Source organism: Pogoniulus pusillus, chromosome 5 (assembly GCF_015220805.1).
Source record: "Pogoniulus pusillus isolate bPogPus1 chromosome 5, bPogPus1.pri, whole genome shotgun sequence".
NCBI lineage: Eukaryota > Metazoa > Chordata > Aves > Piciformes > Lybiidae > Pogoniulus > Pogoniulus pusillus.
Genome location: NC_087268.1, coordinates 22398437 through 22542615, shown reverse-complemented (window position 1 = coordinate 22542615; position 144179 = coordinate 22398437). Strand labels below are relative to the sequence as shown.

At 42.4% G+C, this 144179-nt stretch overlaps 2 protein-coding genes across 4 annotated transcripts; one reads left to right on the top strand and one right to left on the bottom strand.

The window, feature by feature from the left end:
• The first annotated feature begins 24871 nt into the window (after window positions 1-24871).
• On the top strand, window positions 24872-41321 carry CHST7 (carbohydrate sulfotransferase 7). Of its 2 annotated transcripts, XR_010302350.1 has the most exons (2): window positions 24872-27651; window positions 41259-41321. XR_010302350.1 is itself a non-coding variant. In XM_064143495.1 (1 exon), exon 1 carries the CDS (start codon window positions 25393-25395, stop codon window positions 26791-26793), a length of 1401 nt encoding a protein of 466 aa, XP_063999565.1. In that variant the 5' UTR covers window positions 24872-25392; the 3' UTR covers window positions 26794-32156. The 2 variants fall into 2 exon arrangements, 1 of the variants encoding a protein (XP_063999565.1); XM_064143495.1 differs by lacking the exon at window positions 41259-41321 and having other exon boundaries at window positions 24872-32156.
• A 7188-nt stretch (window positions 41322-48509) lies between these two features.
• On the bottom strand, window positions 48510-133534 carry SLC9A7 (solute carrier family 9 member A7). 2 transcript variants are annotated; one of them, XM_064143505.1, is made up of 17 exons: window positions 133145-133534; window positions 91580-91779; window positions 89530-89607; window positions 88695-88771; window positions 87107-87219; window positions 85816-85921; window positions 85391-85532; window positions 80314-80419; window positions 79771-79859; window positions 79542-79655; window positions 77326-77437; window positions 75858-76011; window positions 68933-68992; window positions 63978-64041; window positions 61519-61601; window positions 57953-58058; window positions 48510-51028 (listed from the first exon to the last, which is right to left on the bottom strand). In XM_064143505.1, exons 1-17 carry the CDS (start codon window positions 133416-133418, stop codon window positions 50780-50782), a joined length of 2127 nt encoding a protein of 708 aa, XP_063999575.1. In that variant the 5' UTR covers window positions 133419-133534; the 3' UTR covers window positions 48510-50779. The 2 variants fall into 2 exon arrangements, with proteins under 2 accessions (XP_063999575.1, XP_063999576.1); XM_064143506.1 differs by lacking the exon at window positions 68933-68992 and having other exon boundaries at window positions 133145-133530.
• Between the last annotated feature and the right edge of the window lie 10645 nt (window positions 133535-144179).

Below are 144179 nucleotides of genomic sequence, written 5' to 3'. Positions count from 1 at the left end.
TTGTTGCTTATTTTATTGATCTGGCTTATAATAAGGCTAAAGCTAAGGTTTCAGATATGTTCTGGAGCTGGGGTGATTTTATTCTTGGTTATGCTGGTTTTAATATCTCTGAGAATATTACCAAGGATATTACAGGAGCTCTGGTCAATAATGTGACAATCAATGGAAATTCTGCTTTAAATATGGCTCTAATGAGAGTTATTCAGCCTAAGACAGGAATTCCAACTGTTTGTATAGGCACATGCTCGTGTAAAACTGTTTTTCTTCTCACAATTTTTAATATTTGCCTCATGATTTTAATATTCATATTAATTTTGGCATTATTGGTGAAAAATTCAAAACCAGCTTCTGTAAGAACTAGGAAAAATTCTGTGTCTCAGAAGCAGTCTCTTTCACAGCAAAACAGGGGAACACAGTTATCGGCTTCCCCCTTGCCAGCCTCTGCCCCTCCTTCTCCAAGTGCTGGGAACACAGCCAATGTTCCTGCCACTAACATAAACAATAATGATAACGGGCAGAGTTCAGCAGGAGCCTCAGGAGCACAGGCAGGTACCCAAAATCAGAATGTTCCTAGCAACAATCAAAACACCTCAGGATTGGCAGGCATCCCAGGAGGACAGGCAAATAATCCCACTAATAATAATACTACCAATGCTAGTAACACTAGCCCAGTCAGTCCAAATCCTAATGACACCAGCTCAGCCAATTCGAACCCCCAGCCAGCAGACCAGAACCAAAATCCTCCTGTTAAAAGCAAGGCAGATTTGAACTCACAAGCTCCAGGTCAGACCCCCAGTAATACAAATGCTCCAAGTCAGACCTCCAATAATTCAAATGCTCCAGGTCAGACTCCTAAAGATTCAAACCCTCCAGCAGACACGTCCAAGTCTGTTGCTGCTCAGGCCCTTCTGGCACCTGCTAAGGCAAAAGCTAAGACAAAGAGTGGTTCGCAGGAGGATGTAAGACAGGGGACCTCTGGTGATCAGCAGCAAGGAGAAGAGGAGGAGGAGATAGTTAGTCTGCGAGACCTTGTAGATGTGCTGAGACAACAATACTCAAGTGAGAGGAGTGCTGTGAGGTTAGCTGCCAAGAAAGAGGATGGTTCCAATGAGTTTAAGAGTGCTATGAAAAAGGTTCTGTTAGGCCCAGTACCACCAGATCAACAGGTGGAAGAGGAGGTGGAAGATGACATCCAAGGCTCCAAGGATCCACTCAGAGAGGTCAGGGAAGTTAGAAAGGAATACACAAGGGAATCAGGTGAGCCAACCTTAAGCTGGCTAGTGAGATGCCGTGGCATTGGTGCTAATGCTCTGCAGGTAGGAGACAAGTCTGCCAAGCAGCTGGGACCACTCACTAAGGAGAGTGGAGTGGACAAACACCTAGCAAGTCCTCTTGGTAGGGTTAGCTTGTGGACACGCCTTCTGTTGGCTGTGGCTATGAGATATCCTTCCCGAGATGATTTGCCATGGGCTGCCAAGAAGTGGAACACCGTTGAGCAGGGAATTAAGCTTCTGAAGGAGTTTGCTGTGAAGGAAGTGCTTTATGGAGATCATGGCACTCATGAGCCTGACGATATTCCTTTGGGAACAGGTCTCATGAAGAAGCTGATTAAGCTTGCTCCTTCATCCTATGATAACATCTTGGCCAGTAAGTTCCTAGCAAGGAGTGATAATGGAAGGTCTTTCACCGTTGGTGAGTTCACTGATCAGCTCAGGCAGATTGAGGACAGCTTGTCACATTCTGGTCTAGTTTGTGCCATACAAACTATGACTTCTGAAATAAAGGGCATGAAAGATGGTTTTGAGGATACTATGAAAGAACTGAAGGAGAATCTTAAAAACATTACCAATCTGGTAAAGGATACCATTCCTGCATCATCTGAATGGGTGCATGTTTCTGCAGTCAGGAACAGACACCCACCTCCTACAAGGCAATTCCAGCCCAGGAGGAGACAAATTCCACCTAGACAGCAGCAATCACGTGCGTCACTGTGGATACTTCTGCGTGACACATACGGTGAGAACATGAACAAATGGGATGGTAAACCTACTTCAGCTCTTTCAAAGAGAGTCAGGGATCTGCAGAGTGGCAGAAACAGAGGCAATAATGCCAGGAAAGTAGCTGTCACTTCTTCAGCTCCTGAGAGCAACTGCAATTGTTCCAACAGTTGCAGTTCCTCTCACAACAACACCAATCATTGTGTACACCCTACATGCCATGTTCAGCATTAGGGGTGCCCTGCCTCCAGCCAGGAGGAGGAAAGGGATAGTGGAGAGAACCGAATCTATTGGAATGTATTCATTAGGTGGCCTGGCAGTTCAAGAGTTCGGAAATACAGGGCTTTGGTTGACACAGGTGCTCAGTGTACTTTACTGCCATCTAATTGTAAAGGGACAGAGTCCATTTCTATCTTTGGAATCACTGGTGGATCTCAGGAGTTAACTAAGATACAGGCTGAGATCAGTTTAACTGGTAAAGAGTGGAAGACACATACTATTGTAACTGGTCCTGATGCGCCTTGCATTTTGGGAATTGACTTTTTGAGACAAGGTTGTTTCAAAGATCCTAAGGGTCATAAATGGGCTTTTGGAATAGCATCTGTAGAGAATGAGGATGATAAATTGAAATTGTCTACTAGACCTGAACTTTGTGATGAATCTGCAGTTGTGGGACATCATGACATAGAGGACCTGGAAGTGCCAATTGCAACTCAAACTGTTCATCATAGGCAGTACAGAACTAACCGTGACTCTTTGTTGCCCATTCATCAGCTGATTCATCAGCTGGAGAGTCAGGCTGTCATCGAGAAAGCTCATTCACCTTTCAACAGTCCCATCTGGCCTGTGTGTAAACCTACGGGCGACTGGAGACTCACAGTTGACTTTCGTGCCCTCAACGAGGTGACGCCACCCATGAGTGCAGCTGTGCCGGACATGCTGGAACTCCAGTACGAGCTGGAATCGAAGGAGGCTAAATGGTATGCAACCATAGACATTGCTAATGCTTTCTTCTCTATTCCCATGGCAAAGGAGTGCAGCCCTCAGTTTGCATTCACCTGGAGAGGAATCCAGTACCAGTTCAATCGTTTGCCTCAGGGGTGGAAACACAGCTCAACCATCTGTCACTCAGTCATCCACAATGCACTGGAGAAAGGTAAAGCTCCAGAGCACATCCAGTACATCGATGACATCATTGTGTGGGGCCAAACTGCTGAGGAAGTCTTCGAGAAAGGTAACAAAATCATTGACATTCTGCTGCAAGCAGGTTTTGCCATTAAGAGAGACAAGGTCAAAGGATCTGCCAAACAAAATCAGTTTCTGGGAGTGCGGTGGCAGGATGGTCGCCGTTACATTCCTCAGGATGTGATCAACAAAGTCTCTACTATGGCAGTTCCCACCAGTAAGAAGGACACACTTTCTTTTCTTGGTGTGGTGGGATTTTGGAGACTACACATTCCTGGTTTCAGTCAGATTGTCAAACCTCTGCATGATGTGACTCGTAAGAGAAACAATTTCGAGTGGGGGCCTGAACAACAAGCAGCCTTTGATCAGATCAAACGAGAAGTAGTCCATGCAGTGGGCTTGGGACCTGTGAGATCTGGTCCGGACATTAAGAACATTCTGTACACGGCTGCCAGTGACAATGATCCAACTTGGAGTCTTTGGCAGAGAGCTCCAAACGAGACACGTGGTCGTCCACTTGGTTTCTGGGGACGTTGTTACAGAGGTTCAGAGATAAATTATACTGCAACTGAGAAAGAGATACTAGCAGCCTATGAGGGAGTGAAAGCAGCTTCTGAAGTGATTGGAACTGAGTCACAATTGCTTTTAGCTCCTAGACTGCCAGTTCTACACTGGATGTTCAAGGGCAAAGGTTCATCACCACATCATGCCACAGATGCAACCTGGTCTAAATGGATGGCTTTGATAACCCAACGAGCACGAATGGGTAATCTTGACCGACCTGGTCTGGTGGAGGTGATCACCAACTGGCCGGAAGGCACAGACTGTTCCAAACCTCCAGAGGAGAAAATAACTCGTGCTGAGGAAGCTCCTCCCTATGGTGATCTCTCTGATCAGGAAAAGAACTATGCTTTGTTCAGAGATGGTTCCTGTCGTCTTGTTGGGAACAAGCGAATATGGAAGTCAGCAGTTTGGAGTCCAACCAGGAGAGTTACCGAAACGAAAGATGGCGAAGGAGAATCCAGTCAGTTCGCTGAGGTAAAAGCTGTTCAACTTGCTCTTGATGTGGCTGAACGTGAGAATTGGCCTATCCTTTACCTCTACACCGACTCGTGGATGGTAGCCAATGCTCTATGGGGTTGGCTAAAGGACTGGAAGAAGCATGGTTGGCAGAGGAAAGGAAAGCCTATTTGGTGTGCTGATCTATGGCAGGACATTGATGCACGGCTGGAGAGAACTCCAGTGAAGGTGCGGCACGTAGATGCACACATGCCTAAGAGCAGAGCCACTGAGGAACATCAACATAACCAGAAGGCAGACCAAGCTGCTAAGATTGCTCAAGTTGATACTAACTCTGAACTTGACATTGACCTTGATTGGAAACACCGAGGTGAGCTGTTCTTAGCTCGGTGGGCCCATGACTCATCTGGACATCAAGGCAGAGATGGAACATACCGATGGGCTCGCGATAGGTCAATTGACTTGTCCATGGACGCTATCACCCAAGTCATCTATGACTGTGACATTTGAGCTGCTATTAAGCAGGCTAAGCGAATCAAGCCCTTATGGTATGGTGAGAGATGGTCAAAGTACAAGTATGGTGAAGCCTGGCAGATTGATTACATCACTTTACCTCGATCTCGTTCTGGCAAGCAGTATGTGCTAACGATGGTAGAAGCCAGCACCGGATGGTTGGAAACCTATCCAGTTCCACATGCTACTGCACGTAACACCATTGTTGGTTTGGAGAGACAGATCTTGTGGAGACATGGAACTCCAGAGAGAATCGAGTCAGACAATGGTACTCATTTCAAGAGCAATCTTGTGAAAAACTGGGCCAAAGAGCACGGTATTGAATGGATCTATCACATACCCTACTATGCACCAGCTTCAGGGAAGATTGAGCGCTACAACGGTTTGTTGAAAACCACCCTAAAAGCCATGGGGGGTGGGATTCTGAAAAACTGGGACAAACATTTAGCAGAAGCTACCTGGTTGGTAAACAGTAGAGGTTCAGTAAACAGAGCAGGACCTGCACAATCAGATTTGGTCCAAACAGTAGACGGTGATAAAGTTCCTGTTGTACATGAAAAGAATCTGTTAGGGAAAACTGTTTGGGTATTTTCTCCTTCGGGGGAAGGGAAACCTGTCCGAGAGGTGGTATCTGCTGAAGGTCCTGGTCATACCTACTGGGTAATGCGGGAGAATGGTGAAATCCAGTGTATTCCACAGAGAAATTTAACCTTAGCTGAGAGAGTTTAAATTCAAACTGTTAGGAGTTTTCTATTCTAGGTAACATCGGCGCCCAACACTGAGAGAATCTACGATAGAATCTACAGTACATGAGCACGAACCCAACATCACCTGGGAGTCCCTGTTCTGAGCTTTTGAATCACCTACATCTGATTGAAGTGTGAACTGGACTTGTATATATTGTTTTATTGTAAATATTGGTTTAGATTAGATTGGATAATTCTCAGCGACACTCTGAGCGAAGTAGACAAGGGGTGGATTGTGCTAGTTTGAAGCAAGCTAGAATGTTTTGGTACAAGAATTAGATAACCGGCAGTGAAATGAAAACAATTGATGTCAACTTCTCTCACAGTCTCGCTGAGAACTCTGGGAAGAAGAAGGACTTTTTCCCCATTTTGTTTCTCTCTCTTGCTTTTGCCTTGGACCTGGTCACATCTCATTAACCCTGCTCCTACTAACCCTGCTCCCTAACCTCTTGGCTGCACCTCTCTTCTTCCTGAGAACTGGGGTAAGGTTGAGAGGGCCGGGGGAGGTGTTGGGGTGGTTTGAGAGCCCCTCCTGGGGACTCAGGTTTCTGGGAGGGGAGTTGTGCTTTTGTATTGTTTATCCTTTGTATATTTCTGTATATAATTGTATATAACTGTATATATTGTAAATAGCTGCTTGTAAATTCTGCTAGCTGTAAATAAATTGCTTCATCTATATTCCCAGGGTCCGTCTGAGTTAGCTGGGGCAAATTCAAAAGTGTGGGGGGGCGGGGTAACCCCCAAACCATCACAGAAGTGAATGTTCAGTTGTTCAAGGTTTCATGGAGAGGATTTAAGCTCACTGACTTTGCCATCAGTTGTCGTGATTAATCCTGACAACTTTGAAGCACCTTTTTTGCTGCCATGAACAGTGAAAAAGGTGCAAAAGGGTTGTGGTTTCCAAAGTATATTGCAGGTTTTTCTTATGGTCAGGTATACATTAGTAACTTCTACTCCTTTAAGTACCATAAGCCATACAACTACTTGTCTGAAGACAAGTCATTCCTGCCCTGCCTGGTCACATGTGCATGAACTTTCTTCTAAGGCTGGAACACCTGAAGATTTTCATGATACATAATGCTGCTTTATAATACTGAGATTCTAATCCTTTAAAGAAGAGCACCTCACTCAGTTCTTACAGGCCCCTTAAAACTTGCCTCTTTTTTTTTTTTTGTCAGCAAAACTAGGATCCTGCAAGACATAATCAGGGCAATCTCCAAATGATCATAATTCCTCTTTATCTAAAGCTAGCAATAAGCTGTATTTCTGGTTAGCACCGTAATGGTCAAAAAGTAAGTCACTGTTGAAGCCTGCATTATAAAAAAAAATATGCTTGGAGTCTTATGAAGTCAGCTCTTAATTAACCAATGTGTCAAAAGATGTTGTTTGCTTTAGGTAAGTGCACTGTCTAAGTTGATGCTAACAGAGAGCAGGCCAGGCAGCCAGGCTGGACTCTCCAAGGCACAGTGGCAAATCACAAGCTAACGGTGTCCGAGATGGTAGTTCACAAACTGGGGAATCATAAGTTAATACCATTGTTAAAACTGAAGTGTCGTGACTGTGGGATTCAGAATGCCTCCATGTCTACAGAAGTGCATTTGTATTCAGCTGAACTGCCAATGTTCAGAGAAATCTGTCTGAAGAACTTTGCTGTAAACAGCAGGTTATAGCTCAAGGGATAGCGTCAGGGCATACAGCTTGTCAAGAGAATCAGCCTCTGGCTCCAACCAGCTTGCAGACGTGTCCTGGCAGCTCCTAGCTAAACAAAACATGGAGACAACTTTGGGAATTGCTCCAAATGCAGATACCTAAGGAAGTTTGTGGTTCCTCTGTTTCATCTTGTTTGTTTTCTTAATTTACTTGCTAGTTTCTTAATTTGGTCACCTGGCAAATGTCACTTGCTTTGGAAAACACTTTCAGCATGATCTGGTGACAACTCAGGTGGCCTGACTTAAGAGTAGAGCAGTATTAACAAGCTTCCACCAAACTGCACCTATGGTATTAACCCAGACATGCTTAAATTAGATACTGTCCTGCTACCTTCTGGAAGAAATTCACTACTTTTCACTACAAAGTCATGACAAGTCACTCTTCTGTGAAAGTAGCAAATCAAACTAGGACAGAATTTAGCCTGATACTGTATAAATAATACATTATATATATAAAGTTTTGAAAAAGAGGTAGAAATTCAGCAGCTTTTCAAAGATCAAGAAAATCTGTTGATGATGCAGGGAAGTTGCAATAAATTGAGGCAGTTTCCAAAAATCATGGAACTAAGATAAGGAAGCTCAGCAATGAGAAATAAAATTATCTGGTATCTGAGGGCAGATATAACTTTATTATTAAAGCTTTTTTTGTGTCCAATACACAATGAAGTTAATACTACAGTAATGGCGGGGGGGGGGCGGGGGGGCGGGGGGGGGGGAGGGGTGGGGAAGAAAAGCAAGGAAAGGCTGAAGAGAAATAGACCTAACTAAAGGTGGGTTTCCAGAGTAAACCAGCAGTAGCCCAGCTTGGTGCTGAAGAGGCTGGGACATCATCTCTCATTTTGAAGCTGTTCTCCATGTCAACAGGAGTCAGAGAGAGCGTACCTGGGAGCAGGAAGAAGATCTTGCACCTTCCAGGCTCAGGATGTCAACCCACTAGGATGCTTTCAGTCAAAAAATACTTTCTCACATGCACAGGAAACATACAGAAAGACATTTGAGAAAGTGAGAGCAGATTTTTTGGAGGAGGCTGCCAGGAAACAATTATTTGGTTAAGAGCACAAGCTGCATCTGGGATGGGGATATTGTTCAGTGTATTTAGCAAATTAAGTTCTTTCAAGCAAATATAGATTGCTTTTATTTAAGGGTGGTGAAAAAGGAAGAAGTATTTTACTTCATTGGTAAGAAAAAAAGTGACTTAGCTGGAAGAGGCAAGTGAATTACTGAGGCTATGCCTGAACATACGGAGGAGCAGACATGTCTAAAGGGTGATAATATGCCATTTCCACTTTCCCCACCACGAGGTTTCTTGAACTGTGCTGCGCTTGACCTGCATGGACAATACATAAAGACCCTTTGATTTCTTTAGGGACTCCTAGTAAACAAATATTGGATCTGTAGATGCATGGGCAAGGTCTGCCTTCGTCACTTAGTTAGAATTTCACTTCACAAAATGTGAACTAATTCATACAGAACAATGCAGATTTGATTCAGTCCTCATGGGTGACATTTTCAAGTTCAGCAGCAAGCTGGCAGACCACAAATTGTATTAGAGCTGTCAGGAGACTAACAAGCAAATACAAAGATGAGAGAGGAGGCTAAATCTGCTCAGATTTGACATTCCTGGTGCCGACATCTTTGGCATGGGAACTCTTTGTAGTCAGTGGAGAGCAACAGATGTTTCTGGGCATGACTCATCCCCTTTGAAACCTGCTATTTGTACTAGATCAAACAAACTGCACCTTGAAATTGCCCTTTTCTCTTACTGACTGCAGAGACTAGAGAGAGTGATTGGCTCAGGTGTAAATGCCTCCAACACAAATATATAAAACCAACGTAGAAGATTAAGTGGACACTGTACCAGAGGACTTTCAAAGGTCCCTTCTGGCCTCATCCAAACCTTTGATTCTGTGAAGCTCAGGCAAAATGTCGCATGTAAAACTGGAGTATCCAAAGGCACATTCCCCTCAAGGCATGTACCTAAACTAGCTGCAAGTCCAGTCTTTCACAGCATTTGAAATGAAAGCAGGATGGTCATGAGAGGGTAGTAATATTGTCACTCCATTTAGTCATATGGCTAAAAAATTGTAGTACTATATGGAGAGGCTCCTTGAGAGATTGTCAGGAAAGCAAAGGAAAACTTAGTGAAGGGTAGATCCTATTGCAGACAATCCATTGTTAGGATACTGATCTGTGTGCTATCAACCAATTTCAAGAAGAGACAGACTGAAACTGTGGCTCTTGAGAACTGAATAAACTTTTTACTGAATAAACTTTACTGAATAAACTGAATAAACTTTTTACATGATGAGAGTTAACCATTTGCTAATTTATTTTTTTTTAATCCCATTGTGACCAGACCAACAGATGCTGAACTGATGTCCAAGCTGCCAAGGAATATAAAGTGCCTTATCTTGGAGGAAATAAATGTACAGCTGCCATAGGAAAAGATGGAGGCCTGCAACCAAAATGGCATGTTTCTGGAGAAACCATGGTGGCCAAAGAAACTGACCTGGAAAAGGTCACCTGATTTACTTGAAAGTCTCATTCTGACACTAATTTCTATAAATAGATCAACTCAGAGGAGTAAGTGTAATCATCTCCAAGCTGTTTATGAGTCAGAGATTAAAGTGGGCTGATAGGGTGTGAAGAAGTATGGAGGTGTGAGGAAAAGAAAGTGATCCCTCTGCTACTGCTGTCAGTCACAGCATCTAACTGCCCATAGGTTGATTGCATTACAGAGGAAATGTAATACCACCCTGGGACTTGCTTTTTCAGTGTTCTTTAGGTTTGTGTTTTTCTGCAGTTGTCTTGGCCCTCCAGGAACACCTTAACCGACAATAAACATCATTCTCATCTGAAAAAGACCCTTAAAATGTCCTCTGTACTTTTAATGAACTTGAAAAAATCAAATGGAAGTAACCTTTCTCATGTATCCAAAACACAGTAGCTTGGACAGATGGACATCTGTAGCAATTGTCTTGGACTAGTCAGAAGAAGGAAAGAATTTATATTGCTTTATGTGCCACTTCTCTTTTCAGCAGTTTTCAGCCTTAAAAGACGCTATCAGTAAACAAAAGTAAAATACAGAGGAGTACAGTGATGACAAATAACTCACTTCCCTGATTCTTTCACCCCACCAAACCCACCCACCATACTCAAAAGCTGTAGCCGTTTCTGGGCTGTGAGGTAAGGTATGCATTCATTTCTTCAACACAGCTTTTCCTCTGGTGGTTAGCATTCTTTTGCAATTCATATCTCCAAAATGCACATTTAGCATGCAAGCAGATTTTGTTAACCAAGTCAGGAATGTGGCTAAGAGGAAACTGGGGGCAGAGGGAGAATAAGGGGGGAAAAAAAAATCAAAATTCTTGGTGACTATTGAAAGTCTTCTTTGTCTTATTCCAAAATAAGTGGAGAGAAGGATACATTAAGTTTGCATCAGTAATTTTATATTCAACACCTTGATTGCTTTCCTGATGTATCCAGTTCATGAGGGAACTGATTGTCCGCTTTGCTATCTAGTTTTAAATCAGGTAATCACAGAAGGTAATACCTCTATCTTTCACTGTGCTAAATGAAGCAAGATAGCTTATGTGACAAGGGAGTTGATGATCTAACAGACCTACTTACTGGAATATTTTGGGTTCATCCCATTTAATTTCTTAGTTTCTCACAAAAGTATTTCCTCATGTTCCTAGCTCAAAAAAATCTTCACAGCAGTCAACAACTTCTGCCCCTAAGAACCACACAGGCTTTGCTGCTGGTCAGCATTTCCAAGTTCCATGTGTGAGATGAGTTAAGGAACCATAGCAGATGTGACACGATGACCCATGTGAACCAGGAGTAAGTCTCAGAAGCATGCAGTCCTGTGCACAGTATCAGCAATAATGTGGTGCCAACACTGCTCACTTTAAAATGCACTATCCCATATCTTGCAATGACTTCAGAATATCTGACCCTACCTTAAACAAGCACAGTATCTCAAGGCCTGGCCAGCATACCCTCTGATGTTTGGTGCACTCAACTCTAAGGTCATTCACATGCAAACACAGAAAACAGCAAAAATAAAATAGGAGAAAGGCTTTGTTGGTAAAAGGATTGCAGGAAGGGATCACTTGCAGCCTTCCAGAAACTATAAAAGCAAGTATTTTATAATTTAATAGAAGGCTCTTTTCAGTGCACTTTCATAGACTCCATTATTTAGCTGGTTTTCCATCTTGGCCCAAAGCATATTTCTATTTGCTTCTCTCCCTCCAGGATTTGCTGAAATGGTGCCAGCAATTATGTGCATTATAGGTGCCAGCCTAGATTTACACATTGTCAGCATCCCAGCCCTTTTCAGTTTCTGAAAGTGAAGCCTGTCCCCTTCTCCCCAGAAACTGCTTCCATCCTCTTGGCTGAGCTCAGATTTACTACTCCATCCCCTCACTTCCCAACATGACTCTCTCTTTTAACTTTTTATTCTCACCTTTCTGTGCTGGCTGAAGTTGCTTTAAGCTACTGACCCACTTCAGATGTTTGTTTTTTTAACAACAACAAAACCAAAAAAGGATAGGAAGTACTTCAAATGGAGTGTCCCCAGATTTGACCCTCAAGTGAATTCTGCAGAGGTTAGCCCACAAGACTGTTGTAAAGGCAGCTGCAATCACAGGAACCTGGAAAGGCCAGTCCCATGACCCATTTTAAACACACAATCACTGATTTATGGCAGAAATCTCATTGCAGACATACTTTAATTTTTTTTTTTTGGAAGAACTGCCGAGCAGCAGATAACACTGTATCTTCAAATTAAATCCAGTTCAATAAAGAGTGCAAAATTAATCATTCAATGTCTGGTCTGCCTTGAGCTATACTTAAGCCCTGTGCATGATTAACAGATTAGAATGTGAAAAAAAACCAGCTTAATCTGTCTGCTGCAGAGATACTTTTATTCTCCTGTGCTGCAAATTGTTTTATCTCTACATACTCTATACCAGTGAATCTTTGCCTGTAGGTCTCAGCAGATGGTGTGGCCAGAGAAGCACTGAATTTCCAATTTAGCCTGAAACCTGGGTGTTTATGTTGTGTCCTTTTAGTGATAATGCTGTTTTCGACTCTTGCAAAGAGCTACATATTTCCCCTTATTTGTTACAGTAGTATTCCTAGTCAAGATCAACACAGACAAACAAACACTGAGAGGCTCAGACATGGGAAATGATTGGTCCCAGTCCATGCCCTAATTGAGTACAAGAGAAAAAGCAATGGCATCCAGATAGCCTGAATCCCACCATAACGATTTATCTGTAACACACTGTCTGCTATCTGGCTGTCACTCATCCTTCAAATTAGCACTTTATATAGGGCATTCAAATCCCAAATGTTCCTCGTGATGAACTTCAATTCATTAACAAGGCTGGTGTTCCCAACCTCTATTTTCTTAATAGGAACCTGGGCTTATTTTTTAAAAGAAGTGCAGTGGTGTGGTCATACAGCTGTGCAACCCTTTAAATGAGAAACTCAACGTGAGCAGGCAGTGCGTCCATGCAGCCCAGAGGCAAATTGTATCCTAGGCTGCATCAAGAGGAGTGTGGCCAGCAGGTCAAGTGAGGTGATTGTGCCCCTTTGCTCTGCTCTTATGAAATCCCATCTCAAATACTGCATCCAGTTCTGGTGCCCCCACCATAAGAAGGATACAGAGCTGTTGGAGCAAGCCCAGAAGAGGGCCACAAAGATGATCCAAGGGTTGGAACACCCCTGCTATGGGGACAGACTGAGGGGGCTGTGTTTTTTCAGCCTAGAGAAGACTGCAGGGGGACCCCATGGCTACCTTCTATTACCTGAAGGGATCGTACAGGAAGGCTGGAAGAGGGGCTTTTCATTAGGGTTTCTAGCTACAGGACAAGAGGAAATGGTTTTAAGATGAGAGAGAGTAGGTTTAGACTGGATCTTAGCAGGAAGTTTTTCAGTACAAGGGTGGTGTGGCGGCACCCCACGAGGGTGGAATAGGCTACCCAGGGAGGTTGTGGATGCATCCTCCCTGGGGGTGTTCAAGGCCAGGTTGGACGAAACTTTGAGCAGCTGAGTCTAGTTGAGGAGCATCCCTGCCCACAGTGAAGAGGTTGGAGCAGATGATCCCTAATGTCCCTTCCAATCTAAGCCATTCTATGATTCCGTGATTAACTACAGCAGGTTGATATAAGGCTCAATGTGAGAGAATATAAACTGAGCTTTTCTGGTGTGGCAGGAGCATGTCTCACTTTTAGCAGAAACAGGTGAAAGTGCTCAGCATTTTGCAAGATGAAGCCATTATATACCTGCGATATTGCATGCACCACGTGTAGCAGTGCTGATGAAAAGTATCAGGCACACACTGAGACCACAGTCAGGTGCCTGGAATATAACCACAGAGTCTTTGGCTTCTATAGAAGCAGAACATCACTAGCATTGTTTTACCTTCATAACTGAAACTTGCTTAAATATAGGGGCATATCAGAATAACAGTATTAGCATATTCATATATTTTTAAACATGAAAAAAGTAAAAATTAACCTACTGTACAAGGGGATGTTTTGCAGTCTGCTCTTATACCTCCTTTGGTTAATGCCAGCTGGTTCCACCAGATGTTTTCTGCTGAAGAATTTGAACAAATTAGAAAGCTGCTAACACAGGGGACTTTTCAAACTGAGCAGTGGAGTTTTAGCTTTGTAATTCTTTTAAATGACCAACGTAACACACTCAAACCCTTATGTGGCCTTATGAGTGGCACCAGCAAGTCAGGCTTGCCTCAGATACAAAATCCCAATGACAATCAGTCTGCACCAGCTGTAAAAGCAGTGGAGGCTAATGAGTACCACAGCAGGGTGACAGTACATCAGCTGCAGCTGCTGAGGCACAGACTTATGCTGAAAAAAAAAACTTTAAAAAGCTGGCCTAGGAATAGTTTTGTATGTCAAATGGTTTCCTTTTGGTAAGCTTTCATTCAATCTTCCCCAATCAAGATTTCAGAAATGAGTCAAGTGACCCATGACTCAGTTTTAAACAGGAAAGTTACAGTACTTGCCATGTTACCAAGAGCAAGAATAGTCATCTGGGTTTAGGTAACACTAAAGAAAAATAAAGATTATTAATTTAATGATTAGTTCTTTTTTATATTTTTCCAGCTAATTGCCTCAGCAGCTGTTTTTGTTGCCTTGAAAGGCTTTTTTCTAATAGTAATTTCTGTAGTGACTTCTACTGAAACAACAGTGATGTGTTTTTAAGGCCATTCAGTGTGATAAGGCTGTGTGGAGAATTTAAAAACCTGCTTGTATGTGTCACACTGTTTTTCTGGAGAAAGTCACCAGAGCAGCAGAGTCTGTAACGTGGAAAACAGTGAGCTTTTGCTTGCTTAAAAATAAATGCATTTTTAGTGACCTACTTCGAGTGGTCATGAGTCTCATACCTGACTGCTATGTAAATCTTGGAGGCTTGGAGTGTGTAAAATGCCTAAAAAAAGAGTCAAGTGAGTCTGAGATAACTGATATCTGGGGAAAGACTGACTTGTCAGACTCCCCAAAAGAGGAAATCATGGCAAAAGAAAACATTGTAATGTCAACAGCTAAGCTTCTCAGATGCTCTCCAGTTCTCCTTGGAGCAGTGAGAAAATGTCTTTATGTAATGAGCTCCTTGCCTGCGATGTTAAACTCTGCCCTTCCAGAGTCCCAGGGCTGGGGAAACAGAGCTGGTGAAACTTTGGCTTTTCCCCACTTGTTGATTATTACTGGTGAAGGAACACCCTTCCCATCTTTACCTTTTTTTTTTTTAATGTTGTGGCTCAACAGCTCTATGCATGCCAAATGTAAGAGGCACATGTCTGTACATAGCCCAGCCAATATCTGCAGCCAAAGAGACACAGCCAAAGATGCTAGCAGTAAGGCTATGAAGTCTCAGCATCATTTAATCATGTCACATTGGCTGCAAATATGCAGTTCATCTGGGCTCCTGCCTATCTCCAGCAAGCATTAGTCCAGCTAACCATTTAAAATTCGTCCAGGATGCCTGGCCAGGCAACAGAGTGGACCACCACACCAGAAGTTCAGAGTGGAGAAGCTCAGACTGCATCAGCAATGCTTCAGCCACAGCTGCAGGAGGTCCTGAACTGCATGGAGTGGTTTTCAGAGCTGCATGAGGCAGGCCATCAGTAAGGCCAATGGTAAGAGTGTAAGAAAATTTGCCCCAGATTTAACATGTTTTTCTGAACTATTCTGTGCACATAAAATCATGTACAGATTTGAGACAGGGTCTTAGTTAATTGTCATAAAGCACCCTACTGAAATAATTTTTCTGAAGTTTGTATTATAAAGGCTCTGTGACAGTAATGTGAGAATAACAGCAGTAATCAGGTCATCATAAAAAAAGGGTAATTGGTTCTGAGTTTGTGACTCAAAAAAGAATAGTTCTTTTTTTCTGTTCAGCTACATTTTACATTCATTCAATAAAATTCTTCAGTCCTAGTCTAGACCTATTGATGAAACTAAAAAGTGTTTTTTATAGCTTATATATTTAATTTACTGAGCACAGCATTGTAAAAAATCCCACAAAATCACAAAACCCAAGACCTGACTCTAGTGCTTTAATAGGGGTTTATTGCAAATTAGTACTATATTATGTAGTGTAGCTTCGGCAATGTATTTTCTTAATTTCAATCTCTAAACAGACTTTTCTGCATCAGAAATACATTTAAAGAATCCCATTTCTGTACATAGATAACATGGGTCACACATGTGTACCACTCTACCAAACTGAAGCTATAGCTGTTCCATGTTGATAAGCTTATGACTCTTGCAGCCAGTCACCTTCTGAGGATGTTGCTTCTGGAATGATGTAGGCTGACACAGAAAAGGCTAATGTGAAGAGCAGAGTTAATACAAGCAAGAGAACTTCTAGCCTGGAAAAGAGGAGGCTCAGGGGAGACCTTATTGCTGTCTACAACTACCTGAGGGGAGGCTGTAGCCAGGAGGAGGCTGTTCTCTTCTCTCAGGTGGCCAGCACCAGAACAAGAGGACACAGCCTCAAGCTACGTCAGGGGAAATTTAGGCTCGAGGTGAGGAGAAAGTTCTTCTCTGAGAGAGTCATTGGGCACTGGAATGGGCTGCCCGGGGAGGTGGTGGAGTCGCCGTCCCTGGAGCTGTTCAAGGCAGGATTGGACGTGGCACTTGGTGCCATGGTCTAGCCTTGAGCTCTGTGGTAAAGGGTTGGACTTGATGATCTATGAGGTCTCTTCCAACCTTGGTGATACTGTGATACTGTAACTGTGATACTGTAACTGCAAGATGCAGAGGGGAAATGCCGCCTTCTGGTTTTATTATAAGTACTTTGTTATAAAATTAATGACATTCAAAGAGAGACAGAGATAATTATTTTTTTTTTATTCCTGAACTGCAAAATTACTCTTCTTAAAATGATGATAGAAATACAACAGTCCAGTTTGATTGGCAAATTAATGGGGATTGAAATATTTGACACATGCTGTTACATTTGGTCTGGGTTTTTTCCCCCCAAACTGAAATAGATAACCCTATTTTTAATATTTAAATCCTTCTCCATTTTCAATTTCCTGTAAATATTGCTTAATGTGGTTTGGATTACAGTGGAAACCTGTGTATTTTTTCAGAAGCTATCTACTTACCTGGTGGTTGCTGATGAGAAGGGTACTGATGCCTGACAAGCATCCACATTTGAAAACTGGAGATATAAAACTACAATCTAGTACATGTAGGAAATTGTTCTTATTTTTCCTGACTTATCAATTTGTTTTTATTTTCCTGGCTATCTTCTCACTCAAATGGCAGCAGAAACTGAGACAAACATTCAGCAAAGCCATACACTTTAGTGTTGACATCAGTTTTACTTTCATCATGAGTCAGTTGGAAGCTTCGCTAATCAGAAAAGACATTAAATGCTTTTCTATGTGAGCACATTATTGAGCAGAAGGAATTGTGGTCAAGGCAGTAAGTCCCATCCTGCAACATGCAGAGATGGAACTCAGATAACAAGCAGCTCTTATTTGGGCCATGTAGGGAAAGAAAATAGGTCTCCTGGTACAAACACAGATAATTTTAATTACTTCAATTGTTTTTACAGGAGCCCTTTAAAGAGAACTCTATTTTTTTTTTTTTTTTTTAGGATTCCCACAGGATAAAGATAAATTAACCAAGTAAATAGACACAGGGCACCTTAGATAGCAGACAAAACATTTAAGCAAACTGATCTGTGAAACTTTCCTGTAGAAACACGGTCAGGCATCCCAGAGGAAAAGAGATGGCACTGAGCAATGCTTAAGTGTCATATGAAGCCTTGAAGCCAGTAAACACAAACTACTCTGAAAAGTGGTGATTTGGATTTCCCTACAAAACCTTTTTGTCAGTACTGTAACATGCATCAAGCCAAGTCCTGAATGGAGACAGCTCATTCTGCAAGCCAGAAAAAGTAAAAAGAATTTTATAAGAAAAGCAACAAACAAAATGGATCAAGAACCAGGGAAGTAAGATTGAAGAATTTCCCAAAGTCCCAGGCACAGCTGGATTGACAGATATCCTTGGTGACTGTCAGTAAACCAGGATGCCAGGGCCCTGGACAGCTGGAAGAAGACCATGTACTCCTGACCTGGTCTGTGTATTCAGGAGATGTCCCTCAGGAGGTGACTCAAACCAAAACCTCAAAGAAGGTCATCAGTGTTCCTCAGGTGACAGTCTACTACAGCTGAGTTACTTGAAAGACAGGCTGATACAGCTGCTAAGAAATGCCTTTATTTCAAGACATACCATATACTGTAACCTTGGGAAAAAAAAAACATTTGGAAGTCCTTTCACCAAGACTGAGTAGAGCTTACAATGAGCTCTGTAAGCATTTTGTCCTAATGATTTTTTTATTTTTTGCCAAGGCACTGATTCCTAATGTATTGTTTCCTTCTTACTCCTACCTGAGAAGTGCAGGCAGCAGACACTTGTCCCAGGGATGGCAAGACAGCAGCACCCTGTCATTGTTCTGCAGCTTTGAGAAGTAAATCTCTCTTGCCTCTGACAACCACAAACTTGATGGAGTGAATAGGAGTAAAATGACCATGACAGGTGATGTGCACATCAACGCAGTTGTCTTTCTTTCTTACAGGAATCCTCAGAGTTGCACAAGTTTGCATGCATATGGGCATACATGGGGGCCCTACGAGGAAACCTGTTGTCCTTACATGCAAATGGCACAGCTTATTGCTTCCAGGTTTTAGCATAACAAATTATCACAGAATCACTGATTCATAGAAAGTCCAAACTCCTACAGTGTGCAGGGATAACTTTAATTCCATCAAGTTGCTCAGAGTCCCATCCAACCTGACCTTGGATATTTCCAGGGATGAGACATCTAACACCTCTCTGGGCAACGTGTTCCAGTGTTACACCATCCCCACTGTAAAAAAATCTTTTTTGTACCTAGTCTACATCTACCTTCTTTTAGTCCTATCACAACAGGTCCTACTAAAAATACTGTCCCCATCTTTCTTACAGGCCCCCTTTAAGTGTTGAAAGGCAGCAATAAGGTCTTCCTAGAGTCTCCTCTCCTCCAGGCTGAACAACCCCAACTCACTCAGTGTGTCCTCACAGGAGAAGTCCTCCATCCCTCTGATCATTTTTGTGGACCTGCTCTGACAGATTCATGTTTTCCTGTGCTGAGGACTCCAGAGTTGAACACAGTATTCCAGGTGAGGTATCACCAAAGGGAAGCCGAGGGGCAGAATCACTTTCCTCAATCTGCTGGACATGCTGCTTCTGATATAGGTCATGATCTGATTTGTTTTCCGGGCTGCAAGGGCACATTGCCAGCTCATGTCCAACCTTTTACTCACCAGTTCACCCAAGTCTAGCACATTACGATCACCTCAGTTAGGTTTGGCTTTAGCTGGGCATGCCTGTACTCACAAAGATCTCTGTTTAGGAGTCAGAGAAATGAAATGGTGGCACTGAAAACTTCAGCAGGGTTATCTTGTGGAGTTTGAGGAATTGTGGTTTGCCATTATGCAAGTTCTCTGTTGATAAAGGTCACGGTCAAACCAAAATGGTTTTTAGGTAATGTTTAGAGCATATGCATTTATCACTAAGTAAATGGTGTGTTGCAGCCACATACTTATGCTATGATGCCTTTGGCCAGGTTTTGTAAAGCTTGTAGTGAAGGCCCAGAGCAAGACACTACAACAGGCTTTTAAATCTGCTGCATTCATTAGACTGCTGGAAAAAATAAATTATGGCCCGCTGACTACCATTCAAGTTGGGAAACTCCAATTAACAACATTAACAAACCCAAGGAAGACTTCCTCATTAATAATCAGCAATGACAGTCAGGGAGCTAAACCAGCTCCCAGAGATTCCAGAAAACCAGGAGTTTCCCAGAAATGTTACCTTTTTGCCTTCTAACATTTTCCTGATTAAAGTTAAACCATCTGGCACAAGCATATACAAGAATAAATTGCAAGTAAATGATACATTCTGGCATTTGTCTTTATGCCGTACAGGCACAGTGATGTCTCTGGAAATCATCTGCATCAGAAACTCTGAATTTACAATGTGATCTTTTTAAAACTTGATGGGACAAATTTCTAAAGTAGGTGCAGTGATTGAGCCCTCAGCATTTTCATTCGCACATGCCAGTACAGATTTGCACCTAAGACTGAAACAAGCAGATAGATTCTCGGTCCAAAAATTGTATTCTGTGCATGAAAGTGTTGTTGCCTTATGAAGGCACAGGCGAGCTCTAAGTCTTTTGTTACAATGACTGTTCAAAGATGGGTTCTGTTGTTTTTTGGGAGGGTGTAAAAAAAATAATCCTGGGTTAAAAATAGATTTCAAAATTTCTAGTTCTTTTCTTCGCTTGACTGAACTGTAAAAGACTTAGTTCCCTAATTATACTGGCACAATGGCTTAACTTGTTGAGTTGCAAAAGCTTGCTGTTATTCTTAATCAGCATCTCTAGTTCAGTGAGTCTGTGGCGATGAGAGAAAACTGGAAAAGATTCATGGTTTCTGCCATTACAAATAATTATTTCCCACGCATTTTAGTGTTGAGGCACATCTTATATCTGAAGCTATGAGATCCTGAACACATTACAATTGGAATCATTTTTCTTCAGCAGCTACTGTAAATTGCCAGGCAGCGGGAGGCTTGATGAGGTGCTGGCTATTCATGTAGCTTAAACCCATTTCTGGGTTGTGAGATGACTGTCTCACTGCTAATGGGATAACAGAGCACACTCTGCAGGGGAAAGGCTTAAAGACTTCAAATTAGAGTCATCCTTGGCATAACTTAGAAAGACTCAAGGTACATTAGCATTGAGTTGGATCACGTAATATGTTTCTTCTTCTTTCACTGTCACTGATTTATCTGAATTTCTACTGTTAGAAATAATTACAGGACTTTTTTCCTGATTAACTTTCTCCTCAACAAATACAGAAATTTGCTTTTCTCCACCTTCCACTTCTGGCATTTTCTTGTTGAATTTCCTAGCAGCATTTTCTACCACCTTCAATGAGGGCATTATCTTCCTTTCTTAGAGGAAGTTTGAGGAGCTCACAAGACTACTGATAATAGGGACCATATTTTAAATTTAAACACTCTACAGCTTTCAAATGGTGTTGGGGTTTTTTCAATGGTTTTTTTTTTAACCATTTCTGTACCTGGATCTCACATTCTTGGAAAACCCTACACAATCCCCACTCTGACACTTACAGCATAGAATATTAGTAGTAGCTTAATTAAAAAAAAAAAAAAAAGTGTAAACATAGCAGGCTCCAGCAGCTAGTTCAGCAATGTTGCACTGTGCTATCAAGCATCTCTTAGCCCAAAAGCAGGCTGCAGTGCTGGATTTGGCTTCATCTGAACACCTCCCTCCACTCTGTGCCCAGTTCATCTCTTGGGCAGTGAATAGCAGCAGTGTGCCTAACTGTATGATTTACCAGTTCTCAGGATAGCTAGGGAAATTCAGGAGAAGGAAGCAATGACTCCCCTTTCAGCTCAATTCATGCTGTTAGTGTCCATACTCAACCACCATCTCCCCTCAGTCTGGAGGACTATAGAGGGGTCTCATGTCTTCCTGCTGTCCCTGCTCTTTTGCAGACAGCCACTGGGTATAGGATTTGCATGGTAACTATTTGATCATATTAACCAAAACCTGAAGTTGTACACCTATCTGCTCCAGGTCCAGAGAGAAACTCAAAGGCCTGGACTCATGCCAGCTTAACTAGCAGAAGGAGTACACAGACCACAACAGTTGCAAACAACACAATTTTCCTGCCTCATTTCCTCATCTTTCTTGCAGGTACTGAAGAGTGACATCAGTTGTATGTCCACAGAGATGAATTATCAACTTCTGCATGTGACTTTGTATCTGAAGCCTTTTCCACACAGCTGCTTACCCGCCTCTGTGTTAGAAGACTCCTCACCTTTTGCTTGACTCTCCACTCTTTTCAGATCCTCAACATTTCCACTGAAGTTTCTCTCAAAAACTCTCTGATATTTTTGACATTTTGCAGGTCCTCAGTCTCTGTTCTGCTCTGGGGAAACCACCACGAAAAATCCCTTCTGTGCCTACTGCCTTGCCTGGACCGTCTTCTCTATTCTGCTATTCTCAACATGTCCCTTCTAAAATATGAGCCACTCAGACTGGTCTCATTTGTGAAACATGTGGTACTGCACATGTTGAAATATCTGATGACAAAGCAGCATTTAAAAAAAAAAAAAAAAAGAAAAAAAAGACAAAACAAAGCAGGAAAAATATTGTCCTGGTTTGTCTTCAAGCTTTTAAAGCTGCCGTTAACCACAGACTTCCTTTTGGCTGAAGCCTGTGAGTGACAATATGTGCAAGCAGAGTGCTCATTAACAGTCAGGATGTTTTAGGGTGGTGCTCCCTGTGCAAAGCATATTTAATTTTATCAGTTAATCAAGCTATTTTTAACCACAAAGTGCTCCTTGAAAATGACAAAAGCATGCGAAAGCCAGAAGACAGCTAGGTACAGAGGCAACTATTTCTATTTTGAAACCTCTGATGAGAAGATAAAAATGCTTCTGAGGGTGAAATGCAGCATTCCAGCATTTACTGTCTACTTGTCAGTAGAAGTACTGTGGGAGATGGAGGAGCAAAAATTAAGTTAGAGAGATAACACACAGGAAGCCAATGTTATGTTAGATTAAAACCAGCCACTACTTTCAGTGACAAGCTTGGAAATTAGAAAGAAAATACTGCTGTGCTACACTATGCAGAACATGTTATACCTATGTTCTTTCTCCCCACTCTCTGTAAAATAACATAAAGCAGTTATCATCATCAAGAAATGGCATGAGGTAGGTGCCAAATGGACAGGCTGCTTTGCAGATCAATGAAGAACCTGTCTGTCTCTCTTGGGTACTGAACTGTCCTGCCCTTGGAAGGAGATGCAGATCATTTGTGTATGTTAATGATGTCTTTATGGTTCATAGGAAAAGACTAAATGGGGAAAAATCATCCCCCTCACTTGTGTTAAGAGAGAACAAATTAATACAGAACTGAAAAGCCAAATCAAATCTCCTTGCAACTCTATTTGGACCAAAAATCCACTATCCAATGCTTAGACTGAGTACTTCACGTGAACCCTCAGGAAGAGTGGAGCTTGGCGATTTCAAGCTTAGCTCAGACACCTGCTGGGTGGCAGAATGAACACTGGCTTTGCTGGAATCTCCCCACACCAAACAAGCCCAAGCCCAAACCAACCAAAGTAAACACTTATAAGCTAATCCTCTTTCACTAGAGGAACTAGTGTGAAGGTGCAGAACAAAACATTTACTGTGATTCTTTTCTGGTTTGATAATCCTTTAAGAACCATGTTTTTCATCTTAGTATGCTGCCTGTGGTAAAGAGATTTTCATCTTTCTTTTTTTTCCTGAACATTTTCCACAAAGGTTTATGGCTCTGCTGTTTGGGAAGGTACTGGGGGGGGAAAATCAGTGTACCATGTCCATACATTTTATTTCTGTGGTTTCTCATTTGTCTGGCAGGCCATCTTACTCTGTGAGATGCTTCACTCTTTTGAAGACAGCTTAACTTTATTTAGGCAGTTTTAAGACCTTGCTTTTAGTTTCCAGACAAAGGAATCTGTCATAGAAACAAAATGATTTTCAGGTAATACATATTGCACTGTGGCTCCTTTGTCAGCGATAGTGCTGACGCCAGTGCAAACTCAGTATTTTGTCTTACAAAGGGGAAACCATGAAGTTCAGAGTTATCCATTCTCATCTGCACTTCTCAGGATCCCATCTTGGTAAATCTTCCAAAATTGCTCTTTAGCATGATGCCACAGGAGTCAGCTACACTGCAGAGATCTCTCAAAATACTAGATACATATCTTTTTTATAAGGGAAGGAGGTGGGTTCAGTTCAAAAACTGAACTTTTTGACCTGGTTTTGTCAAGTGTGTTTTTATCCTGTCATCTGTCTTTAGTTGCTTGAGGGTCTGGAAGATATCATGACCTTTATGGAGTAAGAGCTGAAATCCACACTGCTGTTACACTGCTGTTTTGAAACCCCTCAGCCATGATGAACATAAGCAGTGAAATCCATGTTGGGGCAGAATTTCCTTTCCAACTCCATAATATCTACATGCTTCAGCTCAGAAGCCTACACCTCTTGTTTGGCACCAGCATGCCATAAACTGCAAGAAGACCAGTCTTTAACACTTACTTAACAGAGGTCAAGTGTTAGCAGGCAGACTATTGGCCTGTCACCTGTACAGAAGAGAAGCATGCTTTTTCTCTCACATTGCTCTGTGTTCCTTTTTTGCCTAATAAATCTGAAATAATAGCTAGACATTCATGCTATATGCAGCAGCTGCACATTCTACAGAAGAAGCATTTTTAGAACCTGTGTAACTAATGGGTCATTTCTGTGCTCTGTTATATGCATTATCATCGATTAAGGTTGTGTCCTGTGCATACATACCACATAGACTGCTCTGAAAGTCAAGCATTCACACACCGAGGGTGAGAATTGTGTTATCCTCCATGAATTTCACTTTGCATACCATAGGTGATTATCAGTAATATTTTACACAGAATGTCACCCATTGCTTAGAGGATAGGACAGTCATCAGCCCTTGCAACATGGTCAGGAAGGCAGAGACATCACTTTCCTACCAGGTGTGTATCTTAACCAGGAACACAGGATTGTGGTCCATCTCTTTCTGTAAGTATCTTCCAAGGTCAGACAAGAGACTGGATAGAGATTTTGAGACTATGTTAGAATTTAAACAGCTGAAGTCGACTTCTTGTTGATCTCCATCCCATAAAAGATTATTTAAGATAATTTTAGATGTCTTTGAAAAAACCCATAAGTCTAAATATGAGGTGGTAATGTTATGCTCCCACTGCAGTTAGTAAAGAGAAGGCTATCAGACATTCAAGACAGGCTGAATGTCCCTCTGCGGGTGCCCATTTCTTCCTACCAACTGCAAAGGATAACCAGCTCGGGCAGACACAAAACTTGTAATGTACAAACTGGAGCCATGAGTCACGATCGAGATGCCCATATCCCGTCGGCACGCACATACAAGCAAAAGCGTATCTGAAAAATCCCACAGCTCTCTACAACGCTGAGCTGCAGTATTTCTGAAACCCACTGCAGATTTTAATAGCTATCATCCATCCTAAAAATACATTTCCACCTCTTTTCGTTACTGTAGCGTGTTCTTTTCTTTGCAGACCTGGCAGACACGAGGACCACACGCTCCCTTCAGGACAGCCTCATCTGCTCCGTATCTGTCCTGGCTAACGTATCTTCTTCGCGGTGCACCCTTTCCTGAGTGGGTTACCCGCGAAGCGCCGAGCCCGCCCCTCCTATAGCCCTTCCCGAGGGGAGGGAGGGACGAGGAAAGTCGGGTGACGAGCAGCCTGGACCCTCATGCAACGGCAACGGCAGCGGCACCGGCAGCAGCCACCGCGTCGACACCGATTGGGGCAGGTGCGGCCGCTTCCGCGTCGCGCCGAGAGGAGGAGACGAAGGAGGCGGTGGTGAGGGCGGGCGGCGGGGCCGGCGGCCCCGAGTCTGGCCGGCGTGCCCGTGGGCGTGCTCTCCGGCGGGGAGGGCCGCCTGCAGCCCACACCCCCAGCCGCCGCTAACTTTGCCTCTTCGTGAAGAGCCGCCCTCTGGCAGCCAGAGGGTCTGCGGAGCCCCGTTGGTCCGGAGCCGCCCCCCCGCGATGAAGGGACGCCGACGGTGGCGGTGGCGCGGGGAACACCGCCGCTTCGCCGCGGTGCTGGTACTCTACACGCTGCTGCTGCTCTTGATAGTGCCCTACGCGCTGGACTACGGAGCCCGGCGGAGCCGGGCGGACGAAGAGCCGCTGCTGCGGCGCTGCCCTAGCCTGGAGGAGGCGCTGAGCGAGTGGGGCTGGGAGCAGCAGCAGTCGCCACTGGACGACGAGCAGGAGGGCGAAGATAGCACGGCCGGGGCAGCGGGTAACGGCAGCGCGGTGGAGAAACGGCACATCTACCTGCACGCTACCTGGCGCACGGGCTCCTCCTTCCTGGGGGAACTCTTCAACCAGCATCCCGACGTGTTCTACCTCTATGAGCCCATGTGGCACCTGTGGCAAGCCCTCTACCCGGGGGACGCGCTAAGCCTGCAAGGCGCCCTCCGCGACATGCTGCGCGCCCTCTTCCGATGCGACTTCTCCGTCCTGCGCCTCTACGCCGCCCCGCCCGGCCCCCGCGACCCGCTGGCCCCCGCCCCGCCTGCCGCCCCCAACCTCACCACGGCCGGCATCTTCGGCTGGCGGACCAACAAGGTGATCTGCTCGCCGCCTCTCTGCCCCGCCGCCTCACGGCCCCGCCAGGAGATCGGCCTCGTCGACGGCGCCGCCTGCGAGGAGACGTGCCCGCCGCGGGCGCTGCGGGAGCTAGAAGCCGAGTGCCGCAAGTACCCTGTGGTGGTCATCAAGGACGTGCGGCTGCTGGAGCTGGGCGCGCTGCTGCCACTGCTGCGGGAGCCCGGCCTCAACCTGCGGGTGGTGCAGCTCTTCCGCGACCCCCGCGCCGTCCACAACTCCCGCTTGAAGGCCCGGCAGGCGCTGCTGCGGGAGAGCATCCAGGTTCTGCGGAGCCGCCACCGCGCCGAGCCGCGGGGACCAAGCCGCCAGCAGCAGCAGCTCCTGCTGCCACCCGGCCTGCTGGGCGGCGGGCGGGCGCCGCAGCCGCAGCACCGCGCCGAGTTCTTCCTCGGCGGTGCCCTGGAGGTGATCTGCCAGGCCTGGCTCCGTGACCTGCTCCTGGCCCGCCGCGCCCCGGCCTGGCTCAGCCGCCGCTACACGCAGCTCCGCTACGAGGACCTGGTGCGGGAGCCCCGCGCCCAGCTGCGCCGCCTGCTGCGCTTCGCCGGGCTGCCCGTGCCGCCCGCCCTGGAGTCCTTCGTGCACAACATGACCCGCGGCGCCGCCTACTCCTCCGATCGGCCCTTTCTCATCTCCGCCCGCGACGCGCGGGAGGCCATCCACGCCTGGCGGGAGCGTCTTAGCCGGCAGCAGGTGCGGCAGGTGGAGGCCGCCTGCGGCGAGGCCATGAGCCTTCTCTCCTACCCTCTCAGTGGCGGCGACGCTCGGTAGCGTCCCCGCCCCGGCCGCGGGGAAAGCCCGCCGCCGGGTGAGCGCTAGACCGGCTGCAGGCGGCACGGGAGTCCGCCTGGGACGAGCCCGGGGGCGGCTGCGGGGTGGCGGCCTGCCCTAGCGGGCGGATGGGCGCCGTCGGGCAGAGGAGCGCTGGGAGTCACCGATGGCGTAGGGGCGCCCTACCGTTCACCTTACGGGCCGGGTAAGCCGCCGAGGGCAGCCCTGGCACAAACAAACATGCCGTGCCTCAAGTACAGGGTGCAGACCCGCCTCGGCTTTGATGGGGCTGTGTTTCCTTCGGGGACCGCAGCCATCCTGTGCCAGGGTGCGTGCAGAGGGCACAGGGGGATTTTATTAAAGCTTTGGTGAGAGGTGTCTTCTGGGCACGTCATCAGTTTCAGAGCCCTTCTCATGAGAAACAGTGACCACATGCAAAACTGGAGTGTTCTTTAAAACAAACAAAAAAACCCCAAACACAAAACTCCATCGAAACGTAAAAATCCCCCAGATGATGCCTCAGAGCTGGGAACTGGAGGGCTTGAAGGGTGTGGCTGTGAGAGCATCACCGTTACTGAGTACTGAGCACTGAAATGCGCCCACTTCTGTCCTACCACTACTGAAACTCTTTCGAGGAGCTTCTGTGAAGGTTGCTTGCAGAGGTCAGTGAAGGCCTGGCGGTCAGGAAGGTGCTTGCCACAGGTGATGTCTCGGCTGTCCTGCACCCAGTGGAGTGGCTCAGCCCCTTACAGGTTGCTGGTGCTCTTGGGAGGGAATCACTGGCCAAGGGAAGGGAAATCATGTCCAATTCTGTCCATTGTTTGGAGCATCAAGGTCTGCAGTTGTGCAGAGTTACGGGTAAGCATTCTTTTGCTTACATGCTTCAAGATGCTTGCGGCAGAAATCTTTGATTTTCTAATGAAATAGGTAATTATTTTAAAAGTAGGATACTTTTTCCTCCCTTAATATAGTGATAGATGGTGATACTCCTGTGAGATACAGGTGACTAACACGTTTCTTGGGAACATGTGTAGGGGTGGCTGTAAGTGGATGGCAAACACTTGGTACTTCCATTTTGTTTTCTTAGCCAGATGAGAGAATCACTTTTCTTCCCTGGCTTCCGGGCTGACACATTGTACTGTGCATAGGGTCCTCCTGGTCACATCCCCTCCAAACAATAACATCCTCTCAGCTGGCAACTCCTGGATGAAAGCAAATGTTTCCTAATGAGGCTAAGACACATTATGTGCGAAGTTCCCAAATAGAAGCTTGTATTAAAAACAAAAACAAAAGCAACTAAAATTATGTTTCATTTTGGACTTAAAACTGCCATTTTCCTGTAATGTGTATGGGAAGGGTGTGCATGTGTTTGTGTGTATGTGCTGGGTCCTTTTTTCCTTGTTTCTTAATTTGGAGATAGAAAGTACAGTTGCAATTTAGGAATGCAGTGTCCTAACTTAGAGACTGCTTCTGACTCCGTTACTGACTGGCACCATTTGAACAGCCCCACAGGAGCATACAGGTTTATAGGGATATTTATTTGTGGTCCTCAAATACAACGGAGAACATAAACTTTGAACAGAGGATAACTCAAGTTCAAGAAGAAAGCAACATTCATGTAATGTGCTGCAAATAAATGCAGTTCAAAGACACTGCATTACCATGGAGGAAACATTTGAGTTGCATGGTAGGTTTTTCTGCCCTGAATGTCATGCTGTAAAATACATCAGTGGGTTAGGATGAACCTTTGTTTTGTTTCAGCTCTTTCTCTTCCTTGACCTTCCCACCTGAAAGTACAGTGGTGGAAGAAACAGGTTTCTTTCATTATCTGACAGGAAAATGTAGCCATAAAAATGTTTTGAGTAAATCTACCTATTTCACAGTAGCATGCATCACACAATTCTGCATCCTTTGGTTTCTCCTTGAAGTGAAAATCAGAGGGGCTCATTTTGTGCTGGTATTGTGTTATCTGAGGGGTACTGCTGTATTCTCTCACAGGCACTGTGAGAGCAAAATATGTCTTGGGGCATTCCAGTGATATTGGATTGTAGAATCACAGAATCATTTTGGTTGGAAAACATCTTTAAGATCATCAACTATCAACCAAGCACCACCATGCCCACTAAAGTGTGTCTCAAAATGCCATGACTGTGGCTTTTTTTTTTTTTTAACACCTCCAGGGACAGTGACTCCACAACCTCCCTGGGCAGCCTATTGCAATGCCCAACCACTTTTTCAAGAAATAATTTGTTCTTAATATCCAACTTCAACCTTTCCAGGCACAGCTTGAGTCCATTTCCTCTCATGGTTAGTTACTTGGGCAGAGACCAACACCCACCTCACTACAACCTCCTTTCAGAGAGTTGCAGAGAACAATAAGGACTCCCTTTAGCCTCCTCCAGATTAAACAATTCAACGTCCCTTAGCCATTCCTCATAAGAACTGTTCTCCAAAATACATGGTACAATATACAATACATGGTATCTGAATAGATGAACAATACTTGTATAAACACTTTGGCAACTGTAGTTGGGCAACTGGAAAGTTCTTCTGGGAATATACCTAGCCTGGCTCATAGTGACATGTTTGGAAGAAAATAGATCTTCTTCCAGGCAAAAGATGATACGGTACTTATTTGGTTATGTCAGATAGGAGATTAAAATCCAGTATACCTCAGCTATTTGTTTTTAGCAAGTTGCAGTCACAGGTATGTATGGCAGGGAAACATCTTGCTGTTTCAGGTGATAAATGCCTTTCATAAGAAGTTTTTAGAAATCTACATTTGGTTCCACACCAGTTCATCACAATGAAGAAAGAAGTGTTGCCATCTAGCTTAACTTTACACGTAAGAGCTGGGAAGAAATCCACTAAGTGCAGATTATAGTATTTTCTGAAGCAGTTTCTGTGTCTGACTTATATATATAAAGATTTGTTTCATCAGAAGATACTTCCTACCACAATTGAGCTTTATTAGCAATCAGTTTAGTTTTTTTCCCTTCCCAAGCTACTCTTGTAGGGCTTTTTGTTTACTGTGAAAAGGGCTCTGTTTGCCGCAGTGTACAAAATACAGCAAGTGCAATTCGTGGCTTGTATTCAGGGTGTCTGGTGTCATTAGAAAACTCTTTAAAACAATCTGCAAGGAATATCTGAAGCTAAAAAAGCAGCAAGTAGCCCAGATTTGGATCTTAGAGCAGAATGTGCAAGAGCATCTAAGACTTGGTGATGGTTTATTACTGACTGATGTGATGCGAGTGCCTCAGTCACTAGAAGGCTTTCTACAATTCCCTCATCTAAGGTGGACAACGAAGACCCACCAACAAATGCATCCCATTTATCTCTTCAGAGTGTTTTGATAGTGTTGGAAGACATCATTCACGCTGCTTACAGCATATACTTTTTGGCTTGAAACTCATACCTTGAATCAAATAACCAGTACTGTCAAGTGTTAGTGTTGGTACTTACCTGGGAAGACAGAAACTCTCTAAGAAGACCCATGTGGAGTTTTCATTGGCAGAGGTCTTTGGGAATAAGCAGAGGTTTCTGAAAGTAGGACACCCATGGTTAACCTGCATTTTGAGTGCAGCTGGGTAGTTTATGGCTTGGTCAGTGTTTCTTTACTGTTACTGAGCTCAATGGAGATTTTTGAAATGAAGTCTCAGTTCTACTAACCAATGTAAAAAGCAGAAGTGTAACTGCATCTTTTAGAGCAAAGGATGGCATGATAAACAAGGGAGCGATAAACACATTTTATAGCCAAGCTGAATTTGGCAGGCTTGGAATTGGAGACAAGATCTGAGCTACAGTAGTTCAAACTGAGATTTGGGGAACTTGTGCTACACTATATACAATGAATTAACAACTTCAACAATGTTAAAAAGTCATAGTGGGAAATGGGAAAGCTGACAAATGCTCCCAAGCCTTACTTCTGTCATCTGCTTTTACTTCTGGTCATCATGACTCTGCCTTAAGGGAGGTAGAAATTTGAGTTCTGGAATAGTACATAAAATGCTGTGACGTTTCCACACTGGAATTGTTAACTGCTCTCTTACAACATTGTATCTGTATTTGAAGTGTTGCTTTTGGGGAGACAACAGCAGTGACATACTTGTGAGAAATGCTGCAAGTCCAGGGCCAAAGAAGCACTTAGCCCCTGCCTTTCCCGAGAACATTACTGATGGAGCTCTTGTAGATAATCCTTGGTATGTATTTACATACTTCAGTGCAGTGCAGAGTTTCTGGGTTCGTTATGGTAATACAGTTAAACAACATTTCTGTGAAGAACTGAGCTCCTGAAACACCAACAAGCCAACAAGCCTGACAGTACATTCTGTTCCTTTCTTGAACATGAAGAGTTACTACTGAGACTCTGATGGTATCAGGAATAGAGGGGCAGTAAGAACAGTGCATGTAACTTCTCAGAATCACCCAGCAAGCTATGCAGCACTGGGACTACATTAGAGGTTATTTTGCCATTTCTGTTTGCCTCGGTGTGACACCTACCACTATGGAGAGGGACGTGAGAAAAAGATGATTGTCAAAGCAAATCTTGATATTGCACTACTGGAACTTTTCAGCATCTCACTGACTCTGTGAGTGAGGGGCCAGGATCCACATTGTCCTACTCATGACTTAGGGACTTGTTGAGGCATACCACTGGCAGTCTTGGGTTTGGACTAAAGGACTTGTTGAGGCATACGTTTTTGGCAGTCTTGGGTATGGTCAACAGTCTTTGGTTTGGACTAAAGGACTTGTTGAGGCATACCTCTGGTAGTCTTGGGTTTGGACAACTGGCTGAAAGCTGATTAACATTTTAGTACTTTGAGTTTGGATATCAAGTACCAGGAAATTATTGCTTCCAATGTTGCTACTGACCTATGGCACTTGAAGTACCATTTCTTGGTGCTGGTAGATGGGAATCTGGTCTTTCCCTAACACTTTAAAATTTGTCATCCTGTTTCTAATTGTTTAACTTGGTCAAACTTCAACTGTATGTTGAAGTCTGAAGCTTTTCATCTTAAGCTTAAAGTCTCTTTGGGGAACTTTAGTCAAAATAGTGCACGTTCATTTGAACTCCGAGTTAGGCAAAAGACTCACATCCTATGTTCAAATGCTCTCAAAGATGTTTCTTTGAAGTCATTTAGCACCCCAGTGCTTTGGGACAGGAACTCCAGTTTAGGTAAGGGAAATGACCTCTGTGTAGAGAATTCCTCCCATGGTTGGTTTTTACCTCTGCCTTCTATTCTGGTTTGGCCAAATACATTAATGTTTGTAATTAATGGATAGCATGTGCTCTGTGGAAATCATTGTGGTGCGTGTGTATCTTTATTATGTACCAAATAAAATCTGCATTGGTTTTATCTTCAGTGAGCATGCTCAAACCTCTTTTTTTTTCCATAGAAAAGCTAAGAGTTGTACAAGACTTGTCACTGGGAATCACAGCCACATGACTACAGCTGGGGTTGCAGTGCTGCTGCTGAGCAGGGTAGGGAGTCTGCCATTCCAGTACTCCTACTGATGCCTTCTCTTTTCCCTGCTGCTAGTAGTTCTAAGGCTCTCAAATCCAATATTGAGCATTCCACTATTTAATAATGGAAGGGACTACAGACGAGAGGGAGAAGACACTGATGGCAGATGTGGGTTAAGAGGTAGCAAGGGAAGTAACTTGCCTTTGACTTGTAGGGAGCAGGATCTATTGGGCAAAAGGCTTGGGCATGAGATGGATGAGAGACTCAGATTTGATGAGGAGGGGCAGGTGGAAGCTGAGACTGGTTTAATTGTAAAAGGCAACTAGGAATATGTGGGAAGGGAAGGAAGGGACATGGAGAGTGCACTGGGAGACACAGACACCAAAAGCTGGATTGCAAGTGAAGCACTGGAGATTGCCTTGAGAGCACTGATCGGAGGAGGTCGAGGATAATTACCTAGGGGGATGGAAAATGGTGAGGCTGAATCTGAATTGTGTAGAGAAAACTAGTAGCTATTCCAAAGTCAGGTCTTCCAGCTTCTCTGTTCAAATGGCTGTGCAAACAACTGGTGGTAAACTAGCCCCTCTGGTGGAGTGCTGCTCCACACAGCAATGGTGATTTGTCTTTCACTGTCTCTTAGCCCATATAAACACGTTTCTGATGTAAACCAGAATGCTCTTTTCCCCTTTGCATGAGGAACTTCACACTGCCCCACAATTCCCCTGGCAGTGTCAGTGTGGGATGTGAGTAAAGAAGTGCACTCCTGCAAAACTGAAGTTGCAAAGCTTAAGCATGTTTGTAAAAATAGTTTTCCTTCACCTCCTCATACTGTTAATTCTCATGTTGTGAGTACAAGGGATTGTGGACAGCCATATCCTAGGCTACACAAAAAGAAATGTGTACAGCAGGATAAGGAAGGTGGTTCTGCCCCCTTACTCCACTTTGTTGAGAACTCACCTGGAGTACTGTGACCAGCTCTGGGGTGCCCAACACTGCAAAGACAGGGATTTGTTGGATTGAATCCAGAGGAGGGCCACACAAATGATCAGGGGGATAGAACACCCCTGAAGAAAGGCTGAGAGTTGGGGTTGCTCAACCTGAAGAAGAGAAGGCTCTGGGGAGACCTTATTAAGCTTTTAAGTATTTAAATGGGCCTGTAAGAAAGATATGAAGGCACCTTTTTTAGAAGGCCATACAGTGATAGGACAAGGGGTGATGGGTTTGGTCTGAAAGAGATGAGACTTAGAAGAAAATTATTTACTATGAGGGTGGTGAGACACTGGTACAGGTTACTCAGAGAGGTTGTGAATGCCTCAACCCCAAAAACATTCAAGGGCAGGCTGGACTAGGCTCTGAACAACCTGATGAAGTTAAAGATGTCCCTGTGTACTGCAGGGATGGGTTTGACTAGATGAACTTTAGAATCCCAAAGGTTCTGTGATTGTGTCTGAGAGCTGTCTCTTCCACCTGCCTTTGCCTGAAGTACCTTTGTGAGTGCCTTTGTTGTATCTTCTGCAGTGGGCATTACCACTAGCCACCAGAACAGAGGGGTCCGGAGGAGGTCCGTGCCCTTGTTTCAAGCGACATGCTGGATTTACAAGTGCCAGTTGTAGCAGTGACTCACATGTGTAAGGCTGACAGGTGTTGCTTTCAGGGTGAGGGTTTTTTACAAAATGCTAGGAAGCCTCTTGTACGTGGACACTGCGACAGAGACATTCAGTGTCTGCACTGCAAAGTCAAGCACCTAAGGAAACATGCTGGTTCCCCTTTCCTGCTCCTTGACAGTCATGTATCACAGGTGGTTGATTTCTCTCATTTATGGCACTTGGTTAGACCTGTCTGGGCCAGTAATGGATGGTGCAACATGCATTGCCTGGTCTGTGGCAGAAGTTAGAAAGCACACAGGAATCCAGTAGCAGACTGAAGGAAGAGAAAGGATAAGGACAGTATCTTATAGCTGAGGTATTCAAGAGCTCTCAGATGAACAAGACTCCATCTCTGGTGCCAGACTATCTGTAAGATGTTAGACAAATAAGTTTGCTTTTCTGAAGAGGCCAAGTCTGCATCAGGCTGCCAAAAGCTGAGCGACACATTTGGTATGCTGGAGCTGGCTCTTGCAGAAGTGCTGTAGCAGCGGGCAGCATGGGGGTATGCCCAGTTGGGCTCGTGGGAGGACTGAACCCCTGAGCAATCCACTTTTGGAAAGGGCAAGCGTACGGTGGCATGTTCTCTGTTCTCACCACTCAAGTCCCAAGGAGCCAAATTCAGATTTTTAATAGATCAATATGAAGTGAAATAACAGCCCTCAGTCTTGGAGGAGAATAAGCTGCGTGGTTTAGTTAGCCTCCAAGTCAAGACTGAAAGAGGACAGCAGCATCAGATTCAGTGTGGGAGAGAGGTAATTGAGCTACTGACAATACTGGCATAAGAACAGATTTTTCCACATAAGCACTGAATCACTTGGGCCTGGAAGCTGGAAGAAGGTGGCTTTGTTTAACAATGAGAACAGCGTGACAGGAAGTGAGGGGGAAAAAGACAACTAATTTTAAAAGACAACTGCATCAGTTCAGCAACAGAAGGGAACTGATAAGCTAGACAAAAAGCTGTGTGGTCCAGGAGCCTGATGATCCACGGAAAGTTCTGTACAGAGTGCTCAAGTCTGAAAATCAACATCAATGTACAAAAAGACCCAAGCCCAGTTTTAAAGATGTTTCATGCATTTTGTTTGTGCTCTGTGAAACAGAGGCAACGCCTGACCTTCATAGAAATGTAAAACAGTTTGTTCCGGAGTGCTCTGCCATAGGTTAATGTCTCATAACATTTCCTAAGCGGAAATCTGCTGATCTTGTCTTTACCAGCATTTGAGTAACATACACTAGAGCTGTGCAATAAATCCAGAGAAGAACAAACCCCACACCGTTAGCTCAGTAATATTTTCCCCACTTTTTTGAGGAGAGGAGCTGAGGGGAGGGGAAAGGAAAGGTGTCTCTGTTTGTATAAGCAAAAGCTTTGTGGTTATTCACTTGCAGTGGGCAGAAATCCCAGCTGTGTAGGCAAGCACAGGGTATGGAGACATGCAGCCCTAGCTGAGGATGAGATGCCATTGATCTGTGACATGATTATCACCTTGTTCATTTATGCACAAGTGAAACTGCTAGTTTCAGCTGTGCTCTGTGCACAAAGATGCAAGTGCAATTGTTAAAGTATTGGGAAGCAGGCATAGGAGATCAGCCCAAGTACAGCAGAGACTGTACTTGGAAATCTTTCCTGAGCTTGTTTGGAAATCTTTCCTGAGCTTTTCACCATCGGTTTAGCTGCTGCTTAACCAGGGATGACTTGGGTGAATTGTCATGTGCCATACTACCTCCTCTCTTCCTCCCCTCACATTTTTTTTGTTTGTTTGGGGTTTTTTTGGTTGATTTTAGTCTTTTTTGGTCTTAAAACCAGTTTAAGAACAACTAGTGATACCCAGCTTTATGTCAAATAGATCTGAAAATGAGAGGATGGAACATTTGTCACCTGTCCCAAGCTGTTCTTAAAATCATTAAGGATGAAGTCTCCATATCTTCCAGCAGTCACTTACTCCATTACATCAGTATATCCACTGTTAAAAACTGCTCTCAAACATCTATTTGAAACATTCTTGATTCAGTTTGAACATGCTCTTTCTCTTACTGGATGCAGAAAACAGCTTACTATCATTTCTCTGTGCTAACTTGGACTTATGTGATTACAGAACTCTTTTTAGACAACGACAAAATAATTCAACCACTCTGCTTTCCAGCCTGATAGCTTCCAATTTAGGTCTCAAATTTACAGTTCTTATTTGTCCTTTCAGATTGAGCAGCTTTCATACTCCACCTGGCTCAAGCCATTCTGCCTTAATGCCACTAGATTACATGACCAGATAAGGATTTCATTTATATAACCTCAGTTTCTTGCATGAAAAGAGCTGTGCTTTTGCTTGCCTGAAAATTGGTCTTGGCTCTTCACAAAGTCTTTTGAGATAGAAAAACGAGCATAAACCCAGCCTCAGGTTGCTTCATTCTGTTCAAATGAGCAATTGCTTGTTACATTCTGCAGTGAACAAGGAGCCACTTCAGCATGAGTTTCATTTTGAGCCTTAAGCTGTAAATTGGAAACCATAACTTCCTATTTATTCTCCAGAAATTGTAGGTGAAATGTTTGCTCTGGATGACTCTTCTAAGAACTTACAATTAAAGCAGCTACATTCAGTTGGAGGTAACTAGCCAATATTTCTTAAACTTTGTTCCTCAGTGGGAACCGAGTTAAAATCTTGACAAGCACCACGGTTAGGTGCAGCTACCTTGATACTTCTGCACTGGCAAAGGGTCATGCAGCTGCTTTTAGGTCTTCACTGGAGGCTACATGTTGCTTATAAACTGGCAAGAGTAACCTTGAAGGAAACAGCTAGTTAGCAGTTTAAAGACCGAATACACTTGGCTTCTTCCTAAATTTGCTTTCAGGTAGTTTGGAGCTAAACATGTTCAGTCATGCCTGTACCTATGGCTCCATGGATTCTCGCCAGGGAGAATTCCAGCTCCAAGACACCTTGCTCCCCAAAGCTGCCCTTGGAGCACTTCTCAGCGGGTGGGGGCAGAGAGTGAAACCCCTTTATTGGCTACAGAGCAGGGGCGTGATGCCCCATCCTCATGGCAAAAGTCCTACTTTTCTGAAGAGCAAGGCTGTACCTTGACTAACATTTACTTCTAAAATTGTTATCGTTGCCTGGGAGTAAAACATCCAGGGGTAAGTAGGCAAGAAGCCTCCTGTGATCTGTTACAGAACTGCTGGAATAACTTTGAGGTAGATGTTTAATTAATAAAACTTCTTAATCTTTTAATGATGCTTTGATCTGGGGAATAAACCCTACAATATAAACCATACAGAATTAATTCCTGAGACTTATTCCTGAATGTTTTGTGGGGCTCCATCACTGCTCAAACCATGAATTGTTCATTCTGGTATTGAGTGCTATTAAACCAATAAAGGTAAGAACTATCAAGGGAGGGTGATATTTACACCTGAGACTAAACCAGCTGTAGTACTAGAAGTATCCAACTGTGAGCAGTAATTTGAATATTTGTAACGGCATAAGTGCAATTAACACAGAGCAAAGTTTACATCCTCTGGACAGTCAGGTTCTGGAATAACTACCAACAGGTAAAAAGTAGGTTGGTCAAGTGCTTTCATGCATGCATAGTAGTATTCTCCAAGTAAGGTGTTAACTTCTACAAGAGAAAAGAGCACACCCATCCTTGTGAATTTGCTTGGATAAAGGCCCAGGGTGGATCACCTGCCTTTTCAGAGACCTCACTCTTTTTAATTTCTACTGCCTGTAGATGCTGTAGCTACAGCATCTTTATTAAAGCAGGCAGCTAGTGCTACCTTTTAGTAAGCTGAAGGTAGTTTTGTCTACATTTGCCCATAATGTTGTAACAGTTAATTCACCCCCAGTGAAGGGAGAACTGCAGGAGAGGTCAGAGAGCATTCTCTTCCCTTGCCTTTCTAAATACAAATAGCAAGGGCACATCACACCTTGCCCTATTTATTTTTGCAGTAAGAGTTTTACCAACATGTGTGTTAATTGTACCCAAGGAGACTTTCTCCCGCAATCCCTTAGACAAAATTGCACCTACGTATACTGGACTCCTTCTCACTGCCATAAACTGCTCAATGCTTCTCTGGACTCTAAAGCCAAACTCCTACTGTTGGCTTAAAAGCCCAGCCCACAGTTGAAATACCACTCCTTGGATAGCCCAGCTGGCAATAGGTTTTTCAAGTTGTGGGTAGCAAGGGACTGCAGCAGCAGGCTCGTCCAGGACCAGGGAAGAGGCTGCCTCTAGCAGAGTGGAGCATACCAGGAAGCTCTGCCTCTGACTGGCCACAGCTCTTATTTGCCTTTGTAAAACCCACTGTTGCCACACAAATCAAACTCACCAGTACAGTAGAACTGAAACCACTTTTTGTACAAGATGACTAGTGTACGGTGAGGGGTAGGGCATAGCTAAACATGGAACCATGAGTTCTCACCTCACTGCAGCATAAAGACTGAAAGCATTGCTGCAGGGATGAAGTAGGACTTTCTAGTGAAAGACAAGCACACTTCAGTGCTACAGCTGGTATTGAACAGGCTAGGGTCGGAGTGGCTGGAGAGCAGCCAGACAGAGAGGGATCTGGGGGTGCTGATTGATACCCGCCTGAACATGAGCCAGCAGTGTGCCCAGGTGGCCAAGAGAGCCAGTGGCATCCTGGCCTGCATCAGGAATGGTGTGGTCAGCAGGAGCAAGGAGGTCATTCTGCCCCTGTACTCTGCACTGGTTAGACCACACCTTGAGTACTGTGTTCAGTTCTGGGCTCCCCAGTTTAGAAGGGACGTTGAGATGCTTGAGCGTGTCCAGAGAAGGGCGACGAGGCTGGTGAGAGGCCTTGAGCACAGCCCTACGAGGAGAGGCTGAGGGAGCTGGGATTGTTTAGCCTGGAGAAGAGGAGGCTCAGGGGTGGCCTTATTGCTGTCTACAACTACCTGAGGGGTGGTTGTGGCCAGGGGGAGGTTGCTCTCTTCTCTCAGGTGGCCAGCGCCAGAACGAGAGGACACAGCCTCAGGCTGTGCCAGGGGAAATTTAGGCTTGAGGTGAGGAGAAAGTTCTTCACTGAGAGAGTCATTGGACACTGGAATGGGCTGCCCGGGGAGGTGGTGGAGTCGCCGTCCCTGGGGCTGTTCAAGGCAGGACTGGACGTGGCACTTGGTGCCATGGTCTAGCCTTGAGCTCTGTGGTACAGGGTTGGACTTGATGATCTGTGAGGTCTCTTCCAACCCTGATGATACTGTGATACTGTGAAAATGCCATGCCACAAACCAAGCTGCTGTCTGTAGCAGTGGCTTCTATTTAGTTGTCCTTTCTAGACTGAAGCCTGTTTTCAGGTTACAGCTCCTGTTTTCAGATTCTGTGTAATCATTTATTATTTAAATACTACTTCTTGCCCCAAACCAAGACAGTAGAATTGGCATTGTTCAAGCTTTGTAACAGACACAGATCTGATAATGTAATTTCATTGATCAGGTGGTCCAGAACAGATAGTGTGTTTTGAAAGTCAAATTTTCAAGCATTACACTGCACAAATACCAGTAAAGTCACTCTCAAATATGGAGCATCTGGATATTCAAGTTCCAGTCTCTTTAAAACCTCATGGCTGACCAGAATGGACAAACACAGCTAAAATGCAGCAGCTTCTAATGTCTGGAAATGCTGCTTCCAGCTATACACATGGAAACATGACAATGACAATAGTGTAAGATGTTTCGCCCCTTTCCATTGGAACTGCTGTATTTCACGCTCAGATTTGCCAACTCTATGGATCATGCTGCCATCGAAACACAAAGAAATGATTCACTACTTGCAAAGCACAGCAAAATCCTCAGATTGTATCACTGGGAAGAGTAAGACCATCCCTGCTCAAAGGTGGTCACAAGGTGAGCCTTGCCAGCAATTTCATAAGCTACCAAGAAGTGCCCATTCCTTCGGTGTTCTTATGGAGAAAAAGTGCAAGGCGTGAAGGAAGTATTTTTCCTGAGGTGGAAATTCCTGTTTTCATTAAACTGAAAAATAATCCCAGTGCCAACCAGTCACTACAGTAACAAATTCTTCAATTTGTATGCAGCTAGAGTGGCTCTGGTGTAAAATGTGTGAAAAGATAATGCAAGGTAAGAAAGACTGTCCACTGGTATCTTACACTGGATAGTGCTCTGCCTAGGCTCCACATCAAGTCCACCTATGCATCACTGCTCTACACAGTACTAACAAACAGCTTCAACTCCCCAGCCCAGGGTCTCTGCAGGTAGAGTTAACACAAGGCCTCTGTTCTCAGCCTTAACCTCTTGCTGCAAAACTGTGTCTGTACATGGGGAAAAACCTCACAGCAGCAGCACCTGAGCCTCGGGCTAGCAGGATGCACACAGGAAAAGCAATGCAACAAAAGATGTCCTTACTCCTCTCCAAACTCCTGAGCTGTTCTGGGAGTGCCTAAGGCAGAGGCCAGGTTTGGCTTGTGTTGAACAGCCCTTAGTGCAGCTGGTCTGGTCAGAAACGCTGACCTTTGAACCTGTCGATACCATTTTGAACAGCAGGTTTCACTGTTTGCTTAGGGTAATAGCACTGCCTTTGGTTTACTGCTTCATGGCAGCTTTTTTAGTATCAGCTCACTCACCACCATTCTGTTCTCCTTTGCCATAATATTCTCAATTTTACAAATGTCAAGTCTTCCTTTGCCATCTCCTCTATCCATCTGAAGCAACTCAGGTGTTTATTCACAATGTAGAACTTGTACTGTATTTCTGGTTACCTTTCTGCCCTGCTTTGTGCCGTTTCATTATTCATTTTTATGTCCTTTAAAACATGACCAAAGCTACACAGGATGCTGATGGCAGGGACACATGGGAGACTTAAAGAGCAACTGGGTTGTGATTTTGAATTCAGCTCCCAGCATTGCTGGTCTTTTAAAATGTTCCTGCTATGTTCTGAACACTAAAGAGAATGATTTGAAGCTCCTTCTTACAAGGAAACAACATTTATATAGGTGGAGGTGCTTTTCACTAAGTGCTTCCCCACATTTTATATTCAAACTTGTGTTCTATAACCCTGGGTAACCAAGTATCCCACATGTTTTTCACTTTCCCACTTGCTCCCTTCAGATCCAGCAGCACAAACCTTGGGATGACATTGCTAGCAACCTCTGCCTATTATGGAAACTGGTGAAATTATTAGAATCAATCAGAACTCAGTTATTAATCCTGAAAAGAGTCCTCTTCCTACAGCAATCAAGACAGCATGAGCAAAAAAGACTTCACAAATACCATCTTGCAAAAGGAAGCATGTTATCCGGAGCTCCTTTGTCTGTTTGATCACTTGCACTTTCTGTTACAGCCACGTTGATGCAAATCTATATAGTATTTCTCCATGTAATAATGTTTCCTTTTAGTTGCAGCTTGCAGACGTTCCTAAAATAAAAGGATATTGGAGCAACTGTGGGATGCTCCCAGGTGAGACTCATTAATTCCATTTTAAAAAGGGGGACTCCAAATCAATCTGTTCTCTGAGAAGGGGGTGGAGTTGTTAGCTTTACCTTGAGGAAAGGTCTACCAGTATCAGGCCTTTTCAGTTCCAAGCTGAAGCACAGAGTTCATATGTCAAGCTACAGCAAGATTTGCACTACTAACAGTCAAACAAGAGATGACTTATTTCTAGCTTGACTACAGATGACAAATATGATTATTTGTGCTAGTAACTTGAAGCAAAACAACAAACACCACAAAAGCCAACAATGCTTGGTACCTGCTACTTCTGACTCCAAGGTTATGGTGAAGTAGGAGAGTACTAAAAAGTAGTAGTTTGTTGGCCTAGAATGGTAACAACACCTTCATACCTAGCCTTAGACTTGTTGACAGAGCAGGAGCTCCAAGCATCCCTAACATTTCTTCTCTTGAGAAAGGAATGTGTGGATGAAGCCTTAATCAGCATGTCTAAAACTGAAATTACTGCAGTATCTTGCACACAGGTTTGAGTGTTTGGCTAAGTTGAGCTGCTTCTGCCTTGCTGCCTCTGCCTCAGTTGTGCTGCCTCTGCCTTGCTGCCTCAGCCTCGCTGCTTTTGGACAACATGTTCTGCTCTGCCTCATGCTTCAGACAAGCTTAGCCCTGATACTTTGGGCTTGAACTACCTGGAAATTTAAGTGCCTCAAGTTTCCCAGGACAAGGCATTTAAGTGCTTCGTGACATAGTAAGAAGTGCCACTGACTTCATGCTCTCTGCACATCTGCAAGAGATCCTGCCTGCACCTCTGCTAACCTCCATGCCAAGAGGAACCAGGATCAGGTTAGAGATTGTCTGTCTCTTTCCCAGCATCCTGGGAAGATCTAGAAGCCTCTCAATGGCTGAGCAGTTCCAACACAGCCACAAAGAAGCTAGAGACTATCTTGAAATTTCTGCACCACTGCAGTGAGTAGAACAGACTTTCCCTAGGGCTCCCAGCTACTTATTCATAAGTGAGGCAAAGCCATTTTAGGGGTAAACATTTCCAATTTTCTCATTCTCCTAAATGAATTAATTGCCCATAAGCATCCTTGGGAAGATTTTCCCAACCAAATTAGAACCCATATTTAACTAATTTGTCTATAGTTGTGGGCAGGGCTTTCTGGAAATAAAATTAACTACATATTTTATAATTCCTGACTTGTTAATTGCCCCAATTCAATAAAATATTGGAAAGTCAGCTGTGTCTGTAGCTCTCAACACTATGAAGAAGATGTGTTCTAGTTCTACAAAGCTCTGCTTGGAGCAATTACTTCAACACTGTTGGAATCCTTTGGTGCAGTAACACCCAACTCCTTGCATACAAGAGATGAACACTATCTGTATGAAGGACAGCACTCACAATATGTTACACCTCTCTGACTCAGCTCTTAGCCCACACCAAGCTTGAGCCTATTACAGAATGTTAGGGGCTGGAAAGGACCTCAAAAGATCATCCAGTCCAACCACTCTGCAGAGCAGGATCTCCTATACCAGATCACATAGGAACACATCTAGGTGGGTTTTGAGTGTCTCTAGAGAGTCCACAATCCGCCTTGGGCAGCCTGTTCCAGTGTTCTGTCACCCTCACAGTGAAAAAAATTCTCTTCATGTTTCCATGGAATTTCCTGTGCCTCAGCTTCCACCTGTTGCCTCTCGCTCTGTCATTGGGCATCACTGAGAAGAGAGGCTCCATCCTCTTGATGCTCAACTTTACATATTTATAAACACTGATGAGGTCACTTCTCAGTCTCCTCTAAGCTAAAGAGACCCAGCTCCCTCAATCTTTCACCATAAAAGAGATGCTTCATTCCCTTAATCAGCTTGGTGGCTCTGCACTGGACTGTCTCAAGCAGTTGCCTTTCCTTCTTGAACTGGGGGTCACACACACCAGATGGGCTTTAGCTGCTCTGATGACAAAAGGATAGAAGTTACTGCAGTTTTGCACAGATGGTCTGCCACAGCACTCCTATTCAGGATAGCACAATATGCTTTGGATACCTAGTGTATCTGTGTGATTTAAGTAACCTTAGTACACCTGCTGCAGCCTTATTGATGTTTTTGCATCTTAAAATGACAAGAAGGTAACAGTTATAAGAGTGGTAGACTGACAGAAGTCAGGTTAAATGCTCCTTCTGATTTTGTGCTTTATGAATGGGTCAGAACAGCAGCGTGTATTCTATAACTGCAAAGGAAAGGCACAGCAGCCAGTCTCCCTTAAAGGAAGGAAGCAAATTTGAGACATCCTTAGATGACTTACATTTTCCCTGCTCCACTGAAACCAGCTGTGGGTCATATCCCTTTCTTTTCTTCCGATATTCTAAGCTAAAATCAGACAAGCTTACCTCATGTGACCCTGTGTGCTGGAAGCTGTTATTTCGCAATGACTATTACAAATCAGCTGATGTGATCCAGAAGAGTATGTTCTGGTATTCTGTTTTCTGGTATTAATCTGTGTCAGCATCAAGACACTCAGCCAGGCAACTGAGGGCTGAAATCCAGAATCAGACAGTGGAGGATAACCTCCTTGATTAAGCTAAAATCTGTAAATAAAATTCATAAATATAACATGGAACTGCATGACCTACTTCTCTCTCTGCCTCTGTAGAGACTTTACTAGTTAAAAAAAAATAAATCTATTTTTCATAGCCTAAAGTTAAGCATTTTAACACTGGAGCAAAAGCCTTTCAAGTTGAGCATTCACTTTCTCTGAGGGAATGCAAATCTTTTGGTGGTTTGTTGTTGGTTTGTTTTTTTTTCCTCCAGATAAAAGTGCCAATTTAATTGCAGCATTTTAAATTACTGCCATCTAATTAAGCAGATTTGCATAAGGTAGGATTGTAGCATCACTTTGACATTTTGTGCTCAGGAATAAGTATGAAGTTTGGTTATTTCATGTCCACTTCACTCCTTTTAAGAATATATATGTGATGCCCTAATGTAGTTCATGTACTTGAACCTGGGAGGGCACTGGCTTTATCCGCTCCAGCATAACTTGTACTCAAAAAGCCAAGGGTTCTCTTCCTCCCTGCAGACACCTGCCTACGCCATCACATCCCCTGATGCAGGCAGTGCAGGCAATCAATGAAGTCCTTTATTCCAGTGTAGAATATTATGAAGTGTCTCTCCCAGTTAAGCTTCAGTTCCTAGATGAAGCTACAAACCCAATGGCATTTTGGAGGTCTGTAAGTCCCTGTGGGGCGGTGCAAAAAGGAAAGTAGCACAGGATAAAAGCATAATGGATAACACATCAAAACCAGATAGATCATCTTACTACTTTAAAATCTTACTACTTTAAAATCACTTTGTCACAACTATTCAACTTCAATAGCAAAACCCTGCATAAATTGCAAGTGGCAAGCAAAAGTATGACATTTGATTTGAGTTTACAATAGAGATTCAAATGATTGGCCAAGCATTTACATCCTGCTTGTACATATGCACATCTGTTAAGACACCTCCATATTTATCAGCTCAATGTTACCCTAGAACTGCTTCTGAAATTAGTAAAGACCTTTTAGAGTCAGGAATACAGAGTAATGAAGTGAAATGACTTCTGAAGAAAATGTTCAAAGGGTGTTTTCCCTGCAAACCCCTTTGATTTTGTCCCAGATTTGGATAGGATAATTATCTCTGCATTATCCCACTCTCCTTGTTTTAGGACAAGGTATATGCCGAATCCTACCAGAAGTTCTCAGTGTTTAGGACAAGATCTAGAGTAGCAATTGTTTACAATGCTGTTCCCACAGTAAAACTGCCTGTTTAAGCCATTTCCTGGCTTTGTAATTCACTATTTCCCCCACATTTTCCTTCTCTTTCACTTTGCAGGCTTATTTCTATGGGAAGTTATTTTTCAGAAGGGCACTCCCAAAAATCCCAGGCCAAGTAGTATCTGTGGTTTCCCACTGTGGAGTATTAAAGTCTCCTCCCCAAACTTGGGAAGAAGGATGTTTGTGTGGGCTGCTTTTTTCCAAAGAGATTGTTACTATAGGGACATTTGACATTACTAGTCTATGTGTTTTGCTTTTAGTCATGTGTTCAAGCTACTTAGCAGCACCACCCTACTGTCTGTGACTCTGATTATCACCAAGATCGTACACAAGCAGCCAGTTTTGGGTATTTACTGCTTGATTTTATGCTGGATGGTCTGTGCCTCCTGGTCAAGTTTTATCTTCCTTTGCTTCTAAGTCTCAGCAGGTCATGAGTTCAGTATTTTGGAGAGGAAAACTCCCTGCTGATGCATCTGTAAGTTCTCTGGTTTCTCTCTGAAAAAGGTCCTCCCCCTGCATCTTAAAGAAAAGCACATGAAGTTAAGTCTTCTGAACACTCAAATTCCATTCCCACACTTGTGAAGAAGCAGAGACCATGTCTGCCAAGGCTGAAGTCAAGCATGTTATTCCTGTGAGCTACTTTAGAAAGAACCAAAAAGGAACACCAAACCTTTCTTTGAACAGCATGTGAAATATATTAGTTTCCAGGGGTTTACTATTACAAATTAGACTCAAAGAATCTCCTCTGGCCAACACTGATGGAAGACTGCAATTCAAGTCAAATTGAGCTAACACAAGAAGGACCATGCTTTCCATGCCACTCTACAAATTGTCTCTCAGATTATAAAGATTAAAATCACAGCATCTGGCCTCCTAGTTATTATAAATTGCTCATTAATGTTGTGAGACTTCTTACTATGAGCTCTTTTCCTCCCCCCAGGAGTAAAACATAGCAGCTATCAGATGAGAAGTAGACATCCTTTTAACCTTTGCTACATACTGGCTTCAGATCAGCTCTTCAGAACTTCAGCAAAAAAAGCTCAGATTCCTTTCCCTTTGGTTACACTTTCTGCAGTCCATTCTCCAAAGGCAATTCCTTCAATGTGAAGAAAAAGAAAAGAGTTTTTGTTACTTTATAGGCCAAAAAACTTGCATCTTGGAATATAGCTAGACTGGGCCAACTACCAAATATGTGATACTTCACCCTCATTCAGTCTTTATCAGAAAAGGTATTTTACACCACACCCTTCCTCTGCATAGCAGACACATAACATACACCACAAGCACACTTGTCATAGCACTCCTTCCTGATAACGTGAGATCAGAGTATCAGTGTGACTGCTGAAGCCAGTATAAGCACTGCTTTGAGCACCTTTCACAACAAGCACCCTGACCAATCCAAGGAGATGTCCATGGCTTTAGTGAGGCTGCTATAGTATCACAGTATCACCAAGGTTGGAAGAGACCTCACAGATCATCAAGTCCAACCCTTTACCACAGAGCTCAAGGCTAGACCATGGCACCAAGTGCCACGTCCAGTCCTGCCTTGAACAGCTCCAGGGATGGCGACTCCACCACCTCCCCGGGCAGCCCATTCCAGTGTCCAATGACTCTCTCAGTGAAGAACTTTCTCCTCACCTCGAGCCTAAATTTCCCCTGGCATAGCTTGAGGCTGTGTCCTCTCGTTCTGGTGCTGGCCACCTGAGAGAAGAGAGCAACCTCCTCCTGGCCACAACCACCCCTCAGGTAGTTGTAGACAGCAATAAGGTCACCCCTGAGCTTCCTCTTCTCCAGGCTAAACAATCCCAGCTCCCTCAGCCTCTCCTTGTAGGGCTGTGCTCAAGGCCTCTCACCAGCCTTGTCGCCCTTCTCTGGACACGCTCAAGCATCTCAATGTCCCTCCTAAACTGGGGGGCCCAGAACTGAACACAGTACTCAAGGTGTGGTCTAACCAGTGCAGAGTACAGGGGCAGAATGACCTCCCTGCTCCTGCTGACCACACTATTCCTGGTGCTGCTCTTAGTCACAGAATCTGATCATAGCTATTATCTTTAACTGATCAACTGCCTGCAGCCCCGTGGAAGCTAGGAGAATTTGCTCTTTTACACAAAAGCATGCAGTGGTGCACAGGTGACTCAAAGCACAGCTGATTTCTGACAGACATTGAATTAACTCAAGAGCAAAGCAAATGCCAGCTTTCTAGGTACTTTTTGTATTCCACATTCTTTAAGTGAAAAATCTAACCTCTCCCCCCACATTACAGAAAAACACAAAGTAGTGTTTTGATAACTTTTTCATTTCTTTAGGTAAAATATTAGTGTACTGCATGTGGATTCCTGTGGCCTTTCACAGAAGCAAAGTGGAAAGATTTGTTTGCATGGGAGTTCAAGCAACTGTAGCACAGTCTTGCCTTACTGTCAGTATTAGTTTCTGTGAGGCACTGAAATAAGATTAGAGACCTTATTTTGTTCTTCTCCAGGGACTGAAGTTAGGAAATTCTTTGTCACCTTCAGGTGACAATTTTGAGCAGCATATTGAGAATGCAGGAAGCAAAAAAAAAAACCCCAAAAAACACAACCAACCAACAAGAAGAAACTACTCAATGCCAAATACAAGGGCAGCCACATAAGCTGCAATGTCCTGTGCTAGTATAGCAGCACTATTTTCAGTGAAGAACATCATCATACAGGTTTTCTTTTTCAGTTCCAAGAGGATGCAGATATGTGTCAATTGCTGATCAGTGCAGTCTTAAGCTTTGCTCTCTTTTCAAAATCTCACACCAAGTTTCTAGTATGGTTCAGTTAAGTTCTTGCCAACTCAAGATCTTCCCAGAAAGGAACTGAAAGTATTGAACTGTCCTTTTGCAAGAATATAGACAATAAAAAAGAGGATCTATTAGAGAGCTGGTGAAATACGTAGTGTAGCAGAACAAGGATGGGGGTTTGTGTGTGCTTTTCCCCCCACTTTTTCAGTCAAGAAGTCCCTTGGGAATTTGCTACAAGGATCAATGTCAGCAGTAAGGGGAGGCTAAATGTTTTCATTTACATTTGTTGGCATTGAAGTCCAATTTTGAGAGAAGAGTTAAAATATATTAAAAAGAAAGATTAGAAGTTAAGAAATAAAATTAATTCTTGTAATACATGAATAAAAGTTAAGGTTGTGTACATGAGCCTCTTCTCACGATGTTGGATAAGCATTTTAAGTAGCTTTTGAATGTGAGGTCAGACTATTATATTCATCACCTCTTGCCAGTGATCAGTCTATTTCAGTTGCTCTTCCTCAAGCACAATTTGGACTTACTGGTGAATTTCATTAAGTTGCCTCCCAACCCCTCCCCCCCCCCCCCCCCCTTTTTTTTTTTTCCTGTAGGAATTAAACACACAGAGAGAGAAGTATCTACACTGAGATGTTTTATTGACGCTTTCCAGACATCCAGCCTTCCGGAGGAAGCTAATGAAACAGAATTTCTACTTCCAGAATCTGTACTTGATCTTTCTTCTAAACAACAGATCTCTGTCTTGGTAAGGCTCTGCGTTTTTTGGCCAAAATGATTTGGTAAGCTTCAAGCTGCATTGTAAAGATCAGCATTGTATTAAGTGCATTTATTTAAGATAAGTTTCATTGTCTGAACCCAAATTTGATTCATATGACTCAGCTAATAACTCTAATTGTTGTAGCAGTCTCAACTTCACACTCAGCTTTGTCAGCATGTGTCCCAAAGACTTGTTCAAGATGAATGTAGTTGTTTGTGCAATTTAGGAGGAAGCTACTTTTCCTACTGCCAGAGCACTTTTAAAACATAACCCCAAGCCTTTAAAACAGTATAAAATCACATAGATCATCGCCATCTGCTTTGTATTCCTTGAAAGCAGGTGAGAACCAAAACTGAGTTGTTCTGTTCAGAGATCTTCACCAGGTTATGTTACTCTTCACCATTTAAGAACAGAGCTCAGACTATTGTTCTTCCAGCTTTTCTACAAAAAAAGCTTCTGGTTTCCTCATGTCTCTTCTTAATAATGTCAGACAGTCATTACAGATAAATGCCCTTTACAAATTTACCTTGGAGGGACAGATATGGAGGTAGATCACTCATTAGAGAACACATTGAAAAGAAAGCAGACTAGACAAAATAACTTCAATGTTCTCCGCAGCAGTAAGTTGTCCTACCGAAGTTAGCCTGTTTAATATGTAAGGGAAAACAGAGTGGGTATTACACACAATTTTGAGAGAAACAACTGAAATGGCAGCAAGAAAAACACACTTTTTAGACAAATTGATATTACACCACATTAATGAGCCACAGAACTCTTTAAAAAAATAAACTTTGAGACGCGAGAAAGAAATCACATTTCAGCATGCTCTAAATAGCTGAGCTCCTTTTCAAAGCATAAGCTTCAGCTATTGGCAAAGACAATGGTACCTCATTTGGAAATTAAAAAGCATTCAGCAATAAGTTAATGCTAGCCTACGTGTAAGTGGGCTAAATACTAGGCAAAGATTTTTTTCCCTTTTCACATTGAAGATGGTACTACAGCTCATCACTTCTGTAGCTTATATATTGTGCAATGCCCCACTGCAGTTTCACATCTACTCTGCAAAAGAGAACAAGAGTAAACACCTTTCTTTTAGGATAGTCACAAATGGTAAAGCCAGCAGTGTTTGTTTGTCTGTTGAATTCAATGTTTGCTGTTTATCACACAAAAACAGTAAGCAGAGTCCATGGATTCTTCTGAGCAATATGAAACCTCATGGTTCCATGCAGGAACACTGCCCCTCGCTCTCTCTCTTATTTTTTCCCTTTCCCCTCCTCTTATCTGCTGCTTCACCCGGCCCAGGATATGTTCCCAAGTATCTTATTATGATTTTAAGAACCTTAAGGAAGAGAATGTTTTACCTCATGATTTCTACCCGAGGGAGCCTGGCTCTGAGTTTACGTTGGTTCAGGTACATCTTAGACCACAGGAAGCAGATGCATTTCTTTTGAGGCACTAGAAGTTAGTCTAACAGCAATAGTCAAATTGCCCAAAGCTAAAGGAACAAGTAACTCTCATTGTCTTCCTATTTAAACACAGGGTCAGTGAAGAAATATTCTTTTCCCCTTTTTCTCCCCCTGAAATACATTAAATACAGCTTGCAGTTACAGATTCCTCACAAGATCTTGCATTCCTGCAACTGTAGTCTTAACGTACACTGGCCTGCTTTACTGTCTATTTCCCTCAGCCTCACAAAACAATTAACAATGGATCTCTCCACATTCAGATACACACACATCCTTTTTGATGTCATAATAATTACATTTATATTTCTTCTACATTCCCAAGCTAGGCCAAGACAAGCTCAATTTTGTGACAAAGTCTTTGTGTATCTCCCTTCAGAGAGAGCTGCTGCAGCTGAACAAGACAATTGCAGCATGCTAGTTATGCTTGGATTCAATATGCAACTGAGCAGAGGAGAGTGACCAGTTTTCTCATTTGCCTATTTTCAGACATTTAGAAAAACACACTGTCAGCATTTTGAGTAAAAAATAGGTGACCTCTCCAGACCCTAGTAAAACCACTTCAGCGTGTTAACTTGTTTAAACATCCCCACCTCGAGTGTCACAGTGGCCTGCAGTCTTCCTTGATGCATCCACAGGGCAAGAGTTATTGTTACTGAGTCAGTAATCATGCATTGTCTTCCAGAGGAAATACTAGTCGGGTACCCCTACTTGTAACTTCATGATCTGCTGCTCCCAAATCACATTCCAGTGCTTCCTCTGAACTACTTTTTGTTCTTCTGCCATCAAGGCTAGTGGTAGCTGTGTGTGGGCCAGAAGAACCGTTTGCAGTTATTGTGGTATCACCGTATGTGACAGTAAGGTCACCATCATTGAGAATAAAATCAGAATCCTCTTCTCTAAGCTGTTCTTGATTCTGGAAATAAAGAAGAAAAAAAAATCTCTGTACAATGCACATCACCTAGTCTTTGCCAAGAGAGTAGCTGAACAGAAAAGTTGACCCTTGCATTAACACAGAAGCAGTAAGCAGCAAAGTTCCACCTTAAGAAATGTTAAAAATAACCTTGAACACAGTGTTTGTAAATCAGCTTACTGCTCCCTGTATAGCTACTGTGGCTGTGGAGAGATGAGGGGGAGCTGAATTCAAGAACTAGATAAACTATATTATGAAATTGGTGGCTAAGGATTTAACAGCACTGGAAGTTAACCAGAAAATACAGTACAGATGATCACTATACACCAGGCTTTGTGTGACAATTTAGAAGGTAGTTCAAAAAAAAAGACCAGAGACCACAAATAAGTCACTCCAGATACAAAATCAGAATTGCAGCTGTAGATAGTCAGTTACTAGTTTATTAGTAAAAGACTCATGCAAACTGGTAAGAACTCGTTGGCTCCTAATTCTTTATATTGGAGGCTTCCTTCTTATTTACTCTTACCTGGTACTAAATAGAGAATTACTTGACCTAGTTCTTAGCAATGTTCCTGAGCCATAAAAGTATGAAAGTCTGATACAAGAAAGTGCTTGCTTTGTAGTCTTGTAACTAGCTCTGTCACCTTCTCTTTTCAAAATCATTTAATTAAGTAGCTCATGAAAGCCTGTGAATTTATTTTGGCAAAGATGGGATGAAATGCAGAGTCAGAGAACAGAAATTGCTGAAGTGTAGCATTAACAATTTCTCTACACAGCACAACTCAACAGTAAACAATTGTACCATCTTTCACTCCTATTTCACACAGTCTTGGTAAGTGGCAAAGCATCTACATTAGACAGAAAATGGAACTTCCTCATATTTGAGGAAAATTCATCAGTAATATAAGCTCCACTCTGTAACAAAAAAACTATTATTTCCCCATACTGCTTAGCAAGAACTGGAATTTAAAGTGTGTCTGCAAGAACTGGAATTTAAAGTGTGTCTATTGCTGTTCACCTCAGTAGACAGGACAGCAATCAGGCTGCATTCTCAAAATACACCATTTTCTTCAGCAAAGGAAGGAGGGCACAGGCTATGAGAGACAGCATGCAGGTCAGCCGCCTGATCAGAGAACCCCACAGGTATTGCAGACAGCAGCTCAGAGCACTGGAGATTTAAAATGCCAATTAACCTGTCCACAAAGAAAAATGCATTGCCTAGCTACAGAAAACCTCCTGAGAAAGCCTTCTGTCATGATTTTAAAATGATAAATCAGCTAAAACAAAGCAGAAGTCTCTAGATGAGACAGAATATTTAAGTGCTGAAGACTGGAGAAGGTGTTAGGAGTTTACCAAAACCAATGAAAGAAATTATGCAGTTCAGCATCAGGAGCAAGACAAGCCCTACTCAGAATGAATGCTAATTTCTCTGAACCTTTGTGGCATCCAAATTTATCATCACTTATTAGAGACTGGGTTACTGTGATAGAGAGCATGGTTCTCAAAGAGAAAACACAGTTTAAGACTGCAAAGAGAACACTGAACTACTGTCACTATCTTAAAAAGAAAAAAGGCAGAAATTAGAGTTCAGTTCCAGTTGGCAGATACAGCCTTTACAAGCTTTCTGTTGCAAAAAAAAAGTAAAAGTCTGAGGGACAAGACCAACATGATTTAAAAAGGAACACAAAATAATTCGCTATTTAAGAAAATCTGATATCCCTACATATTCTGGGTTTGAAGAAGAGGCATTCAAAGAAGGATGAAAAGCAGGATAAAACAGTAAGAAGCAGGCAGTCTGTGACTGGTTACGTTTTAAAACAGTCTGATAAACTCTATCACAAGTTGCCTCCAATGGTGTTTGCCCTGGAAGAACTGCCAAAGAAGGTGAGGCAGGGACAGTGTACCAGGAGGTACAGTGATACCAGGGACATGTATAGCAGCTGGAGCAAGCTCCCAAAGCACCTCCTGTCTCCACAATGCTATGTAACAAGGAAACTTTACACTTACCTATCAGACAGGGGATTGAAAGCAGCTCTACAGAGGACTTGCAGGTACTGGTGTATGAAAGGCTGGACACAAGCCAGCAATGTCCAAAGGCAGCCCAGAAACCATATTCTGGGCTGCAACAAAAGAAATGTGGCCAGCAAGTCAAGGGAGGCAATTCTGCTACTCTGCTCTGGTGAGACCTCACCTGGAAAACTGTACTCAGCTCTGGAAACCTCAGCACAAGATGTAAACCTGTTGGAGCAGGTCCAGAAGAAGGCCACAAAAATTAGAGGGATGGAACACTTTTCCTGTGAAGAAAGGCTGAGAAAGTTGGAGTTGTTCAGCATGGAGAACTCCAGGGAAATCTTACTGCTGCCTTCCAATACTTAAAGGGAGCCTGTAGGAAAGACAAGGACAGTCTTTCTAGCAGGACCTGTTGCTACAAGACAAGAGGGAATGCTTTTAAACTAAAAGAGGGTACATTTAGACTAGGTAAGAAAAATTTCTTACAGTGAGTGTGACAAAAACAGTGGAACAGGTTATCCAGATTGCTGGTAGAAGTCCCATCCCTGGACACATTCAAGGTCAGGTTGGAGGAGACTCTAAGCTACTTGACCTAGTTGGAGATGTTCTTGCTTACTGCATGGGTGTTGGACTAGATGATCTTTGAAGGTTGCTTCCAACACAAAACATTCTGTGAGTCTATGGTAAGAAACTGGCAAAAACACACTCATCTAAGCTTCCCCAAAAAGCTGAAAATTTCTTGGAAGTACAACACTGAAAGGCCACAGGTTTTATACTACATGGAAAGTCCTAACCCAGTCTTCGCTGGTTTGTCTCTGGCTATACTTACATGTATGTAAACATGACAGGTTCCAGAGAAAACACCAAGCTTTCTCTCAACATAGTGAACAACTACTGCCTTGTATAAGCCAAATTCCACTTATTTCACTCCTGAAAACACTGCACACAGCAGGCAATTTATTTCATCTATTTCCCCAGAGAACATCCATGAACAATCCCATGTAGCATGCAGATTTGCTATGTTTGCAAGCAAAGAGGATGGGTGAATAAACCTATTGTGCTTCATGCAGTATGAACAATTCTTTCAAGAGAGACAGGAAATGTATCTAAGTAGATCCCTAGAGACTTGAAATTCTTCCAAGAATAACCCTAAACTGGCCTCTGCAATCCACTGCAGTTCTGTAGGAAGAGTTTCAAGTCACTCAAAAAACATAGGTCTGAACTACTTAAAGTGACAAACCTGTATGGCTGAACACCCAAAATCCTTCAGAAGGTTGACTTTTGCTTTGATGTGTTGACCATTACCCTGAGGGACCTTGCAGCACTATGCCCCATTTGTGGTAGAAATCGCTCATGCTTCTAAGAATGTGTCCTGGAGACCTTACAACGGCTAAAGCTTATTTAGTTACTGCTTACAAAGCCAGCATTTATTCTCTCCCAAGGAAATGCAGAGAAGCACATACTGTACACACTAAGCACCTGTAGTCACCACATACAACAGAGGTGCCATGGATAACAAAACTTCCATCAGAAGTTACTTATCTTGGAGGCTTCAAAACAAAAACACCAAGTGGTTTGCATACAAAACATATGACAACTTAAATCTGAGGCTCTGCTTAGAGTTTCTTTCTCCATAACGTTCAAACTGATCAAGGAAACAAAACGATTTTTGCTAGGAACTACTAAGAAAGGGGAGGAGGAAGACACAGCTAAGTAGATTTCTAACCAATGCTGAGAGTTACCTCCTCCGAGCCCTTCATAGACTGCAAATGAAGTTTCTTCACTGGGTTTGCATATTTAGTTTCACAGGAAGTTGTCACACTGTGTAAGGAGCAAGAACTAAATGCTTTCCAAAAAGACAGGTAGGAGAGTGTGTAAGACAAAACACACCCCTGAACAAAGAACCAGGCCAAAAAAATAATTCCCAGGAGTGCTCATTACAAAGAGCAAGTGACAACAGAGATGCTTCTTCCAAATGGGAAAAATAGTTGATGAAACAGAGAATTACTAGGATTTTCAAAGTATATGTCAAATGGTAAGAACAAGAGAAAACTTTAGTTTGAGATAAATTGGAAAGCTCTGCAAATTTTGTGCACTGAAGATAACACCAGGAGAGACAAAAAGATAAGAGTGTGGTTTTTGAAAACTGTTATAGAATCATAGAATCATATAGAATCATAGAATCAACCAGGTTGGAAGAGACCTCCAAGATCATCCAGTCCAACCTATCACCCTGCTCTATCCAACCAACTAGACCATGGCACTAAGTGCCTCATCCAGTCTTTTCTTGAAGACCCCCAGGGACGGTGCCTCCACCACCTCCCTGGGCAGCCCATTCCAATGCCAATCACTCTCTCTGTGAAGAACTTCTTCCTAACATCCAGCCTATACCTACCCCGGCACAACTTGAGACTGTATCCCCTTGTTCTATTGCTGGTTACCTGGGAGAAGAGGCCACCCCCCAGCTGGCTACAATGCCCCTTCAGGTAGTTGTAGACAGTAATAAGATCACCCCTGAGCCTCCTCTTCAAACACTAACTACAGCAACCTTTGCATGCTTTTAAGTTCCAACTTGAATTCTGTTTGGGCAGGAAACACTTAATGGTAAGCCTAATGGTAGTCTCGAAGCAGCGAGATAATGTCAGCAAGAAACAGCAAGGACAGCTGTGGAAAATACCTAGTGTACCTCATTCCTGCGTGCTGACTCAGAACCTAACAGGTATGTCATGCAAATTCAAGCGTACAGGACATGAACTCATACTTAAGAATATGTTGTAGTAGATTATGTAATGAGATTATCTGACTTTCAGACCTTAAAACCCTTTCGTGGCATCTAAATTAAAAGATGTACTGCCACTCACACAAGTGAAAATCAATTCTAAATAAGGTTGTAATAAAGCAAATATACAATTAATAAAGTAGCAATAAAAACAAATACACAAAAAGCAAAACACCCAAGCTAAAAATAATACACAAAGAGTGACCATAGCCACATACCTGGATGCTTTCTTCTCCTTGTAGATACCTTAACTGCTCAGACAGGCACCTGAAATCTAGGATTTACTACTTTCTGAAACATATTTTCCAGCTGTGTTACATTCTGTTTATCAATTACAAACTTTCTGCTTGTTTAATTCCAAGTCTTCAGTCTTCCATTCTCTCTTTTCTGGAAATACCTCACAAAAGTACAACTATTTCAAGCAGTTCCTATCTCCCCAAAGACACGGTGCTTTCAGTTGCTTTGCTTGCATTTCACAGGAAGGCAAAGAGATTCCACAGCTTTTTAGTCAGTAGTAAAACGGTACAGGCAAGTGCTGTAGCAACAACAGTCATGCAAAAAAGCTGCTATATAGCAACTGCAGAGTTCAGGCATCTTGAAAAGTGAACAGAAATAAAAACCTCAAAATTGTATTCTTTCCCAAGAGTAATGCAGCAAAGCATTGAAATAGGAACAAAAAAAGAACACAAATGTGAAAGTTCCACATTATACACTGCACCAGAGTATGCAGCCTTATAAGCATCTTTAATCATAGAATGAGACAGGTTTTAAAGGACTTTTAGAGATCATTGGGTCCAACGCCCCTGCAAAGCAGGACCACTCAGGGTGGGTTTTGAAGTTCTCTAGGGAAAGACTCCACACCCTGTCTGGGCAGCCTGTTCCAGTGCTCTATCACCATTACAGTAAAAAAAACTGTTTTTTTCTCATGTTGAGATGGAATATTCTGTGATTGAAATTACATCCATTGTCATGGTAAAGTTAGCATGTCAAATACCTGTGTGAGACAGAACCAGTCCAATTAAAGAATAAGTTTCCACACACAGGCATGATGAGCAAAGAGGGAAAGAAAGAGCCCAACTGTTAAAGAAAACAAATGTCAAAGCTTGCATGTTCCCTCTGGCCTCAGTTACTGGATAGCCAGTCTTGTAAGGTCATACACAGACACACGGGCAACACGTAAGTAAGCTAACTGATATGATGGGTGTCTTCCAGCCTCAATCTGTTTTAAGATCCTGGTGGCATTGCAAAGATATGAACAGGGCTGATTTCTTGCATTACTAATAGCTCCAAGTAGGCAGCAGACATTTCAGATTCCTTTAAATTTTGCTATCAGGTAAAACTAAGATGCTAATGGTATAAGAAATGCAGGGAAGTATTCCAAAGCTGCAAGTGGAATTTTTAAGTCAAAGACTAAAAGAAATCTAGTCCAAGGCTACTTAAACATAGAAGAGCTGTTCCCATTCCACAGAACCCACTAATTTGAGTACGTTATGGGTCTTGAGTATAAGTGCCATAGTACTATGGCTTTGTTTACAAGAGGCTCATAAGAACTGGTAGATTTCAGAAGCACTGCAGGGACAGGAATTTCACTTACCAGGATCCTGTAAGAGTAATAGGAGAATGAAGCATTAATTATTGCAAGACTGGCTGTAAAGACAGTATAGTGACCTGCTAGACTACGATAAGTAACTGATTAACGGTATCTGAAGTGTGATCTCAAGTTTCACAGTGGAAACAATGAAGGGAAGCCCTACCAGATTTCTTTCCGGCATGGGTAAATGTGTCAGCATCTTCTCTGAAGGAGACTTCAATGTAACAGGAAAAGAATCTTGTTCAAAAGTGTTGAGAAAGAACTGAATATTTTGAAGAGAGACACTTGGCTGGTTTATTGACTAGGTCTAATTTTCAATATCCTTAGATGTTATTTTTTTTAATGCAATATTTGCATAATAAGACCACCTCTGATTTCTACTAACAGAAGCTGTTGCCTCAGGGGAAAGTATCTTAAATCTTTTCTGCCTAGGACAGATTAGCAATTTCTTGCAGTATGTCTATCACACCAACTGTTTGCCTGCTTTGTTGAAGTTAAATGAACAATAATAATATGAAACATAGAAGTATTGAGTCATTCTACTTACATCATAAACTTGGGGACTTGTCAGGCAGCGAGCTATCAGGCCACACCAGCTGGGTAGAGTTGTGGTTAACGGAGGACCACTGTGAGTGAGAATTGGCTTTAAATAACTTAAAAGTAGTTAAGGAAAACACATCACTGCTTGAAAACTACTACTGAAAATAAAAAGACAATTGCATACACATGTGGTTCTGCCTTTGGTCTATGCTGCTAAATAATTGTATGCAAAAACAACCACTGGAAAAAAAATATCCACATTTGTAAACCTAAAAATTAAAAACATCTCTCCCCAGCACTTTCTCCTTGATCCTTTTAAGGGCAGCTTCTTTACCCACATTTACTGCAAGGGGAACTATCTACCTTTCTTGAAGTCGCAAGCAGTTGCAAACTTTCCAGCTCTCTAAAGCCAGAAGGAGCAGGCAGAGGTCAAAGTGCTTTAATGGTAATAGGTTCAAGTGCATTTCTGCTATGCAAATGTGAGCAAGGTGTCAGTATTGTAAGCTAGAAGTGCAAGGTGTACCTGTACAGCTCAACACAGTGCAATAAAGACATACTGCCTATCCAATGCAGCCACTTTAACTGCTAGATGGTGTCTGAGTTATAGAGATGCAACCACAGATCTTTCTCTGGGAAGGCTCAAAGACATCTCAGTGGTGAATATATACATGCCACACAGAGTGTCTGAAAGGAAAACCATGTAAGACAGCACAGAAGGAAAGTAACGCTACCTTCACGGAGAAGGCATGGGAGTGGAAAAGGAAGGTGCCTTTACATCTCTTTTCATAGGTCTGCCCCCACATAAATCCATATTTGTTCACACTGGTGCTCTGGACTGATGATATGCCCGAGGAAATGCTCAGGAGTCAAAAAGAAGGTGTCCTGGCTGGAAAACAGCATGATGATCTTAACTGGCACAAGAACAGAGCTCAGGAGAGAAGCACTAAGAATTCCAAACATGGTCTGAAATCGGAAACACAGGATTTGGGGTTGTTGAAGTGTTGGGTTTTTTTCAGTTGGTCTGAGAATTTTGAGTGTAAATATGTATTGCAAATTTATCTAATTAAGCCTCGAAGCACAGATGGAATCAAGCCCATTTGTGAATATAACAGTTTCCCTGACCCTTTTGACAGATCAAGGTGTTTAGGTGAAAGAGTGGGTTAAAAAACTGTCTGTTTTAGCAGAAATACATTCTCCCCTCTAACAGAGTCTGGCATTAGCATGTTTTCTTGAGCATATAACAGCATGATTATGCCACTGCAGAGTTATGTTTCCTCATTTCCTCCTCCAGTAACAGTGTAGTTACACCCAGTCCTGGAAAGAAACTCTTGGCCCTTACACTAACCTATCAGGCTCTACACTGTTCTGTAGGGAGGCATGCAGCAACTCAGTCATAGTAAAAGAAACCCAGTAAAAGACATCTGGTACTTCAAAGTTGCAGTTTTCTTTATATTTAACAATTGTGGGTGAATCCAGGGAACAGCTCATGACATGAAATGAACTCTGCATTCCACAGGAATGCAGTTCCTGGTTGTTCATCCACACAGAGCTCTGCAACCAGAGGCCAGCACTGGAGCATGCTGCAAAGTGCATCTATTTGCAAAGTTTTCAAGTAAAGTTCCCTTGAAAAGAGTGAATTTTGAGATGACCTGCCTTTCTACCATAAACCATGTGAATGCAAGAGCAAAAGACATTAAAACATTTTGACATTTAGCCATGGGTATAGAGATGGCAATTCTGTGCAATTTAAGCCCATTCAGCCAAAGCTTATCTGAATTCACTCTGCAAGAGGAAGAGCATAATGTTGCCTCTAATGTACATTAAGACAGTTCTGCCTCTGGATGCCAGCTCCCTTGGCACAAACTTCACAAGAACCTTCCCTAAAAAATGCTGGTCACCCCTGAAAAAGCAAATGTAAGATCAGCATCCTTAAGAATCCGTGAAACAGCTAATGAAGCTGTAATTTTCACTTAGAACACCCTGCACCCCAACCCTCCTTACTACAGCTACTGGAAGCTGCACTTGTGTTAGCTCAGCTGAGGGGAAGGCAGCATTGCCAGCTACTCCTTTTTTTCATCAGTCACATCCCTTTTGCAAAGGCAGGGGAAGAGGATAAGTCTGCTTCCTTCTTGACAAGACTAAAAGCATCAGTCAGCCACAGACAGAGCTCTGTGCTCTTACCACAGAAGGGTTTTTTTTGAGGGGGTTGATTTTTTGGGGGGAGTGGTGGTGGTTTGTTTGGGGTTTTTTTAGTCTGTTTTGCTAACAAAAAGTTACCTCAATATACTTTGACACCAGCCACTACAATTCAAAAGGTTAACTTGAAACTACTAAAACATATGAACATTTACCATATACTTCCTTCTGGACTTTCCTCCTAATACTACTGTATCTGAAAGCATTGGTCACAAAGATTTTATTCTTAACAGGCAAATGCTATTAAGATCTGAGTGCTTTCAACATTATGCCTAAGTTTCCCTTTGTAGGAGACAGTGGTGCACGAGGCATGGAAAGAGACTACTTCAATCAGGCTTGCAAGCTCTCACCAAACTGTGGTTAAGACTCCTCAGATGCAAGCTGCAATGAGACTAAAGCACTGTCACAGGTATTTGCATATGTTCACATACTAATAGGAATACAAGAACTGGAACTTATTTGAATATTCCCATCCCTGGAAGGTTTTAAGGCCAGGCTGAATGGGGCCCTGAGCAACCTGATCTAGTGTGAGATGTCTGTGCCCATGTCAGGTAGGTTGGAGCTAGATGATCCCTGAGGGGTCCCTTCCAGCCCTGACAATTCTATGATCTGGATACAGACAACTTGCCATGGCCATAGGGTTATCTTTGTCGTTTTCCACTAATACAATATAAGCTGTTAATACAGGGAACTCATGTGACTATTTATATGATCAAGAATATATTCAATCTATTTTAAAAGAAGTGAAACACGGGAAAGCTACACAAAAACTGCTCAGAGGCTTAAACAAAGGTATCTAAATAGCACAATAGCTTCAGAAAGGCTGCACAGTACTATATATATGCAAGGATAGTTTCTGTTTCAACACTCAAAGGAAATTCTGGATATACCAAAGGGAATAATCTGGATCACATGTAAATTTTTTTTACTCTCAGAACTTCAGATATCAGCAATGGATTTCCAAAGATAATTTCATCAGAAAAGCAGAAGGCTCTTCAGAGCAACAAGTTGGGGCTTAGACACATACAATGAAATGGAAAATTTGTTTGTGCTATGAACACCAATGAGGCTTAATGGAACAAACCAGAGGATTTTAAACGGTTAATTGGCTGTCTTACTGTTTAGGAAGGAAGTTTGGCTCTGAGAACTGACTGGTTTCTGTCCTCCAGCAAGTACGACATAGAATGTATTAGAGAAAGGAAAGCTCCATCTTTTGAATCAGCGAGTTTAAACTTCACTTCTGTGCTTTGAACCTGTCAAGTATTTGATCTTTCTCCTGTTTGACTCCCTCAAGTGCTTAAGCCTACATACAGGTACATGGAAAAGAAAACCGAGTATTTCATGTCTTGAAGCCAAGCTTTGTTTTCAAAAGGATACTTATGGTCAAAGCTATACCACAGCCTGAAGAGCCAAGCACTTTCCTGCTTTGTCCTGTTCCTTCTTTCAGAATCTAGGCCATCCTAAAAATAAGATAAAAACATATTCAGTTGTATCAGGCAAAAAAACCCACACGCTCAAATCATACATTCCAATCATTCAAGTTATAACATCCTGTCCAAAAAAGCCAAATTATTTGAACACTGTACTTGAACTGCAGATGAAAGCTATTTAAAGACATGCTTATAATGAGGATACTTTCCCTAGAAAGATCAGAAATTACTGCAGAGAAGTAGGCCCTCCTTATTGCCCTCAAGTTACCTTAACAATCTAATATCAAGTTCCCCTGAGTCTAAAAGCTTAGCACAGAGTTAATGTAATAATGGATATAGAAATACGTCCCAAATCAACAAATAAGCCTCAGAGAATTCTCATCCCCATCTCCCTTCCCAAATAAATGAAGTGCAATAATCTAGACTAATCACTATTCATGGCTTAGTTGGCTGCCTTAAATCTAGCTCTGTTTGATGTTCTTTCCTTAAGCCTTTGCATTTTGCTTCCTTGGAAGAACAAAGGAGGTTATTATACCTGACAGACCCTCTGGAATCTGATTAAGCATATCACACTTAAAAGAAACATGCTTAACAAGGAATCCATACAAAAATCACATTTGAGGAATGTCATGCAGATTTCATAAGTACTAGAACAACCTCAGAAGTGCTAACAGTGTTAAATATAATCTCTTCACTAGTTCTGCTGCAAGTCATTGCACCAGCTGGTCTGCAGCTGCATTTGTTTTTATTTCTCTTACTGTTTTGATTTGGGTTTTGTTTGTTTTGGCCACAGGCCAAAGTTGAAAACAGTTCAACAGATGAAGTAAAAATCATCTTCCAAATTACTGGAAAATATTAAGACAGGATTGCCCCATGTAATTCTGATCTGCAAAAAAAATCCACAATCCACCAAGAGTTAAAAGCTTGGTACATTTTCACACCCTCCCCGTCCCAAATGATGGTTTTTTTTTCAATTGTGAGATGCTGCTAATTTTGGCTTTGTGAAAGAAAGAAGAATCCAAAGAGAAACAACTAACAGGCTCAATTAGGAATGCCATGCACAGCTAAAGAGGGTAACAAATGGGTAAGTGCTTTATGTTTACAAGGGAAAAAAGCAAACACAATATTTCCACCCATACTCTGAACAAGAACACAATACCCATGCTCTGCTTCCTCTTCAAGCAATTCCCCCAACACTGACAAGCTCAGTCTGAACTGGCCAAAGGAATCTTACCATAATACCACTTCTTAGCCTTAATTTTATGCAGCAACTGTGTCTTTCAAGTAGTATGTGCTTCTGATTGCTTCCAAGCACATACAAAACCAAGTTCATCCTTTTTTGGTACCCAAGCACAGCACTTAAGAATCTATTCTGTGGCTTCTACAAAAAAACCACAGAGATGCCTAGTGCAATTTCATCAATTAAAGAGATGCTTCCTGAGCAAGTGACTTTTGACTGTACAGCTTGTGACCAAAAAAAGACAGTATAAGAATAAGAAAGCTCCTCTCAAATACAGCAAGTATCCCATGCATGTATCTTTGACCAGTCTGAACATCAGCATCATATGGTCTGACTGTTTACAAAGCAGAGTTCACATACTTGCAGCCTAAGCAGCCTCTGGATCCCAAGTCATCTGTCTTTTTTGTCATTCAACTTCCTCTAGCAGGTTCCTATATAAGCAACCAGTTACACTACTCCACAATTATTGTCAAGCAGTACTCTGAGAGAGTGGAAACTAAGGTCTGGACAGAGGAAGCACCCGGGAAATACCAGGTTTTGGTTTTTTTTTTCTTCCCTAGACTTTTCACTTCCATGAATGCACTCAGTTTAAAAACAGAGAAAGCTAAAACTGCTGCTATGAACAACATTCTTTCAATAGTCTTGTTTGCCAATAATATATTGCAGGGGAAAAAGTTAATCATTATGCTGTTACTGATGCACAGAAAGGTGCACTAAGGATTCACAGCAACAATTTGCTGAATATAAATAAAACAATTTTCTAATGATCCTTTTGTTTCATACAGCAAAGCCCCATCTGGCTTCAGTACAGCAGCTGAAATAAAACTTAGCTTTGATTCTAGGTTTGTGCTGTAGCATGTTAAAAGCAAGCATGGTGGGTGGGCGGGGGAAGAGGAAAGCACATTGTTATTGTGTGTTAGTAGATTTGGGAATGGTTTTGATGCCTTATACGTACTTATACACAATTATTTTAACACTGCAGCATTATACTCAATGCCACAGAATGCTTTCCAGTGGGCATTACTTGAATATTACACAGTAAAAAGCATTATTGACTTGCCAGCTATGAGAGAAAGGTTTTATCCATGCACATAGCTTCTACAGTTCTTTACTGTCTTACTTATAAAATGAGATCAATCTAATAGGCAAGTTATGCAATTACTTACTCCTTGTAAGACTTGAAAGCTGTCATTAGTAGGTGGAGGATCCTGATCTGGGTCAACCCCAACCCTACAGAAATATTAGGAAAACAAAGCAAGTGGTATTACTGAGGGCTGCAAATGCTGTAAGTTTGGCAGAACACATTTTTAAAACACTTTAAGCACCCAGCAAAGCTGCATTCAGAGAAGTTATAAGAATAGTTTGAGGAAGAGCTGTCTGTTATTCCCCTGCAGTTACACAGCCATAAACAGGATATTTTTACACTCAAGCAGCAGCTACCTGTAGATGACAACTTAACTCCATCCCAGCATCAACATCAACTGCTTACCTTTGTTGCAAATTCTTTTAGGACACTACCAAATACAATTGTGGGCGACATTCTCTTCAGTGGAGAACATCCCTCACATCTAGCAGCAAGAAACCAGAGACTGCAGATAAGCCCAATCTAAATATTTGACATGGCAAATAACTTTTACTACCAGATAGGCCTGAGAATGGCTCAAATATATGGTTTGAAAAAGTCATGCATGCCAATTCTAATGCATCATGTGAAGAAACAATTATTTTTAAGATTTTTTTTTACAAAGACTCAATTGCTGCAAGTTTTATTCACCTAACACAACATGCTCACAGTGAATTTATAAGAGGCTTGTCTAGTCCAGCTCCAACCTCAGTGAGGGGGGGAGGGGGGGAAATCTGTATAACAAGATGGTGAATGATAACAGGATGTTAATAAGAGACAGTCTACTCACTTTTGCAAAATTAGTATCTTGTTACTGAACCATCCTTTCACATAGTGCTCCTACCCAAGATGAGTATATCATCCTTGCAATTATGTTCTGGTTTTTCTGGTCTGTTTTAGGGGTAACTATTTGTTAAGGCAAGACTTGTGTAGTTCTAAATCCTGTTCATGCCTTAATCTCTGTGCTTTCTTTTATCGCTTCAAATATTAGGTAAGATTGCCAGCCTCAAATGCATTATGCTTTGGTCCTGCCACATTGCACAGAAACTGTAGGAAAATGCATGTGTTAGCAAAAAACAATTATCTGAAATAGCTAACTTCTTCATTTTCCCTCTCTCTGAAGAGACTGAGCAGTTTAGTGCATTCTCTTTGTTACTTAGACTTTGTGTCAGCTATTTCTAGCCACATGTTTATGCAACATCCCTGAGGATCACCAGAAACAAACAGAACCTTGCTGGTAACAGCATATAAATTTGTGTGTCCCAGGGACACATGCTTGCATAAGAAAAGCGGTGATCCAGATACAATTTACCTTCAGGCACAGAAGATGACATAGATTAAACTAAAAGCAAACACCTTATCATAGAATGTCAGGGGCTAGAAGGGATCTCAAAAGATGATCTGGTCCAGCCACCCTGCCACAGCAGAATCACCTCGAGCAGATCACACTGGAAAACATCCAGACGGTTCTTGAATATCTCCAAAGAGGGAGACTCCACAACCTCCCTGAGCAGCCTGTTCAAGTGCTCTCTCATCCTCACAGAGGAAAAATTCATCCTCAGGTTCACATGAAACCTCCTATGCCTCAACTTCCACCTTCAAAGAACTTCCATCACAGCAGCTTTTAATAGAACACATAGAGTCATCTTAACCCTTTGGCACATTTGACCTTGGAATTCATTGGCACTGACCAGGTTCGAGACTAAGAACCTTCACCAGTTTAAGGGAACGTTGGACTGACAGATTGGGTACTGTATTGCAACCTATGCTAAAGCAGAACACAACACACAAGAGCTTTGAAAGCTTACTAGGGCTTAGATGTTAATACTTAAGTTATCATAAGCAGTGAAGATCTGGTAAGAAGGGCTTTCTGCAGACAAACTAGATACCTACTGAAGCCTTATGCAGAAACTTGACAAGCAACATCAGGAAACTCACTTGGTATGGCAATAGATCTAAGATTGCACATTCCTGTATAAACACCTATCAAAGAAAAAGACTGGTGGCTTTCTGAACTCCAGCTGAGGAGTTCATTACACGGTGCACAGCAGCGATGCTCACGTTAACCCTGCAGCTAGCTATGTGAACAGGGAGTTCAAGAAAGCTGTTTCAGAAGATGAACATAGCTTGCATTCCTAAAATAGTTTTAGCTCACTGAGCTAGCCATTCACTCCACAGTACATTAGAAAAATCAAACAGTTCAAAACGTCTCCACTTTTAGTTGACTTACAAGATTGTGTATTTGCTTTGAGGATTTTAACTGCTCTTGGGCATGGGAAGGGAGCTTAGTGGAAGACAAAAGCTGGATGACCATACTGTTCAGTGAAAAGTCATAGTACACCACAGGCAAGGTGTCTGGGGTTCACTCTTGTGCTGAAGAGGAAAAGAAAGCTCTTCTATGTCAAAATGGTTCAGCTTTGAGAGAAAAATAATTCTTACCACTGACATCTCTTTCAATATCGAAATAGCACATTGACACAGGCTTGTCCTTTTAAAGTTTTTGTTCCAAAGTTATTCTTCATGTGTATTTATATATTGGGTATTTTCTAACTTGTTTTTTAAGTTCATGTTTCCAAGTATGTTCTTCAGTACATAGATTAATACAAAACACATTACTATTTTGAATTCCCACAACTACTTTTGGTACTCTCCAGCTGGCACACTGTCTCTCTTACCTTCCACACCAGTGTGAATTGCATTGGAAGAATTTTTTTTTTTTTTTGGTAGCAAGTCTGCCTACTTAAATGTCAAGGTACATAAACCCTGGTATCATGACAAGCATCCCATTTTTGCAGGCCCTGCCCCCAAATCTCTAAGACTCATCTTCATCACCTGAAACAAAACAATATTCAAGTCTCTCAACCTCCTTTACTGTAAAAAGAACCACAGGAAACATTTAAGTAACTTCATCCCTAGTTAACTACTTACATACATGTACCAGCTTTACTTGTACTTTCAATTACATATGTCTTCATCATTTTTTATTTCTGGTCATTTGAAAAAAAGAAGTCCATCTCACATCCTTAAGTACACTTTAAAAGTTTCCTGTAAATTTAAATGCTCTGTAAAGGCTGCTACCACTTCTCATTTATAGAGCAATTTATCTTAATTTAAAAACTAGCTACAAAATTGATTTATAGAAATCCTCTCTCATATCAGTGGCACAAAGCTGGTAGCCTTGCTAATGACTCTGTTTTGTTCAAATCCCCTAGCAGAAAGGCAGGTGAGCAAGCCTCTGGTTGGAAATTGTTTCACTGGAAACACAATCTGTGATAGGGAGTGAAGGGCAGCCAGCACCAGGGCAGTGCTGGGGCCAGCAAGCATCTTTGCTTTAACCTGCACCCTCTCTGAAAGCCTACTGCAGCAGTTGTGCATGAGGGCATTGCCTGAGTGTGTACAGCAGCAATCCAAATAAGTAATTCTGAAAATGTAGATATCAGATGAAGAGCAGCAGCAGTCTTTCAGCTGTAGCAATGTGTATATACATATCCCAAAAGTGGTGGAAAATGCATTTCTTTCCCTCGTTAGCATAAGTACAGTATTTAACACTTCCAAGTGCACACACAACTAGTATATAGTTCAGTCACCTTTATTTCTGCCTTGGGAAGATTACTACAACACGTAGGCATATGCATGCTACAATTAAAAATCAACCCAATTTAAGTATATCTCTTCACTCCTCCATCTATCTTTATTTTTACCTTAAGGCATAAAAGGCTTGTCATACTTCAAGAACTCTGTAATAGCAAAGAGGTTATCACTGAGCTCCTAATGTCCAATACCAAAGCACCACATTTCTGCTCTTAACTGACTCACAAATTTCTTGGCCCTTCTTCTACAGCTAGAACTCCAGTAGAAGAGCAGCCACTCAGATTTGATTCCTCAAATGATAAAGCTATGTATAATTCAGTAATTTCAACTGTGTGGCAGAAAATGGTTGACACAAAATGTGGAAACAAAGCAGAAACTAAATGCATGGAAAGGAACGATGAAAAGAAAGATAAAAACACCCAAAAAACCAGCAAACAGGCAGAATTACTTCAAGTTCTCCACTACGTCATTTTAAAGTGGGTGGAACCATTTCTTCTGATACTTCAGAAACCTTTCCAAGGCTCTGCAACACAGATGATAAGTTACCAAAATATCAGGCTTTATTACATATTAGGACGTGTAATTACCGTGGCAACAGCCAAGAATGCCTGCAATAGATAACAGTTCTCAGATTCCCTGTACAAGCTAATGTACTGCATCTCTGGCCAATATACTAGCTTACTGGGAACTTTCAAGTGTGACAGGATACTTGGAAAACTTGACACTGGCTCTTCCCAATGAGTTTTCTTTACATAAATGTGCATCCATATACATACACACACATACATACAATGACATACCTTCTATTTAGGGATTTATTTTAGGGGGTGTGTGTGTGTGATTCCCCCCCCCCCCCCCCGTATCCATGTGTCAGTTCTAGAAACCATCAACCAGAGAAGACTACTACTAAGTCTGTTTTTTGTCCACTCTTCTTAGCACCTTCCTGCAAAGCAATGTGGTAACCCTAATTTTTTAAAAAGATACATCCTGGGGGAGGCTGGGGTAAATCATTTAAGCAGCTCCTTCCAACCTGAACAGTTGTACAAAATTACCCTAAAAGGAATGCTCAAGACTATCTGTGTGATGAAGGATCATAGGATCACATCCATGATTTCTCAGCTGTCAGGTCTTTCCAGGCCAGTGGCTCTAGTTTGCTTCATTCATTAGCCACACACAAAGTTGAGGGGTGTAGTGCTTTGGGGGAGCTTTTTTAAGCTGAAAACATGAAGTGTGATCCACAGTGTCCCAGCTCAGAATAGGCTCAGAATTGAAGAACATCAATGGCACTGTAGAAAAGGAGAAGCAGCAGCATGCCACAGTACAGAAAGCAAGCACACGCTTGGTGTTATAAAGATGAAGAAAGCCAAGCACTAAGTTAATTTGGTATCAAGGAAAGCACAGTGTCACCTGAAATACAGCCAGTGGCTTTCACTCATCTCTTCCACCGATGGAACATGGTCACCAACTCTAGTACAGTACAAGAATGCAATGTGAGTAACAAAATGCTCATGAGATGGTAGCTTTACAGAACTCCTTATCAAAACAACACAAACTAACAACCTAAAAGAAAGAACACAAGCCCTACCCAATCAAAAAAGATGAAGCACAGAACAATGACAAAGTGACAAATAATTATAATACGTAACAGCAGCAGCACTTTATAATTGAGATGTCTAGAAACAGTTTTCATACATTCAGATTCAAGCCAGCAAAGCACCTGTATTTGTGACAGGCTACCTCCCCCAAAAACTAAGATTCAGTAGCTCTCAAGGACGCTGCTACAGATGCAGAGCTGACCTAAGACAATTCCTACCCCTATGGCCATGCACGTGGTGTACAAGAGAAAAAGTCATTAGAGAAAGTAATCACAGGTAGCTATGCATACATGAAAGAAGCCATCAAGGCTACCTAGTGTCAGAGCAGTCCAAAACAACTGGCAACACACACTAAATCACTCCATGAGTTTAACAAATGCTTGACAACCAATCTTTAACATCATTAAGCTACTGTCAAAGCAGAGTGTTTGCACTCCTTGCTTTGCCTTTCTCAATTGTAGTTAAAAAAAATATACATGTGCAAGCATGTTTGATTTCCACTATTTTCCAGATAAATTCCTTATCAGCTTGTGGTTGGTTTATTCCTCCCATTTCTCTATGAGGGCATGCTACATAAGCTTTATATTCCTCATCTGAAATAAAACCCCAGATGATCAGAAATCCACAAAGGCCACACTTTTTGAAGAACAGATGTATGTGCCCTGATGGCAGGCTGGCATCTCAACAAACCAAACACCTAAGGCCATAGCTTGTGATACAAAGAACAGGCACTCATCTAATCCTTGGAGGCTGAGACAAGTATCAGACTTTGGATAGAATTGGTTTAGATTCCTCATTCAGTATCTCTTCTCCCACACTGACATACAGCCCAGGTCAGAGCACTCTGCTCTAAAAGGGCAACACTGAGATGGCTCTGCATATGCAGCAAAAGCTAAAATTAAAAACTGCCCAATCACTTCCCTTCTGTGACTTCTTTCTCTTTGCTGTATCATTGCCAAGTTAATATATTGAAGTTTTCCCAGATGTCTATAATGAGTACAGCGTTTTTGGAAAATGTTAGCTCTTTCAGAAGAGTTCAACTGTTCCTCAGAAGACAGCTGAGAAAGAAGAGATTTCCCACCACCATGGGTTGGCTTTGGTTTTAATTAAAAAAAAAAGCTAATGGCTAAAAGAAGTTTAAAAGTTGTTTCAGGTTGGTTTTAGGGCACCTTTGAGTATTTATTTACTTAACCTAAGCAAGATAATGATTCCTGAAACTGCCTGCTGAGGCTTGCCAGAGCTTGTCAGTTACATCCATATCATCCATGTGGATGATATATGGCAACCCAGCTCCTAAAGGGTCAGGGCCTTCCCAACATTTTTTCTCTCTAGTGTAAAACAATGTTTCAGAGCACAAGAATAGAGAGAAGGAAGCATCTCCCATGCTTACTTACAGACATCCAAAAGAGGAGGAGGCAATCTTTCCTACCATGGGAAAGACCCAGAGGGGTGAACTTGGAGGGTCAGAGGCTGCATAAAGCAAGATTTACAATTGATTATGAGACTGTGAAAGGAGAAGACAGAATAAACTAGACAGGGAAAGATGACTGGAAATGCAGAAAGATGTGGTGAAAGGAAAAAGCCCACTAGGTCTGTGCATCTGTGCTTCAAGGGCAGCAGCAAGAAGGTGGTGAAGTAGAATAATGGAGACTGAAAACCAGAAGGATGTTACCTCCTATCAGACATTCCTCACTCCAGTCCAGAATGTTACACAAGGCTGGATTACCAGAATCAATACTTGCCTCCTGCCATCGCAGTACACTGAGGCATGGTATGCAAGAAATGCACATTTTATAGTTGGAACACCCTGGATAACATAATAGAGTATAACCAGAGACTGCCAGTAGGCTGTCAGCTCTATGACCACCCCGGATAGTTAGGTAGCACACATAGCAGCTGTGTTTTCCCAATTTCTTGTTCAGTTTGCTCACTTAAACAAAAAAAAAAACCCAAACCGTCCACAACAACACAAACAAAAACATCCAAACAACAAATGAGAACCCCACAAAACCAACCAAACACACACACAAACCCCACTGAATAGAAAGCTTTTAAAAAGATTGCATTTGTAAAGTCAGGCAAAAGGCAGTACATACATGGACTGACATCAGCTGTCAGCTTTCATTTTTATGATAGAAAGATACTCAAATATTTTAACTTGGAAGATTAAATGCTTTCAACGTTTACAAAAATGTTGCTAAGTGTAACTGAAATTACTTAATGAAAATAAGTGTGAACTTTCTTATTTGAAGCAGATTATGAAGGGGAGGAAGGCATTAATCTCTGTGTTGCTTCATTCAAAACGAAACAAACCAGGGCAATAACCTCTACTGAAAAAATGGAAGAGAAGTTTTGCAATACGAGTGTTAGGAGTTCCCTTTTTTCCTGAGACACATAATTGAAGTCAGTCAGCTACTTCTCTGAAAAGAGGAACTTTGCCAGTAGTTTTGATTTACAGGGCTCTTAAGCTAGCTGAAACTTCAAGCAGGAAATTGTTTCTTTGTTTTAGTCTCAAAGCATGAGACTATACTTTTAATATCCAAGTTGTGCTTTATTTCTAAGAAAAAAAACAAATCAAACCATCTACTTCTGGAAGAGTGTAACTGTTTACCACTTATATGCTTGGATATCATGTCACAAATAGCCAAGAAATTCCAACATGACATCATGGCTTTAACTTTTTTTCTGGTGTTAGTTTTTAACATGCTCAGCATCAAGTGGCAGAAGCCAAAAGCACCTAATGATCCCAGTTTTTGTTCAGATTTTGCTGTCACACCCTCACTTTCCCAACCAATTAAGCAGTAAACTAAAGTTAAGTCTGTCACACACCATAAGTCCTCTGCTAAGATGCACATTTAAGCCTGATCAGTAGACTCTACTACACTGGTACCATACCCTGTCTGGAAAGATACCTGCTCTTCTGAATACTGGAGACATTCAGAACAGAGCAAGGGGAAACAGAAAACATTTTTGCTTCTTCTCATCCTTACACTGCTTTTCACTTTATCAAAAATGAATTTTCACATTAGCCTACTTCTAGTATGTTCCACGTCATGGGAGAGAAGGGACTACTAGAAAGAACAAATAAAGCACTCATTGCAATTGCCATGCAATTAATGGTGCAACCAGAAGTATGTACCTCCGCCTCCGAGCCATAGCAAAGCAATTCTGAATCCTTATGTAGGTATTGCCCCATGGACATATGCAACTGACTCCTCGTGAACATATTGGTACCAAGCCAGGCTGGAAGTCTAGATCGGAGTGAGCTCTCTGGTACTGTTCTACATAAACTGTGCAGGCACAACCTTAAATAAGTCTTTTTGGTATTTATACCTGTCTTAACTCCTCTGAGTTGTCCACTACAGTTCCTATGGAAGAAGTTCAGCCCATCACAGATCACGGGAACTACTGAAGGGTGCATCCTGTGGGGATAGAGGAACTGCATTGACCAGCAGACCAGTATCCACAGGACTACAGTAACACTACACTGCCACACAACGACCAGGCAAGCTAAACCAGCCTGAAGGGTCAGTCAGCTTGACTGACTCTTTGTTAAACCAAGTTCTTCTTGTCTTCACCTGCACACTTCAGAAAGGCCAACTACTTCATGAGGACTTCAGTAACGGCTAAATGGATTTCCATCTTTTCTTCAATAAAAAACAAAGTTCTGGATACAACTACTGTGAGCCATCAGAGCTGGACTAAGTCCACAAAAATCCTGACATTTAAACCCAATACACAAACACCATTAGTTACCTACATGCCTTATTTCCAGCCTCTTGCAAGTGCCAAGGCTCAGCAAGCATTCCAGGTGACCCCGGAGACAAGTTACCTACTGCACAGCCTCAAGACTGTACCAGCACTATATACTGCTGCTGAGCAAGGCACTGGGACACTACATCTTCATCTCCTCTTACCTACCCCTTCTACTGGGGAGAAAAGGACAGAAAACAGAAAAGCAGCATGTTCAGTTTCAGTTGGAAATTCATTTGTTTTGTTCTTAAACCTATAACGTCAGAGAAGACTTACTCCTGTTCAGCAGCAAAGGCTGTCTCACAGAGGGTACCTTACCACCAAGTCTCCCCTTCTCCATCAGTTGAATGCGGCTGCCACCTCCTGGCACTAATCTTATTTCATGTGATCGCTAAAAGTCTCCATCATTTCCAGAGCAGCACCTATCCAGGCAGCGGTAGGCAGACCCATGGAGTTCTCTAGAATCCTTCCCATATAGAGTTCCTTTGTTTACACGATATCCTTCCCTTAATAGGGAAGTTAACCATTTATTTGCTGTGACAACTGAAATTATGCTTACTAGCAAGAGTGGGAAATCTCTCAAAAAACCCCCACAGCTAAACACTCAAAACTATGATTCAGCCAACTTTTTGGCAGTTACTTCTCTAAGAATTGGATCAGAGTCCTTCCAGCTGTTCTTCCTCACTGGCCACATAAACGGTTTTTGGAAATATAGCCTACTTGAAGGGTAAGCCTGGAATGGATACAGAGTTAGGCCTTTCTCCCTTCACAAGCAATTCATCAGCCAAGTTCATGGAGTCTCTTTACTAAACCAGAGTACTCCTTTAACAGGACTAAGTGCTTATTCTTGGATGCTTCCACAAACTGCTTCCTGAGCAGGGGAGAATTAAAACAAACAAGTAAGCAAACCAACCAACCAACCAACCAAAAACACCACAAAAAAACCTGAATGTGCTACCTCACAGCTATTTTCCAGTTGGCCAGGAGCTGGGCCATATGTTAAAGTCCAGTCCTCACACAAGCAGACTGAACACACAGAGTTCTCCCCTTCACTTAACTGGTCAGCAGGGCACACCATACATTGCTAGATGACAAGGTGTGAAGGAAACACCCAGCTATGCTCCCTGAACAAAAAGATGTGCAGGCAGCTGGGCAAAAGGCTCAGGATGCCAGTACCTACAATGAGAGCTCTTAAGAGTCAGTTTTTTTGGCCTGGTTGCATCCACACTTCAGAAGATGCTTTGGAGTCCACTCCAGTGGAGATCAGACACAGGGTACCCTCACATCAGCCACCACAGAAGATGCAGGCAAATCTCAGCGTACTTCCCTCAGCCATTGCAAGTAGATGATTGCAAGCAGCCTTCTTACCTGTGTACAGCTGGCTAGAACTCATCTCCTGCTCCCTTCCACCCTGCACCTCAGACAGCCTGCATGCACTGCTGTCCACTGTACCTGCTCTGCTCGCAGAGGTGTATCAGAGCAGTTGTTCCTTCCATACAACCACTGGACAGAAATCTTCTGTTGTCAGAAGTGCCAGATGGAAATCTGCACATGGCATCTATTCCAGGCACCTGTCTAAAGTCATTATGCAGCTTTCACATGGGAGCAGTCAGGCTGAGCCTAGAAATGTATGTGGTATCTCCTTGCCATTAATGGCACAACTGCACTGGAACTGGCTTTGTTGATTACTTCCCATCAGGTGTTGCATTACCTGGTGTTAGTGACATGATAATCAGAGCCTCACCACATAGCACTGACATTTGTTTCTAGTGTTCCAGCCAAACATCTGGAACTTGTGTTAAAAGATATTTTTAAATGACAGAAATGGATTAATTTGGCATCAAACTCAGGAAACCACTATTTCCCAATGTTTGCTGTTAGTCAGAGATAAGATACTGTAAATCATTGCAGAAATGTCTGTCTTCAGATGGAAGGATGCAACTTGCAGTAAGAAGGGTTCACAAGCATTTCTAGGTGTCCTATCTTCTTTTTTTTTTTCTTTTACCTACCTAGAAAGCACCTGCTACCAATTGCCACCAGCAGTCCACTCACGTTTTCCAAAAGCAACATCAATCCTTTAGAATCATCAGTTCTTCTAAAGACTGAAACTGGTTTTATATTTGTTTTTTTCCTATCATACCACAAGTTAATGGGATATAAATTCTGTTCAGCATAACAGAAAACAAGACAAAGTTTCAAGTGTCAAGGATCACAGATCACTTACATATGAAACACACACTTAAGTGTTTGTACAGCGTTTACTGTTTATATTCCACTCTATCTACCTTCGCCCCTCCCAAATGCCAAAACTTCCACAGAAGGATAACATGTGGTTTGAAACAATGTTTGATTCATGATTCTCTAGCTCTTCTGTGGATAAATATCCTCAAACATGACTGTACTAGCAGCCCACAAGTACTAAGTCTAGGCCAGGATTTGCAAGCATCTATAATCATGCTACTTACCATTTTCACAGGTCTCCTTAAAAACAAGAGGAAACACACCAAGATGAGTAGCAGGATCTGTTATCCCACTTGTTTAGGTAACATCAGGTTTGGAGAGATGTGTAAAGGGCATGCAGTTCAGTGAAACCCAGTAAAGACTCCAGTTAACATAAAAAAAAAAACATAACAGCACCACTACCAAGAGCCAAAAACCAAGAAAAATATTTTATATAATAGGAAGAGAGGTTTATATGGGACTAAACGTGTTAATTCTTTCTTTTCAACATGCAGGCTGCTGTATTAGCACTATTCAGCATCCTAACTGGGCTGACAAGGATCATTAGAAAGCTGTAGAATGATTGCTAGCAGCATCAGTACACTTTCTTCACCAGCCTGCACTAGCACCGTCCTCCATAAAACATCACGTTCTAAATACCTGGACACCTTTAGCAAGCAACAACCAAGTTCTGTAGGACTCTCATTAGCAAAACTGTCTCTTGAAAAGTGACATTTCTACAGCTCACACAGCTGCACACTGACCTGATGTTCAGCCACGACAGCATGGGAGTTGTACCTCCACCGACAATCCACACAGTGAAAAAGACAATGAGGAGAGTTGTTGAGAACATCATTTGATGTGAGTAGGTAGCAGTATCTCGTATAGCCAGAGCAAACGCCATGGCTCCCCTGAGACCTATGCAAAAGAATGAAATAGCAGAGCTTCAGAGGTGAAACTAAGTAGCATCTTTCCTGGCTCCCTCCCTGCTACACGGGCACAAAGCAACAGACAGAAAAGTACTCATCTCCAGCAAGTTTTTAATTCCTCAGTTTTCCCAAATGATGCCCTTGGATTCAAATGCACTGAATTCAAATGAAGCTATATATTTTTTTCCAGTTGGTTCTGTAACTGAAGTATATATCCTTGATATGAAGTTGTTATCAGATGAAAAAAAACAAAACAAAACAACATTATTACCATGTTCACAGGCAGACTTTATTCCCTTCCTTCCCTGCTCTCAAATGTGAAACTCCACTACCAAGGACAAGCCACGGCATTTTGCCATCTGCAGGTGGGGGAATCATAAAATCACAGGATGCTTAAGGTTGGAAGGGACCTTTTTGAGATCATCTAGTCCAACCCTCCTGCTGACCCAAATACACATAGATCAGGTTGAGCAAGAACTCACTTGGAACTCAGAAACTTATTGAAGCAGGGTAATCTGGAGTAAGTTGCTCAAGATGGCAGCAGATGACTTTTGAATATCCCTAAGGGTAAAGATGACACAACCTCTCTAGGCACCCTCTGCCAGCTCTTGGACACAGTAAAGAAGTGTTCCTGGAGTTTGGAGAGAATCTCCTGTGTTTCAGTTTGTGCCCACTGCCTCTGATCCCATCATTGGACTCTACTGGAAACAGCCTGACTTCCTCTTATTTATATCCTTTTGCATATAGAGGCATCCTGGACACTTCCTGAGGATGCACACATTTAGACACAGATACAGACTCCATGCTTTGCTTTAAATGACAAACTTAAACATTTATCTGTGTGACAAAAATTAAGGGAGTTTAAGTCAAACACTTTGCTTTTTACATCTAAAGTGGGAGAGGGTACCCATGAATATACCTCAATTTTCACAGCAGCTATCCGTGTTTGAACAGCATATACATCACCTCAGCTAGAAATAACCTTCTGGGAGAGTTACATCCCAACTTCCCCATGCCCTTCAGACACACTTCAAATGAAAATGCTCTATTCCCAACACAAGGTGACTGAGTGCTGCCAGCAGTTGCCATATCAAGGCATGACTCTTCCCACGTGTAACACACTTTCTGTAAAGGCTAAAAGATACATGATGACATGTTGCAACCACCATTAAGTCTACTATTCAGGATGCATGGATGCAGATTATAAAAGCAGAAAGCAGTACTATAATTTGCTTATGAGTTTTAAAAGTTTTTTTTGTTGTTGTTTGTTTTTTTTTCCTTTATAAAGCGCCTTTGCTTTTACCTGAAAACATCATCATGTGTTGAAAGTTCCAGTTGATCTTATGCCTTCTGCCCAGGTTCAACAAGAAGGACAGAGGGTAGATGTGTGCAGCTCTGCCCAAAAAGATAGCAATCTGTTCACAGCTGAGGGTTAAGGACTTCACTTTCCTGATGTAAGGAAGGGAACTGTCTCTAATATGAAGCTTCTGTTCTAGCGAGAAGTCTACATCATGATATCAAGTGCTTTTGTGATCTGCCTATATAAAACACTTTCACCAGTTATGTGCATGCAGGACTCATTGCACAAAATGCAAATATTAACTGATAGAACTAAGCATTTTTAATGCACAGTGAAACTGTAGGTAGAATTAAAATGGCCAGTAGTACAAATGATAAAAATTCTAACTTCAAACAACTATCATTGCCACTATTCAATTATATGTTTCAGATCAACAGAAATGCAGTTCTATGCACAGAAGGAAAATCAACAAAAGACCAGCAAGTGGCCACTCCATTAAAGCTCCTGCAGAAGCACAATCTCCTACTGGCTGGAAAGCTCTTATGAGTATAGAATTACTGAGATGATATATATATATAAAAAAGCCCAAACTTCTCAGTACTAGATTGACATTTTAAATGACAGCAGGTGCTTCTTGCCCTTACTGTGATGCAAAACATCCCACGGTTCCAGTGAAGAAGTAGAACGCTTCCACCATCTAGTGAGCACTTTAGGACAAGCTAGAGTGATGTGTTGAAATTCTATAAATACCCAACACAACTAGAAGTCCATGAAATATGGATCTTTTACTGCTGGGATAATGGCACTAAAGCTATGAAACTTGTGGAAAAGAAATTAAGCCATATAATAGCCCTAGAAACCACTAAACAGTAAAGCAATACTGTCTGCAGGAAATTATGTTTCTAGGAAAATAAGATTATATGAGTTTTAGCAAGGCCAAGTGCCAGGTCCTGCACTTTGGTCACAAACCTATGCAGAGCTACAGGCTTGGGGCAGAGCAGATGGAAGGCTGCCTAGCATAAAAGTACTGGAGAGTGCTTGTTGACAGCTGGCTAAATGTAAGCCAGCAGGGTGCCCAGGTGATCAAGGCCAATGACATCCTGGCTTACATCAGAACACTGTGGCCAGCAGAAGTTGGGAATTGACTGTGCCTCTGTGTTCAACACTGGTGAGGCCACACCTTGAATCCTGTGTCAAATTTCAGACCCCTCACTACAAGCAGGACACAGAGTTGCGAGATCAGTCCAAAGAAGGTCAATGAAGCTGGTGAAGGGCTTAGAGAACAAGTCTGATGAAGAGTGTCTGAGGGAAGTGGGACTATTTAGTCTGGGGAAGAGGAGGGTGAGGGGAGACCTCATTGCTCTCTATCTTACAGAAGGTTGTCGTGAGGTGGGTGTTGGTCTCTTCTCCCTTCTATCAAGTGATAGAACAAGAAGTGGCCTCAAACTGCATATGGGGAGGTTTAAATTGGACAACGGAAAAAACAATTATTTCCTGAAACAGCAGTCAGGGATTGAAATGGGCTGCCCAGGGAGGTGGTGGAACCACCATTCCTAGAGGTTTTCAAACAATATGTAGACATGGCACTTCAGGACATGATTTAATAGCCATGGTGGTGTTACATCAATGGTTGGCCTTGGTGATCCTAGAGGTCTTATCCAACAAAAGAAAAAATGTGACTCGATGATTAAAGATGTATGTTTTGGATTCTGACATCTTTATATATGTGCTTTCACTAGGTTTTATCTCCATTGCCAAAAGCACTACCCCTGCAGCAGGCAGAGAGAAATCAAGACTGGAAGACTAGTTCCCACTTAATTTTGAGCAGCCAGGAACATAGGAAAGAAACAGTTAGTTTGCTTTATTCAGAGGATGTTGGAAGTGAAGAGAAAAAGGCAATCTTTTTCTAGATTGTCCAAAGTTCAACTACAAGAGCAACACAAGCACCTCTAGTTGTGAATAGCCAAATCACACAGTACACTATATTAATTTATAATTTATATGACTTCTTACACAAGTATAGAGCAAACAACTGTGGGGCACAAAGGCTTAGTGCTTTGACACAAGGGCTGACCAATGGTTGCTCTCAATATTATTGTGCCTGCATGACATCAAGGAAACTCAGGTCAGTCATCATCCTCTATGTGGTAAAGCCAAAAGACACTTTAAGTTTTCAGGCAGGTAAGACAATACAGAAACCTCAAAGCATAAAAGGATACAAAAGCTCCAATGATGAAGACTGGGCTGAATATGTGTTTCTGGAAAGTAAACAGTGCCAAGCCCATATAAGAAAATATGAAGTTCTCTGCCAGGAAGTGCAATACCTCAAAGAGCTAGAGAGAAAACAGTCACATGTTAAAGGCCAAGCAAAACAGATGCTTTTTGAAAATCAAGAGTATGTGGACTGGTACAGCAATCCACTCTATAGAAGGTGAAAGACAGTCTTGCCTGCTTAGTGCGACTTCTTGATTCAACTGACAAGTTGTTGTACGTATAATGCGCCTGGGTAATGCCGCAGAAGAGGACAGCCACCACACCTGTGAACAGAATCACATGGCAAAATCAGCTTACTTACTATGAGACCTTAACACATTTTCCCTTCTCAGGTTCTACTGAATTTTTGCATCACCCTTAACCTTGAGGTTTTATGAACCTTCTTTTCATGCAAGTTAGACTCTAGGTTAGGGAAACCTTGTCTGAACCAAACCACTGCACAAGGGCATTTGCTGCACCGTCAACAATCCTGTACATTAGAAAAACAAGATCACCAGATCTTAGGGGTTGGAGTGGACCTCTGGAGATCATTGAGTTCAACCCTCTTCCAGAGCAGATTGCATAGGGATGCAACCAGACCAGTCTTGAAAGTTTCCAGAGAAAAGAGACTTTAAGTAGCAACACCATGTTTCTCACAGGAAAGTTTCAATAAGCACAAAAATGGCTGCTAAGACAGAAAAAAATCTGCTTCTGTGTACTTCAATCCAAACAACTCACCAGTAAATCCACAAGCTTCCGCAAGCAGGAAAGTGCTCCAGGACATCAAGAAGAACAGTGCGGTTTCCAGCAGGGGGAAGCAGTGCAACTTGGTAAACTTTGTCACGTTAAGTCACTTGTTAAGGGATCAAAAAGTGAATCACAATATCACAGTATCACCAAGGTTGGAAGAGACCTCATAGATCATCAAGTCCAACCCTTTACCACAGAGCTCAAGGCTAGATCATGGCACCAAGTGCCACGTCCAATCCTGCCTTGAACAGCTCCAGGGACGGCGACTCCACCACCTCCCCGGGCAGCCCATTCCAGTGTCCAATGATTCTCCCAGTGAAGAACTTTCTCCTCACCTCAAGCCTAAATTTCCCCTGGTGTAGCTTGAGGCTGTGTCCTCTCGTTCTGGTGCTGGCCACCTGAGAGAAGAGAGCAACCTCCTCCTGGCCACAACCACCCCTCAGGTAGTTGTAGACAGCAATAAGGTCTCCCCTGAGCCTCCTCTTCTCCAGGCTAAACAATCCCAGCTCCCTCAGCCTCTCCTCGTAGGGCTGTGCTCAAGGCCTCTCACCAGCCTCGTTGCCCTTCTCTCTGTATACAGCATTTATAGAAAACACTGTTATGCACTAACAACCAACACTAGCTGAAAAAAGCCCCAGAACACTTTTAGTGCTGAAAAACAGCAATTCCATCACATCAAGACAAACTCCAGAATCACAGTCTCCTTTTGCTGCACATCCATGACATAACTGTGGCTCCACCTCTGAGGCTATATCTTAATCCATGCCACATTTCCCTGCAAAGCATCAGCAGGGAAGGGGTACACACCTGGTATTCCATTTAGATTGTGTTTTTCAGGGCAAGCAGGGGTAGCTTTGGGTTTGGGCAACAAAGCCGGTGAAGGGTCTAGAGAACAAGTGTTTTGAGGAGTAGCTGAGGGGACTGGCACTGTTGGAGAAAAGGTTGAGAGGCCCTATTGCTGTCCACAACTCCCTGAAAGGATGCTGTAGTGAGGACAAGGTTGGTCTCTTCTCCCTTGTATCAGGCGACAGGATGAGAGAGAACTGCCTGAAACTGTGCTGGGAAGGTTTAGATTGGATTTTAAAAAATAAAATTTCTTTATGGAAAGAGTGGTCAGGCATTGGAATAGGTTGCTCAGGGAGGTGGTGAGAACATGGCATAGTAGATTCATGGTTGGACCTGATGATCTCAGAAGTGTTCTACAACCACAGCAGTTCTATAATTGGTTCCCCTCCAAATAAAGATCCTCTCTCATTCTAAACAAAGCATGAAATACATTCAGAAGCATATAACTCACAGAGCTGTTCTGGACTACAGCAACCCTTACATAAAGCAGATATATCAGAATTCTTCTGCTCAGATTTATTGACAAGTCTTTTTCAGCAAGTGTGGCTACTGATGGACCTGAGGCAAAACAGAAATCCTGCCTATAAGAAAACATATTTTGTCTGTGTTAATGTGTTTTAAAGTAAAATTCAATTCACTCAGAGCAACTTAATCCTTTTAATGGGAAAGAAAAAGTTCATTTTCCAGAGGCGCACAAAATATGGGCAACATAGAATCACAGAATGATAGAATCAACCAGGTTGGAAGAGACCTCCAAGATCATCCAGTCCAACCTAGCACCCAGCCCTAGCCAGTCAACTAGATCATGGCACTAAGTGCCTCAGCCAGGCTTTTCTTGAACACCTCCCTGGGCAGCCCATTCCAATGCCAATCACTCTCTCTGTGAAGAACTTCCTCCTAACATCCAGCCTATACTTCCCCCAGCACAACTTGAGACTGTGTCCCCTTGTTCTATTGCTGGTTGTCTGGGAGAAGAGGCCACCCCTCAACTGGCTACAATGTCCCTTCAGGTAGTTGTAGACAGCAATGTGGTCACCTTTGAGCCTCCTCTTCTCCAGGCTAAACAGCCCCAGTTCCCTCAGCCTCTCCTCATAGGATTTGTGTTCCAGGCCCTTCACCAGCTTTGTCGCCCTTCTCTGGACATGTTCCAGCACCTCAACATCTCTCTTGAATTGAGAGGCCCAGAACTGGACGCAGTACTCAAGGTGTGGCCTGACCAGTGCGGAGTACAGGGGAAGACACCAGACACACCTAACTAACAGTTCATACAGCTACTGAAAAAGTGGAGCAGATTTCAGTAGTGCTAAATATAATAGCTCTTTGCATACTACAAAGCAGTTGTTCACATATTTATAGAGCTTTTGAGAATTTTGTCCTCATGACTCCTCTGGCAGCACTGAACAGCTCACTGCACCCAAGGTGGATACAGCTATGTGCTACTAGAAGACAGAAAAAAACCATGTGCTAACAGGGGTGATAAGAAAGATCCCTGGTCTTTCTGAAAGCCAAATCCTTTCTAAAACCCAGACAGGAGGACAGCAGGATCACAACAAGGATATACAAAACAGTAAGGTGATAGCGGTCTCCCCTGCTTGTATGAAGGTAATCAGTACCTCAATGGACACATCAAAGCTGCACCATAATCCACCACTGCTTCCATGCATAATACAGCTGCATTTTGGGCTCTCTGCAGCACTACATAATGTAACAGCAATGGCAGCATGGCTGCTTGGGGAGTCATGACCATACGAGGTAGAAATGCTAAAAGCAATGAACCATACTGCTTCTCACAGAGTGTTCACAAGGCTTGGGAGGTCTGAGGCTTACAGCACTCTTGACCAGACCCTGCAAGCCCAGGTAGCCAAATTCAGGTAGCCCAGTACACTCAGGGGAAATAGTTTCCTGTGGGCTTTATCACAGGATACAGCGTTCACAGCAAGCCACAAGTGATTAACAGAAGTGAAAAACTGAGAGCATTTCAATGGGAGCCTGATTAGGATGGAGCAATACTAAAGCAAACCACCTGCTGCCCACCTACACCTACTTCTGCTAGCCTGGAGTAGGACAAGGGTTCCAAAACACATACTTGAAAAAGTTGCCCTTGAAAGATCAAACTGTCATTAAATATATATATATATATATATATTATTCTCAATGAGAGTTGGCATTACACTAAATCTAATGCTCAGCACTGTTTTAAAGCAGCTATTAATTCTCTACACAGTGACTTCTCCAAACAAACTATCTTTCTAAAACTTGGGAATGCATTATTACACTCATCTGAATTCAACCCCCACTGTCCTCTGCTCCAAACAGACCTATTTTCTAAGATCACACCTCCAAAGCAGCAACTCCCCCGACCACAGCAATAACTAGAACCCATCTTCCCACAGAGTGCTCAGGTAAACCCATTGCAAGTTCATCCTAGTGCCTGGCTTAAAAAGGCATTAAATGGATGCTCAGGCAATTGAATAGCTGCAGTCACTCCATGGAAGAAGTTGAACCTTGTTCCCCAGAAGTTCAGTAAGAGCCCTTGTCAGAATCAGTTCCTCATTTCCACTCTTTTCTGGCAACTTTGTGAATCAAATTATAACAGCAAGGAGAATGGATAAGTAATCAAACCAAATCTGTTCATGAAATCTGAACTGAAAACCTGTGCTCATCATTTCAGAGGAAGATGGAGGTGATAAAGGTAAGGGGAAAAAATAATTTACTATTTCCAACCACAGCATTAGCTCAAATATTTTCTTACCGTAATCTTTATTCCTTACCCATGCCCTTCTGTTTCACTTCATTTCTACTGAGAATATTTCGAAATTTAGAAAGAAACTATGAAGTAATACCATACCTTAAGTGTTATAAAAATAACCACAGACAGGGAGGTCAAGTTAGCTTTTTGAAAGCCAGAACAAGTCCTTGTATATCATCTGTGTTACATTTGCAAGCTAAGAATTCTATCTGTTTTCAAAGGACAACGCATGACTACATGAAACCCCTTACTTAGAGAGGTACAGTTATAGGCAGCTATGGGAATTACAGCCTGTTAACTTCACTCATGACTAAGAGTTCAATCAGCTATGAAGAGTAAAATGCAAATTTACAGCTATTTTCTACAGTATTGCATGACGGTTTAAGTATTTTTCCAAGAGAAAGTAAGGAACACAACCAAAAAACAAACACTACAACCCCCCCCACCAAAAATCCACCAGAGGCTGTCCTCTAAGTAGCCTCCCCACTTCCAGTCTCACATTACTCTCCTGAGCACAAACATTAGAAACAGCAAGAACTACTTGCTGAATCAAAGGCGTAATTTTACAAAACAGATGTGAACACATTTCAGCTGTAGATAGTAGCCAACCAGCAAGCCAAAAACCACAGCAACAGCATTTGAGGTTCTGGGTCACTTGGATTGTAGAAGCCTGACCATGGGAAGAATTAACAGCACATCTTTCCTCTTACACTTTTAGGGTTTCCATTGTGTAGACACATCAGACAAATCTGCACAGTGCACGTGTCACAAGATATGGTTCAGCTCTTATTGCTTAAGATGATAAGCCACAGGTTCATGAGTACTGTATAAAACATTACATTTTACCCCATTTAAGCCAGCATTCAGAAATCTGGGCAGATCAAAAAGATCTGTGATATGTACAAATATGGTTATACTAACCAGTCTGAAAGCTAAGGTGTCCAATTTTTTTCATGAAGAAGTGCCACGTTTACTGGAGCAGATCTGGCTAAGGTCTGCTGCCTGAGCCTAAACCAAAATCCATGTAGACTGCTTGCTATTCAAACAGCAGCAGTACACCTCAAGAGAACAGGACAGATGATACAAAGCACATCACGTTATGATGTTCACTTTGGTAGAGATACAATCTTTTCCAAGACAGATAGTATCAGATTTCCAGCTTAAATGCAGGACTCACAGCCCTATAAGAGGCTGTTTGAATTTTGTAAATAGAAACTGAACATAAGGACATGCCCATTTAGGGCCTCTCCTTCACTTCCAGCATTCAGCAATATCATTACAACTTCTAGTGCCACCACAGCTATACTGGAGAAAACAGATCTCTGCAGATCTCTTTGTATAGACAAAGCTCACATAAACACTCTTCACACTCAGATTAAAACAAACTAGAGTCACTTTTGCTATAGCTGGAAGCAGTTAATACCTGAATGTGGCATCTATTCTGAAAGGGCTAAACATGAAAAAGGATATCAGAGCTGTCACAACCCCTGTCACTGCTCCCATCATGAAAGAACCACTGAATATTCCCAGGAAAACACCAACAGACTTGAAAAATGCTGCAGCATCAAAAGCATGTGTATTTTCACCTGTTGGCTGGTAGGCAACTATAGATCTAGAAAGGGAGAGTAACACAATGAGAAGTTAGAAGTTTTATCAGGGAAGTTTTTTTCTATAATAGCAACACCTGAGGAACAGAAGAGACAATCCTACACTAAAGACAAATCTGCCATTCTGGTGTACGAATGCGTGAGGGATCTTGGCAAAGTATTTACTACTGCAGTTCAAGACAAATTAGTTCAAATTTAAAATACCATTTCTCAACAAAAGCATTTCTTTTAGACAAACACCAAAAGCAATTAAGTGATTTCAGAGTAGAAATACAGGTAGTTACTTACGAAGATAATACAATGGCAACAGCATCATTCAACACGCTCTCCCCAAACAGAAGGGCATAGAGATCGACATCAGCATGCAGCTCATTAAATATTGCTAGCACAGTAACTACAGAAAGAGAAGAGAAAAAACACACTGGCTGACTCCAGGAACGACTGTATGAGCTGACAAAGCAGACTTTCCACTTTGCCTAAAGCAACAAAACCCAAGAATCAAAGTATAGAATTAACATTAAACTAGGAAGCAGACTTGTCATGTTTATCTATAGGTAAGCAATTCCACCATCACTTTTACAGGATGGCTCTGTAGTTCTGTCTGCACAGTGTTTATAGGAAAGCCTCCATGATCAAGGGGTACTCTACCACAGATGTGGTATTTGTACTCAGTATCTGGAGTACTGTTACTGTGGACAGTTCTGGGCTCCTCAGTTCAAGGAGGACAGGGAACTACTGGAGAGAGATCAACAGAGTACTACAGGGAGCACTGGAGGACCTCTCTCACAAGGTAAAACTGAGAAACCTGGGGCTGTTTGGAGAAGAGAAGGCTGAGAGGAGACCTTATCAATGTCTACAAATATTGGGAGGGTGGATGTCAGGAGAATGGAGCCAGTTTCTTTTCAGTGATGCCCAGGAAAAACAGACTAACACCTACCTCACCATAATCTTCTTTCAGGCAGTTGTAGAGAGTAATGAGAGTCTCCCTTTGGCCTCCTAGTCTTCAGACTAAATAATCCCAGTTCCCTCAGCCACTCCTCATAAGACTTCTTCTCTAACCCCTTCACCCGATTTCCTGCCCTTCTCTGGACATGCTCCAGCAACTCGGTGTCCTTCTTGTAGTGAGAGATCCAAAACAGAGCCCAGTATTCAGGGTATGGCCTCACTAGTGCTGAGTACATAGACATGATCACTACCCTACTGCTGCTGCCCACACTACTCCTGATACAGGACAGGATGCTGTCAGTCATCCTGGCCACCTGAGCACAATGTTGATTTGACTTACACAATGTCCCAAGCAATGTAGCTAAAGAAGGAAGTCCTACTATCCAGGCAATATAATAATTCCATCTACTTGAAACTACTGGTGTGGGGGAGTGGAAAATCAATATATTTTAAAGTCTTTGATGAGGAATGTCACATTAGTCCCCAAACACACCATCATGTCATACTAGTCCAGTATCAAACCAATCAAGAACAGCTTTCAAAACACTGTTAATATCTTTGTGCTATGTGGCAAAAAAAAGTCTTAGCGATAGGATTAGTTTGGAATGTTATTAAAAAACGTTCAGGAAGCTACCTGGATCAGTGGCAGAAATTATCGCTCCAAAGAGCAGACAGTCTGTATAGTAGAATTTATCAGAGAGCTGACCCACCAACTTCATCAGTTTCACAACACCATACATCAGATTCCTGAAGAGAAAGATGATAAAACAACCTAGGTTAAACAAGTCAGTGCATTTCAGACCACCACAGAAAAAAAACAGAAGCAACTACATTTTGGACAGGCTTAGTCATGCTGCAGCTCTGTAGGACACTGCCACAGTTTAACACTAAGCTCTCAAAATTAATTTTCCAATTTTCTCTATGAACTAAGTGATATATGATCCAGAAGGTATCATTTAAAGCCAGTAAACAAGGTGTGAAATCTTAACCTGTAGATTCTATGTACTGGTGCTATTTCCGTTTTTTCCACCAAAGAGAACATTTCCCTGCTCAAAATTCCCCTCAGCATGACTTCTCCCAACACAGTACACAGGCCAAAAACTCTGAGCCAAGAATAGCCTTCAAAGTATTTCCCTAGCGAAACAGAGATAAACCAAGGTCACCTATGCAATTCAGGATTTTTGTATTCCAGAATGTCCATATATCAGAGTAACACTAGGAGCATAAGAGATTGTGTACTTATGTCAAAGTGACTATCTTAAAGTATATGCAAATAGACACCTAAAGCTGTACATATACATGTATGCAGAGAAAGATAACTAAAAGAGATTACTTTGGTAGCTAAAATTCAAATTACAAGTAGCATCCAGAATTCAAGCTATAGTCCACTCCACTAAGAGTCTAACAAGGTTTTTGTGCTAGTTTGGAGCAAGCTAGAATGTTTTGGTGAGAAGAACTAGATTACAGGCAGTGAAAGGAAAACAATGGGGATGGCTACCTCCCTCACAGGCTTGCTGAGAGGTATAAGAACAAGAAATAAAAACATAGTTAACCACTTCTGCTGCTGGTGAGCTTGGAGATGCATCTCTCTTCTAACCTCACCCTCCATTTTTTAAATTAATCCACTTTGCTTCCTAACCCCCTGGCCAAACCTCCATTCTTCCTTGGGACTGGGGTAAGGTTGAGAGTGGTAGGGGGAAGATGAAGGGGCAGTTGGAAGCCTCTCCTGGGGACTCAGGTTTCTATGAGGGGAGTTGTGTTTCTGTATTACCTTATTACCTTGTATATTTCTGTATATAACTGTATATAACTGTAACTATCTGCTTGTATATTGTGCTAAGCTGTAAATAATAAGCTTCATTCAATTTCCAGAGTCAACTGAGTCTAGTCTGGGTGATTTCCAAAGTGTGCGTGTGTGTGGGGGTGGGTAACACCCAAACCATCACAGTTTTGTTTTGCACTGGACCAGTACATCAAAAACTCAATGCCACTTTTTAGTACAGGGAACTTGTCCAATGATTCAAACTTGACAATATAATTTCAAGGACTGCTTGTTGAAATTATATTGTTCAGAAGTGGGATAATGCTCAGCAAAATTTAATCTTCATTTTGTCTGGAGGATGAAGTCCTCAAACAAACTACAAAACTGAAGCAATTTGAATGACTCAACATATACTTTATCAGCTTAACCTTTAGTATAGAAAGGAACTGGTATCACTTACCCAATAATAAAACAAGACACTGCTGTTCCTAAAAAGGCATAAGCCAAAATGGATCCCAAATTCCTAAAAAAGTGTCTCTGCATAGGAAAAAGAAATTGATGTGCTTAAATAATCTATATCACCTGCCCAAAAACATACAGCATGTTATAACACTTCCATTAATACAGAGAAACATTCCTCCCATTTTGGAAAAATGCTTACATAGCTGCAATGTAAAGTGTCAGACTTCAGTAAATGAATAAACCAAATCAGAATCATGTATTAAATCCTACATATAGCTTATTGAAAGAAGTTTTCCACACAGGTATTTCATAGATGTAAGGGTTAGCTGCAGACCTGAAAACCAGCACTGATTCATGGTATCTTCAAGCAAAAGCATAATCTGAGCCCTTCTGTCGTTTGAAGTCTGGCACATCCCCACTAGGATTCAGGTTTGGGTCCATTTCTCAGCATAGTTTACTACATTTTGGATTTTTGTGAAGGATGAAAACAATTCACAGTTTGGCACTTTTTATTTTAAATGAAACTGACCTTAACCTCTGGCAAAATTCAAAAGCAAACAAAACAGCAAGACTGCATAGGATTTAATATGTTTCTAGAAAAAACTACATGTATTTTCTTTGAAAACAATGACTTAACCATCTATGGATGAAATGAAATTTCTCTTCTTGCCATTAAAGAAAACACAAAACAGAACTCACAAAACTACAGACAACCCCCTCAAAAACCCAGAAAGACCTTAAAAATGGAGATTGCACATGTGAACAGATCTGCAGCTTCATGGTGGGGACAAAGGGAAGGGAAGAGGTTGTGGTCTGAGAATTATTATACTTACTTTCTTCAGGCTGTATCCAGCATGAAAAATAATAGGAGGCAACAGAATGTTGAAAAAAACTTCTGGGTCAAATGTTACCTAAGGGAAAAAAAAAAAACATATGAAATTTCAATTAGAAATAGACATACAGAAATTGTCAGGTATTATCTCTTTTGTCATTTTCTGACAACTACTGGTTTAGGTTGTTGAAATAGCTAAGTTGGCCCTGAAAATACTGGCCAGCTCTATACCTATACAGGAGCAAAAAGCTGCAGCTCCTTTTGGTAAACAGCATCTATTAAAAATAAGCATTACAGATCCATCACAAAATCACATAATTCCTTAGATTGGAAAAGCCCTTCAAGCTCCTCGAGTCCAATCATTAGTTTCACACTGACAAGTCCCTGACTAAACTAAATCCCTCAGCACAACATCTAATCACTATGAATTGCTATGGTTGGAAAGGACCACCAGGATCAGCCAGTCCAACCTTCATCCCAGCATCCTTAATCACTGGACCATAGCATCAAGCACCACATTCATTCTTTTTTTTAAACACCTCCAGGGATGGTGACTCCACCACCTCTGTGGGCAGTCTGTTCCAGTGCCTGACCACCCACTCAGGAAAGAACTTCCTCTGAACATCCAACCTAAACCTCCCCTGATGCAACTTGAGGCCATTTCCTCTTGTCCTATCATTAGTAATTTGGGAGAAGAGACCAGCTTCAGCCTCACTAGAACCTCCTTTTAGGTCGCTGTAGAGGGCAATAAGGTCCCCTCTCAGCCTTCTCTTCTCCAGACTAAACAATCCCAGTTCCCTCAGCTGCTCCTCATAGATCATGTTTCCCAGACCTCCCCCCAGCCTCATCGCCCTTCCCTGCACCCGCTCCAGCACCTCAATGTCCCTCCTATACTATGACCAAAACTGGACACAGTACTCAAGGTGTGGTCTCACCAATGATAATGTTGCAGTGATCCCAAACACAGTTGGTTTTTTTTTAATTAAAAAATTATAACAGAAACTACCCTGGAGAAAAATCTTTTATCATAGTACATGATATTCATATATCTGCAGATGAAATGCTATTTTAGTTTGGGTTTGTTTTTTGCAAGTTTGTTCAGAAGTACTGTAAATTCAGTTAAGAAAGATACAAGGCTGGTTTTCCAGAATTGGGATTATATATCACTTCCATGTACTTGAGCAGAAGATCCAGATATACATGAAAGACTAAGCCACAGTAAAGAACAAACCTGAACACTTTAAATCTGGACAGAAGACCTGCACACATGTGAGACGAGATTTTCACCCCCCAAGAAAAGGATAGAAAACAAACAGAAACATGCACTCCCAGAATAGGATTAATTTCAGCTCACTTTAGACATCTATAGCAGACTGACACACAGAACCAGACACCTATACTGTCTCCACAGTCAGAAGAAATAAGTATTTTTAGGTTATAAACTTCAACATCTCAATCCTCTACTTTAAGGTCTACCTTTGATACACACAAAAGTTGGTTAACTCCTAACACTGAATAGAATAAGAATCCAAATATCAGATCCAGTTCATAGCTGGATTTCACTTCCAAATAAGACAGTCTGGTATTGGTGTAGGTAAGCTGTAACAGATTAAAAAATCCTAGTTTAAAAAAAATATAAATAAAAGGAAAAAAAATCCCAAACAAAAACCAACCACAGAAAGAAAAACCTTAAAAAAACACCTCACACAAACATTTTTTTCTGTAAGAAATTACCATTTCCCTTATATTATACAAAGCAGCATGAAACTGTTTTGTTCAGCTAGTCTTTGTAAATTGTACAGATGTTGGAAATGCACACTGAGTCTCCAAACATCAGTGTCAAGGGCTTTGGAAAAGCACTACATACATTCACCAGAGCTCTGCTGACAGTGATGTGATACAGAAGGCGCTTTTGCTTACCCATTGAAGTGCTGCTACCACTGGAAAAAAAGACACCTGATACTACCTAATATTTAAATAGGATGGAGTGTGGAGGGAAGCATAGATAAAGAAGAAACACTCAGACAAGTACAAAGAAAGGCACCTCTCACCTTTCGCAACATGTCATTCTGCTCCACGTTGTGGATCTTCCCAGGACTTATTTCCCCTTTGAGCGTATACTCAAAGAACTTCCCACTGACATTAACCAGCAAGGTTGTAAAGGGCCTGTTCTCCTGTGAGCAGCTGAATGGCTTGTCATGGCCACTGGACGAGGGAGTCCCATATCTCAAGATCACCCCAACTATGAGTCCTGGAAGAGAGTTTAAAATCCATGATGCTGATTCACTACTCCTGAACCTAATCTTCTAGTTTGAAATAACGTCCAAGGTGTAATGCATGAGCCTTACCAACAAACATGTATCATAAACACCTTACAGTGATTGTTATCATCAGGTCCCAAGTGACAAATAAAATACTCCATTTCCTTTTGTCTTCCTTACCCTTGTTTACATCTCCAACAAGTAAACTGAATTGCATGAAAGGCTAAACAATGCACACATCAAATACATGTCACTTGACTACAGACAGAACTGAGTAGGTGTCGCATTGCTGGCAAATAACATTGAGAACATGTGACCATATCTGAGCTGAAAAAGTGATGTTTGCCATATATTTTTTATGGCTGCAACAAGGGTGCAGCTTTTTTGGCTTAGAATTTCTAAGCAAGCAAAAAATGCTTGTTGTGCAATCACCTGCATCCTCTGCAAACTTTGTAACTGCAATTCAGATGACAGACACAAAGAAGCCAACTACACATCTTTTGCAAGTGTTTTCCACCCTCCACCAAAGAACCCAAAACAACCACAACAAAAACAAACAAAACAAACAAACAAGGGGAAAAAAACACACCAAAAAAAAAAAAAAAAAAAAAGGAAGAAAGAACAATCATAACAGACCTGAGATGAAGGAATGTAAGGAAAATTACTCAGCCAACACTAAGGAATGCACCAAAGAGTGACAAAAGTTAATTTGTAGTCTAATGGAAAGGCCATGCCAAGAGGCAGGAGAAGCACCAGATTTTAACTGATTGTTCATTTTACAATGTACTAAAAAAATAACAAGACTCCAGTTGTCCAGAGAGAATGTAAAAGAACAGTCAAAGTGGTTTTGGTCTGGTAAACAAACAAATGAATACCCACTTACTTAAAGGTTCCCTGTTGCCTTAGGTTGATCTGTGATTTTTAAACTTCATTCCAGACAATTGCAAGGTGAAGATGGACATTTGGTCCTTTGTTAACAAATTACTAGTCAGCATTGGCTTTGCACCCTGTGACCCTCGCTCTGCATCCATAGATCTATTTCCCAGATGATGAATAAATGTGCCAGTTAATAACCAGAATGTAAATGAGATATAAGACATACAAAAATTCCTAACACACAGAAAGAGTTATCTTTATGGCACAGCGTAAAGAATATCCAGACTGTATCCCAAAAGATTACAACCAGAAGAACACACCTAATTCTTCAGGTTCAGAGGGAAGAAATAGATTTATTGAAAGAAAAGGTACAGGAGGTAGTAACTGTGACACTAGCAGGTAGTAACTGTGACACTAGCAGGCAGCTCACCTCTGGCGCTCTCTTTCTACAATCAAGACAGTGTAGCAGCCACAGGATCATTAAAAAGTAACTGGAAGATTAAGATGTGCTTGCTTTAGAAAAGAGAAGTACGTACTCAAAGAGAACCCAGGGGAAGAAACCCTCTCAGGAAGAAAAATCTACTTAGTGAAATTTCAAATCGCTGACAATTTAAATGTGGAGGTTTATACAAGCCTGCTCCCAATGACTCCAGAGTTATGCATAACAGACACATTGGAAATGCAGGTCTGCACGAAGTGACAGTTTACAACCAGGCACTTCAAAGCCAGTTGCGCTACCAGTTATTGCTATAGACATCTTCACCAAGCCAGCCAGGCAAGCAGCCAAAGCCTTCTGTTGATCTCATCCTCTTCTCATCTAGGAAGACCTAGGCTCACATAACACATCAGGCAGACTGTCAGTGTTAAAAACTGACCTAACTCACATCTCAGCCTGAAATCCTGCAGTACATCATATGCCAGAATGAAACTCTGCAGATAAGCTTATAGATAGTACTGGCACACTGCTACTAAGCTGAGAATACTGAGGGAGATGCCGATAGATGTAATAGCTTTTTGGGCTTAGAGACTATCCCTTAGTGCAAAAGCAAGATAGGAAACCTCCATTGCTACTGAAGAGCTGGATGTGATTGCATTAGACAGCTGGATAGAATCCACTCATACATTTTCCCCTCATAATACGATATACCAGTTATTTTAAAACCCATTTTGAAGATATGTCAATTATATCTATAATTGATACACAGCACTCAAAGTGAAACATTCTTTAACCTTTAGTGTCCCACGGCCCAGCTATCAGCTACAGGGAAATACTTTGTTTTCATACATTTTCTGCTGATAATAAACCAAACTGGATGATCTTGAACACCTCGCACCATACAAGACCTCTGCAGTCAGGCTGCTGCCTTGCAGCAGGGTGCAGCTGGGACCAGTGTCAAGGCAAGAGACTAGCAGAAGCAGTCAAGTGGTTAAAGCTACTTATGGCTCAGTCATTAAAAGAATCATAGAATCAACCAGGTTGGAAGAGACCTCCAAGATCATCCAGTCCAATCTATCCCCCAGCCCTATCCAGTCAACTAGACCATGGCACTAAGTGCCTCAGCCAGGCTTTTCTTGAACACCTCCAGGGACGGTGCCTCCACCACCTCCCTGGGCAGCCCATTCCAATGCCGATCACTCTCTTTGGGAAGAACTTCCTCCTAACATCCAGCCCGTACTTTCCCTGGCACAACTTGAGACTGTGTCCCCTTGTTCTATTGCTGGTTGTCTGGGAGAAGAGATCAACCCCCAGCTGGCTACAGCCTCCCTTCAGGTAGTTGTAGAGAGCAATGAGGTCACCCCTGAGCCTCCTCTTCTCCAGGCTAAACAGCCCCAGCTCCCTCAGCTTCTCCTCATAGGGTTTGTGTTCCAGGCCTTTCACCAGCCTTGTTGCCCTTCTCTGGACATACTCCAGCACCTCAACATCTCTCTTGAATTGAGGAGCCCAGAACTGGACACAGCATTCAAGGTGTGGCCTGACCAGTGCTGAGTACAGGGGCAGAATAACCTCCCTTGTCCTGCTGGCCACACTGTTCCTGATACAGGCCAGGATGCCATTGGCTCTCTTGGCCACCTGGGCACACTGCTGGCTCATCTTCAGCCTACTATCTACCAGTACCCCCAGGTCTCCCTCTGCCTGGCTGCTTTCCAGCCACTCTGTCCCCAGCCTGTAGCACTGCATGGGGTTGTTGTGGCTGAAGTGTAGAACCCTGCACTTGGCATATGAAAGCAGAAGATACTCAATGAGACAAGATAAATTGCATGGTCAGCTTCATTAGCAAGAAATACTAGGCATCTAGTAGTTCAAGAGATGAGTTAAAAGAAGATAAAGTTTCCTGACCTTACAAAGGTACAGACACTATATTTAATCATATAGTCCCCCCAAAAAAACTCAAAACACCAGATTTTGAACATTAAACAGAAATGAATCAACTGGACACATTTGACAGACAGAAGCTGCAGAAATCCTTAACTCATTAATGCCTTTTTTAAAAATAAATTGCCAGTATGGAAGTTTTGTTTTGTTTGTTTTCCAATTAACATCAAGTCTTTTACACACTAAAAAGTTACTGGACTTGGTAGATAATGCTACATCCCATCTTACCTGACAAAGCAACATCAGCAAAGCTTATATAGTCAGGCCCCTAAGGTCTCAGAAAACCTAAACACTCAAGTGCTTTTCAGGCAGACCAAACAGACTGATACACAGGATGGCCTTTGAAGATGCCTTCCATTAGGTGTTACACAGCAGACCAGGGCGTACTCTGTAAATCCTCCCTGGAGACCTCATTTCAGCCACTTCTGGAACATTACAGTAGCAACTGCAGAACAAAAACAGCAAAAAGGAGACACACCTGGTATTGCTCAATGGACAAATCTACTGGGATTCTTTACACCTACTTCTAGGCTATTAAGCATAAATTCAGTATAGCTATGCTACTCATTTGGAAGCAAGGGGAGGTGGATGCTGGATGCAAGGAACATTTACTAAGATTCAGTAAACAAACTGTGTTACTTATGCACCACAAGATCTTACTGCTGAAGAGTTTAAGGAAAACCTGGATCCACAGAGCAAGTATTGATCTGATTGCTTAACATTTTGCCTCTTCAAAAAAGAAACTTCTAAGGCCACTAATCCAGCACTGTCTTTTACTGAAAGACTGCCACAAGGGAAAAACCTATAAATGGGTTACAAACACTTCCAAATTCAAGACAAATCTTCCCTTTGAAGGTCTGGTTTGTGGTGAATGTTGCGACATTGTGCTAGCTTGAGGCAAATTGGAATGATTTAATGAGAGAAATTAGATTATAGGCTGTGAAAAGGAGACAATGGTGATGTCTACTTCACTCATAGGCTTGCTGAGATGTATAAAAACAAGAACACAAAACCCAGATAAGGCCATGTCAGTGGGTGTGTGTCTCTGTTGCAGTCAGTACCTGTGCTTTTTCTCCCTGTGTAACCCAACTAATTCTTCTTTCTATCCCCCCCTTGCCGATCCTTGCAGCTCACCTTGCACATAAGACATACTGTGGGATAAGGTAGGGGGGTGGAAAGAAGGTGAAAGGGTGGTTGGGAGCCCCTCCTGGGGACTGATTTCTGGGAGAGGTGCTGTGTTTCTGTATTACCTTTAACTTGTATATTTTTGTATATAGCTGTATATATTGTAAATATCTGCTTGTATATTGTTCTAAGCTGTAAATATACAGCTTCATTCCATAACTTCCATCTGACTGAGTCTAGTCTGGGTGATTTCATGGGGGGGAGGGAAGAGGAGGGCAGGTAACTCCCAAACCATCACAGATATCAAGTTTACATCATCACTTAAAGACTCCCCAGAGAGAATTTTAAAAAGTAATACTTGATATCCTGTATGCACAACTTGCATCCTCACTTTTAACAGAGAAAGCCTGTATCTTGCCCATACAATGCTGATCCCATAACTGGTACACACAGAGAATATCTGAACGCTTCATTTCCAGTAAAAAGCTAGGAATATTTTTCCTGATGTAAAACAAATCAATACCGATAATAAAAAACATTTGAATTCAGGCATGGTCAACACCAGTCTAACAATACACTACTTAAAACAGTATATTTACTTTTCATTTTGTTTGAGTACAGAAGTCACTCAAGTGAGAACATTAATTCAGATAGGCACACACATCAACAAGTGCATAAGCAATGCTCTGTGTGGTTGCCAGCTCAGTTCTCTGCTGAGGAGGTATCTCTGAGGTTTCAGGGAGCCAGAGATATTCACACTCCACAGAGTCCAATCAGTTAAGCTGAACTGTGAATCAGTGAACTGAATCAATTTGTGAACTCAACCTTGTACAGGTACAGCTCTTCCCATACACTCCTACTCAAGGCCCAAACACCATACAGTGAGAATCTTTTACTATGCATCGTAGTTTGTATCAGCCTTGTTTCAGCTGGAAGGAAACTCGGCAGAGACCTTATTGCTGTGAGCAGAGGGGTGGACAACACTGCCTCCAGAGGGCCTCTCCAGCCTAGATTATCTTGCAATTCATGCTCTTTGCCATTAACATTTGGGACCCTTCATCCAAGCACTTAATGCTGCAAAGGTTTCTTCAAAATCAACTTTTAGTGACCCCTGGATCATTCTTGGGGATTTCTATTGCTTTGGAGTTGTTTTGGCTTTGTTTAAATAACAAACTGCACTGCTGATTCTAAAACTAAGAGGAAAATAAATAGCAATCTAAGACTCTGATCATAATAGCCAAAGAAATCCAGCAGACCAAGAAGGGGATGCTTTTATTTACTCTGTTCACCCTGATTTGCCCCCTGCCCTAGGCCACAACTCACCCTCTGGAAAGCAAGCAGAAGGCAATCAGGAAATATTCTACTGCCATTAATGCCAGAAGTACACAGAAGCAGATACCATGATACAGCAGATAAAGCACTTGCCAGTAGTTCTTCCTTGTTTGCTTTAATGTAAATCCAGAACATTTTGGAAGCGATACAACAGCAATGAGACTCAGTGTCACTTTGGCACAAAACCTGCCTCCTTTTAGCAGAGCCCACACAGAGCAGCAGAGCAGCAAATTATGGGTACTTGGACACCAGCCTCCTGGTAGTGCAGGTGCTTTACTCACTATCACCTTGATATACATAGAGAACACATTAAAAGGATTTCTTTTTACCAGCTTGAAGCCAAAGAAACAAAGATGAAGAAAAAGTTGGCTAGAAGGATGAAAGGAAGCCCTGCAAGTATTTTCAAGGCAAAAGACTAATAATATTGCAACAGTTATAAACTACATAATAGTATTTATCAGACAGCTTGCTCTACTATAGAACATTTGTGTGCATTCAGATATCACAGTCAAAGTTTTACTTAAAACAGCCTGAAACACTGTGCTAGATTGAAGCTAGCTCGAATGTTTTGGTGAGAAGAAATAGGTTACAGGCTGTGAAAGAGAAACAATGGTGATGTCTACTTCGCTCATAGGCTTGCTGAGATGTACAAGAACTAGAGTGTAAATATAGATAAGGGAGACACTCTCTGTCCAGACTGTGGGCTGCATTTCTCTAACCTAATTTGCTGTCTCTCTGATTAATCCACCTGTTTCCTAACTCCCCTGGCCAACCCTCCAATCTTCCTTGGGCACAAGGCAACATCTGGGGTAAGGTAGAGAAGGGTGGGAGAAGGTGGAAGGGCAGTTAGGAGCTCCACCTGGGGACTCAGGTTTCTGGGAGGGCTGTTGTGTTTCTGTATTACCTTTTACCTTGTATATTTCTGTATATAACTGTATATATCTGCTTATATATTGTGCTAGCTGTAAATATAAGCTTCATTCAATTTCCAGAGCTGGATTAGTCTACTCTGGGTGATTTCCAAAATGTGGGGGGGCAAGCAACACCCAAACCACCACAAACACCAAGGGACAAAGTGTTGCTCCTAAGATGGAGTCAACCTTTGAACCTCACAGTCCACACCTACAAATTTGACAGATTCATAAGGCATTTTCAACCTTTCTACAAAATAAGCACTGCGTCTGACCCAAAACTGACCAGGCACATTTGAAAAAAAACAGATCAAACATTACATACCACTTGCAGAAGTGCTAGCAACCCATAATCTACACCATTAGGTTGCCATTTACTGTACTATTCTGTACAGAAGTGCAGAGAAACACCACCACACAGCGCCTTGAAGAAGGGTTAGGGAAGTGACTGCAAAACTCCAGACCTCCATTAGTGCTTCTCATTTAGCATTGCTACTTTCCTAATGGTGCAACACTGCCAAGCATGGCAGTCATCGGCCTGTCACACAGCTGCAGAAGATGAGAAACTTGAAAAACGGGAAGCCTGTTTTGAAATGAATCCTTGTCTTTGGCAGTTTATGCTCAGCGGCGTATATGCAAGACTCCACTGCATTTCAGTAACACACACACAAAAGGTGTCACTTTTCAACGGGGAACGGAAGCAGGTGATGCAAGTTCTTCAAGTTTGAAGGAAATTTTGGGGATATCCGAAACCTGACACACTCAGTAACAGATTCAAGGTCATGCTTTGTCATTGCCTTAGGGGAATTCTAGATAAGGAAGATAAAAGACAGTGAATAAGCTGGTAATTTTTCCTTGTAGGCAAAACCAGCAGTGTGCAGTTAAAGGCATCTTTGTAGTCAGTATTTTATTAACATTGAAAATAAGCCAGACTAAGCATAGTTTTGTATTTAAACAAATTGCTCAAAACCACTGTGCAGAACCAAATGCACTGCTGGGCATGTGTACTGTATGCACCCTCACCTTCTCACAAGCCTTGGGTTTATGGAAACTTCACAGGATGTCTGCGATGGTAGAAAATGCCTTCTGACTAACTGTGGTTCTTGTTTTTCCTAGGGGAACAAATTCTTTTCCAGGTGGTGTCATGTTAGTGTGATCTAAATACTCGTATGTATAGTGAAATGGTAAAAAAAAACAACAAAAAGTTAAAAAATAATTTAAATTTATAACTATGGAGAGACTGAAACAGAAGACTGCTGTATAATTTCAATAGTTAATTTCTGAAGAACTATTAAATTCCACATATAGCTTCAGATGTGTACAGGAGAGTTATAACTCAAAAAAAAAAAAAAAATAGTTTGTTCCAAATCACTTGGAGCAATGAATAGACACTATTAGCAAGATGGCAGCTGCAGCAGACACAGCAAAATGATAACCAGTAAGAAAAATTGCTCCCTGTATTATCCCCTAGAATCTAAAATCCAGGATAGATAATTAAACAACCAACAAAACCCCAACTCAAAACAAGAAAAGCCACAAGCAAAAAACCCAGACTATAGCAAAAAAAAAAAAACACCAAAGAAAAAAATCCAAAACCCACCTACACAAACATCAACCCCCACACCATACTACGTATTGAAGAGCCTAAACTGAAGGTTCAGCCCTGGAAGAAATTGTTGTTCTGTGGCAGGAACACGTGGCCTCTGCTCCAAGCACAGGACTTTAAGTCAAGTCTCCTGAGCCAATTCCAAGCTTTAGTAGTGACTCAGAGAAAGAGCTGAGACAAGCCACAGAAGAGAGGTTAGAAAGACACTCCCAACTGAGAAATTATCAGTTATACAAGGCTCAAGTATTTGTCAGAGATTACAAAAAAGTCCAGAGTCTGCATCTAATCTCAGTTTATATGTTCCCAAATTCATTTAGGATGATTAGGGGAGTTGAGGGCATGGCTTATGAAGAGAGGCTGAGGGACCTGGGGGGTTTTTAGACTGGAGAAGACTTAGAGGGGATTTGATAAATGTTTATAAACATCTGAGGGCTGGCCAGGAGGGCAGGACAGGCTCTGCTCACTGCTCCCTGTGATAGGACAAGGAGCAATGGGTGTAAATTGAGGCAAGACAGGTTCTGCCTCAACACAAGGGGGAACTTCTTTACTGTAAGGGTCACAGAGCACTGGAATAGGCTTCCCAGAGAGGTTGTGTGGTCTCCTTCTCTGGAGACTTTCAAGGCCTGTCTGGATGTGTTCCTCTGTGATCTGTGGTAGATAGTATTGTCCTGCTCTGGCAGGGGGGCTGGATTCGATGATCTCCTTGGGTCCCTTCCAACCTCTAAAATCCTGTGATTTACCATGCAGACTTTTTTTCATGCAACACAGATTCAAAGTATTTTTGTATAACCATTTTTTATATACTTTCAAAAATAAGTATTCCTCCTCAGCTACATAACCCAAAGCAGTGAAAACCACACACATACCAACACCACACACATTCTGAGCGGCAAGAGCAGCAATGGGCAGCCACTGAGACATTAACCTTTGCCTCACTGTGGCTCCTTTTCCTTACCCCATAGAGACTGCCTAACAGGGTACCATCTGCAATTTGTCCCAGCCATCATAACCACCAAGTCCAACCAATAACCCTACTCTACAAGGTTCACTCTATATCATATCCCCAAGCACCACATCCAAATGACTTCTGAACACATCCAGAGTTGGTGACTTCACCACCTCCCTGGACAGCTGTGCTAGTTTGAAGCAAGCTAGAATGTTTTGGTAAAAGAACTAGATAACGGGCAGTGAAATGAAAACAATTGATGTCAACTTCTCTCACAGTCACGCTGAGAACTCTGGGAAGAAGAAAGACTTTTTCTCCATTTTGTTTCTCACTCTTGCTTTTGCCTTAGACCTGGTCACATCTCATTAACCCTGCTCCTACTAACCTTGCTCCCTAACCTCTTGGCTGCACCTCTTTTCTTCGTGAGAACTGGGGTAAGGTTGAGAGGGCCGGGGGGAGGTGTTGGGGTGGTTTGAGAGCCCCTCCTGGGGACTCAGGTTTCTGGGAGGGGAGTTGTGCTTTTGTATTGTTTATCCTTTGTATATTTCTGTATATAATTGTATATAACTGTATATATTGTAAATAGCTGCTTGTAAATTCTGCTAGCTGTAAATAAATTGCTTCATCTATATTCCCAGGGTCCGTCTGAGTTAGCTGGGGCAAATTCAAAAGTGTGGGGGGGCGGGGTAACCCCCAAACCATCACATTTTTTATTGGCTTTCCCAACGTGGGGCTAGATATTCGAGTGACTGGAAATTAGCTCTGGGAATTAAGATGAAGCTAATCAAGCAGCTATTGTACTTGGTGGGGATTGCTGTGTGGCCTGTTTTCTGGTTTTTTGTGTACAATTGGATCAAAGATCAAATTGGTTATTTCTTGCTTCATGTAGTTTTTAAGAACCCTAAAGTTAAGCTTTCAAACATGTTCTGAAGCTGGGGTGATTTTATTCTTGGTTATGCTGGTTTTAGTGTCACTGAGAATGTTACTAGTGATATTACAAGAGTTTTTGTCAATAATGTTACAATCAATCGAGAGTCTGCTTTATCTACTGCTCTCACGAGGGTCATCCAGCCCCAAACTGAAATGCCAAGTCCATGCAAGGATTTTTACAGAAAAGAGATTGTGGCGGGGTTGGTGTGCAGTAATCTGGCTCTTATGATTTTAATATTCATATTAATTTTGGCATTATTGGTGAAAAATTCAAAACCAGCTTCTGTAAGGACTAGGAAAAATTCTGTGTCTCAGAAGCAGTCTCTTTCACAGCAAAACAAGGGAACACAGTCATCGGCTTCCCCCTTGCCAGCCTCTGCCCCTCCTTCTCCAAGTGCTGGGAACACAGCCAATGTTCCCGCCACTAACATAAACAATGATAGCAAAAACAAAAATAATGGTCAGAGTTTAGCAGGAGCCCCAGGAGCACAGGCAGGTACCCAAAATCAGAATGTTCCTAGCAACAATCAAAACACCTCAGGGTTGGCAGGCATCCCAGGAGGACAGGCAAATAATCCCACTAATGCTAACACTGCTAGTGCTGGTAACACTAGCCCAGTCAGTCCAAATCCTAATGACACCAGCTCAGCCAATTTGAACCCCCAGCCAGCAGACCAGAACCAAAATCCTCCTGTTAAAAGCAAGGCAGATTTGAACTCACAAGCTCCAAGTCAGACCCCTAATGATTCAAACTCTCCAGGTCAGACCTCCAATGATTCAAATCCTCCAGCAGACACGTCCAAGTCTGTTGCTGTTCAGGCCCTTCTGGCACCTGCTAAGGCAAAAGCTAAGACAAAGAGTGGTTCGCAGGAGGATGTAAGAGAGGGGACCTCTAGTGATCAGCAAGGAGAAGAGGAAGAGGAGGCAGTTAGTCTGCGAGACCTTGTAGATGTGCTGAGACAACAATACTCAAGTGAGAGGAGTGCTGTGAGGTTAGCTGCCAAGAAAGAGGATGGTTCCCATGAGTTTAGGAATGCTATGAGGAAGGTTCTGTTAGGCCCAGTACCACCAGATCAACAGGTAGAAGAGGAGGTGGAAGATGACATCCAAGGCTCCAAGGATCCACTCAGAGAGGTCAGGGAAGTTAGGAAGGAATACACAAGGGAATCAGGTGAGCCAATCCTAAGCTGGCTAGTGAGATGCCGTGGCATTGGTGCTAATGCTCTGCAGGTAGGAGACAAGTCTGCCAAGCAGCTGGGACCACTCACTAAGGAGAGTGGAGTGGACAAACACCTGGCAAGTCCTCTTGGTAGGGTTAGCTTGTGGACACGCCTTCTGTTGGCTGTGGCTATGAGATATCCTTCCCGGGATGATTTGCCATGGGCTGCCAAGAAGTGGAACACTGTTGAGCAGGGAATTAAGCTTCTGAAGGAGTTTGCTGTGAAGGAAGTGCTTTATGGAGATCATGGCACTCATGAGCCTGATGATATTCCTTTGGGAACAGGTCTCATGAAGAAGCTGATTAAGCTTGCTCCTTCATCCTATGCTAACATCTTGGCCAGTAAATTCCTAGCAAGGAGTGATAATGGAAGATCTTTCACTGTTGGTGAATTCACTGATCAGCTCAGGCAGATTGAGGACAGCTTGTCACATTCTGGTATAACCTGTGCCATAAAGACTATGACTACAGAGCTTAAAGATGGTTTTAAAGAGAGCATGAAAGAACTGAAGGAGGACCTTAAAACCTCAATTTCCAATCTGGTAAAGGATACCATTCCTGCATCATCTGAATGGGTGCATGTTTCTGCAGTCAGGAACAGACGCCTACCTCCTGCAAGGCAATTCCAGCCCAGGAGGAGACAAATTCCACCCAGGCATCAGCAATCACGTGCGTCACTGTGGATACTTCTGCGTGACACATACGGGGAGAACATGAACAAGTGGGATGGTAAACCTACTTCAGCTCTTTCAAAGAGGGTCAGAGATCTGCAGAGTGGCAGAAACAGAGGCAGCAATGCCAGAAAAGTAGCTGTCACTTCTTCAGCTCCTGAGAGCAACTGCAGTTGTTCCAACAGTTGCAGTTCCTCTCACAACAACACCAATCATTGTGTACACCCTACATGCCATGTTCAGCATTAGGGGTGCCCTGCCTCCAGCCAGGAGGAGGAAAGGGATAGTGGTGAGAACCGAATCTATTGGAATGTATTCATTAGGTGGCCTGGCAGTTCAAGAGTTCGGAAATACAGGGCTTTAGTTGACACAGGTGCTCAGTGTACTTTATTGCCATCTAATTGTAAAGGGACAGAGTCCATTTCTATCTTTGGAATCACTGGTGGATCTCAAGAGTTAACTAAGGTACAGGCTGAGATCAGTTTAACTGGTAAAGAGTGGAAGACACATACTATTGTAACTGGTCCTGATGTGCCTTGCATTTTGGGAATTGACTTTTTGAGACAAGGCTGTTTCAAAGATCCTAAGGGTCACAAATGGGCTTTTGGAATAGCATCTGTAGAGATTGAGGATGATAAATTGAAATTGTCTATTAGACCTGAACTTTCTGATGAATCTGCAGTTGTGGGACATCATGACATAGAGGACCTGGAAGTGCCAATTGCAACTCAAACTGTTCATCATAGGCAGTACAGGACCAACCATGACTCTTTGTTGCCCATTCATCAGCTGATTCGTCAACTGGAGAGTCAGGCTGTCATCGAGAAAGCTCATTCACCTTTCAACAGTCCCATCTGGCCTGTGCGCAAACCTACAGGTGACTGGAGACTCACAGTTGACTTTCGTGCCCTCAACGAGGTGACGCCACCCATGAGTGCAGCTGTGCCGGACATGCTGGAACTCCAGTACGAGCTGGAATCGAAGGAGGCTAAATGGTATGCAACCATAGACATTGCTAATGCTTTCTTTTCTATTCCTATAGCAAAGGAGTGCAGCCCTCAGTTTGCATTCACCTGGAGAGGAATCCAGTACCAGTTCAATCGTTTGCCTCAGGGGTGGAAACACAGCTCAACCATCTGTCACTCAGTCATCCACAATGCACTGGAGAAAGGTAAAGCTCCAGAGCACATCCAGTACATTGATGACATCATTGTGTGGGGCCAAACTGCTGAGGAAGTCTTCGAGAAAGGTAACAAAATCATTGACATTCTGTTGCAAGCAGGTTTTGCCATTAAGAGAGACAAGGTCAAAGGACCTGCCAGAGAAATTCAGTTTCTGGGAGTGCGGTGGCAGGATGGTCGCCGTTACATTCCTCAGGATGTGATCAACAAAGTCTCTACCATGGCTGTTCCCACCAGTAAGAAGGACACACTTTCTTTTCTTGGTGTGGTGGGATTTTGGAGACTACACATTCCTGGTTTCAGTCAGATTGTCAAACCTCTGCATGATGTGACTCATAAGAGAAACAATTTCGAGTGAGGACCTGAACAACAAGCAGCCTTTGATCAAATTAAGCGAGAAGTAGTCCATGCAGTGGGTTTGGGACCTGTGAGATCTGGTCCGGACATTAAAAACATTCTGTACACGGCTGCCAGTGACAATGGTCCAACTTGGAGTCTTTGGCAGAGAGCTCCAAATGAGACACGTGGTCGTCCACTTGGTTTCTGGGGACGTTGTTACAGAGGTTCAGAGACAAATTACACTGCAACTGAGAAAGAGATACTAGCAGCCTATGAGGGAGTGAAAGCAGCTTCTGAAGTGATTGGAACTGAGTCACAATTGCTTTTAGCTCCTAGACTGCCAGTTCTTAACTGGATGTTCAAAGGCAAAGGTTCATCACCACATCATGCCACAGATGCAACCTGGTCTAAATGGATGGCTTTGATAACCCAACGAGCACGAATGGGTAATCTTGACCGACCTGGTCTGGTGGAGGTGATCACCAACTGGCCGGAAGGCACAGACTGTTCCAAACCTCCGGAGGAGAAAATAACTCGTGCTGAGGAAGCTCCTCCCTATGGTGATCTCTCTGATCAGGAAAAGAACTATGCTTTGTTCAGAGATGGTTCCTGTCGTCTTGTTGGGAACAAGCGAATATGGAAGTCAGCAGTTTGGAGTCCAACCAGGAGAGTTACCGAAACGAAAGATGGCGAAGGAGAATCCAGTCAGTTCGCTGAGGTAAAAGCTGTTCAACTTGCTCTTGATGTGGCTGAACGTGAGAATTGGCCTATCCTTTACCTCTACACCGACTCGTGGATGGTAGCCAATGCTCTATGGGGTTGGCTGAAGGACTGGAAGAAGAATGGTTGGCAGAGGAAAGGAAAGCCTATTTGGTGTGCTGATCTATGGCAGGACATTGATGCACGGCTGGAGAAAACTCCAGTGAAGGTGCGGCATGTAGATGCACACATGCCTAAGAGCAGAGCCACTGAGGAACATCAACATAACCAGAAAGCAGACCAAGATGCTAAGATTGCTCAAGTTGATACCAACTCTGAACTTGACATTGACCTTGATTGGAAACACCGAGGTGAGCTGTTCTTAGCTCGGTGGGCCCATGACTCATCTGGACATCAAGGCAGAGATGGAACATACCGATGGGCTCGTGATAGGTCAATTGACTTGTCCATGGACGCTATCACCCAAGTCATCTATGACTGTGACATCTGTGCTGCTATTAAGCAGGCTAAGCGAATCAAGCCCTTATGGTATGGTGAGAGATGGTCAAAGTACAAGTATGGAGAAGCCTGGCAGATTGACTACATCACTTTACCTCGATCACGTTCTGGCAAGCAGTATGTGCTGACAATGGTAGAAGCCAGCACTGGATGGTTGGAAACCTATCCAGTTCCACATGCTACTGCACGTAACACCATTGTTGGTTTGGAGAGACAGATCTTGTGGAGACATGGAACTCCAGAGAGAATCGAGTCAGACAATGGTACTCATTTCAAGAACAATCTTGTGAAAAACTGGGCCAAAGAGCATGGTATTGAATGGATCTATCACATACCCTACTATGCACCAGCTTCAGGGAAGATTGAACGCTACAACGGTTTGTTGAAAACCACCCTAAAAGCCATGGGGGGTGGAACTCTGAAAAACTGGGACAAGCATTTAGCACAAGCTACCTGGTTGGTAAATAGTAGAGGTTCAGTAAACAGAGCAGGACCTGCATAATCAGATTTGGTCCAAACAGTAGACGGTGATAAAGTTCCTGTTGTAGGTGAGAAGAATCTGTTAGGGAAAACTGTTTGGGTATTTTCTCCTTCGGGCGAAGGGAAACCTGTCCGAGGGGTCGTGTCTGCTGAAGGTCCTGGTCACACATACTGGGTAATGCAGGAGAATGGTGAAATTCAGTGTATTCCACAGAGAAATTTAACCTTAGCTGAGAGACTTTAAATTCAAGCTGTTAGGAGTTTTCTGTTCTAGGTAACATCGGCACCCAACACTGAGAGAATCTACGATAGAATCTACAGTACATGAGCACGAACCCAACGTCACCTGGGAGTCCCTGTTCTGAGCTTTTGAATCACCTACATCTGATTGAAGTGTGAACTGAACTTGTATATATTGTTTTAATGTAAATATTGGTTTAGGTTAGATTGGATAATTCTCAGCGATACTCTGAGTGAAGTAGACAGGGGTGGATTGTGCTAGTTAAAAGCAAGCTGGAATGTTTTGGTAAAAGAACTAGATAACGGGCAGTGAAATGAAAACAATTGATGTCAACTTCTCTCACAGTCACGCTGAGAACTCTGGGAAGAAGAAAGACTTTTTCTCCATTTTGTTTCTCACTCTTGCTTTTGCCTTAGACCTGGTCACATCTCATTAACCCTGCTCCTACTAACCTTGCTCCCTAACCTCTTGGCTGCACCTCTTTTCTTCGTGAGAACTGGGGTAAGGTTGAGAGGGCCGGGGGGAGGTGTTGGGGTGGTTTGAGAGCCCCTCCTGGGGACTCAGGTTTCTGGGAGGGGAGTTGTGCTTTTGTATTGTTTATCCTTTGTATATTTCTGTATATAATTGTATATAACTGTATATATTGTAAATAGCTGCTTGTAAATTCTGCTAGCTGTAAATAAATTGCTTCATCTATATTCCCAGGGTCTGTCTGAGTTAGCTGGGTCAAATTCAAAAGTGTGGGGGGGGTGGGGTAACCCCCAAACCATCACAACAGCCCATTCCAATGCCTGACCACTCTTTCTGTGAAAAAATGTTTCCTAATATCCAGTCTAACTCTGCCCATTCACAGCTTGAGGCCATTCCCTCTTGTTCTATCACTAATTACCTGTGAGAAGAGACAACTGCCAACCTCTCCACAATGCCTCTGAGGTAGCTGTAGACAGCAATGAGGTCTCCCATCAGCCTCCTCTCCTTCAAACTATCCTCAGTTCCTTCAGTTGCTCTTCATAAGATACATTCTCCAGGCCCATCACAAGCTTCATTGCCCTCCTCTACACTTGCTCCATCATCCCAACCTCTCTCTCAAATTGAGGTGCCCCAAACTGAACACAATACTCAAGGTATGGCCTCACCAGAGCCTAGTACAAGGGGACAATCACCTCCCTACTTCTTCTAGACAGAGCATTTCTCATGCAAGCCACAATACCATTCGCTTTCTTGGCCACCTGGGCACACTGCTTGCTTATATTCAGTTGCTTGTCGGTTAGAATCCCCAGGTCCCCTCCTGCTAGACAGCTTTCCAGAACAGAAGAGCAGCAGCAGCTCTACAGTAGATAACTGAAAACTTCCTATTTAATTGTGTTTTGTTACTTTTTTTCCCCTATTTTCACATGTGTGCTAGAAATGCTCAACACATCCCAAAACAAGAGGCCACAAGCTCCTCAGAGTCCAAAGTGCAACATTATGCTGCTTGTTACAGAAACATTTCTATTAATATCACCTAACTCAGGCATTAGCAAGAAATGAAACTCCCCAGTTTAAAAGAAAAAAGCCCAGACAATAATTATCCCTCCACTAAAGCATGCTGTGTAAAGCTTCAGCAGAAGGAGTTATTAATCTGTCACTGCAGAGCATCAGCCTTCTATCTTGCAACCCAAATGAAGCTCATTAAGCAGCAGCAAGCTCTTTGTTGACACTGTCATTTAATTTTGAAGGTTTGACATCGGCAGGGGATGAAGGGGGAAGGGTAGGAAATACATCCATCTTGTCATAGCTCTGAGTTCAGAGACCCCACAATATCTGCAAGGAAAGCTGTTAGCTCTAGATAAGCCTGTTTTCTTGCTTTGAGGAGCTCTACATCCCAGCCTCAGGGCTTTGCCCGTTTGAAGGAAATTTTAAGTCATCCTAAAAAACTATCTGTGTGAGCTTCTGATTAGAACAGGGTTTCAGGCAAAGTCTCAGGAAGTAAAGAACAGGAAGAACTTTGTTCAAAGTGAATGAACTAAAATTTGTATCAGAACAGTTTTCAGTTGTCTCAAGGAGACCTTCCCAGTACTTCTTTCTTACCAGAGGTCTTTTGTGCCAAGCCTCATCTATTTACTTACAACACAGCCTCCCACCCATAAAACACGAGTTTGTAGATAACTGAATTTTCAAGGGAATCCTTTTCACTGAGGCAAGCTCCACCATTTTGTGGCTGGGGGCAGAAGACCAACAGGCAACTCATAAGCAGGACAGTTTGTGGCTCACAGGGAAATGCACAGACAAAAAAACAACCCAGAAACAGTATCAAGATGACAATCCTGGCTTTCTGTGAGCAAAACGTTTGGCCATTTTTGTACCTATTTTGGTTTTTGCAATGTCAACAGAAGAGCTATCCCATCTTGTAGGGGCAACCATCCAGATGCCTCCCAAAGCAGAGCTAAGAAGCCATGTGCTCCCTATGTTTTGCCTTTCTGGGTTACTGCTCTGAGCAGATGCACTTCAGCGGCAATGTGGCCTTCCCAGAGTCACACCACAACTCTCAGTCCCCATCTACAGCTGTTTAACCTGCTGACACAGCCACTGATATCCATCCCACTTTACACACTAGAACAAAAAAAAAAACAAAAAAAAACAAAAAAAAAATCAGAAAAATACTCTTCTGGGACCTATGGACAGCTGAATGGGGGGTCAAAGAAATAGATTATTGTTTGCCCAAGACTGCTTTTTCTGTTCCCATATATACTATAACATTTAAGCAATTGTTTTAGTACTAACTGCAGAACCCAGGCAAATTGCACCCTGCAGTGTCTGTGCAGTTTTGTGACACTGCAATGCATGTACACTTATTAATACCCTCAAAACACACAAGCTGGCTCAGTAGGTAATACATAAAGATGGCAGATTTACTTCAGCAGAGGTAAAGTATCTAGAGTAACTCATCAAAAGCTTCTAATTTGCCTCTATCAAGCTTACTTTTGGTACTATCACTTTGTGTATCTTGACATTTAGGAATGCCACTAGGATAATGGCTGTCTCTTGCCCAGAGCCAGAAGGAAACACAGCTGTCATCTCATCTACTTCCAAGCAGCCAAGCTTAACATGTAGCAAGGGAAACCAGTCAGAATCTAGGTTTGCCTGCTCCTCCCATAACTGCTTCAAAGCTGCAAGTCAGAAGACAAAGAACTTTTCCTTTCATTCTACTGTTTGAGGCTTCCAGCCCATCAGAGCATTGTTGCTCAAACTTGACTCTTCCCATATCCCAGAAACTACATTTGAATATGTCTCAAAGTATTAGAGTTAATTTACATCCCATAGGCAGATACTGAATCTCTTTTCTGCATTTCATGTTGAAGAAGTCACAGAAGTGCTATAAATGAAGTTCACTTTCTGCAAGCACTCAAAGTCTCTGGTGTACTTGAAAAAAAGTGTTCTGATTTAACTATTCATCTTTTTAAAGGCACTAGCAGTTTGCAAGAGCTCCTACACATTCATCTTTCAGGTTGCTCATCAAGACAAGTGAGGAAAAAACAGAACAGTAATCAACTGGAAACAAACTGGTGCTGAAGTATAAGCACCTACTTCAGACAAATCAATCTAGTACTCAAGTTCAAGCTCAAGTTGAAGTTCAAAATCCAAAGACATTTTATGGCCAAAAAAAAAAAAAAAATCTTACAAAGTATTTGCAACTTGCATACATAACTAAGAAGAAATAGAAAATATCAAAATTTGATTCAAGTCTCAAGGGAAAAAAATAATGTAAAAATTACTCTTATTCCCCGCTTTAGATGACAGCTAAAAGTTAACTTGCTAAAACCACACACACACACAGAATATCATCAGGGTTGGAAGAGACCTCACAGATCATCAAGTCCAACCCTTTACCACAGAGCTCAAGGCTACACCATGGCACCAAGTGCCACGTCCAATCCTGCCTTGAACAGCTCCAGAGACGGCGACTCCACCACCTCCCCGGGCAGCCCATTCCAGTGTCCAATGACTCTCTCAGTGAAGAACTTTCTCCTCACCTCAAGCCTAAATTTCCCCTGGCGCAGCCTGAGGCTGTGTTCTCTTGTTCTGGCGCTGGCCACCTGAGAGAACAACCTCCTCCTGGCCACAACCACCCTTCAGGTAGTTGTAGACAGCAATAAGGTCACCCCTGAGCCTCCTCTTCTCCAGGCTAAACAATCCCAGCTCCCTCAGCCTCTCCTCGTAGGGCTGTGCTCAAGGCCTCTCACCAGCCTCGTCGCCCTTCTCTGGACACGCTCAAGCATCTCAATGTCCCTCCTAAACTGAGGGGCCCAGAATTGAACACAGTACTCAAGGTGAGGTCTAACCAGTGCAGAGTACAGGGGCAGAATGACCTCCCTGCTCCTGCTGACCACACCATTGCTGATGCAGGCCAGGATGCCACTGGCTCTCTTGGCCACCTGGGCACACTGCTGGCTCATGCTCAGGCGGGTATCAATCAGCACCCCCAGATCCCTCTCTGTCTGGCTGCTCTCCAGCCACTCTGACCCCAGCCTGTATCTCTGCATGGGGTTGTTGTGGCCAAAGTGCAGCACCCAGCACTTGGAGCTATTGAACCCCATCCCATTGGACTCTGCCCATCTGTCCAGGCAGTCAAGGTCCCGCTGCAGAGCCCTTCTGCCCTCCAACTCAGCCACATCTGCCCCCAGCTTGGTGTCATCTGCAAACCTGCTGATGACTGACTCGATGCCCTCATCCAGATCATCTATGAAGATGTTAAAGAGGATGGGGCCCAGCACTGATCCCTGAGGGACACCACTAGTGACTGGCCGCCAGCTGGATGTGGCACCATTCCAGCCAGTTCCTAACCCAGCACAGAGTGTTGCTATCCAAGCCATGGGCTGACAGCTTAGCCAGTGACTTTTTCAGCTTAAAATTGAAAAGTTTTTTTTGGGAGAGTTCTAGAAAACTTTCAAACCACAACACTTAGAGCAGTGGTTTAAAATTTCAGCTACATAGCTTCTCACACAAGAACAGTTCAAAGTGTTAGCATGTTCAGCATGGATTTCCTTAATAAGATACACCAATGTCGTGACAAATACTTTTAATAAATTGTGCACGGCGTTCTACCATCTCAGGGTTTGCAGAAAGAAGGAAGACAGACTGTTTACCTAGGCTGACTGAAGACCAAAATATGTAGCTGTGAAACAGCAGCCTCCAATTCAAGATAGCAAGTTTGGTATACAAGGTGCAGAAGGTAAACACCTTCCACTATCACAAATGAGTCAGACTGGCGGGAACCTGTAGACAGTCAACAATCCTGAAAATTGACTCCTGTGTATCCAAATATAAATCCAGAACTCAACTCAGAAGCTTGAAAATTGAAGAGACAGTCACAGATGCTGCCTAAACCATCTTACTCAGACTGTAATTCCCTGTGATTCCCCATGGCTTTTGTCAGGAGACAAAAAAAAAAAAAAAAAAAAAAAAAAAAACCAAACCCACCTTTGTCCTCATGGAGCAGCCCCAGCTGCTCTTTTCTAGCACACTAGTAGACCTTTATCTGCAACTTCAACTGTTACCATTTCACTGGACGTAAGTTGCACCTCTTGTGCATTTCCTGCTCATGGAACAACCATCTCCCTCTGCAAAAGTATAGGTCCCAGTGAGCAACTCAGCATCAAATGGACAACTACAATACATAAGCGGTAGCAAGCACTGCCTGCACAAACAGCTTCTATCAAGTTACTTACCTCTTAATACTCACCCTGCTCAAAAAGCAGCCTGAGATTTGCATTAGCTCCCACTGATTAGGACCAAAACTAAGGTCCTGCTGTGCTGTATAAAGTATTCTTTTTGTAAACTGTTTGAACAATTAATACAAGAGTATGGAGACAAAACTGATGATTACTGCTTTACCCTCCAGATAAAGTGTAGCAAGCACATCCCTGAATTTAAAGAGCCTGTGCAAAAGTACAAAGCAGATTTTAAAACAACTGCTCTCACTCTGGAGATTGCAGAGCATCAAGCTTATTAAATATTAAGGCCAGACAACTTATGGAGATGTTAACAAGACTTGAGACTCTGCAATCCAACACTGTCAGACCAAGTGGTCTCTGCAGTACCTTCACCTAATGCTGCAGATTTTGTAGATGTACTTGCATGCCTTGTTTGTTTTTTTTTGTTGTTTTTTTTTTCAGAAAAGGAGCAGACAATATTTCTATTAGTTCTAACTCAGACCAGGACACAATCCTAAGTAAATCAAAGACATATGGTAGAATGAGGCCGGATCATGTTTGAGCTGTCTAATCCAGTGCAACGGTCTCATGATCTACCTGCTGAATTCTGAGAATTGAAAGCAATTAGGGTCAGACATTGTTAACAGATTTTCTGTGTCAAAGTAGCATGAAAGCTGCTTTGTACAAATGTACTATAAAGACCAGTTGCTTCAGTGCAACCTACCAAAATTATCAAATATTAATATGGAAAAAGAAAATAAATCTGACACGACTGAAGTACTGCTGTGATGGTTTGGGTGTTCCCCACCCCCCCACACTTTAGAAATCGCCCAGACTAGACTCAGACAGCTCTGGGGATATAAATGAAGCTATTTATTTACAGCTAGCACAATACACAAGCAGATATTTACAGTATATGCAGCTATATACAGAAATATACAAAGTAAAAGGTAATACAGAAACACAACTCCCCTCCCAGAAACCTGAGTCCCCAGGAGGGGCTCTCAACCACCCCTGCACCTTCCCCCTGCCCCTCTCAACCTTACCCCAGTCCTAAGGAAGAATAGAGGTTCAGCCAAGAGGTTAAGAAGCAAAGGTGGGTTAGGCCAAATGGAAGATGAGGTTAGGGAGATGCAGCTCAGTCAGCAGCCCAGCCAGAGAGTGAGAGAAAATGGCGAGAGTGTTATCTAATGTTTTTGTTTCTTCTTCAGCAAGACTCTGAGGGAAGTAGACATCACCATTGTTTTCCTTTCACAGCCTATAATCTAGTTCTTCTCACCAAAACATTCTAGCTAGCTTCAAACTAGCACAACTGCAAACACTGCCTGACAGATAACAGCTGGGCAACTGACATCTACAGAAGTGCAAATTTTCAATTAACAATTTCTATCAGCAACAATCACATGCATCCTGGTGTCAGGAAACAGTCACATCAAATCCCATTAAACCAAGGAATGTTAGCAGAGATCTGCACAAAAAGCACATTATTGGATCCTAAAGATGGCAACTTTATGAAAAATAACACACTGAAAATCTGTGGAATGCAATATTTAAAATACACACCTAGGTGGCTTATATAGCAATATGTCTTCAAAGAAGATATCACTTTCTTCCCTCCCTATATGTATGCAAAACAACTACTATTTTCAGACTCTTAGTTTGCTATTCAAAGACTCTATGGACACCTCCTGTGAAATGTCTGCAAAATTTCCCTAAGTGTACACAAATGTTGACAAAATATTTAGTCCATGACTTCAGGTTCCATCAGTTATGCTGGTCACCCAAGACAGGAAAAGTGGTGGGTTACATGGGGCTATCAGGCTCCAAAGCCAGCTCAGGTTGGATCACTGCTATACTTCTCCACTCATTCAGGTGGTCCCTACTACAGTAATTCCCATAATACGCAACTTGAATCCCTGACTACAACAATTTAAATGTATTTCCATTGCAGATCTCCACACCTGGTTTAATATTGAAATGAACTCCTCCTCTTGCCCATACTCTGGCTTGAACGTATGCACAGGCTGCAGCTCCTTAGCAGTATACCTGCTCCAAGTGGAACCCTAACTGTGAAGCGTAGTCTCTCCAAGAGTATACCTGCTGCAGTGTAGACTTTTCCACAGCTACAGTGACTTTGAGATACACCAGCTCTCCCATGGTCTTATCCACAGCCATAGTCACTTCAGAAGTAAATCTCCTCCAACACAGCCTTATCCATGGCTGCAGTCTCAACAGAGAGGTACCTGCTCCATTATGGACATATCCATGGCTACACACTTTTGAGGTGCTCCAGCATGACCTCACACACAGACAGAGATGCTTTAAGGTGTATCTTCTCCAGTGTGGACTTACCCATGGCAACAGACACCTCAGGGTGTTCTGCTTCTGTGCAGATTCATCACTAAGTTACAGTCCCTTCATCCAACTTGAGTTCACACTAGAGTTCCAGCCTGTTCTGTTCCAGCACAGAAACAGCAATAATGTCCTGGACATCTGCCAGCCCAGGCACATCTCCATTGCTATCAATATTTTGTTACCTAAATGCTACCAGGCATAGGAGAGTAAGATGATAAGCAGTACGGCCAAACAGCACAGTGCCATCAGAAAGCAGCCACTAATAAGCATAGGACTCTAGCATTAGAATCTAGTCTAACACAAGGCATGAGCGTCTAATGGCACAGAAGCCTGTCAATTAATAGCTAAACAGCAGTACAGCTATAAATTCAATCTGACACATTCCAGTCAAATCTGCTATTATCTCAACCCTTTGAGCTTAATGTTGGGTATCAAAAAGGGCTGTCATGGCTTAAGCCAGCCGACAGCTAAACCTAACCCAACCACTCGCTTTCTATGGGAAAGAGAATTGGAATGGTAAAAGTGTGAAAACTCACGATTTGAGATAAAGGCTATGTTTTAGGCAAAGCAAATCAAGGAATTTATTCAATGCTTCACATCAGCTGGCAGATGTTCAGCCATCTCCAGGAAAGCCAAGCTCCATCACACTTAATAATTACTTCAGACAAGAAAACACCATCACTCTGAACATCCCCTCCTTCCTTCTCTTTCTCCCAGCTATATATGCTTAACAACTTATATGGTGTGGGATATCTCATTGGTCAGCTGGGGTCAGCTGTCACAGCTGTGTCCCCTCCAGCCTCTTCTGCATTCCCAGCCATCTTGCTGGTGAGGCGGTGTGAGAACCAGAAAGCCTTAAGCAGTGGAGCACAATGCAGTAGCAATTAAAATATCCCTGTGTTACTAGCACTGTGTCCAGCACAAATTCAAACCACAGCCCCACGCTAGCCACTGTGAAGAAAATTCACTCTATCCCATCAAAACCAGCACAGTAACGAGCTTCTCTATAACTAAAGATGCCTTCCAAAAGTGCATTTGCCACTTCAGTAGCAGTATGAAAGCCCCAAGTTCAGTTGTTGACTCAACCAAAACATACTCCATAATGAAAACTGTAAGGCAAGAAAATCTTCTTTAGACTAAGAATATCAATAGTATGCAATACTAATAAGCGCTACATTTCTATACACAGTATTAACAGGTGCTATGTTTGGTTTGTGCAGTTGCTAAACCACATGGTACCAATGGAACCAGAAGCCCCAGGCAGTCGCAAAAGGCATGTCCATTCTGATCTGCACTGTCAGCGCCAGGCGCATTAGGTACTCATACCCCAAAAAACACTGTACTAAACAATTTCATTCCAAGTAATTATTTGAAATGACGTTGTACTAACTTTCTAACGTTTTAACTTTTTTAAGTGTTGGCAATAGCTGAAAACAGATTGTTCTATAAAGAGCAAACTAGTAACCTGAGATGCTATTTAGTTGCTGTGGTACTGGATCACTGCCAAGTGCTTCATGCTACATAAAGTACAGCAACTCTCCAGTGACCATTCACACCTGATTAACAGCATATTGAGAAGCAACTAGTCTCACCGAGGGTAGAACAACTGAAGTGCTTTATCAGAACATCACAGATAAAACTTGCATTTACTAGCACCCACCACTCTGAAGGAATGCAAGGCTTGGTCACAGTACTATTTATATTTGCAAACATAGGGAACATTTCACACTCCACAATCAACTCTGATCCTCAGCCAGCACAGCAAGGTCTTCCTTCTTCAGTGCTCCTGGCATAACGCAATGCAGCATCCCACTTGGAATTACAAGTACCTTTTTTGATAAGACTTGTCTTATCAGACATGTGCAACTACCAATGGTTAAGTAGAATTAAAACCTAAAGTTACAAGCTTTTAATGAGAAAGAAATAAACAAACCACACGTAAGGATAGACACACTAGTATATCACATGCTGTACTAGAATACACTCTGAGTACTTTATTGTGCTTTTGATAAAACAAGTACATTACCCACAGCTAACATTTTATGCCAGTCCAAATACTTCACAATATACTGACAACTGAAAAAAACACCCAGGACAATCCATCCATTCATGACCACTGGAGTTCATCATTTCTACTTATTCTTCATCCTTTGCAGATGCAGTAATCCTCATGAATGCAGCCTTTCTTTAGATTGTAAAGGCCAGCAATAGAGCCATAATGAAAAACCATCCAAAGAAAATCCAAGCTTTCAGAGAATGCACTGAAGATTTGCTGACCTGTACAAAGGTCAGATAGAAAAAGCATACACTCTCCAAACCAAAACAGGAAAACAGTGCAAACTGTGGCAAAAAGGGTTTATGAAGCACTAAATAATTCAGATGCTATATTTCAAAAGCTGAAAATGTATAAAGTCGTTTCACAGCACCCTCCCAAATACACAGGAAGATTACCCTCCCCAGCTCCTTTGATTATAGAGATCAGTAAGTCAGGAAAAAAAAGAATGCTAGAAGTGATACGCAGCTATGGCTATACTGGAACGTTAGTGCAGGCACTGTGGAGCACTTCTGTATGGAAAGTATGTTCACGTCTGCTCCTGACAATACACTCTGAAGCTGCAGCAATTAAAGTAGTTCTTCAGAAAAGAGAAATTCCTGCTGCGATGCCTATTCATGCCAAGGAACTCAAGAGAATTACTGTTTCAGTGAGCCTTTCCTTGGTAGCAGGCAAATCAGCTGCACAGTGCTTTTGCTATAACCCAATGCAAATAGAATAATATCCTCCCAGATTCTAAAAATAGATTACACAATAGATAATGCAATCCAGCAAATACACATTCATTGCCTTTAGTTTCTCTCACAGCTTTTAACAAGCTATATCAATTTAAGCAAGATGACTTGTTATGAAATACGAACAGGTTAAGTTACAATAAATAGGAGCCCAAACGGAGTGACTGATACTTACAGTAAAGTGTTGCCTAGCCACTAGGCCCACAGGTATGCAGAGGCTGCTTTGGGATTGGAGCCAATTGTCATAATGGAGCAAGTAGACTAGTCTATAATTTTCTTCTGGGATAAATTTCAGAAGTAACAGCAGAACTTTGAGAATGAGTGCAGTATTATCATTGTTACCATAAAGTTTCAGGTTATAAAATCCAGAAGAAAGACATTATCTAAATTGTTATAATAGTAAAGCACAGGCAAAAGATGTGCCTGGTTACTGATGCTAAATGGTGCCAGACTGAACTGACACATTATTGGGAAATACTCAGACTGCAGTCAGCCAAGTTTTAGACCACTAACAAAACAAACAACAAAAAGACACACACAAAAAACAAACCCACAACCAAACCCACAGCAGCATCATTAAATGTATAAACCCACTAAGTTCAGCTTTGTTTATACTCGAAGCAAAAGATGCACTTTTACAGCAAAATGAAAGATCTATTATCAAACTCAACTGAAAGTTAACACAGTTTTGAGCTGCAATTCTCCTGTCACAATAGTTAAGTAAAAATCTTGCATCATATCACACAGGAATAAAGGACTGAGTATGAGCACAAAAGCTCTTCTAAGATACTCATGGCAAATAGGAAAAAAAAAAAAATCACAAACCCCTCCTGTCTTAACCTGTACTTGGACACCCATAAATAAAAAGTAAAAATAATCTCCCAAAAAAAAAAGGCACAAGTATCTCACACACTTCCATGTCAGCTTAAGTCTCAACAGCATGGAAGACAGACACCAACATCTATATGCTCTCTGGCACTCACATTTCTCCCATAAGGACCACGGCTGCGTGCCTGCTTTGCACAGCTGCTGTAAAGCAAAAATCAGACATGTTACAGGCATAGCTAAGGTATGCAAAGTCAGATTGTGTTCAACTGGGGCCTTTATGATTGTTATAGGAGCAAGGAGTAGAGCACTGACTGAAACAGGGTGGATGCTTCTGCTTTTCTGAGCAGAAGAGACAATGCTGGTGGAAATCACTGAGTAAGGACAGAGTCAGAACTCGTGATCCAAATTAAGCAGCAAGACTTGAGCAGCCTTGAGCAAGCCTTTCCTGTTGCGTAATTCAGACCTAGTACCATTTTCCATTTTTAAGAGGCAAAAATCATTAAAGCTTTACACTGCTTGGATGCCAATATGGTATTTTATGGACCTGTAAACACACACACACACACACTTTTTTTTTGCTTTTCATTCCATACAGACAGGTACAAAATATCCTAAGAAAAACTGAATCCTACTTTCAGGCTAATAAGCGGCTGTGACCCAATCACTCACCAACTCTGCTATCACACCATCCCTTCAGATGTGTTAGGTAGGAGTACAAAGGAAAAGGTAGAAGTGTAAACAGGCGTCTAAAACTTTTTTAAAGGCTGAGCAACATAGTTGTGGTGTTCAGAGACAGTTCAAACTCTCCTTGATTTCTGAGAATGTATATCACACAGCTTAGCAGCCTAACTCCAGCTGTAGCCAAAAGCTACTTCACCAGATAAATTCATGAGGGAAAGTGTTTTTTTTCAAGATTTCCTATTTATCAACTGAAAGATTTGAGGTTATTGGACTGCAACCCACAAACTATATAGAAAGGTCTGCTAAACAGCACAGGAATATAGCAATGAAAAGTCTAGACCAGTAATCAAAATATTTTACTTCCTAACCAGAATATTTTACTTCCTTGCAGAAAAGCTACTCTTTCCAGCCATTTTTTGGTCATCCCTTAAGTTGTTTTTTTTTAATCATACCCCCTCAGAATACTTGTCTTCCCATAGTCAGACTCAGTCCATATCAATAAGTCTACCTGAATCTAATCTCCCTCTGCAGATGAAGTTCAGCCAAACATTTCTCTTTGAGGTACTTATTTCCACAGCAATTTGCTCTGCACCTTCTTCCAGACAGGGTAGGTGACTTTTCAGTGCTGAATGATCTGCTCGCTGGAGCTTACAATGAAACCGTTCAATCCTCAAGCACACCAAACTGAAGTCACAGGTAATTTTTCCTTGGCAAGACAGCCATTTGTCTAGCAGAACTGAAAACACAATATCCCAGTAGTAACCCTAAGTGGATGGAACTGGTTAGTTTATGCTACAGTACAAAAGTGAGCTTTTTTTTTTAAGTTTTAAAATAGGATTGTTTTTAGTGTAATGTTCCTTAAGTTTGACTCCCATCACTACAGAATGGACCTCTGTCAAACAGATGTTAATGGGAATTAGCGAGATCTTCCACTACTCCCAGAACACACTCCTGGTCACATGAGCCCCACCATCTCTGCACCATGTAAATCCCCCACCAGCTTAGGAACTTCCCATAAATCTGTCTTTATCAACAAGCTGCTGATTCAAGTTTTTCAACCATGAATGCAAATACAATGTAACAGGAAAACTACCTATAGTAAGAATTATCAAATTTAGGAGTATACATAATGGATACTTCAGGTGCATCAGAATGCCACTGACCATATATATATATTTCAACATATGATTTACAGACTTTTTACATTCTCCATACAATATGCACTCAGTTTATGTTTCAGGACAATAAGGAGGACACCAAAGTATCCATAGTTGACAAGTTTTTTCTGGTGTCATTAGGAAAAACAGAACAAAACACATCGTGTAAAATGGTGTATTTTCTATTTTAAATCAAATGCAAAGAAACACTGTTCCAAATCAAATGAAGCACCAGGAAACTGTCCCCATGCTCAGATGGAGAGTTATTACACAAGAACAAGCTATTCTGGAAAGTCAGTAATTTAACTCTGAGGCATGCATGTTGTATGTGGGCGCACACACGTGGGTCAGAAATGTGACCAGTTCAGGAATCAAATTGTGCAAAACATGTCATGCAGATACTGCATCACTTGGATTCTGGCACTTTGCCTTCCCTGCAAAAGCTGCCAACTTTTATCCTTAAGCACTGCCCTTTCTGCAATTAAGGGTTCTGAAGATCTCAGATTAGATTCATTAAAACGCCGTTTTTCACAAATTCATTATAATCTAGTGTTACAAACAAGTTAACTTCTTTGCTTGCCATTCCAAGAAAATTCTATAATCCTGGTCATAAAGAGCCATCAGTAGTCCAAGTTTTTTTTCTCATAGCTGAGTAATCTCTACATAACCCACAAGTCAATCTTTAAGCCTGTTTGGAAGTCCAAGGATTGAAATGTTAATAGGCTGTGTCAAAAGCAAAACCTATAAGATAGATGATATTAGTTTAATTCTTGTTATAATTAGTTCTAGAAACAGTGGCATTGTGACTTTTCACTTCACCAAAACATTGGTTCATAGAACATGAAATCAAAAAATCTAAAACATTATCCACAGAGCCAGGAGATACAGCTGAGAATACAACAAGAGAGGGTTGAGGGGGAAAAAGAAAAATCCACCAACAACCTACTTTTAGCACAGTGAAAGTTTAGTCTGAACACAATTATTCCCCTATGCCTTGAGACAGAACACTGAAGGAGTCAATGTTGTAACAAAAGCCTTGACTATAGCTGTGTAGAGACAAACAAGAGTGTGGTAGCAAAAAGGTTGGGGGGAGGAAGCAACACAACAAAAACATCACAAACACCACCAAAACACAAGAAGTCTATTCAGCCTTTCTGAGCTTGAGCCAATTCCTACGCACTCCAAAGATGCAAGGAAGTAAACAAAGATATCTAGTTTAGACTGGAAGCAAAGAAATAGTAGTTCTGATAAACAGAAAGGAATCCAGGTTGTCAGCATTAAAATAAGGTATTGGTGTTGTGGAAGGCCCGTAGGCCTGAATATAAGCTTATTTATGCCTTGCCCTGCCTGGACATGTTTTTCTGCCTGCACCAGAGGTAAACACATAACAAGCACAAAGTGGCATAGCAGACCTGGTGCCATGAAGTCTGGCCTGCCCAGGACCCCTGATTGTATGAGGTGGTTGTGTAAGCCCCTACATACCCAGCTTGTGCTTGCCTAGTGCAAGGCCCGTGTGATTCCCATATTTGGAGAGTCTAGGCTTATGGCTTCTGCCTATTATGATAAGGTTTGGCTGACTGTCAACCTGATTTGTCATTCTAGTGGCCAAGGGGCCATTAATCTCAGCCCACATTTAATAAATGGGGGTACACAGGTAAACAACGTGCTTGCTCCCCCGCATTGCTTGCCTGCCTGTGTAGTCATGTGCAGAGCTCACTTAAGCCTGCCTGTATATATGTGGAGCTCAGACTCCCATGCAGCTGTGCATCCTATTGCATGTCTGCTGCCTGTAAGCTCTACTGCCACCGAGTTACCAGGAAGCAGACTCTGAATTGTCTGTACACGATCGGCCTGTCTAGCCAGCGTTACATCGTGCTGAGACAGCACGACATCCTGCCTCTGCACCTGAAGGTCCTGCCTAAGAATCCCTGGACAGAATATCCAGAAGCAGCCAGCAGCACAAGGTCAGACATTGCATCCGTCGCCAGGAGAACAAGGTCAGAGATTCTACTTTTCCCTGAAGCCAGAGGATTCCAGCCTCGACATCCATGAACAGACTGGACACTAGTATAGGCTGTGACGTAGCCATGGAGGGTGATTGATAATTAATCAAAACTTGTGCATAAATACTTTGATGCCTCTGTAATTTCTGTTGCCTCCTGCCATAGAGCAGGAAGAGCTTTCAGCCCACCCTTGCTGGGCAAGCAGTATACTGACCCCAAGCGGCATTAAACCACAGGGAAAAATCCTCTCTCTGTTTAATAGTTTGAATGTATGCTAGTTATTAACAAGTTACTGCTTGAGATATTCCCATAATGCCCTCCATGACCATGTAGCTCCATATTAATATTAAAGGTCAGTGGTTGGGGGTGGCGAGAGTTCAAAATATTGAAGTTAATAAATATATATTTTTATAAAACACCCTCTTGCACCAATTAATTTCTCTCCTCCGCCACAATCGGTGTAGGCGGCAGAATACCCCTCAGTGACAATATGATATGTGCCGGGGAGAAGTGGAGACATAATACAGAAAGTTCTAGTCAATTCCCACAAAAACACGAGCAGTCAAAATAAGTATAACAAGACATGGAACTTGAGGATTTGGTTTAATGGCCAAGATGATGTTCAGGTTGATATGCTGGACTCAATGCTTTTGGAGGTATTTTCCAGCCAAAACAATTCTATGATTCCTTCCGGAGAGCTAAACACAAGACCAGAAAAGAACAGTCAAAGCCACAGGAACTATTGCAAAACAAGATTTATCCATGTGTCAGCATGTTACATATGAAGAGAGAAAAGACCAATAACATTTCTGGGAGTTCCTGGTTTTCCTTGGAGCTGTGGTAGAGGTAGCACACTATGCAGAAAAACAACTTGTGGTCTGGTAACAGAGTAGGACCTTAGCCCATAAGTGTGTAGTCCCAGAAAAGAGGTCCTTTACACAGTATACGAAGCCAATCAAGACAAAGCCAAAGTACTTCATTTATTTCAGTTCTGCAGAATCAGATGCTGAGCAATTCTGTGCAATTTTGCAGTATACGATTTTACAGTGATATGACTTTACACCACTAATTTTTATGCATGCTACATCAATTACCTCATTAATTATACTAAGGTGGTCCTGTATTTACACAAATTCTTCTAGCAGTGTGGGGTTTAGCATTAAAATGACCACAAGATATGTAGAGGAGACACCTGTTTTGACCTTTGTCCAAACCTCTCTCTGGTTTATGTAAAGAAGCCACAATGAAAAACTAGCTACAAAATTTGACACAATCTTACTATCTTTAGGTACTGCTGTTAGGTAGTGTGCATATTGTTTCTGATTACCTTAAAGGTCACCCCATCCTTTAGTCTTAAGGGCCTTCCATTCTTGTTATCCTGGTTTCAAACCAGTTCATTATGAGGTTATACAGCCTAAATTTTTTTAACTCTCTCCTTCCAACATCAAGTGTAGGAAACCAAATGTTTCAGAGAGCTGTTTTTCTTTTGTTTGTCAGTTTTGTTTTGTTGCAGGTTGTTTTAAGAACACAATTTTAAGTTTTAGCAGTAACTAAAAGATGAAGGCCCTGGTGGGAGGATGGGGGTGTGCTTAGCTTCAACAGGGTCTAAAGAAAGTTGGAAGGCTGGGGCAGGAGCTATAAGCACAATTTTCATAAGAAAGGCCTTGCCACACACACAAGTAATGCAAAATCTTCTGTATCCCTAATTAGGATTGACAAAACACTTATATATCTCATATCAAAAGCAATGAGAAAAAGAAACCTAACTGTCCTATGTTTTATATTTTGAAAGAGATGCCAAAACCATTGTAGGGTCAAAACCTGAAAATGTTTAAATATATGCTCAAGCACTTGCCAGCAAGAGCAATGAACTCTTTTAATAGTTCCCTGAGGCTGATACATGGAAAAGGGGGGCATAATCAAGTAATAAATACTACCAAGGTATCTATGTTGACATTTCTCTGTTCCATGTAAGCTCACATAAAAAACTCAGTATGCTACAATTATATTTAGTTACTACAGCACAACAAGCAGGTCACCAGTAGGATTAATCTTATGTCCATGAACCTCTGTAAAAGATCATTATAATTTTTTGAAGAAATCAAGAAATCTCCATGCAGTCTAAGGAGACTCCACTTCTCAGAGTAGGAGATTTGGGAACAGCAAACTTCCCAAGAACTTAGATGAATCAGAACTTTAGGGAACAATGAAGCATGACCCAAACAAAATCTCTCCATTCAGGTTCCTGAAGTCTGAAGAACATGCCTTTGGCTGAGCAGATAGACACACTGCCCTAATACGTGTGAATGTGGTTGGAAAAAAAAAAAAAAGTTAATCTTAAAAACCAACATCACAAAATGTCCTCCAAGTTGGACATACTGCTGTGCCAATATGAAAAGCAAGAATGGTTAGGCTGAAATGTCGTACTGACACTCAGCTGTCCATATAAAATTATATTTCAGAGTTAAGGCTACTTCACTCACACTATCATGTCTTCAGAATACCTTCTTATAAGAGCCATTCACTGTAAATGGTGGCTGGTGGGAATATGCTCCCTCCAAGACACTAGTACTGCAAATAGGTATGACAAAATTGTACACTTTATGCTGTGCGGTAGTCACAATTGTCAAAGCATAAAGCTTCAAGATAAGCTGAATAAGCAGAAATGCCTACTTCAAGTCAGTAAACCAGGAAAAGATGTCACAGACAATCTTGCCAGACAACTCTGTGGAAGATCATGTACAGTCAGTCTCCTCTGCTCTTAACATACAAAATTACATAATACTCAGCTGAAATATCAAAAATAACACAAGATAAATGATTAAGTTGCATCTATACAGCAAGAAGAAACTTATACATGAGTTTTCTTCCTCTGTGCTCATTCCTGTCATTTCCAGCTGTTGCAGAACTGCAGTGTTGCCAGTGATGCCAACACTGCTTCACCTTACCTGTGAATGCACCTTCCACCTCAGGTGGCATATCCCTCCCAACTAGCCAAGGACATATCCTTCCCAACTAGCTCTCTTTGCCAGTTCAAACTTCTCTATTAAGTTCAATTTCAGAAGGACGCTTAGGAAAAGTTGACTGATTATGCAGCAAAGCTGAAAGTCAGATGGAACAAGTGAGTATTTCAGGCCAAGAATAACAAGTCTGAATGTGGCATTCTATTTGCAAACACAAATAAAACATTAATATTATTCTTTCTCACCCAGATTATCAGCTTCATTACTCATATGCAGACAAACAAATAGAGTATCAACTGGGCAGCTGGATCATTGATGATTGCTGTTATATGAAAAAAAATCAACTCAGATCACATTCCGGCATGGCCATAAGAAGTGTTTACTTCTCCGAATTTTACTTTTCAAATATACTTGGCCAGATATAAGAGGTGAGGTGCAGTTAGCCTGCAAAAAAAACCCAAAAAAAAAAAAAAAAAAACCAGCTAAATCCTAAGTTGGCTAATACCAGTGTTGAGTGTACAGGGAATGTAAACTCATTATCTCCAGCCTGAGGAGAGCTTTACATGGGGCAAATGTTCTACTGCATAGCAGTCGACTTGTACGTTGGCTTGAAGACTCTACAGTAAAGGCCGTAAAGCAAGTTCTTCACCTACCAGAGAAGGTGGATTCTGAGGCTAAACCTTAACAATTCACTCACCCACTAAGAAGGCAATTTAAGAGAGAACAGTCAAACTGTCTAATGGATAAAGCAGCTATTCCCAGGCGAGAGGCCATTACACAGTCGGTAAGCACAATGAACGTTGACATGAAGGAAAAAGCGAACAGGAAGGATTGTGCAGCAATAAAATAACAGCAGAGGGATGTATAGCACTGAAAATGCAGGTCTCCTTTCAATACTGAAAGACTTGTTATCAAATACTAAGTGCGTGTGTGGGGGGAAATAACAATGTCTTGGAATTAGCATGGAAATAGATGATACTCATTGTAATGTATTCAATGAATACAAATCAAAAGCCAGCTATATCCTCGTGGGACACCTGATATTTTTGAACTAGGAGCAGCTGTAACATCTTACTATAATATCTCACATTCAAAGCATCGGCAAAGGTTAACAACAGTTTTCACATTTAATCCAATTCTTGAATTAATGGGACAGCATCTGAGCCTCAGAAGCAGTGACTACACTTCCAGTGGGTTGGCACTGATCATGCACGCCCTGCTGCAGAGCTGACACTGAGAAGAACCTCACATGCAGGGGACACCAAGCCACATCAGCAGTTCATCTTCAGCTAGCTACTGATAGCAAGAGTTGCAGGTGCACACACTGGACATCCACACACAGTCAGTACATGAAAGGCTGTTGCCTTATGCACAGGCAACTTAACTGCATTTTAGAATACATTTATACTGTGCTGCTTTGTTTCCACCCTTTTCTGTTAAGAACAGTCCCCCAGCTTCATAACAAGAGAGCAGGAAAACAAGTCAAAGAGCACCCACTTAAAAAGAAAATCTACTCAGTACTAGTTAGTCTTTGAAGCATAAGTGAGAGGTGGGGTTAGCTACAGAGAAGCACTGTATTTAAACAAGGTGTGCATCAGATCGAAAGCTCTGTTGTTCAAACTGCACTCTCCAAGGGACTTAGAAAGGAGAAACCAGTAATACACTCATTGCATGCACTTAAAATTTTGCACCAGGTATTTCAGTGGTCCCCAGCTGACTTTAAAAACTATTTCAGTAGAGTGGGGATAGACTGAAAACCCTGCAAGCAGAGAGAATAGCAGCTATGGAGAAGTACCCAGACTACAGCAGACCCGCAAGTCTCACCATCACGGCTTCACAGGCAGGACCCTCCAGAGGTGATAGAGCTATCCCACTGCTGGGCCATCTGAGATAGCAGTCACAGCTAAGCCCACAAACGGCTTCTGGTAGCAGGGCTGCACCTGCAAGTGATTTGCCAGGATGGATCTACCAGGTAGGGGAAGATTTTTCCATGCATCACTGAAACACACAGCTTTACCAAAAGAAATACAAAAAATAAAGCCTTTGAAACTGAACATGAAATATGGGAACCAGGAAGAAAGCATAGAAACTACATTTCTCTTCTAGCTAAGAGCACTGTTGATCTCCTCTATTTGAAGGAAGAGCCTTCAATTATTTAACTCCAATTAAAAAACAAACAAATAAACAAAAAACCCAACCCCACACTACAAAACAACCCAAACCAAATTAAAAAAAAAAAGAAAAAACAACAAACCAAACACAAACAAAACATCTTCTTCCACCATAGCTTTCAACAGCCTTTAAACACTTCTAAAGTAAAGTGAATTGTCTGACTTAAATGCATGGGGATTTTTTTTTCATTATAAAAAGCAATTTTATACCATCTTCATCCCTTCACACCCACTTAATTGCAGGCTGAAGTGTTTTTTAATAGAGATGGGATTAAAAAAAAGCAGTGCATTTGAGCTAAATTTCTGGTAGACACAGAAAAGATCTGATCTGCTGAAAACAACTGTGTATTTTTTATAACACTAGTAAAACCCCCTTCAAGATAAATACCTCTATTTAAAAATAATTGCTTGTATTACATCCTTTCAGTGTAGACACCACTTAGTCTAAAGCAGGAGGAGAACTGCTATATTCAGTATTACATGGTGACAAAGCATTAATCCTGAGTCACACATAAGGACTCCGCTGGGAAGAAGAAAAAAAGGAAAAAAGGAAAGAAAAAAAATCAAGCCTACAAGGAAAGAAAAGAAACCAAGCTGGCATTTCTGGCTGTCTGAGTGAAATCAACAGCCTTGAGTGAAAGACTGAGGCTATCTCCTGAACACACAGGGGCAGTTCAGTATTCAGCATGTAAGCACTAAAGAGCACCCATGGTACACAGCACCTGTTAAAGGGCTAGACAGAAATGAGAAATCAGGCCCCTGGGAGGCCAATATCTATAGCTCTGGACTGCAGGAGATGTCCTAAAACATACTATATCATAATTCTGAGACTAATCTTTTCTCCTTTTTTTTTTTTTTTTTTTTCTTTTTAATGTAATAACAGCTGAACCGTGGTTCCTGATTCAGATTTCTGGTTTCTAGAAAAACTAAGTGCCTAATGTGAGCAATACCACTGGATCTCTTGGGACACATCTACATATTCAGACAGATGCTTCTTAAAAACCAGAGTGCTGGAGAGCCACCATTACTTTTCACCTTTAAACTCTTCTCTAGGCTCTCAAGATGCCCAGTCCATGTCATGTGGCTCTTCACTACACAGAATGTTCCTCAGCAGAGAGTGAAATAACCTGCTAAACACAGAGTTGAACTTCTTCATAAAAAAAACACAGCTCAAAATTCTTTACCCTTGGGACTCAGATCAGCACAAACAAAAGCAAGTATCACGATCACTATCACAAGTCAGCATGCACGTGTCAGCAAAGTTTCATTTCCTTAATTGCTCTGTTGTGAGTTGGTGTGGGTTTGTTTTTTTTTTCTTTCAATTGTTCCACTATGATTTGCATTAGTGATACTGTTGCTGGGGCAACTGCAGAACATGTGCCCCATGCAAGTATTTAAATTTCCCAGAGCAACACCCTTGTTACAATTTCAAGACCAGAATTCAATTGTATAAGCCAAACCTATCTTGTGGAGTGGCCTGTAGATAATTTCAATTGTATAAGCCAAACCTATCTTGTGGAGTGGCCTGTAGATAATCATAGTGCAATGGCACAGTGCATAAGTAATTCAAAATAGCACTGTGCATGAACCTGCAGCTTTAGGTGCAAAGTATTTCAGGAAATTTAAAAAACAAAACAGGAAAAAAAAAAAAAACAACAACTTTCATGTACACAATTGTCATATCTAGCATGTGTAGCTGAGGTCTGTGTCTTCCATACAGCTTCATCAAAACCCAAGACTTTAAGTTGGACATCACAAAAATAGCATCAGTACAAGTCATTAAGCACACATGTAAACTTCATGTTACTTCTCTTAACAGATATGTAAAAAAAATATTCAGCACATCAGAATAGTGCAGACAGACAAGCAGTGACTGATGGAAAGAGAGCAACATGGGAAATATAAAACATGGAAAGACTATATAATAGTTTTCATGACTTCTTAATCTTCCATCAGAACAGCTAGCACAATGAAGGTATATAAACAACAGCAAATCTGGATGTGACAGTGGCCTTTGTTCTATTGAGGACAGGGTAATTAGACCGCTGCACTTAAACTGTCAGGTATGACAGATGCCTCTCACTCAATGGGCAGCAGAAACCACGGTATTCCAAGTCTGGAAGACACGTAGACTTTGGCAGAATCAGCAGTACCTGGGCCACAGGTCTTTTTAGCTGGGTAAAGCACTGCTGCACTGGTCTCAATAGAAACACAATTAAACCAACAGCAAAAACACAGTGAAAAGATGTGCTCAAATGCAGATTATCAGAAAAGGTGAGAAGTGCTACTTAAAGCTCTGTCTGGAGGCAGCTTCTCTGTTCACCATTTCAAGACAGTGTCATGCCACCCGTTTCCTCTTGTGCTCAAGGAAAGAAGCTTCATTGCATATTACTGCAAATGATTATGGCTAGATAAGAAGAATCCATCTCCGTCACAATCATCTTAAAGAGCAAAATAAGCAAGCAACCATCATGACCTACAGTTTTAACTAGCTCAGGTCAGATGTGTATTCAATGATTCACTCTGAAATTAAGAGTTTTGGAGTGTTTTTATGTATAACAAAACAGATTTTCCTAGGTCATTGTCTCCACTGTAAAAATTAATTGACACTGAAGCTTACTTCTCCTGTCAGTGACAGCAACTTGCTCAGGTAGCATTGAAAACTGCTGTGAATAAAACACCTTGTTAGAAAAATCAAATGCAAATGGTACAAGTGCGGTAGACTTCACCATGAACCCGTGTCAAAGTTATCTAACGTGCAGAGGTTGGAGCCTACATCAAGAACACATGAAATACATCCTTATGAGAGCACCTAGACACCAAAAACTGAAATATTCTAGATATTTGTGAGCTTAGGACTACAAACTTTTCAGTTGCAATATTGCCATGTAATTTTGTGTTTAAGTCAGACTGATCAAATGTATGCATTTTAAATACCCACAGTTTGAAAAACATGCATTTCTCAGATACCAAGTTATCAGCAAACCATCCCTCAGTTTAACCACTTCAAGCAATGAAGAAGAGAAACTCCTATTTGAAGAATAAAGTCTTGTTATCAGAATTATTACAGGCAGTTAAGTTACTCTGACACTAGCTGTTTATTTCTTTGCTCGAAAGCAAGTCTGCAAAATGCTCATGTGAAGTCAGACCTCAGCAGAGTTTTACTGGCATGAAGGCTAACAGTGTTAGAAAGGAGCTGAACTTGCTAAACACATTTCATCAGATGTTTGCCATGACGTGGCAAGCAATTTTGCTTTGGAGGAAAAGCATACATATTTTGGTGTACTAATGGAGCTCATCTAGAAAGCGGTGCATTGAGGAAGGATCTATGAAAACATTTTTTTTTTAAATAAGGGCATATCAAGAACATGCAATGATTTGAGCCAACCATTCTTTCAGCAATGCTGCCTATGATGCAGGATGAGATACAGTGCAGTGCCTTTCCTAATATACAATTCCAGCACTCACATCAAATTGGGAATGTAGCATCCATTTCATGGATCAGGAATTGGATGTTAAACTACTTTGAGTTTAATGAGAGGCAGAAGTTCTCCAACTGAACAGTTTCTTTTTTCCCCACATGGCTCATCAAAATGCATAACCAAATACCCTTAATGCCCTGATACTTGTAGAGTGCTCCCACAGAGACAAAATTTCCACTGTAAACGACCTAAAACACTAACATGCTCTTAAAACGTAAGTGAACTTTTTGAAGGTAACAAGATCAGGGTAATATTTTCCATGCAGCCTTACTCTGCCTCTTCCAATCAGCACATACACAGTTAATCTACCATCTTCTGGGTACCACTCAGCTGCTAAGTGTTATCTTGCTAGCTCAAAACTTACTTATATGCCCAGTCGTTAATCTGTCAATTTTCAGTACCAAGCATATAGCAATACAGCAGAGAGATCAGTGACTAAGAGTAAATTGGGGTGGTTTAAGAGAAGCATCAGCAAAGGAAAATTCCATTGCTTTGCAAGCAACCACACAGCTTTGACAAGCAGTAGTGTTTATGAAGAAGAAAACTGCTTCCTTTTCCTTTCCCTTGGAGTGCCAAATTATTCACTTGTGGTTACCCTCAATACGCTTATCCCAACCAATGCTGGGCAGGTGTTTCACATGGTTCATCTCGTGAAGTAGTGCTGCCAGCACTAGAGCAGTAGCCAATCACCAGAAGACAAATCACTTTTGTAAACGGATGGCTGCTCCTCATCACAACTGTTTGTGTTCTGCATAGCAAAATGAACACAAAATGCAATTGTGAGTTCAGAGGAGAGAGCACCCCTTGCTGTGTGTTCAGGGCTCACCTGCGGTCCTCTGCGCTAGCACCAGCAGAGCCTGACTCCTCCAGATCATCTGCCCCACAGACACAGAGAAGAACACAGCTTCTCTTTCCTGATTTTATTTACCCTTTGCTCCTATTCACTCGGGCAGAAAGTGGCTGGAAAGGACAAGCTCATCACAGTCCTTATTCCACCAGGTGGTTTTAGGATGCTTGCGCTCTCTGGGGCACCTGGTGTCACTGCAGTCACCCGGTAACCTGCAACCTTGAGTCGCCCGTGACAGCAGCAGCAGCCAGGAAGCGAACACCAGAGCACCCAAGTTTAAATACGTTCCTTTTCACACGGCGAGCACCACAGAACTGTGAGGGTATCTGGATAACGCTTTCAAAAAATCGTTACCATGATGACCCCCAGGGTCCGCTACTCCGAACTGTTAGAAATACCTGCAGTAAACTAGCCTTCTGCGGCGGAAGAGGCGACCAAAACGCTCTACTGACAGCACGGTCACCTCGGAGCCTAGGGACGGAGGCGGGACACACCTCTGCGGAGGACACCGCTCTGCTACCACACGGAAGGCAGCGGGCTTTATCTACCTCTCCTCTTTCTGCCTCCGGATCGAAATATGGTGCCGCCGAGGGGAAGGGATGCAAGCGCATCAGCGGGCTTTTTCCCCGGGGCGCGGCCTACCCCTGTGCTGCCGCCCGCCGTGAGAGGGTCCGAGGCCGCAGCGCCGCCGCCGCCCGCACCTCGCTCTCCCTCAGGCAGTGGGGGCGCGGAGGCACGGCGGGGAGCGCCCGAGCACCGGAGCTCCCCACTGCAGTCTCCGGGCCGCAGTCCTTCGTCCCTGTTGACACCTACTGGGGGTGACACCGGCCCTCTGAGAGCCGCCCGCCCGGAGAGCGGGCGGGAAGCGGGGCTGAAGCGCGAGTGAGCGGTGCTGGCCGAGGCGCGGTGCTGCGCTGCCGTGGCCCCGGCAGGACTCACCGTAGATCATGGCCAGGCCAGTCTCGTGGAGGAAGCGGACGCGACGGTGCTTGAAAAGCCAGATGGTAAGAATGGTCAGAGTGAGGAGCAGGATGAAGGTGAGGAGGCTCACGCTGTCCTGACGGTGGCTCTCCTCCGCCTCCTTCTCGGTGGCGAGCTCCTCCATGGCGCTGCTGCTGCCGCTGCTGCTGCTCCGCTCTGCTGCCCGCAGCCCGCCGGCTGCCAGCAGGAGAAGCGGCAGCGCCGGCAGCCGGCGGTGCAGGGACGCAGCCATGGCTGCGGTCTTCCTGCCGCGGCTCCTCGGCCCGCGGGCACTACCCACTGCCTAGCCGCCGGGGGAGGGAGAGAGGGAGGGAAGGGGGACGGCAAGAGGGAGCGGCTCCGGAGCGCAAGAACACGCCTGCTGCCGCTACCCCCGCCCTTAAAGGCGCAGCCCTGGCGGCAGCTGCTTCGGCTAGGGAGCGTAGGCTTGTCTGCCGTGGATTCTCAGCGCCCGTCCTCCCTCCCCCGTGCCCGGTTCTGCCACGCCACTATTCACCCTCCACCTTCATAGAGGTGAAGAAGTAGCAGTCGCTGCGCTGGGCTGAGTAAGAGCTGCCCCGCCGTAGGGCTGGTTTTGTTTCGAGACCCGCAGGTGCTGCCTCGGTGGAGCGAGCAGGGCTGCGGGATCGGTCCCGCTGCTGCTCCCGTTCTTCCCGCGTCGCACAGCAAGCCGCTGAGCGGCTGTGACATAGATGCGGTGCGGCAAATCGTCACCCTGGAGCCAGTACTCGAGACCTAACAGAGGCAGGAGGCGATGAGCTCAGCGAGAGCGCGAAAGGAACACAGATGTTGGTTGCTCTGGGTCTCTACGAGTTGGCAAAAGTTTTCCCAGAGAAGTGACAATATACTTGCTGGAGTCACTCGAGTGTTTTTCCACTTGGGGTTCTTATGTTTTATTTCAGAGGGAGTTTGTTTGTTTGGATTTGTTAGTTGGTTGGAGTTTTTCCTTTTTTTCTTTTTCTTTTTCTTTTTTTTTTTTTTTTAATTATTTCGGAAAACCTACATTGCTAACTTGAGTTTTCCCATCCAAATACACCCTACTGGAGATTTGCTTCTAGGAAATTAATGAAACGAGTTAGTATTTTTCATTTGAAATTTCTTTGCTCAGAAAAAAAAAATGAAGAGCATATGTCTATCCTTTTTAAATGACATCACTTTGTAGGAGAGAAAGAAAAGCCTTTTTTTGCTGATCACAAACAAGCCAAAAAATAACTTTTTAAAAAAAGACCTAGGGAATTCTGAGTAATAAAAATGTTTGCTTTTAAAGAATTGTGAACACTGTAAAACTGGGGTTTCTGGGATTTTCTTGTTTCTATCAGAGACAAGAGGAGTGTGCTTTGCCCTTGATTATCAGATGACTTCCTTCCCAGTTTCAAGTGGTGCCGTGAGCAGTATTGATCTTTCTGTTTCTGTGACAGAGTTTTTATTTTCAATCACATCTTCTAACATTTACTTTGGCGATTATTTGGCATTTAAAAAATCAGAATAATTTTTAGCCACATGTTTAGTTGTTATATGTCACATATTATCTCCTTTAGGACTGTTCTTTTTCTTAACAATGCTGCCTGACCATTTCAGGGGTTATTTATTGGAGTGCTGTAGTTACAAGAATCCCCCTTTGAAACTTTGTCTGCTCCTGCTAGTGAGTCTCTTGTCACACATATTTTTGTTTAGGAGATTCCTTTTTAGAAACATTTCAAGATGACAGCTATGTAGATCCACACTTTTATTTGTGTGTAGTAATTGAATATGGTATTTATGCAAAGTCCTCCATAACCTTCCAAATCCAGTATACTTATATGCAATTAGTTTTAAATATTTGTGCAGGGCTGAAAGTTTGTACTGATAGTGACATCATTTGTGAACCTCTTGGAGATCAAACATTCATTTGCCCTGAAGACCTAGCTCTTAAACTTATGTTAACCATCTAAAAATTACAGCCTCAAGACTGCCTTACATTAAGTCTCTCATTCGAAATTAGCATTTCTTGTATAATGGGAGCATTATGCACAATGCAGATTTAGTGGTGTCTTTAGGATATACAGCCTATATACCACACAATGTATATCTTTAGGTTACAACCTACAGACCCAACAGCAAACTACCGGTGTGCAATAACATGCTAAGTATGTATAAAACTGATTAAGTTGTAAAATAAAAAGCTGAATGACAATAGGAAGCTTTCTACTAGTTGTTAGTTTTTTGGGCTTTGGAGATTTTTTGTTTGGCTGTTTGATTGGTGGTTTTTGTTTGGGTTTTGTGTGTGTGTGTGTGGTTTGTGTGCTGCATGATGCTGAATAACATCTGTCACTAAGTGTACCATGGCTCTTTTTAAGAAGACTATTTCCATGTACATTGTAATTTCATCTGCCTCTCAACTCAGCTGCAGTCAGGGTCTTAAGTTACTTTCTGCAAAGTCTTTCAAGGATAACCTGTGTTTTATCCTTCAACACCTGCATGGCTCAATATGCACCACTATGCTTCCTGTTCTCTTTGGAACAATGAGAAATATCTAGGCAATTTTTTTAATAGTTAAGTATAATAGCCCAACTTCACTTTTTCTTTTTTTAAACATATGTTGTTTGTAGAGGAAAGCATACATCCTTAGTTCACTGTGTCACTGACACCATCACCACGAGCTTTAAACCTCCACATTTACATTTATCAGTATTATCAACTCCTTGTTCTGTCTAATATGTTGTTGCCAGGAAATTTGATATGCACAGTATATTTGGTGCATACAGGCCAAATTTTGTTGTCTCTCTGTATTTGTAGCTTGATATCACAGTGCACAGTTTAACTGATTTAAGCAGAATCATCTGGAGTGTATGATATTAAATAGCAGATTGCTGTGGTGCTTTCAGTCCACTAGGAACATCAGAGATTTCACCTCAAGGGGTTGCTCCATCACAGTAATAACCCTGTGGTTACCGTTCATGCTCCAGGCTTTTTCTGGCAAGCCTCCACCTGCCTTCCCAAGCTGTTCTGTGCTATACCTTTTTAGTGTTCTCTATAGGTGAGACCTGAGTGATACCTCTGTCTGGTAGCCAGCACATGTGCTGCAGAAGTCAACTGGCCTGCTGAGCAAAATTATCATTTTGTTCTAATTCTGCTTCCTTCCCACTTGTTGTTTTATAATCTGGCCTGTGCTAGTTTGAAGCAAGCTGGAATGTTTTGGTAAAAGAACAGATAACGGGCAGTGAAATGAAAAACAATTGTGTCTACTTCTCTCACAGTCACGCTGAGAACTCTGGGAAGAAGAAAGACTTTTTCTCCATTTTGTTTCTCACTCTTGCCTTTGCCTTAGACCTGGTCACATCTCATTAACCCTGCTCCCACTAACCTTGCTCCCTAACCTCTTGGCTGCACCTCTATTCTTCCTGAGAACTGGGGTAAGGTTGAGAGGGGCCGGGGGAGGTGTTGGGGTGGTTTGAGAGCCCCTCCTGGGGACTCAGGTTTCTGGGAGGGGAGTTGTGCTTCTGTATTGTTTATCCTTTGTATATTTCTGTATATAATTGTATATAACTGTATATATTGTAAATAGCTGCTTGTAAATTCTGCTAGCTGTAAATAAATTGCTTCATCTATATTCCCAGGGTCCGTCTGAGTTAGCTGGGGCAAATACAAAGTGTGGGGGGGCGGGGTAACCCCCAAACCATCACATGGCCCCAGGCAGAAGCCTTTGATCTGTTTGCTATTTGAGTGTCGATGCTTGAGGCAGGAGTAATGAAGTGTGCTTAGAGAGATGGAAGGTGATGGCTGAGTGGGATCACAAGAGTGCTATCAAAGCCTTAAAACTAAGGCTATGAGATGGCACTGAAATAGAGTGAAGGACAAAGTTTAGCCATTCAACAGAGTTCAAATATACCTGGAGGAATGCAGGAGGATTTTGGCAGGAAACGCTGATAAATATGTGTATTTACACATAGTTGATGATTGACCAGTAGGATTGATTCACATGAGTCTGATCAAAACACCTTAGTTATGGATCAATCCAACCCATTCCTTTTGCCTAGCAGTCTTCTCTTATCAGAAAATCCACCCTGCCAGGAGCACCATCAAATAGCCCCTTCAGCATTTTTATAATTTCCTTCCTTATGAAAGTCATTGTTATCACATAGACTGATAGGCACTTGGAGTTTATTCCTATTCCCAGAGTTGAACAATGCCATCCGAGGCAAATGCAAGGTCCTATTGTCAAACACTGCTCTCTCTCTGAGCTACTGGCAGTGACCTTGTTCACTCCTTGTTAGTAACACTGAAGAGGTTGCACTCTATAGAGACTTTTTTCTGTATTACAGAAATCTGTTGAGGCTGGCCCTTTGTGCTGATGAAAGCAGCACTTTAGAGATTTTCACTTATCCAATACGCTGTTGTAGGGCTGGTTCTGATAGAAGGCCTCATGGTTGCTTGTGGTTATTACAAGCTGGAAAATCAAACAAGTCCTTACCTTAATATGTGGTGTGTTTATGTAATTTCCCTTGTATACTCAGATTTTTTAGCACATTAATCTAGAATGCAGTAGAGCAGCTAGCACGTCAGCCACTCCTTACTTTCTCTCCTTTCTTCCCCTCTAAGCAAAACCCTCCCAACATTGTGCTTTAAAATGACAACCCATTTTGAACCTATATGCAGCTTCTGTCAATAATAGGATCATCTTGTGGGCTACCCTCCTGTGTCTGTGTAAGGTATCCACACTGTGCTAGTTTGAAGCAGGGTAGAATGTTTTGGTGAGAAAAACTAGATCATAGGCTGTGAAAGGAAAACAATGGTGATGTCTCCTTGCTGAACAAGAAGAAAGTAAACATTAGATAACACTCTCCCCATTTTTTGTCTGCACTCTCGCTCTGGCTGCTGACTGAGCTGCATCTCCCTAACCTCACCTGCCACTCACCTTTGCTTCTTAATCTCTTGACTGAACCTGTATTCTTCTTTAGGACTGGGGTAAGGTTGAGAGGGGCAGGGGGAAGGTGCAGGGGTGGTTGAGAGCCCCTCTTGGGGACTCAGGTTTCCGGGAGGGGAGTTGTGTTTCTGTATTACTTTTACCTTGTATATTTCTGTCTATAACTGTATATACTGTAAATATCTGCTTGTATATTTGTGCTAGCTGTAAATAAATAGCTTCATTTATATTCCCAGAGCCGGCTGAGACTAGTCTGGGTACCTTCTAAAGTGTGTGGGGGTGGGTACACTCAAACCCACACACACACACCGTGGATTCCCATAAAACATGCCCGATTGTAGATGTAGGTTTAAAGACAACTAAGTGTTCTGCAATAAATGCTGAAGAACATGCCACGATTTCACTAGAAAACTAGTTTGAATCTCCCGTTTGTTGGTGCTAAAAATTATGACTGTACAAGTCCTGCAGAGGTGTCATATGCCTGAGAAAATGTCAGAATTGTCATTTTCCATAAATGCAAATGCAGAAATCAACATTGCCCTTTTTAGTAGACAAAACTTTAGATACAGTAAAACCTGTTCTGTGGTATTTGCAAGGTGCAAAACACTCACTCTGCAGCCACATCTCAGAGCTTTTATGTCACAGTAAACTTTCAAAGTGTCTGGGAGGAATATGAGTAGAAATTTTATATAGAGGCATGCTCTGCCATCTTGCTCAGGCTCAAACGGATTGCTTTCCTCTTCTAACTGTTTGTGATGTCAGGAAGTTTCACTCTACTAAGGACAAAGCGAGTTTTCTTTTGTTCCTTAGAAGAAAGCAGTTCTTCACCCTTTAAAGCTGTACATCCCAGTTATGACTTTAAGCATTTTAATGGCTCAAAGAAGCAGCTAAGTGATTGCTGTTCCTATCACACCCCACCACATTCCCCATAAAGGTGGGAATGAGTATCCTAGCGCCATGTCTCAACTTGTGCCAGAAGAGTCTGAAAAAGTTCTGGAAAAGAGCAAATAAACCTCAGCTGAGGCACATGAACTCTAATTTAACCTCCTGCACAAATTAATCTTGTCTAGCCCTGTGAGGACTTACGTGAACATCACTTGAAACTGCAAGCACGTTCACAGATGCTGTTACTGTCAGCGGTCAGTTGACCACTACCAGAAACAGTGTCTACAGAGGGTTTCCTCAAACACAGTTTTAAAGCACAAGGGAGGAAAGACTGAGAAGAATGTGAGTACAGTGCTGTGGCATTCAAGTCCTTTATAAAGTAAAGTGCAGAACAGAATCAGACGATGCCAGTTCTGGGAACTGATTGTTTCTCTCCAAGAGTAAGTAAACTCAGGCTGGTGAGGGCAGTGTCACTGAGCAAGTTTTAGCTCCTGAAGGGTTCTGGCTAATACCAATGGCAAGCTCTGAGTGAAAACATGTTAGCTCCAACAGTTGAGTCCTTTCAGAACACCTCTGCACCTACTGGGAAAATTATGTGGGTAAGACCGGACCAAGTTGTGACGGAATGTGAAGTCTGACAGCTTTCCAAAAGCCTGTCTATTTAAGGCAGAGCTGGATATGGATGATACAGATATGGAGTGTTTGTCACTTGATTGACTACTAGCCTGCTGGCCAAAGGCAAGGAAAAGAAAGACACCAAAAGGCTTGAAATCAAAAGACAGAGAGCAGCTGTCAGACACTTCAAGACACAATCAGTACTGTTTTGAGCTGTACCTCCAAGACAGGAAAAGTCCCAGTTAGTGGAGTCAGTGTCATAAGTAGTCAGGACAGACACAAGCCACCACTTGTGCTATTGCAATGAAGGATTTTATGTTGTACTACACTCTTTTCCTGCTTTTTCCGTACTTTAGTGTATAGAATATTTCATCCTATAAGGAAAGCTTTTCATGCTAATATAATCTGTATATTATTTGTATGTTCACAGTTCCTCATTCTTCCCCACTGGTGTGCTATTAGAGACACATTCCAAGTTTGGGCAGTAGAATAGATGGGGTGATTTATTGTAGCATGGTTATTACTGCATACAAAGTAGGGACATCTAGAGGCCAAAGAGATGTCAGCAAATAGAGTCAATACAAATATCTACTACATGTGGAGTATTAGAGCACTTTTCAACAGCGGCATAGTACGTTGCACGACCTCTAGTGGTATAAAGTCACTCCCAGCAGTCTGATATGGATAGGGAAAAGCCAGGGTTACAAAGGAACTATCACATATGTGCTACTGCACCCCACCCTAATGCCAGCTGTATGCCATCCCAAATGTTGTCCCACAGCCAGGATACGACTAAGAAAAAAATTCAACTCAGTTGAAATTCCAAACACCCATCAGAGTAAATGTCTTGCAGCGATGCTTTCATTGTCAGCTAATCACACATGGTCATTAATCTTTCCTGCTTTGTCTCCGTGTAGAGAAATAAGGAACCCAGCAACACCAGTGCAAGGAGGAATGTCAATGAGAACAGGGAAGTAAAGTTGGCAGCCCTCTGCAGTGACTCAGAAAGTCAAAGAGAGGTAATATTTATTTTTAACATCATCAGCAGAATAATGTTCCATTTCCTTGGGTTTGTGGGTCCTATTCCCTTGAATAGGTGAAGACATCATCGCTGACATATCCTTAGAGGGTCCAGAGTTCCAACAGAGTAGGGATGATCTGGGCTACTGACTTTGGCAGCAGAGCAAGGTAGGATCAGGTCTACAAGAAAGAAGCTACTGGCACAAATATGAGGTGAAAATGGCAACAAATAATGGAAACAGGGAACACTGAATATGACTGTGTTCCCACAGGCCTGGAAGGAGGAAATGTGTGTTCTCACAGAGAGTTGCTGCTGCAGCCTCTCAGCAGGACAGCCAACAGGTTTCAGGACATTCTTAACTCAAAGAAGTTACATTCTTCAGAGTCATTAAGCCTGTTCCCATGGCTTCACTTCTCATGCATCATATTCTGTGGCCTCTGAGCCACAACAAGTGGAAAGTATTTAAGTGCTCTGCCACAATTGAAAGAGATGCACAGACATTTGGACAAAGTGCAACTGCAAAACATGTTCTGCTTTGCACTTAAGTTGATTTTCACTCATGTTTGGGTGTTTGGGGCTTTTGTCTAGCACACTTCTTTTACATTCATGGCATCTGGCTGTATGCTTTGATGTTTTGTAATTATTTGCTTGTTCTTTTCTATTTTTCACTCTTTAGTTCTTTGGTGTGTAAACAGCAGTGAAACACAGAGAAGAACTTCAAAATACAGTATTTTAAAAGGAATAATTTTAAATAGGCAATATAAAATAACTGATCACAAGCCAGTTTAATACAGAAAATTAACACTGTGTTTAGCTTATCCTACAAAACTAATTCAGTTGCAACCTCTTTTCATATGCCTGAATAAGACTTGTGGTGGATTTGTTTCAGGGTATGATTCAAGGTATTTACTTGGTATATCTATCTAAATAGAAATACCACCTTCTTAAGTAGTAAGTACAATTCATCCAGTTGCGTGACACTAAATTGCTACAGCAGGCACCTTTGTGATGTGTGCATGAGCTGATTTGGCTTTGGTGTTTTCCAGGTGTAAGCCCTTTCTGACATGACTGTGGTTAAAGAAAACTGATGGAAATAATTAATGATAAACAGTTTCACATAAGAAGTGTGATTTACCTAAAACAGGTTTGGAAGGTCAGCTTTAGACAGATGAAGTTTTGGTGCCATTCCTCATGAGAGTTGTTCTCCAGATCCTTCACCAGTGTCATTACCCTTCTCTGAATACACTCCAGAGCCTCAGTGTCCTTGTAGTGAAGGGCATAAAACTGAACACTGTACTCAAGGCGCTGAGTACATGGGCATGATCGATTCTCAACTCCTGATGGCCACACTATTCCTGACACAGGCCAGGATGCCGTTTAGTACCCTGGCCACCTGGGCACACTGCTGGCTTGTGTTCAGATGGCAGTCAACCAGCACCCTCAGATCCTTTTCTGATGGGCAGCTTTCCAGCCACTCTGCCCCAAGCCTGTAGTGCTGCTTGGGGTGGTTCTGACCAAAGTGTAGGACCAGCACTTGGCCTTGTTAAAGCTCATAAAACTAACCTTTGCCCATTGATCCAGGCTGTGTAGATGCCTCTGCAGAGCCTTTCTACCTTCAAGCAGCTCAATACACTCACCCAACTTGGTGTCATCTACAAATTTACCAAGAGTGTACTCAATCCCCTCATACAGATCAATGATAAATCAAAACTGGCCTCAAAGCTGATCCCTGGGGAACAACACTTGTGACCAGCCACCAACTGTACTTACATTTGTTCACCACCACTCTCTGGGCTTGGCCAGCTAGACAGGTTTATACCCAGCAAAGAGAATACCTGTCTAATCCAGGAACTTGGAGAAGGCTGTGGGAGACAGTGTCAAAGGTTTTAGTAAAGTCTAGACAAATAATATCCAAAGCCTTTCCCTCACCCATTAGGTGGGTCACTAGGTCACAGAAGATCATGTTGGTCAAGCAGGACCATGAAACCATGCTGTTTATAAACAGAGACAATTAAGAGTCTGTTTTTCTACGGGCACTCACTTGGTGCCATGGTCTAGCCTTGAGCTCTGTGGTAAAGGGTTGGACTCAATGATCTGTGAGGTCTCTTCCAACCCTGATGATACTATGATATGATATGATACTATGATATGATATGCTACTATGATCACAGGATGGTAAGGGTTGGAAGAGACCCAAGGAGATCATCTAGTCCATCCCCCCTGCCAGAACAGGACCACACAATCTAGCACAGATCACAGAGGAACGCATTCAGATAGGCCTTGAAAGTCTCCTGAGAAGGAGACTCCACAACCTCTCTGGGGAGCCTGTTCCAGTGCTCTGTGACCCTTGTGTTGAGGTGGAACCCCTTGTGCTGCAACTTACACCCATTGCTTCTTGTCCTATCACAGGGAGCAAGTGAGAAGAGCCTGTCCCCATCTCCTGACCAGCCCTCAGATGCTTATAAACATTTATTCAATCCTCCCCTCAGTCTTCTCTTAACCAGACTAAAAAGCCTCAGGTCCCTCCTCCTCTCCTCATAAGCCATGCCCTCCAGTCCCCTAATCATCCTCGTAACCCTCTGCTGGACCCTCTCCAGCAGATCCCTGTCCCTCTTAAACTGGGGAACCCAAAACTGAATGCAACAATTCTTCTTAACATGCAAGCAAGGTTTATAGTTTAAATGCTTCCAAATTATAATTACTTGAGTATTTTCTTTCCATCTGCTGTCTCTGCAACATCCTTTGCTGTTTCGTGTTATCAACAGTTTAACTAATTTATTCCTCAGAGTCTCACAGTGACCTAGCAGTATTTCCAAAACTAGTGTCTAGCATGTTTATTGTACATTCTGTTAAAAGACAGAAGGGGAATAATAAGCAAAACAAATGGAATCTTGTGTTTGTTTCCTTTAACAGCAGGAGTTTTTAACAGTTAATGCTGAATATTTAAATGTTTAGTCACGATCTGACTCACTGTCTCATTATGATGCTGATTAATCTTGATAAAAATCTTGACCTGTGTGTGGATTTTTCAGGGTTATAGATTCATCTGCCATTCCCTAAAGTTAATGTAGGCAGAGTCCAGCCTTGCAGTATGTTTTGCCAGGATTCCACCAAGATCCAAGTAAGTGATGTCTTCTACATTCTTCTTGGAGACTCTATTTTCTCACTTTTTGCCAATCTGCCTGACAGCATCAGGAAGCCACTGTTCTCACCCACAAGGACAATGTGCCTGGCAAGTTTGAACTATAAACCACCCCACAAAACTGATGTTAAGAGCTTGAAATTGGAAGACCATCAACAGACTATGCAACAATGTAAAATAAGACTTCAAACACAAATTCTGATGAATCGTGCAATTACATATTAACATGTTGTTACTGCCAGCTACAAGTCATGGTCTGCTGCACTGGAATTAGGAGGACAGTGTCTACCCTCAGCCTCAACAATCCCTCTCCCATGCCACAGCAGCAACTTAAACCAACAGTGAAAGATGGTTCATGTTATGTCAGACACTAAGTAAGGAAAAAAATAGAACAAAACAAAACCAAGCAAACAAACAAAGATACCAA

Excerpts from the sequence above, each read along its gene's own strand:
- CHST7 (XM_064143495.1), top strand. The coding sequence starts at position 25,393 with ATGAAGGGACGCCGACGGTGGCGGTGGCGCGGGGAACACCGCCGCTTC.
- SLC9A7 (XM_064143505.1), bottom strand. The coding sequence starts at position 133,418 with ATGGCTGCGTCCCTGCACCGCCGGCTGCCGGCGCTGCCGCTTCTCCTG. Across the intron at positions 91,780-133,144 it reads TGGCCTGGCCATGATCTACG|GACTCATAGTTGGGGTGATC; the intron begins GTGAGTCCTGCC and ends ACTCTCTTCCAG. Across the intron at positions 51,029-57,952 it reads CAAGTCCCCAAGTTTATGAT|AATCAAGAACAGCTTAGAGA; the intron begins GTAAGTAGAATG and ends CTTTATTTCCAG.